This window comes from Ixodes scapularis, unplaced genomic scaffold (genome assembly GCF_016920785.2).
Source record: "Ixodes scapularis isolate PalLabHiFi unplaced genomic scaffold, ASM1692078v2 PGA_scaffold6__148_contigs__length_123643588, whole genome shotgun sequence".
In the NCBI taxonomy this organism is placed as follows: domain Eukaryota; kingdom Metazoa; phylum Arthropoda; class Arachnida; order Ixodida; family Ixodidae; genus Ixodes; species Ixodes scapularis.
In genome coordinates this window covers 26927485-27071663 of record NW_024609881.1, presented here as the reverse complement: position 1 = coordinate 27071663, position 144179 = coordinate 26927485, and the positions used below count along the sequence as shown (strand labels likewise).

Below are 144179 nucleotides of genomic sequence, written 5' to 3'. Positions count from 1 at the left end.
GATCCAACCGAGACGGAATGTCCAACGAGCCTGAATGTCCATCGAGACGAAAGATCCAACCGAGACGGAATGTCCAACGAGCCTGAATGTCCATCGAGACGAAAGATCCAACCGAGACGGAATATACAACGAGCCTGAATGTCCATCGAGACGAAAGATCCAACCGAGACGGAATATACAACGAGCCTGAATGTCCATCGAGACGAAAGATCCAACCGAGACGGAATATACAACGAGCCTGAATGTCCATCGAGACGAAAGATCCAACCGAGACGGAATATACAACGAGCCTGAATGTCCATCGAGACGAAAGATCCAACCGAGACGGAATGTCCAACGAGCCTGAATGTCCATCGAGACGAAAGATCCAACCAAGACGGAATATACAACGAGCCTGAATGTCCATCGAGACGAAAGATCCAACCGAGACGGAATGTCCAACGAGCCTGAATGTCCATCGAGACGGAAGATCCAACCGAGACGGAATGTCCAACGAGCCTGAATGTCCATCGAGACGAAAGATCCAACCGAGACGGAATGTCCAACGAGCCTGAATGTCCATCGAGACGAAAGATCCAACCGAGACGGAATATACAACGAGCCTGAATGTCCATCGAGACGAAAGATCCAACCGAGACGGAATGTCCAACGAGCCTGAATGTCCATCGAGACGAAAGATCCAACCGAGACGGAATATACAACGAGCCTGAATGTCCATCGAGACGAAAGATCCAACCGAGACGGAATGTCCAACGAGCCTGAATGTCCATCGAGACGAAAGATCCAACCGAGACGGAATATACAACGAGCCTGAATGTCCATCGAGACGAAAGATCCAACCGAGACGGAATGTCCAACGAGCCTGAATGTCCATCGAGACGGAAGATCCAACCGAGACGGAATGTCCAACGAGCCTGAATGTCCATCGAGACGAAAGATCCAACCGAGACGGAATGTCCAACGAGCCTGAATGTCCATCGAGACGAAAGATCCAACCGAGACGGAATATACAACGAGCCTGAATGTCCATCGAGACGAAAGATCCAACCGAGACGGAATGTCCAACGAGCCTGAATGTCCATCGAGACGAAAGATCCAACCGAGACGGAATGTCCAACGAGCCTGAATGTCCAACGTGCCTGAATATCCATTATTGGATCTTTCGTCTCGTTGGACATTCAGGCTCGTTGGACATTCCGTCTCGTAATCGGTCCCAGTGGGTGCGTTGTCGTTGTATGCCCACTATTTTTTTTTTTTTAGTTTATGGTAGTTTTTGCGCTGATAGGGTATCATGGTAGACAAAAATAAAAAAAAATAAAATAAAATAGCGCCTCGACAAAAAAAAAAAAAAAGTTGTTGCGATCAGGAACGTTTTCAAAGCGATTTTAGGAGCCTGCAGTGTTACCACAGGTGCAGGATTGAGAGCGTAACCCACGCACTTGAAGAGAAGGGGAAGCTCTCGTCTTATTGGAACTCTCTTTTATGGGTTTCCACGTCGCGATTGTCCTTCAAAATCAACTGTCATTTATTTCTCGCTCGTGGCTTCCAAGTACTGGAAGCCACGACTCGAGCCACAATAGTTTTGCGAAATCAAGGTTTCGCTGAAATGGATAACTCTCACGTACAGTTCGACGCGCAATACCTTTGCCGTATTGACTCGCGAGAGATGCCTCCAACACGGCTGAGTATGGCGGTGCTCCAGACCTAACATGTAAATTTTGTTGCCTTACCAGTTACTATTTCGCGCCCATTTTGAGCCATATCAAAATGAAAGCGCATGATGAAATAAAAATGGGATGAGGACAATTCGTCACATGCGCACTCGTCACAGGACGATTGGTCACAGGACGATTCGTCGCATAGGAACATTCGTCACAGGATGGCTCGTCATGCGGGCAACTGGTCACATTGATCGGGCAGGGGACGATAGTAAACCACAAATTTCAACAACTACCCACATTCGCTGATGAGGAGTTTCACGACTTCCCACTGTCACATAAACCAATGGTTAGGAAAACTGGTAACCGGACAAAAGCTCACCGGACAAAAGCTCACCGGACAGAAGCTCACCGGACAAAAGCTCACCGGACAAAAGCTCACCCGTTTTTTGACAGACCCGGACAAAAGCTCACCCGTTTTTTGACAGACCCGGGCAAAAGCTCACCTCGATTTCTTTTTTTTTCCTACCCGGGCAAAACACGGGCTGAAATAAAGTGCGGACGAAATGGACATTGGACCATTTTTAGGAGAACTTGTACCTCATCCACCATTGAGTTGCGAATTTTTTAAAAATACTCCGAAAGAACGGGAGTTCGGCCTTTTGGAAAAGTACAAGACAGATGACCAATTTAAAAAAATTGTGCGGGATTTTAGATAGGCTCGGGTTCCTTCCACCACAGCTTGTTCCACAAGAACTAACCACCAGGGAAAAGTCTACCGGTGATATCGCTACCTGCTGGACTATTTTGATTGCACGCATGTCAACGGCCGCTTCCGTTATGCTTCTGTTCCATCTGCGGCAGCACCTAGAGCGAATTCTTCCCTTCGCCTGACTCTGCGCCGACGGCGACCGGAGTTTCCCCCGGTACGGTGGAATATGTACGACACCACTCTTCAAGATAAAGACCGGATGAGAAACACCTGCGAAAGATAGAGTACCGGGTTCCAGAAGCTCGTCGGCCACGAATGCCTACAGCAAAATCAGGCGCTCGTTGCCACGGCATTGACAAAAGCCCGGAGAGGTGAGCCCACCGTAAAGCGGGTGCGAAAAATAACTCTGCACCTGCAGAATCGTCTTAGAAATATACGCGAGGGCTTGCATGTACATCGAGATCTACCAAGACTGCTGGAGCTAGTGGGGGACTGCATTCGCTTCCAACCAATCGATAAATAAACTTGTTTCTACTAAAATCAACAAACCGTGCGCCTGTCAGATTTAATTTATCGTTGCCTTTTTGTGTCGCACGCATGCACCTAAGTTGTCCTCACTCGTGTTAAGACCAACATGAAATTTTCTCGTGGTGAGCTTTTGTCCGGGTCTGTGAAAATATGGGTGAGCTTTTGTCCGGGTCTGTGAAAAGATGGGTGAGCTTTTGTCCGGTGAGCTTTTGTCCGGTGAGCTTCTGTCCGGTGAGCTTTTGTCCGGTGAGCTTTTGTCCGGGATTCAGGAAAACTAATCTTACAATACTCCGCTTTTACTTTCCTTATATTACGAGGCTTCAGCAGGTTGATCTCAGTTGCTGGCTTGAACTAGCAATAATCCGCCTCAGCCAAATCAGTTGTTACTTGTGCCTTGCATACCCCTATTCGACAAAATGAATAAGTATCGGAATTCTTTCTGCTGCATGTGTACGAGTGCCCCTCGTGCAGCTGCATGGCTCCACCTCTCTCTGTTGCGATCACCTCCATCCTTTTGAATGTAGTCCGAGTTCAAAAAAAGTCGCTCTTATATGGCCTCCGCATTCACCGTTTGGGACATACCTTGAGAAGCGAAAGACATGCTAAGATAAGAGGTGAGCCACTTTGTCCGCCCGAACCGAATTGAGCAATACATTTTTTGGGGGACGAACTATTGTGGGACCGGTTGGCCGCGTGACGAGTCATCCTATGACGAATGTTCCTGTGTGACGAATCGTCCGGTGACCAATCGTCCTGTGACGAGTGTTCATGTGACGAATGGACCGTATCCCATAAAAATGACACTCGTTTTCCGCTCGATGGAAATTTCACGCCAGCTCGCTGTCTTTGCTGGTACCTTGAGCGTTTCCCAACGATGCGGAGAGTTAAAAAAAAAAACAAAAAAAACAAAAAAAAAACACGTACGATGGCATCCTTTGCACACTCATTACTTCTATAACACTGAGCCACCTCGTATCCTTTAGTTTTTCTTTCATGGTACTAATTTCTTTCTGCGCATTACGGCTGTTACGACGCTAAGTCTGTCTGCCCTTCGAATTTGAACTTAGGCTCAGATCAGGGACGAACCAGTTTAAATCAGGAAAATGTAATTAACACTGTAGCAAAGTAAATCTATCATATCGATCGGAAATACGATTTGGCACATTCCATCTGAACACATATTGTGCACAGCGAATGCAATAGCGAGTCAGCGTGCAAAACGCCGCCACACTGAGCTACCATAACATCTCAGCGATTTTTGCATAGCACCGAGCACGGAAAAGAGAAAACAGTTATTCATTCACATAAACGAAGCAAATTTATTTAAAGCCCGGACACTCCGTACGTCCAATCTAGCTAAGGTTATCAATAGACTCGACCATGTCATTTGTCGAAACAGATAACAGACGTTGGCAAAAATGATTAGACTGAATAAGTGAATCTAACGCACGTATTTTACCAACCGACGGTCGCGCGCCTTCAATACCCTTTCCAATTGTCATTGCGCACATTGGACACACTTTGGGGAGCAATGCATATTTACATCGCCGCCCGAGGTCTCCATTGAACGTGTAGTGCTGACCCAAATAAAATGCTAACCTGACTCTCAATCGCTCACCGCAAAGGACGATTTCGAACAGGCGGTACTGTAGGTCACTTGAGATAAAAAAAAAAAGAAAAACAAGCTATAGAAACGAGCGTCGTAAAAAAGGGGACCGGCATTTTTATTCCTACCTCCGAACAGAAACGAGCGCCACCCACTGCATCACGCAGCGCAGAGGCCGGACTCGGCCACCGCGCGTACATACCAGTGTTGCGGAGTTGCCACTCCGGAGTTGGAATGATTTCGGAATGATTCCGCATTTTCGCGATCCCGGAATGGAATGGGAATGGAATGGCGGCAACGTTCAGAGGAATGGAATGGGAATGTAATTATATACCTTTGGCCCGGAATGGAATGGGAATGGAATGGGCCAGGTTCTTTGTATTTTTTTTTTTTTTAGGTTCAGCTATACTGAGCCAGTCAGAGAGTAGGTTGCTCGGAAATAAAATGAGCGGGAAACTGCGAACCCGCGTAAGGCCCTAACAGACTTATACGCAAAAAAATGCAATACAAAAAACATGCGTCAAGGCAAAGAACAGAGGGGGGAGGGGGGGGGGGGGGCGGTGGTGCCTTTCACCAGTGAAGTTCAACACATATCCGAATGCGTCTGCGCCTGTAATATTGCGCGGCCCAAGGGTACGTCATCAGCCGACGTGAACGTGACCCGCTGCTCTGGTGATCCGATACCCAGGGAGGAGGCCAGATGTGGCCTCGCAGCGCGGACCCAGACTTCCGGACCCAGACTTCGTACACCTGTGACTCGTCTCGAGCGCACTGTTTTTCGGAGAGGTCGCACCTGTGCCGGCCATCTCGGGTCACAATCCACGAGGTCTCTGTTTGAATGATGCTAGGCGAAACTTGAAAACTGCCATTCACGCGTTGGAGGCGGAGAGTTGGCAGGAAGGGCCGTCACAACAAAGATGCCACCGTATCGATTTTTCAACCGTAACAGAAGACATGTGCTTCAGTTTTCTCGAAAATTTCAAATGCAACTGCCTGCATGGTCTTCAACGAGGTCACCTACAACGAAAGTATGTATTGTCCTTTCATACAGCAGCGTACATAAATTTTCATGTTCAAGGCAACACCTTGAACATGAAAAAAAAAAAAGAAACTTCCAATTCAAACTTAAAGGGATGCTGAACCCAAATGTTGATCTCAGAAAACAACGCAGAAGCGCTAGGTGGGACGCTACAAACCCGAAAGCGTCACTCTTAAAGCGATATCTCCAACGGATGGTCGTATTTGGGTGAAAGAAGAGCGCGCTTGAGCAAGGCCAGAAAGGACCGTGACGTCTCGATTCTCGTTTCCTCCTTTTCTCGCTTTGACTCCGCGAGGACGCGAAGAGGGAAAGAAGCAAGGTCGTTTCCCCTCCTCCTCAACTATTCTGCAGGAAACGTGACGTCACGATTCTCACTCAATCGCATATTTATTTTACAAAAATACGGCCATCTGTTCGAGATATCGCTTTATGAGTGATGTTTTCGGGTTTGTGGCGCCCCGTTGAACACTCCTGCTACCTTATTTTGTGAAATCCAAATTTCGGTTCAGCATCCCTTTAAAGCCTCATCTCAGTTGACGTCTCAAAGAAATTTGAAAAATGTATTGCATTATCAGATTTTCATTTCTGCCCTCCCTAAAATATATTCTTGTATTTGTATTTCCAAAGACTTTTTGGCTTTTTTTAAAATGTATTTCCGATACGTATCGCGATACATTTTTACAGAAATATTTGAGACGTGAGTATCAGTATCTTGGCACCTATTTTCATCTAACCCAGTATTTGTATTTGCAAATACATTTTTGAATATTTCTACCCAACCCTGCAATGTAATGCAGCTGTCAAGTGACACTTTTAACGTTTGGGAATTAGAGGAATGGAATGGAACGATACAGCCATTCCAGGAGTGGGAATGGGTCCAGTGTCCCCATTCCTAGGAATTGAAAGGAATGGAATTATCGAAAACTTTAATTCCCCGGAATGGAATTGGAATGGAATGGGGGTGCCCATTCCGCAACACTGGTACATACCAAGCGCGCGCGAGGGAGGGAAAAACTTCCTCCGCCGGGAGAACACGGCACATTTCGGGATCTATTTCACGCAGCGGATAACGCGGGCCTTTTCACACCTCGGTACTGGCGCCATCTAGAAGTTGCGCGTTCAACCACGTTTCGAGCCGCGCGCCATCTGGTGGCTGAAACGGACGAATAAATAGAGGTACCGCGCCCTCTTAACAGCTCCGATAAGCTACGGTGACTTTTTTTTAATCATGGATGAAGAAAGAATAAAACAATTAAAACAGGGACAACACAACCACATCTTTCATAAACATCGCTTTTTTTCGCCGATTGTGACTCATATTTCACCCCGAAGTTCGTGCAATGAAATGTTTCCCCTCGCCTTCCCAAAGGCGAGGGGAGAGAGTTTCTCTCAAAACATCGTCAAACAAAAGGGACCACCCCTTTTGTTTGACGATTTTTTGAGAGAAAAATCGTCAAACGGAAGTTAGGATTGGATGCCACACTGAGGCGCGTCGCAGACCGGGAAACGACCTACGACAACAATGCAGACTTGACTGTCAAGAAAAAAAAAAAAAAAAAAAAAAAAAAAAGTGAAGTGGACAGGCAAAAAAAAAGACATTTTTGTTTTGCTTGTTGTATATTTGACCCCCCTACTGCAAAACCTCTAGGCTTCCTTCTGTTTATCTTATTTTTGTCGTCATTTCGTCACTTATTGCTTTCGCGAACAATGTCTGTAAGCGAACATTGATAAGCGGAGAACAGGACTATATACTTAGGAACACTTCGTGCAATGAGAAACATATCACCACGTAATTATCAGTTAACATAATTAAAAATTCCAAATCATCCAGCTGAAAATATTACAAACGCATCTTAAGTGACACCCGATCAATTAATCTGGACTACTTTGCGTCCCGATATATTGAATCGGCAACCATATATTTCGCATTCAAGTGAAAAATTGTGAGTTGAACCAGAAACTTTAGGGTCCCTTGAAGATGCCGCGATTAGAAAAATTGTCTGTAAGAAATCTCAGAATTCCCGTTTGCTTTTGGCAATTGGTGTGTGGTATGTTGGTGTGTAATTGGTGTGTAGTAACGGATCAAAAACAAGCACTTCGTCGCGCGTGTTCTAGTTTTCGCTGATTTCATTTGGAGTCCTTATTCCTAAACGATTTAATATAATCAGGTATTTTTGAAGCAGGTTTATCCAGTCGTCTTTTATGCACCATACAACGTCATGAGACGAAGTATTTAGTTCCGTGATTCGAGAGGTTTTGTTTTTAAGCTTCCCATTATAAAGCAATGTTATACATCCACGTTTTTAAAACAGGCTAAAGCAAAAAAAAAAAAAAAAGAGGGTAGCGAAGCCTACCTTTTTGCCATTTCCGATATAATTGTCCTCAGCGATCTCATCATCTCTCCTAGATTAAATGTAATGGTGCAGGCTTGCCCTGGTGAAGAGTCTTATTTACAAAACCCGGAGTCAAAGGAATTCGAGACGTCGTTGAGTTGTCCCCTTTTCATTTTTTCTCGGGGTTTAACAAATATCTTCATGTCTCATTAAAAAAATTCTATTATATTTCTTATTCATTTTGTACTTTAAAGTACTGGTGATCACCTTGACATTTTTGCAGGTTTTGAAACAAATAAAGAATACACAATATGAGACAAATATTATTAGAGAGAGGAAACAAAATATACAATTGAAAACAAAATTAAACCCTGGATTAGCTAAAAAAGGTCCTAGCTAGACTGTTCCAGTTTCTGATGGATTAAAAAAAAGAATACATAAATTTGTGACAGAATGGTTCATCTCAAATGGTGCAAAAAAGAAGTGATAAGTCCTCAGCAAAAGAAAAAAAAAAATATATATATCTTGGTGCAAAATGAGTGATCAGAAAAATACTGCAAATCAGAACTGCGTAAACGTGTTTGCTCTTGAGTTTTTGGCTTCGAAATGGCAGTAGGTTCGTCTTGCGATTTTCGCAGTTTTCACGAGTCACACATTTTGGAGTTTCGCAACGTTTATGTGTCGTTCTCTAGAACAATTATATATTTTATTATTGCTCTCAAACTTCGCATCTCTCCAGAAATTCTCCAGAAGTGTTTTTTGTATTTTATTTTATGAAATCAAAGTTTTTAATCTAGGCACCTTTGAAAATCATGAGCCAAGTTTGAATCGAGCTGGCAATGAATGTACAATTATTTAAGGCATAAGAAACACATATCATGCAAGCTTGTATCTAAGCCTATGAAAGATCAGAACATTGTTCATTTAAGTATAGTGTATATACAAGATACAACGCCGTAAACTTAAGAACAAAATCTAAAGATAAAAAAAAATCCAACCTCATTCAAACATATTTTTGTTTTGTTTTTTAAAACTTTTTATATAAAGCTTTATAAACATTATTAAATATGCAATACATTTTTGACATATTTGATTTCGGCATATCCAGCAGTGCGTTTAAAAAGTAAGACGTGTTAGCACCACCCATTTTACGACGCATTTCTCTTTCATTTCCTTTTTTACTCAAATATTTGTTATTTTTGTAACATGATCATAGTTTTCATTGGTTTCTAGTCCACATAAAGTTCGCTACAACTTAAATGGTCATATTATTTATAGCATAATGTGGTAGGGCGAAAGTTTCTCCGCACATTCAGTTTGCTTACTTAGTAAACTACAGAAATTAAAACTATCATAAATAATGTTTAAGCGTTGTCATATCAGATTAACTAGATATATACACGAACCAACGTTATTAGATTAGCTCAGTTACGGAACTGCTCATAGACGCTGCATGCACGAACAGTACCCCTTCACTCACCACGACTCGCCAAGCGTCGCTCGAGGCGCCGCCGGACGGCTACTTTGGTAACTGCAGCGTATTCTATATTCTATGGGAATCGGGCCCGGTGAAATCGGGTCGGGATCGCTACGTACGTTTCGAAGCACGGCGTCTAGATGGCGCTTCATCTCTGCTCTTTGGAACGCACAGTTATGAAACGAAAATCTAGATGGCGCTTCGAGCGACACTTGGCGGATTGAAGTGAGAGAGGGGGGTACCCCCTTCCGCTTGAGTTCCACAACTGAGGTAATCTAGTAACGTTGACACGAACTCAACTCTGTGACGTCACGGCGCTATGGTGGCGCGTTGGTCGCACTTCCGGTCTGGGGCTGTGGGCAGAAGTTCCCATGCCAGAGGTGTATTCCTGCGTTGTTTTGAAAGGAACCAGACAAAAACCTGTCTTCTCGTCAAAACGTCGCGACTGGGGCCGTACCAGAAGTGTCGAGAAAGGTTTGAAGGTCAGTTTAACGTGCCCGGTTCGTCCGAGAATCTGGATATGTGCCGTGAAAAGGGAAAAGCAGACGCCGTCGGACAACGATTGCTTGGCGGGAAGCACTTTGGGTTGAATTCACGGATACTTCCATCAGATTTATTTGTTTTGTTCCAATATGAACGCCAGAAAACCGTCAAGTTATGCGGACCACCTGCGGACAACGTTCAGTGCGTCTTCAAGTTTAAGTGGCCGCCTGATTGTTCGAACTGTCGTCTGCTCTTTCAAATGTTTCTGCTTGTCGTCTGCTCTTTTAGACGACACCGGCCCGTGGACCACATATTGGCCCGGTACTTGCGATAAGAAGTAAGTGCAGGTTTTAAAGACTTAAATTTGAAGGTTGGTAAACAGGCTTGATGTAAACATTAGATATAAGGAGATGTTGATCATTGTTACCAGTGGCGATCGTCGACTTGTTATCCCTAATTCATTTGGTCCGATTCTGCTTGCGATTTTCAGTATCTACGTCGACCATCTCAGCTACGGTTCACGGTTTTGCAGCCCGAGCGGCGTCGCGACTGAAAATTTCGAGCGAAATCTTATCATGCGAATCAGGCTTTAGCGTACATTCTGCGGCGTCCACGCGGAATGAATCACCGCATGTCACAGTATTCACGTTAAGTTTTGTGGTGTAACGAGCATGGGTCATTTCGCTGACGCCGCTCAAGTAGTCAGACATCGCCAGGAAGACGTAGAATCAACAATTCGAACGCGAAAAAGGGCAGGGGGACTCACACCGATGCCGACAACACCGCATTCGAATGGTTTGTTTATGGGCGACGGCGAGCTTCTTGCCCAAACCCCCATCCCGCATGCGCGGCGCCGGTGGCGTCCGCTAGGGGCGCCGGTTTGTTTGTAAACATGAGTTGGTGTATATATATAGGTAGTTTTCATCTAACGTCACCAGAACAGCCGCGCCCACACCGCGCCAGTTTTTTGTTATTGCTAGCAGACGGCGCGTGCGACGCTTAGTAGCGCACGGAGCCACCGCAGCCCACTGCACGGAGCCGCCGGTTGCGAACACGATTGCACGTGGTTCCTCTTTTGCGATTGTGACCAGTTTTGACGCTGTCTTGTGGGTGCTGACGACGACTGCTTCGTGTTGGGTGCTCTATGGCCAACTCGAGGGCTTCGAGCTCCGGTTCCACCTGTTATCACAATGAACTCCAAGGAGAAGAACGCCGTCGCTACGAAGCGAAAATCGCGATGTGTGGTGGACTTGATCCGTTCACGTTGAAGGCTACAGACCTGAAAAAGGACTGGAAGCTGTGGCCTCAGCTTGATGCCGGCGACATCATCGACTACCTCGTAAGGAAGACAAGCTACTTGACCAGAAAAGAGATGAAAGCCTACAAGTCGTTGGAGGTTCACAACTACCTAACCAGCGGCTGGGTGAAGGAGCCCTCTCTGAAGACCATCGGCGCCGACGCAGTCGTCGTTGTTTCCGAGGTAAGACACGCTAATTTACAGAAATAACATGTGATGTCTTTAATTAGTGAAAATTAAAATACTGTAGCACATCACTGCGTGCTCGAAAAATTAGTGCTTAATATTATTTCGTAATGTGTGCTACGTTATGGTTGTGTTTGCATGTGTCTCATCCTTTAAAACGTAGTTCGCCGCTATAAAAATAAAACATTGTCCAGTTTGAAAACCCCCCGCTGTTTGTGCTTGTTGCAGGTGAACCGCTCCCAGAGCCTCTCGGCACCACCCCTCAAGGTCTGGTTGCTAATGAAGAAAGACGGCGAAGTGGTGATCGCCCACTGCACCTGCATGGCAGGACACGGCGAAGCATGCTCTCACGTCGCGTCAATTTTATTTTATTTCGAGGTAGGCCTTCAAATGAGGGATGAGGCATCATGCACGGACAGCAAGAGTGTGCGGCTACCAGCACATGTGAAGAGTCTCGTTTCCGTGCCCGTTGCAGACATGGATTTTTCCTCGTCTGTAATGAAAAAGAGGCGACTGAGCCACGAGGTTACCCCACTTCCTCCGAAACAAGTACGTGTCAGGGCCCCAGCTCCAAATGAAGACGAGTGGAAAGTCCTTTTCGACAATGTCACTAACTCTGGCCTTCGTCCAGCAGTAGCCGCTACTGATCCTAGATATAGTGACATGTATGTACCAAAGATCAGCAGATGCACTGCATCTTATTTGCTACAGCTGTTTGATCCTAATGCCTGTGACCTGACCTGGGAGGAGTTGCAAGCAAAGACGGCAAGTCTGGCCGAGCTGCTCGAGATGGACGACTCAACCATTGTGGCCATCGAGCAGAAGACGCGTCGGCAAAGTGACAGTGTCCTTTGGTACAAATACCGAAGCGGCCGTGTCACGGCCTCCAACTTGAGGTCCATTTGCCACACAAGTTTGGCAGATCCCTCGCAATCCCTCCTCGAGCGGATATGCTATCCTCAAAGGAACCGCTTTTCGACAGCAGCAACCAGGTACGGAATTGAAAATGAGCCGAAGGCCATTGCAGCTTACGAAGCACTCGCCACAGCGGGGCACGAGTGTGTCACTTTTAGGAGGCCTGGCCTTATGATTGCGAAGGGACGCCCGTTCCTTGCGGCCACACCCGACCTTCTTGTTGAGTGCGCTTGCTGCGGGAAAGGCGTTGTGGAAGTCAAGTGCCCATACAAGCTGCGCGATATACCCCTCAAGTCTGCTGCAAAGGACCCAGAGAGTTGTGTAACACTCACGGACGACGAGCTCACCTTGAAGGACACCCATGCATACTATTATCAAGTACAACTGCAGATGTTTGTCTGCAACGTGGACTATGCCGACTTTTTGCTGTGGAACGCTAAAGGAAGCGACATCCAGCGAATTGTCCGCAACAATGGGTTCCTGTGCGCTGTAGTTGACCATGCCGCAAAGTTCTTCTCACAGGTGCTGCTACCAGAGTTGGTCGCACATTGGTTTACCCGTCAACCTACGCTACAACAGGACCATGCAGCTCTCGGGCCTTCGTTGTCGACAGCAGTGCCGCACGAATCAAATGCCGAACCAACATACTGTGTGTGCAGCGGTCCGGAAGAGGGCAAAATGATTGCATGCGATAACGAGAACTGTGTTGTGGGTTGGTTCCACTTCAGGTGTGTGGGACTGAAAACTGCACCAAGAAAAAAGCAATGGTTCTGCTCCACATGCAAAACTCAAAGAAGAGCCAAGTGACTCGGTGTTCCTACTACAGGGCAAGAAATGTGTTACTGACTGACTTTTGCTCGACGTTTGTTTATAAAGTGATATTGAAAACAAGCTTGTATTGTTTTCAGCATTCAGTCGCTATGCATCAAGAGACTTCTAATATAACAGTATGATACTTCTCACAGTATGACAAAGAAAAGAGCAGTAGTAGTGGTTTAATGATTTTATTAGCTGTAGCCAGTGACAAGTAAGGAACAAAAGGCTAGAAATGACATGGTTGCAAATATGGAACGCACACTTTCATGCAAAGCTGACATCAAGTGACTCAAATTTAAAAACTTGCATATTTACAATAATAGTGTTATCTCTTCTGGTGAAGGCTCGGCAACCGTTGGATTCGTTTTCGTGCACAAAACGGACTCCCAAAGAAAGTAAGAACGCAGTAATTGCCTTTATGTTAACAATGTAAACACTTGCAGGCATGCGCTGACGAGGCCTCAAAACTAAAACTCGTAGCACGATTTGTGACTGCACCGGCTACTGCCCAACCTCGTCACGCCACTTCTGCAAGCAGTCACTAAAATTACCAGTAAACACAAAAAACGACACCAATAAAATTATCTTGTAGAATATATCCTTATTTAGTAATAACTGTGTCAATATGCATTACATGTTGCACTTATGTTAAGAAAAAAATTATCTTTTTTGCCAGAAGAAACTAAATATGAACGTTAAGTCAGGTAACAATGTACCTTTGCCGAATCTAAAAAAAAGTTTGGCAAAAGTTAAGCGCTGCCGAATCCCAAGATTCGGCAAAAGTTTGGCCCATCACTAGTGTGAATGGTACTGCCGCGAGCATGTTTCATAGGCTGACAAAGTTGCTGGCGCGAGCATGTCGCACCAGCAGTTTTTGGCAGCATTGCATGGTAAGTATATAATAAAGTACAGTGTGCTCTAATACAAAAGACCCACTGAGAGCGCGTGGCCGAGGCGGGGGTGCTGCAAGCGCTCCGGGCAATTCCATTCTGCTTCGAGGGCAGGACGCTCACTCGGAGCTCAGCACAAACTGATAGGCGCGTTGCACTTTAGCTGAGCCCCAAGTGAGCATCCTGCCCTCGAAGCAGAATGGAATTGCCCGGAGTGCTCGCAGCGCCCCCACCAGCCACCACCTCGGCCACGCACTCCCAGTGGGTCTTTCATATTGCAGCGCACTGTACAAGTAACAAACATTACAATTGCACCAAGGAAAGGTTTTCACAGTGAACACTGTTCAGCATTAGTCTAGCGGCACAACCGAGTTGCACAGGTTGACAAGTGCTGAACACACCGCACCTACTTTATCTACTGGGGCCAAATCGGACTCGGACGTTTTCAGAAATTCCACAGGGAGAGGACCTTTCAAAATGCTAAACTTGTTCCGGACGAGCCCGATCACTCTCTCAACGTGAATTCTAACATTTGCTAGCTCTCTAGTGTACACTACATCCGAATGGCCAAGCTGGCGTTTCCCTCTCGCCGAGGATGGTACATGGAGGGTGGCACAACACATACCGACACTTTCTGCAATCAAAAATCCCCGGTCAGCTAAAACCATATCTCCGTACTCTAGTAGTGCCAAAAAGCCACAATCTTCTGTAATAGTCTTATCGCTTGCCCTTCCACCGTATGCCTTGGAAAGAAAAGTTACGCTGCCTTGTGGACAAATGCCGATCAGAAACTTCACAGTATTATGATGCTTGTATATTGGGACCAGGTTGCAGCCCTTGTAATGAGTGAACTCGGCCGGTCAATAAAAACCTCAAAACAATCCAGAATCACAGTCACCTTTGTGCCGAAGTTCTCTCGGAATACGGTGGGCATCGTCTTCGCGAGCTGGTCGGCTGTAGGCCATCTGATGAGTGGGGACAGTCTGTCGTAAAACACATTCAACCACTTCTCGAACACCCTTGACACCGTCGAGGCAGAGATCCGAAACCTGTAGGCTAGGTCCTGTACTGACAGGTAGAGCCGCAGTCGCATCAGAAATACCATCATCTCCTCGAACTTCCCAAGCGAGTTTTGTGACGAGTACTGGACATGGGCCTCAAGCATGTTAAAAACACCCATTAGCATGACGAATCCCGGTAAGCCTGTGTAAAAGCTGACCTTTTCGTCATCTCCTTTGAAACTTTCCGCAGTAAACCTGCTGTCTTCCACCTTTTTTCTTAGAGCGTAGACTTCCTCGTTAAGCCGCGTTACCTCCTGCTCCAAGCTCTGGATGTCGGCTGCTGTCATCTCTGTTTGACAGCCAAGCTCTGAAACAAATTATTCGGAAGTTAGGCTCATCACTTTGCTAAACTGAGCAAAACATACCAACAGTAGTTGTTCCTCCCATCAAAGTGCTTGCCCGAGCCGGGGAAGCATTCACCTCGTCCACTACTTGGTCTGGAGTGCCTGTAATTAAAGCATCTGGATGTTTGAGGGCTAATTATTTTAAATTCTATTTAACTTGCTGAACTAAGACGTACCAGCAGTAGTCATCTCTTCATAAAAGTTGCTTGCCCGAGCTGGCGAAGCATCCAAGTCATCCACTGCTTGGTCTGGAGTGCCTGAAGAGACACCAGCTGTATGTTTTATGAGTGTAATTGTTGTAAATTCTTTTCAACTTACTGTGTGTTGAGCGATCTTTTCCTGCTCTGTTCCGCGCCTTCCGACGTTCGTAGCGAGCGCTGTCGGCATCGCCGCCCTGCCTTTCGTACCCCAAGGACAGCGAAGGCGCCCAGTCGGGATTGCTGGTGTCAAATAAGGCTGCAGGTGACCCTGGGGCAAAGGCACATAAACGTTTATGTCCCAGTTGCGAATCACGAAAAGCAAACAAATCAGTGTACGCAAGGCTACTGTTTTGCGCATCACGCGACCGCAGCCTACTTTTTTTCTTTCTTCTCTGGCTGCTGCGGCCGTTTGAGCTTTTTAGTACAGCCGAAAGGACGTGCATACATGCATGTTAATTATTATTATTATTTTTTGCGAGCGACGGTTGATTCAGTGCTCGCGATAAAGCGTCGTGGCACGCAGATGGCTCTTCACAGGAGCAAACAAACAGCACTCTGTTGCTGCATAAATTTACTCACCTGTGACGAAATGCTTCGAGCAAATTTTGTATTTGTCGGCGTTCTGGACGTCCAAGTCAGCTCTTCTTAACCGTGAAATCCATTCCGAGCGCTGCTCTTCGGAAAGTTGGCGGATCTTATCGCACTCGTTATGCCTAACCTTCGGTATTTTAAAAAATCGCAGGTCCCGTTTGTTTTTGAAGAGCTTTTCTGACTTAGTGTGCGATCGGCTGCCACAGCCGACGACTGCGCAGTGTACCATTCCACATAAGAATGAGAAAAATCAAAATAAAGAACAGGACGGAAAGGATCGAGTTTACGTGATCGGGAGCAGCCGTGACCGTCGCCAGTACGGTCGCGCAGGGACGTCAAAACATTCACAACAAAATGGCTGCTGGCCCAGAAGGCATCGCTCCGGTGACGTCTGTGAAAACTACCTATAGGACGCTTCGAATGTTTTCCGTGAGAAAATAGAGCACCCGCGGAGAAAAACATTTGAAAGCGACGGCCCGCCAAGCACGTCAATGAGCGTGCGTGAATTTTTTCTTTCTTCAAAAAAACTTGATTTACACGATAGTTGACTAAAGTAGAAGTTTGGGCTAGTTGGTATTTCATGATTAAAGATTAAAACAGCGCAAGGACACGGACAAGTACAAGAAGGTAGACAAACAAGGCGCTGTTTGTCTACCTTCTTGTTCTTGTCCGTGTCCTTTCGCTGTTTTAATCTTTACACGGTAGCTACTCTAGGTTTGTCAAAGTATCCCAATCTCCGTTTTTACTATCCGCACTTCTAGTTTGCGAAACCAAATGTATGTTCCGAACCTCGAAGAATGATATGGTGTGAAACTATCAGTTTTGCATCGCACCGCTTCAGCGCTTGCTTTCGCTTTTCTGCAATGTGCTCGTCTTCCCTAATTTATCGTTTTTTTTTATGTTTCCCTTTCCTTGTTGAGATATCATATAAGTACCTTCAGCGTATGTCCTGTGTGCGTCTTCTACTTTGTGTTCCGTCTTTTTTGCGCTGTTTTTCAATATGTCGTTCAATCGATCAGCCGAGTGGGGCGTAGACATGCCGCCACCCTTTTTATATAGTTAAAAAGGGTGGCGGCATGTCTACGTCCCACTCGGCTCGTAGATTGCCCTTTTGTTCCCCTTTCCGTCGAAAAAAATGCCAGTGCAGCTTATGAGAACCTTGAAGGTTCTTTAACAGGAAAGCTCACTTCTTCTTCTTCTTGTTGTTGTGAGGTCCAGAGAAGGAAAGGGACATCTCTCCCGGCTTTCCCTTTCCTTCTCTGGACCTCACAAGAAGAAGAAGAAGAAGAAGAAGAAGAAGAAGAAGCAGAAGAAGAAGTGAGCTTTCCTGTTAAAGAACCTTCAAGGTTCTCATAAGCTGCACTGGCATTTTTTTCGACGGAAAGGGGAACGAAAGGGCAATCTACGAGCCGAGTGGGACGTAGACATGCCGCCACCCTTTTTAATTATATATGGTGTCGCATCCCCTTCTTAGATAGCTGCCTTGGTTGTTTATTTGTTACAAAAAGGTCACTATGAACATAAGAAACGACTACCATATTGTGAACCATGTACGTGATAGAAATGAAGAAGCTATAGACCCCCAGTAATTACCAGGAGGCGCTACTTGAGCTAAAGCTCTCGGGCCGGAGCCCGTGAGTTTTAATTTAAGTTTTAATTATAAACTGAAACTATTATTTGAAATTATAAACCGAATTATTGAAACTATTATTGAAATTATAAACTGAATTATAAACTAAAATAAGTCTTAATTATAAACTGAAACTCAAAATATCACTGCTTAACAAAATTAAGCTTTTTACGGTCAGTGTGATTCCGCTTGAATAGACTCACCAAAGAAAATCAATCGCCTTTTTAATAGTCACCCATAGTCTGGAATCTAGAATCAATGATACATGGTTCACAATGAGCCGTGCATGCGTGCGAAAACAGGGTCGCCATGCATTATTCTTCGTACGACGCTGCCTTTCAATACATGTATTTTATTTTGCTATCCCACCAGGTGAAAAGGAAACTAGAAAAGTACTGAAAGGTGAGATAATTTTAGCTTTCACTAAACAACGCTTCGAAAACTAAATAAGTGACGGTGCATATTTTCACGCAAAAAAGAAAGTGTACTACGGCAGTTGTTGCTTTTTGCTCGCAAAATCCTTTTATTGAATCTAGACATATATTGCTAAGCAACTATTAGAAAAATTGAAAAGCATGCAATACTCCCTTTATTGTTTCTTAACCCATTAAACTTAATATAGAATGGTCTTGTGAGTCCGCGATAGGAATGCTGTTCAATGTATAGCATTCCCGATTAAAAGAACCTCAAAGGCTCTGACAGCTTTAGAGGCGCAGGGCGTACAGAGTCACTGGCATCTTATTATATCTCTCTGTCCAATCACATTGTGGCATCAGCTGATAAAAGTGCTGAAGAACCAATCAAGACGCATGATTATAATAGGCCATTCGCCCCGCACTTCGTAAACTATCAGGGACCATAGGGCAATGCTCTTACAATATATTGTCTGCGACATAGGCACTGTGGGACTTTTACAAGATTTTCGAATACTTAGGTAATGTTAGAGCACCAGGGCAGTGCTGCTCAGTTATTTTCAGACAGTGGTAAAAATACGTCTACAAGATGCTTCACGAGCGCTTTACAATTGTTGTCTGCTTGCAGATAACCTCGTGTCAACTGAAGAGCAGTACGCGGATCTGACGAACCTCCTGAGATCCGCCGGTACGTGAACACTGGAAACAAATTCGCCGTCTGTCGTTTCCTAGTTCCTACTAAAATTCGAGCTTCAGAGAATACACCAAGCTGCGAATCCCTGCTGATGCTAAAATGTCTGGGAATCCGGTTTATTATCGCAATGGCGATACTGCTTAACATTCCCTACCGAAAAATCCAGTATAACTTTTTACTGTTCGGATTATGAAAGCGGAAATTTGTTTCTGGAAATCCGAAACTCAGATTGCAGACAGGATCGAGTGATCTAGTTTACACCAAAACGCAACGAACTTGGAGTATCAAACTTGAATTGAATTTATTAAGCCTTCGAAGAGTTTGTGCTCACGCATATGAACGCGTCTTTTTTTGTTTTCAGGAAATTATTTAGCTTGAAATATAATCTTCATTTCGATTGTAATAACGTTTCTCCAATAATCTAGATTTTGTTTTTTTATTATCATTTCGGTACCTTTCGCTATAATTTGATGTAACTAACTGTACCCTTGAAATTGACATCACAGTTGGAAACTAAAGACAAGGTTTATATACAGAAGCCAAGCTCACAATATATGCCGTCCTGAAGTAACGCAGAAACGTTAACGCTCTCATTAATATTGACACTGACGAACTATGCTCAAGGAGTAAACTTCGTCGAGAAAATGCTCTACTACTCGCATTTGGGATTGCGTTGCTTTCATTATTTCATGGTGTGTAGTCGACAGTTATTTAGTTAATGCAGGATTTCATAAATACTTCTTTACTCTTGCATTAAAGCCCACGAAACCGCCCCATCATAATTTATATTTTTTTTTTCGCAGACGCTGCATGGCGAAAAAAACACACCGTGGCTAAGTTATTCTTGTTAAACGTCTGTTCAACAAATGAGATGTTGTTTTTCGCCGAAAAAAAAAAAGTAATTTAAATGTCTGACCGAATCGCGGGCACAACAACGCTATCTAGTTCCATGCATGAAGATTCTATAGAGTCACTGTGAACGCGACGTCATGCTCTTTAAACCTTCTATTTGCTACTAGTCTATAAGGATTCCGGTAAAGTGTAAATAAGCAATTACTGGTGAAATTAGAGAAGTTTCCTTCGTTATACATAGCTTTCATTGACGTCACATGATCAAACACATTGGAGAAAACAACGCGTGACAAAGTAGCTTCCGCTGCGTTAACGAGGCGCTCTGGCCAACAGAAAGAGGGGCGACTGACGTGACGCGGAAGGCATGTATAATTTCTACATCTGTGTCGTGTATATTTCGTGTCTGTTATTTTTATCGAATGCAGGCTTCAGGAGAATCTGAGATTCGTTCCATCTTTTTATGTAAATAACTTGACATACCAAGAACAAACCTTATATCGGTCATTACAGAGCCCGAATATTAGATACTTACACGTTCATGGATGTTATTAGCCCCGAGAAGTTCGCGTGGCGCCCCCTCACGGCAAACCAGGGTGACGTCACGGCGGGGAGAGGAGTTTTCCCCGACTCGCGCTGCTTGACCTGTGGAGGCTGTGACGACGCCAGCTGTCGGCGCGCTGGTTTCTATTTAACTTTTTTTGGCGTATTTTTTGTAGGAAGTGTAAATTTTTATATGTGCCTTTATTGAGGTATGGCCTGTAGCTACAGGCGAAACTTCAACCAACATTTTAAGCATGGTTGACAGGGCAGGCAACGCATGAATCGGAGTGGTATATGAAAATAAAGAAATTTGGCCTCAATTGCAGGAGCATCACTGTAGATTTACATCTCGCACAATAAATGCTGCTGATGGTCTGAATGAAGTGGCAGGTTATGTATACTATTTGTTTTTGTATCTGTTTTTAAACAAGATCACCGAAGCAGAAAAGCTGCATGCTGCTCGAGCAACATGCTAAATACAGTCTGGGTCATGGGGAGAGAATCACAAGTAAGACAGCCCAAGTGCAGGGGCAAAGTAAAGAAACAAAAAAAAAAAACAACAAGGAACATTTATTATATACATTGCTCGCATTTGACCTTTGCTGGATTCGGATAGTATTTCAATGGACTACATGGGTGTTATCTGTGGACTTGTTGATATCAACCCTCAAGTAATGCTTAACAAACTAAGCGAAGGTGTCTAGATCGTTATCAGAAGCCCTAAATTTGAGATTTTACATAAATCAAATAGTCCTAAAGCTAAAATACCAGAAGCTTTTCTCACGCAGACTGTCGCCCTTCACAGGTTCCACATTTTCTGCTATTAGAACTACATCTACCACTGGACAGACAATCGAATGCTTGCTTTTACTCCTGTTTTCCTCTGTTGTCAGAGGGTCCAGCTGTAGGGAGTTTGGAGGCTGAGGAAGCTTTTGAAGACCTGCAGCAGTGTCTCTTTTAATTGGAAATGACAATTCAGACTAAACGGTGCATTTTCCAAATGCCCAAGGCTGGAAAAAAGAATGTCAGGGAAAAGTATAACCATTCCAAATTACGATGCTATTGCTGTGCATATTTTGGGCAGTTCAATACATATCATACAGGCAACTGGGGGCAATTCGGCCGTCTTTGCTGCTACCATACAAACTAATTTCCAGCAATTGTGCATCTTCTAAAAATGAAATATTAATGCTTACGTGTATGAACTATATCATAATTTCACGAAGAAGCTACATTTATGTAAAACAACTCTGTTCCACGAGCACTTCAAAGATAATCAGACACAGGGTCTTTAAAACATCTGCGAACCAGCGCACGCAGAGCGGCGGCGCAAAGTCGGGGTCGCGAGCTAATTTGCCGACCTACCAAAGGCCCATGATATAAATGCCACTTCAAATGCCTTGAGGGATGTAATATCGTTCTAAATCATGAACATGCAAGGAACAGAATTCCAGCGTCTGAAACACTTGCGCCACCACTTCACCGATCCCTCGCAAAATCGCCTTGTGTCGTGTGGACGGACGGGCGGAATTGCCTCCGCCGATAGCTTTCGGGATTTGTAACCCAATTTTAAAGGTAAAAGGGACGAGCAGGCTTATAAAAAGCACGGAAGCACGTCAATATCGGCCTAACTCAACGTGTTGTACACCGGTTAAACGAAGTCTAGCTCCTCGAAGAGCTTGCGGCACTCAACACCAAACCAGAAAACCGGTGCGAGGAAGCGAGCCGATGCGAGATCGCGGAGCGGAGTCCCCTCCCTGACGTCACGGTACACCTCAGCCAATCAGGGCGCGGCGACCGCAGCGACGCTTGTGCTCGCTCTCGCGGCTAATACTGCTTTTGTCATAATCTTATTTTTAACAGAAGAAAAGCTCCAACACTTTCGCAACCTCCTTTCGTAGCGTAGGTGAGTACATGATGCCAAAATATTTTTTTAGTTCAACGAAAGGTTATAGAGAATTGAGTTAATGTCGAAACGGCACTCTAGGAGCCACTGATAATTTGTCTGTGCATCTATATTATAAATAAAAAAATCTATTCTTAAAAAAATGCTGCTGCTGTTACAACTTTTCTTCTTTTACGAAAGTATCTTGCAATATTTTTAATATTAATATTACGAAGAAACAAAAAGACCGAAGGCATTTCAATTGCAAAAATACCATGTTCGAAGGCTGGTATAACGCAGTTTTTTTTTTTTTTTTTTTTTTTGGAGATCGGCATATGTGGCAGAAGAAAAATAATTGCTGACGGTAAAACCTGTCGCGTTTTAAGTGCCCACGAAGTCGAAGACATGCGCCTTCAGTCAATATCAATTGTCGTTTCGTCGCATTTTTGGCTTTGCAGAACAAATAGAAGGCCAACCACGTAGTTAAGTCATTGCCAACATTAGGACCTAAGTGGAAGCCACTCTGAAGATTCATTACTTTGCCTATCAATAAACACGCCGTTTGTTTTGTGTAAAAATGAGTGTTTTTGATTTTTTCATTAATTAGTTTAGTACGAATACTCTGTGAGTCTTACTATTTCAATACAACTACTACTTTAGCTGCAACTTGATTACAATGTTATCTGAGTTGAACTCTGTCGAACCCCCCCCCCCCCCCCCCCCCCCCCTCACTACTACTCTCGTTGTCAACGACGAAGTGAACTGTCATTGGTGTTGATCGCTCGCCACGACTTTCGGCGATGCTGGTCCGTGGAAAGTCGACAGTAGGAGGGAGCGTCTAAGGCAGGGTTGGCCAAGCTGCGGCTCGCGAGCCGAATGCGGCTCTTCGCGTGTAAAAGAGCGGCTCGCGGTTCTTCCCCCCCCCCCCTCCCCCCCCCCCACACACACACACACACACTCCCCCCAGACTTCCCCAGAAAGAGAAATGGGACGCTTTTGAAATCGAAAGACAGGTTGCGGTTTGGTAGTCTTGTGCTACTGCTACCTTACGTACAGTTGGACTGCTTTTGGCTCGGATAGATTTAAATAAGTTCGAGTTTCGTTTATTGCTCTAAACAAAAGTTTGCCCCCCGCGGCTCTTGGAAGTTTTGCGGGTTTGTTTGCGGCCCTTAGGCCGGGTCAGCCTGGCCACCCCTGGTCTAAGGTCTCTGAAGAGAGGATCCAACGGGAAACAAGGTGGTCCCCCAGAAATGTCACTTGAAAGACGGCGTGAGAGTTGAGAGTTGAAAAGTTAGCGCCTGTCCTGTATACTTCTTGTCCTTGTCTGTCTGTTGCGCTATTTTATATGTTTTACTAAGTTGAGAAAAACTTTGACTTTCGACTTGCGTAATTTGTTGTTGTTTTTTAATAAAAACTAGAGCTCGCAAAAAGCATTGTTTGTTCTTCTGTAGAAAATTCCCTTACAAATCGATGTAAGAATATAAACAAAAATAAACGTTGAAAAATGAAAAGTAAAAAACATTATAAAAATGAAAACAAACACAAAATAGTAAACAAATTTTAGTATTGCTGTCTGAGAAACCTTTTGTCCAAATATTCAAGTCACCCTTTTTGAAAGAGTAATAGTTGTGCTGTACAGACACCTGTCATTCCGTCTTTCAATGCTTGATGCTTATATAATTTCCCTGCTGAGTTAGTTGGGACTCTTGCCTTACAGAGTACACTTGTTTAAAAGCGCCGAACACCCGCAGTCCCTACAGTGTATTCCTAAATTTCCCAATTTGGCGCTGACGCTGTTGTTGCCATGCTCTCGAAGGCGGTCATTTAGACGCCGTCCAGTCTGCACTGTGTACTCTTCCCCACAGGAAAGTGGGAAGGAATAAATGACATCCGCTACACAGGAGACAAAGTTCGTTCTGCGTTTCTTGGAGCAGCTTACTACTTTACGGGAAGGCAAGTTTATCGTTTCGCAGATGCTGTAGTGCTTGTTTGGGGCTGAAAAGACCACAACTACGTGAACTATATTCGCTGCCCTCTTAAGGCTATGAGAGAACATTAAATAACTTTACTTTTAATCGCTTTATTCACGAACGTTAAAAGATTATTAATATAAAAAAAAAGTTAAATAACACGAACCACCAACTTGCCCAGTCAGCTTTACTAATATTTTAATTTATGCTTCAGTATTGTAACTTTCCGCGAACAAGTGTTCTATATGCTGTGAGTTTAGTAAGAGAGGCTGCTTTATATTAATTTCTTCGTTGAAAACAAAGAGCTCCTGCTGCCTGCTTTAGCACGGTCTTGGTATGCAAATTCCTCGTTAAGTCTGCTGTGATATGTTTTTCCAAGGTATTTGTAAGAGGATACATTTTCTACGTAGGAGGAGTTTAATAAATATGTACCGTTATGAATACCGACTTTGGATATTAAATGAGATGACTTTGTTCTCGGAAGAGTTAATATTAATCTGCCATGTTGTGCACCAAGCGGAAACAATGTCAAGATCAGATTGCAGCTTAGACAAATCTTCGGAATTAATAACAAGGTGGTAAATCACGCATCGTCGGCAAACAGGCGCATGGGGGATGTAAAAGAGGATGCCAAATCGTTGATGTATATTAGTAAAAGTAAGAGACCTAGAACACTTCCCTGTGTGACTCCTGATTGAACTGGCAGATGCAAGGAAAAAACATTGTTGATACAGACAGATTCATGCTATCGAATTAAGTATATTGTCTTCAATATTAAGTCGGGAAAGTATGAGTAGTAAACGCTGGTGAGGTGCCGTGTCGAAAGCCTTGGCAAAACCCATGAAATTAGCATGAGTACAAAGTGACGCGTTGAGAGTTTCATGGTGATCACGTACAAACAAAAATATTGGATTCGCACGAAAGGTGTTTTCGGTAACCACGTTGACTTGGACGCAGAAGGTTATTTTTTACAAGAAAGTTAATTACGTGAGAGTAAATGAGGTGCTCCATAATTATACAAGGTATGCTAGTAAGCGATATGGGCCTGAAGTTCGATGGAGGATCTCGGTTACCAGATTTTAGGATACGTGTGACGCTGCCTTTTTACCAGCCAGAAGGAGTATCAGAGTTTAAAAAGAATGCCTGGTATAAGCGAGCAAAAATCACTGAAATAATTTTTTTAGTTACAGGTAAAGGAGTTTGTGATACGCCATCAATGGCAGGGGCGGAGTTAAAAAAACCCTGACACGCCAAAAAAAAATTTTTTTTTTCATGCTAGGCGTTCAAATGGCATGTCAGGACATTACAAAAAAATTGTTTCACTATAGAGGTGCGTAGTTTGCTTTATAAAAATAGAAATACGAGGCCCAATTCAAAGTTCCCGCCAGTACACTGTGACGTAACAGTGTACCGCAAGGTGTCGGGGCGGTCAAAAGGGAGGCATCGCCGGAAGTCACGTGAGTTGTATCCCTCCTCGTGCTTACCGCGAGCGCGTGTAATATTTTTTAAATATTTTTGTTATTCTCCCCACCTCCACGAGCGATCCAAGCAAACAAGGTTTATTTTATTTGCTTTTCATCGCCTAATGTTGCTGTACAGGTAGAAGAGGAGTCAGTGAATTGAAGTGATAAACTACAATGCCTAGAAGGTGCTGTGTGAGGGACTGTCCCGGTATTTCAGCAACTGAAGAAAAGATCACACTGCATGCATTTCCGAGAGACGGTAGGCATCTTCAGCCTGGGGAGTATACGATGATTCGACAACCTCGGTGTCCGAACCTTCAGCAATGCAATTGGGCGTGCCATACGCAAGCAATCGTAATTTCTACGAACGTTCTGAAATTTTTTTTTCAAGTTTCTTTTGTGCCCAGTATAGCTCTGTATTATCGGACTGACGGCATGCACTTGTACACTGGCTTGTACTCGCAACGCTTTCATCATTGACCTCCATCACGCCGATCTACTGACTCTTCGTCCTTAACTTTTACAGCACGCAAACTAACCAACGGTGCAGCGATAAAGAGCTAGTGGAACTGATTCGTTTTCTACAATCGCTCGTACAAAGAGCAGAACAAAAAAAATTCTTAGGCACGGTCGCGGAAAGCACGAGGGGTGAAACTCACGTGACTTCCTGCGGACCCACTTTTAGTGACGTAGGTCGATGCCTCCCTTCTGACCGCCCCGACACCTTGTGGTACACTGTTACGTCACAGTGCACTGGCGGGAACTTTGAATTGGGCCTCCTATTTATATTTTTATAAAAAAAATTACGCACCTCTATAATGAAACAATTTTTTTGTAATGTCCTGACATGCCATTTCAACGCCTAGCATGAAAAAAAAAATTTTTTTTTTTGGCGTGTCAGAGGCTTTTTAAGGTTGAGCCTTTGAATAGATTTTGCAATTCCTGAAGGGGTGTACACCATCTCTTTCATTGTTTATCAGGTGCTGCGGGGTCGAAATGTTAGAGTTAAGATATATTCATTCAGAATGGACGCAGTGTTATTATATGAACAGTAATTTCCGCTCTCATCTTTTAACTTGGGCAAGTTCGAATTTTTTTTGGCGGTTCAACAGTCCGCCAGAAGTTCCGGGGATTATCTCTAAGCATATTCAAGAAATCAAGCTAAAAGAAAGGGCCTCACATTTGTTTTACCTTGTTATTATAAACGAAATCACATTAAAAAACAGCGATACCACGACTGCGGTGAAAACATGCGCTTTGCACACTGGAAAGTCGACTTTAGTATTTAAACATTTTTTAAGATAGCTCGTAAGCCAAGGTTTGTGGCTGCTTTTTACTTGAATTTTGGCACATCTTCAGCTGCTTACCCTGGATTTTTATTTTTTAGAGTAACCCATTTTGTTTCATAGGAACCGGTATAAAAATTAGCAAGAAAGTTGTTAGCAAACAACTGAAAAGATGAGAACATGTTTGGTAAGTCTGCCTTAATATTGTTAAAGAATGTGTTTTGTGAAACTTCACCTTTCCCAGCGATATTACACCTCTCAACAAAACAGTTTTATGATCACTAAGAGGTTCTAATACATGACATGCAACTATACAAGACGGCTCACTTACAACGAAAATATCGAGAATAGTGTTGGCGCGTGTTGGATCGGTCACAGTCTGGGAGAAATTAAACGATTCTATCAAATCGCGACATGTGGAATCGATGAGGCAGTCGGACCAGTGAATGCCTGAATAATTGAAGTGTCCACCAATTAAAATAAGCCTATTAGGATGACGGCCCAAACACAGTCTACACGTTCACCGAACACATCAGCAAAACTATTTGAAAAACAGGACAGATGATAACGTACACAAACAATCAATAAAACATATTTGCGCTGCACACGAGCCCGAAGCATCGCAAGCCCACTGTCAACGTCTATTATTTCTCGCGTTTTTAACGGCTATCATAGCACCGCCACCCTCTTTGTGATACGTTTTTATAGTTTCCAGAGTTTGTAGAGTTCCGAGTCAGCAATGTCCGAAGATAACCACGTCTCAGTACATAAAATATGACCGGGTTAGCTTGAGCCAAAAAATACTCGACACATCGTCCTGTTTATAAAGAAAGCTCCGGAAATTGTTGAACTGGAACGAAACGCCAGGACTATAATTACAAAGCATAATTTCGCTAGCGCTTGGGCGGAGAATGTAATGTACAAAAGGCGAATCATTCATAGGCTTGACGGGATAGCCTATGGATGGCTCTTGTAGTTGTTTAAGTTGAGTGACTAACTTCGTAATGTCATTCACAACAATGCGAACACCATTGATCAGAATCTTATCGTAGCAAAGGGTTAATTTTGCGTTTTTAGATTTTGCAAATTCAACTAGCTGTTTACGTATATTAACAACGCGCTTGAAAAAATCTTCACTAACCGAGATTCTCGCTTCCTTTAGCTTTAAATCTTGTGAAGAGAGAGAGAGAGAATGCACTTTAATATTGAGCACAAATTAAGTGTTCAAAACATCCATGGCTTGTAACACGAAGGCCATTTGGTCATCCGGTTCGTCTGACGCCAGCCAAGCACTCCAGGTAAGCGGAGGGGGGTTAGGGAGGAACGGTGTGGATAGTGCAATAGGGCACTGTAGGAGACAATGTTCCATGTTGGCGTATGGGGAGGGGCAGTTAGGGCATGAAGGATCAGAACAACGTCCAAGAAGAAAAAGCCTAGCGGGAGTAAGAACGGTGTTCGTTTGGATTTTTGGGAGGACGTGAGTTTGTGCCACATTGAGGTTCGGGTGGGGTCGAGGTAGTCGTTGTTGAGAGTTACGGAGCTGCTTGGAATAGAAATTGATTGAGCGTTTGTAGATGAAGGCATCGTCACTGGTCGGGGGGCTAGGCCACGGGATCACAGGCGCTCGGATTTGCATTTTGCGAGCGAATTGATGAACCAACTCATTACCTGTGATCCCGCTGTGACCAGGGACCCACCGAACGGTGACAGAGGATGGGTTTAGTGCGCGTAGAGCTTCATCGAGGACCGATCTGAGATCTGGTGGGATTTTGCGTTGCTGCAGAGCGCGTATGGCTGCCTGGGAGTCCGTATAGATTGTATAAGCTGATGTAAGAGGTAGTTGGGAGAAGGTTTGGATAGCATGTATAATGGGAACTATTTCTAGTGTGATGATATTTGGAGGGTTGCTATATGGACCGCAGGTGTGAACTGCGGCGGTTGGGGATTGTGGTGTAGAACTACTTTCTTTTGCTTAAACATTGGAACACCGCTTTGGAAAGGAGCGCTGCAATTCTGAAGAGCTACAGCGGTGGTGTGATCTCCAACAAAGAAAAACTAAAATTGTCAGCGTCCTGCAATATCAAACAAAACTTCCTAAAACTAAAAGAAAAAAAAAAACTTGTCTTTTTATTTTTGGGGGCATCAAGCCAGCGAGCAGTTCGCCCCGGTTAAATTGCGTTGGCTCCGGGAGTATTTCAAAAAGCTGTGCTTGAAATACTCGAAGGTCTGCCTACAGTCAGGGTGTATTTTGACGATATATTTGTCTGGAGCACCAGAGGCCGAACATAATGAACGTCTCCGAGCTGTGTACAAAAAAGAACTGCACGAGAAGGTATCACACTCAATAAAATAAAAAATGCAAATTAGGATGTCAGGAAGTCACGTTCTTGGGAGATGTCATTAATGCGAATGAAATTAAGCCAAGTTCATGCCTGGTACAGGGTTCCCACGACTTTGCGACGCCAGATTACAAGAAAGATGCACAGCGCTTGCTAGGGTTTATTAACTATATTTTCAATTACATATTTAATTTGTCGTCAAAATATGAGCCACTACGTAGCCTCCAAAAGAGAAGGTATTTAAGTGGACTGATGCGCATGAAACTGAGTGGGAGGGCCTGAAGACGCTCCGCCCCCACACCTGCGCGATCGATCCTGCGAGATCAGTGAGAATTTCCACCGATGCGTCACAATGCAATTAGGGGCTGCATTAGTATACTGCATAAGACTGGGTGGCGACCAGTTGCTTACGCATCGCGAGCCCTTTCAAGCACTGAATCAAGGTATTCGCAGATTTCAAAGGAAACCCTGGAAGTCACTTGCGGGCTGGAGATATTTTATAACTTTTGTGTATAGAACGAGCGTTTCTGTTGAAACTGACCACAGACCTCTCATCGCCATAGCGAAGAAACCAGTAGGCGATATGCCACCTCGATTGCAAGGGTTTCTTTTGAGACTAACAATGTACAACTTTGAACTAAAGTTTATTTTTGGAAAACACCTAAAAGTTCCCGGTATATATCCTTTCCAGAGCGCTTTCGTAAAGTAAAAAGAAAGACCATTTGGACACAGACGTTGAAATGCATGCTATAGTATAGGGGTTCGATACAGCGTGGTCAGTCAAAAACCCTGGGAATGAAGGAGGACGGATAGCGATGATACTCTCGCACAGGTCGTCATCAGTATCGATCATCGGCATCCAATATAAGGTCTGTACCGGGTCTTTGAGGAAGAGTTAACTGTATTTAGTGCAATTTTTTTTAAAGTCATAAAAAGTCTTCATTCCTTCACTTTGAGGAAATATATTTTCGAGAGACTTCATGACGGACACCTCGGAATCAATAAGCGCAAGTCAAGAGCAAGTGAGCGCATGTTTTGGTCTGGTATCAATGAAGACATCGTCCCTTGTTCAGAGATGCCGCATTCGTTAGCAATACGCGTATAAGCCGTCATGTGAGCTACTTCTTATGCGACCGGCTCTCGACATCCCATGGAATCAAACTAGGGTTGGCTTTTTCAAATACGCTGGTCGCTCTTACCCCCTAGCTTATGACGCTTTCTCAAACTTTCCGGGAGTATAGAAAAGCTTTGTGGAGCAACGTCACCGGCTGCGGTGGAGAGCAGTATATTTTCCAGACATGGAATACCGCTTGAAGCGTGCTCAGATAAGGGGGCCACAGTTTCCAGAACGCTAATTTTAAGAATTCGCTCTCAAGTACAACTTTGTGCACATCGCATGAAGCCCACATTTTCCATGCTCAGATGGGCTCACGGAGAAAGGTGTCCGATAATTAAACGAATTTTGAACATAACTGTTGACGCGAACGAAGGTTGTTGGCTAAGACTGTTAAATCACAGAACCACACCTCTGGAAGATGGTGGAAGTCCGAGCGCGCTGCTGATGGGTCGAATAGTACGGTCTGTCATTTCAAACCTTTCTATGGAACCTCCACTACCGGTACACAAGCGTATACTCAGCACACCAAAGCAGGATCTGCCCGAGATCCTCGCGTTGGAGGTCAAATCGTGCGGATCTGAGACAATTGGGGGGGGGGGGGGGGGCGGGGGGGGGGGGAGGCACTGTAAGGCTAGGGTCGAATAGAGTCGAACGAAGCGTAGCGCACTGGAAACGAGTTGCGACGAAACCAGATAATCCTTCGTTCCACTCGCCTCAAGATAATCTCTGAAGCCCATAACACAGCGCAGACTTCAGTTTTCCCTGACCTTGCACCTGGACATGGTAGCACAGACGTTTAGATGCCTTCGCCTGGGAGCGCCATTAGAAACAGACCCGTGACACATGGCAGCATTCTACATTTATGGACATTCCTGTCCGACGATCAACACGTGTGCAAAAGCCACTCCAACGGCTGTGGTACGATGAACATTACGAACATTAATTTTGTTTATTTCATCCTCTCTTGAAAGGAAGGGAGATGTAACGGTGCTCGCTAGGGCTCTGGCATCGTGCGGCACCACTGGCTGCGTCACCGCGCATTCATAGGGCATTTAAGTAACAGCAGACAAAAACGTGATCCTTTTTCTTTGATCCAACTTCCTGGCTCCAGTCATTATTCATATATAATCTCCTCCTTGCTGCCTACGACTAGCTAGACAGAACGATCTTTGCCAAAACTTTGTGAACAGACTTATATATATATATATATATTTGATCAAGAAGTTATTCACGTTTAATCAAATTTGAACAGCCACAAGTCTCATTAAGCACAGATGTTTCGGAAAGATAGTTACCGAAATGTCTTTGTCTAATAAAGTTATAGTTAGTTTTTAAATTGCTCTCAACGTTTCCAAGGCTTTTTCAAAGGCGTTATTCTACCGTCCGTCTTTACTTGCAAAAAAACAAAACAAAAAACAACAACACCAGTTCCAGTGAGTCACGGGTGGTGACCAAAATAACAATGAATGAACAGGAAGAAATACACGTTTAATGAGGCGAACTTGTGCCTGAAACAAAATAAGAATATTAACAGGCATCGTTATTCGATCAACACAGCTCCTGTGGTGAAAAGCAGAACTACGCTGTTTTCCACTTACTTGGAGCAAGACGAATGCTACGCACGCGAGGCGGAAGCCATGGGTGGTGCCAGTGCAGCCCTCTCACACTGGAATCAACGCCTAAGAGCTCGTGCTCTATACCCTTGCCCGTGCTCTGTGCCGTTAGTGTGGATGCTTTGTCTCTAAAAAAATTGTGTTGTGTGTATATCTGTTTATACAGCCTAGAGCTTGGTCTGCCTCAACGGGCGACGACTCTCCCAGCTGTAGATGAGGAATTTAGTCAGTGCAGTACAACCGCTAGCCTGGAGTCTTTAACGTGCATCACGCAGTAATACACGACCGCACGCCGGTACGATGCTCATCCAGATCGAAGCGGGCAGGGGTGGCGATGGAACCCAGTACTCTGGGTTCTACAGCGAGAGCTTTCGCTCCACGTGCTCCGAGCTGGACCCCTGCTTTGTCTCCCTGGGCAGATGGAATCACCACGTGCCTCCATAGAGAACCATGGATAAATGAAAGCACGCTTCGAAGAACTGACTTTGAGCCATGCGGAGCGGCTATTGAACGACGCATGGGTTTCGGGAACATTCAAACTAGAATGTTCGGCATTCGAACATTCTAAACAAGAAGCTTCTCGTACGTGTAGAAATTATTATTACAACCCAATAATAAAAGTTGCGCGGCCTTCAGGAATCGAACTCCGGGCGTGCGAGTCTGTTGCGTTTTCACTCGGCCACGCACGCGGCAGTCCATCAAGCCATATTCGTTTACTCAGTTTTATTAATCGTATTTAATGCGAATAGATTCGACAGCTTCACCCTTGCGAGGTCTGGGTTATCAACATCTTAATGCGCAGATTAAGCACACGCAGTTTTAGTGATTGTTTAACTAAACAACTGGCCACTTGCGAAGAACGACCCGTTAGGACTAATTGCTCATATTGTTCGCTAAAATATCTTGCTGGCTAATAAAAATTGAAACAATAGTTTAAAATAAAGTTCACACGCTGAATGGGCATCATGCGACGTCGGTCGCCGTTGGATCAATTCTCCTAGATAACAAGGACATTTCTGCGTTCCCTACCGGAGGAAAAGAATGTGCCAGCGGTCGGCTCGGACTCGTATCTTCACCGATGAAAGCCGGGTTCCTGCCGAACGCCGATGCAACACTCGCGTCCAATATGCGCAACGTTCCGGCAGGGGACATAGAAAGTCGAGCGCTATACGCCATCTAGGAAGTGTTGGCCGGACGCTTCGACGGCGGCGTGCTCTCTCTGCTGCCAGCGAAGATCCTCGAAGCCCTGAGGGCGGCGGCCACCGCCCTCAGCCTCGGGTAGGGACCCCGGGACGCGCAGACGCCGTCCCTGTCATCCAACTCCACGTCGTAGAGGGCGACGCAGGCGTTGGTCGAGCGGCGGACAATGGCGGACACCTGCGATCGTGCCGAACGAGGCAACGCTGAACATCCCGTAGGGGTTCCACGGCGGCCATCTTGAATTTACCTTTTTCCAGTAAGCTTCGAAATGCTAGAAATTGGAATACCGTTGCCTTTTGCTCTATCAAAAAGTAGGGAACTACGTTACGCGCTACTAAGATTAAAAGTAACTTCAGCTGAGAATTAACGATTTACTTTCTCGTTACTTTGGATGCGTCGCTTTTCTGGAGCGCTAGCCGCCTTCCAATATTTTGTGTCGTGAATAAGGCCTAGATTTGTAATACACTCATGGACATCTTTTATTATTTTCTTGTGGGCGTTTTTTGTTTTGCCATAAAATTTACATGCTGGGATGATAATCATATAGGATAACTTGGGTTGTAGACGTTTCTTCCTTCAAAATGTAACTAACTCTTACTTCGTTACCGGAAAAATGAACGAGGTAAAAGTTACGGGTTGCGTACAAATTAAGTTTCTGAGCAATTATCATCCTTTCCCCTGCTCCCCGCTGTCCCCATTCTCAGAGGGCACCGTCCCTCGCGACCAACATTGTCAGCACTCACCTTTGCTCGTATTTTGTGTCATTCGACGGTTATATTTAACCATAGCCTGCTCTATACGGAGAAAGCCTGGCACATCGACGACGGAGCCGTAGGGCGCGCGGCCGCAGGAAAAAGGAGAGGAAGAGCGCGCGGAGCGGTGACCAATATGGTAGCGCAGAGCAGAAAGGGCAGAGACAGTGTGCGAGCGCTTGGGTCATGAGCGGCCGCTCCCCGAACCACGCTTGTTTTCGTGTTTTCGTCACCGTCGTTTTCGTACTCTCGGAGAAACGGCTGCGGCGATACGAAAGGGCGCTGGTAACAATGCACCATGCCGGCTGCGTCGGCGGAGTTGTCGGCGTGCCAGCGGAGTGCGTCGTCGTCGGACCATTGAATCGTGCCGCGGAAGAACCACGCAGTTTTGACTAAACGAAACCGACGGCCGCGACCATCCGTTTCGCGTTCAAGGACCGTTGCGGAAATGCGGGCGCAGGGAGAAACGGCAAAGGGTTGACGTTGAGTTTCTCCTCTCCACGAGATACCAGTCACCTAGCTGTGTTTGGAGTTTTATGTTTGTCCTTTGTCCCTCTTGTTCCCCTTTCTCCAGGGATTACTTTCGTCATTCTTGTCCAGCTCGCTTGCACCTTCGCATTTAATTGCATTATAATTATAATTTTAAATTGCAAGCTTCACCCTTGTTGGTGTTCGACTGGTGGCGGCTGATAAGACCCGTTCGCTCTACTGACGTCTAACCCCTGGTTAGCTCAGTTGGTAGAGCGCTCCACTTATAATGGAGAGGTCCCAGGTTCGATACCCGGGACCTAAAAAAAAAAAAAGAGTGTTTCTGCGTTTGGCCGCACGCTCTTGTGTGGCGCTAGCAGGCAATGCCAAATTGAGTTCCTGTGTAGGCTCACTACGAGTTCCTGTATAGGCCCCCTATGGGAGCCAGAGTTGCGCATTTGTTTTCCCCGCGCCGCCACGTCGCTATTCGCCGAGATCCATCACGTGAGGAGCAAAGCATCCGGTGGCGCGCAAGAAAGCCAGCTTTACGGTCGCTCTGCCGACGTTTCTCTTGCCCAGGCGTATGTTCCCCTGCTTTCCGCCTCCTTTTCCTCCTCTCCTGTTTTCCATGCGCGGCGGCGCGCGCGGCGCCGCTATTCGCCAAATTTAGTCACGTGAGGAGCAAAGCATGCGGTTTGTGCGGGAAAGCCGGTGCTACGGCCACGCGCCGAGGCTGTAGCGCCGAGGCAGGAACTCTAATGCCAAATATGCCAAGGAAAGCATTTATGACAATTCTAGGTAGGGATGCCACGAACTTTTTTTGAACCAAAGTTTCGATGATCGAATCAAGCGGTTCAAAAGATTTCGAATTTTCTATATCGTGAAAATCGACAGAAGTCGAATTTTCGCACTTGTTAAGCTAAGAAGGTCGACGCTTTTCGAACCGTCGAACTTATTACGCTAAAAAATCAATCCTTTTCGAGCTTTCGAACTTATCACGCTGCAAAATTCGATGCTTGTCGAACTTCCGAACTTGACTGACCAAAAAATTCGATGATTTTTGAACTTTCGATTTCTCGCACTAAGAAGTTCGAAGCTTTTCGAACTTTCGAATTTTCTATGCTTAGGAATGCGATAATTTTCGAACTTTCGATTTATTTATCAAGAGAATTCGAAAAGTTTCAAACTTTCGAATCCTGAAAAGTCAGAAGTTCGACGAACTTCGACCTTTTAGGGTAAAAGTTCGACGTTCGTCGAATTTCGAAAGACCGGCGGACGTTTTTTTTTAAAATCAAGTAGTGAGGTACATTCGTAACTTTTTCCCCGAACTTTTACAGGCGGTGCTGCGTTTCTTACGAAAGACAATGCCGTTTATTTTAATGTTCTGGCATGCTTAGTTTTACAGAAATAAATTCCCGAGGGGGCGAAGAAGGACGACGGGTTTTTGACGATTATCGTTTGTGCCAGATTTGAAGCACGCTGTAGCCGAAGCTATTTATGGTAGAGATTTTAAACTTTTTAAAAATGATCTATGTATAGCCTAGGTAAGTATCGTATTAAAAACAAAGCGTTACCGCCATCCCCTTATGCCGCCTTGCGCGTTAAAAACAAAAGCCTTTTTGTTCTTTTCACTAATATTCGCAGCTTCATGCCAAAACGCGACGAGTTTCACAGTGTATTGGAGGACAGCTCATCAGATTTAGTCATTTTGACAGAAACTTGGTTAAACCCTGAAATCGAAGATAAGGAGCTTTTTCCGCGAAACTTAGATTACAAAGTCTTCCGCCACGACCGGCATGGCCAGAGGGGCGGCGGTGTGCTTATCGCAATAAAGAGTTTTATATCTTCTTTTGATATCTGTTTAGCGAACCAGGACTTGGAATTTACTTGCATATGTGTTTGGACGCCATCAAATAAGGTCATTGTGGGCGTATGTTATAGGCCACCAAATTGTGCTTCATCATTTCATACTGATCTATGCTCTGTCTTACTTGATATACGAGATCGATTTCCAAAGGCTGATATGTTGTTATATGGTGATTTTAATTTTCCACAAATCGATTGGTCAAACCTTTCATCCGTAGGTTCGGCCACATCCGCACACTTTCTAGACATGTGTCTTACTCTGAACCTTACACAGCTTGTTGATAAACCAACTCGTTTGGGAAATATTCTCGATTTAATACTAACTACGTCACCGGATCTTGTCAAGTGTATCCAGTACTGTGACGGGCTCAGTGATCACAGGCTGCTGCATGTTGATTTGTCACTCCCCACTCTCACCAAGCATCCCATTTCCAAAACTATTCACGATTATAACAAAGCTGATTATATCTCGATAAACCGCGAGTTGGCAATCTTCTTTGACAATTACGTCGTTCATTTTCATCTTAGATCTGTAGAAGAAAACTGGACATTATATAAAACTAAAATGAATCATCTAGTAAAAATGTTTGTTCCTACAGTTCGTGTACGCACCGATTTAGGTAATCCATGGTTTACAAAAACCTTGCTTTCTTTGCGAAACAAGAAAAAAAGACTTTTTGCAAAGGCCAAACGGTTAGATACCAGCCAGTCTTGGGATGTCTACAATTCTGCATCAAAAAACTACACCAGGAGCATAAAACAAGCCAAGAATAAATTCTTTTTTAATGACTTACTGTCCATTTTGAGGAGCAACCCGAGAAAGTTTGGGAATCTGGTTTCACCGAAGAACAACTCTGCCATCCAACTACGTACCGACAACGGCGATCCCATTCCAGAGAGATACATTGCTACAGTGTTTAACGAATATTTTTCTTCCATTTTTACTAACGAGTGTTTGAACACTGTTCCCAGCCTCCCCGAGCAACCTTACGAAACCATGCCTCCAATCAGTGTAAGCGCAGCCGGTATTCAAGACCTCATTGCCAAATTAAAACTCTCATCGTCCGCCGGTTCCGACAACATCAATTCCAAAATTCTAAAAAATACTACCAGTATCTCAAGTGAGTTCTTAAAATTAATATTTGACCAGTCACTATCTGAAAGCTCCCTCCCTTCTGACTGGAAGGTTGGCAGGATCGTCCCAGTTTTCAAACTGGGAAGTCGCTGTTTGGTTTCAAACTATCGTCCTATATCTTTAACTTCAATCGCATCTAAACTTCTTGAGCATATACTACATTCGCAAATTATGAGTCACCTAACAACTAATAATTTTTTTTTCAAAAAGCAGCATGGATTTAGAAAGGGATTCTCCTGTGAGACGCAGCTTTGCGACTTCATCCATGACCTACATACTAATCTCGAGTGTCGGGCTCAGACTGACGCCATCTTTCTGGATTTTTCGAAAGCTTTTGATCATGTTCCCCATCAACGACTACTATCCAAACTGGCTTCACTACGTCTTGACCCGCTAATCTTCTCATGGATACGTGACTTTCTTTCTTACCGCGTGCAATACACCGTTACTAATTACCATGAGTCTGCCCTAACAAACGTTTCATCTGGTGTTCCTCAAGGGTCCGTACTGGGTCCCCTACTTTTTTTAATATTCATAAATGACCTTCCGGCCACCATTTTATCTAATATTCGCCTGTTTGCAGATGACTGTGTCGTATATAACAAAGTAACAAGTTTGCATGACAACATTCAACTTCAAGATGATTTAGTAAAAATTAATAAATGGTGCGAACAGTGGCTGATGCCATTAAACAAATCTAAATGTAAACTAATTTGTTTCACTAGAAAAAAAAACTGTTTTGTCCAACCAATATTACTTGGGCTCCGATTTAATTGAGACCGTTCCTTCGTACAAATATCTTGGTGTAAAATTAACATCAGACCTTTCATGGAATAATCACATTGAAGCCATCTCCGCAGACACCTCCAGGACCCTGGGAGTACTCCGACGTAACCTTCGACCTGCTCCACCAACTGTCCGCAAACTCGCCTACGACACACTTATCCGACCTAAATTAGAATATGCTGCCTCCATCTGGAACCCCCATCAAGGCTACCTTATCAATCATCTGGAAGCAATTCAAAACAGGGCCACTCGTTTCATCCTCTCCACGTACGATAACTCCATCAATGTCTCTTCCCTAAAAAGTCAACTCAACCTTTCTTCTTTGCAGCTTCGTAGGAACATCTCTCAGCTCTGCCTCCTTCACAAAATTTATTATGACTGTCTTGAACTTAAAACAGCATTACTATCACCTCCCGATCGAACATCATCTCGCCTCAACAATGACTGTACCATCAAAAGGATCTCTGGCTCAACAGACGCTTTCAACCGATCTTTTCTCCCACAAGCTATCAAAGACTGGAACAGCCTCCCATCCTCCATTGTCACCATCGTAGAACCAAACGCCTTTAAATCAAGTCTTCAATCGCACTTTTTATGTTGTTAAGTGTTTACCAACCTTTTCCTGAATGTATTATTTTTTGTCTGTTTTTCCAATGTATAATATGAATGATCCCCCCCTTATGTAATGCCCTCACGGGCCCTTAAGGTTCAATAAATGAAATGAAATGAAAGATGTGATTATTTTTATTCAAGGTGAGTTTCGAAGAAATGTCCAAACATGTATCTGCATGCAATTATGCCCAAAACTTGGTATTTATTTTCGTCTAAGTTGTTTGAGGTATCGCATTTAAATTAACACCACAGACAGTACATATCATTGCCATCTGCAGAATACAAAATTATGTATTTATTGTTTTTTCACGTTAAGGAATAAATTAACTCATGGGAGGAGATTTCTAATATTGTTCAAGTTCAGCACGTCATTAAAAGAAAACATTTTTTTTTTCGCTTCACGTTCCTGGGATGTGTTTCTTCTAGCCTGTACACATTTTGGTAGGAGGGACTTGTTTAGAAGTTCTCAACCTCTGAATATGCAAGAATTCAACACTTCCGACGAATTCTTGAGAGTATTTTTCTCTAGCTTTTTATCCCCACCTTATTAATATGTTTTTCATTATTATTATTATTATTATTACCATTGGCACAGACATTTAGGTCGAAAAGACATAGCTTTGAACTGCCGAACTACTAAGCATGTGACGAGCAGTGCCTTCTGACAACGAGTTTCTAACAATGACCATCTACGCGATCTTCTATGCAGCGAAGAGCGACAATAGCTATACATCTGCATAAATAATTTCAAATTAAAATAAGCTCGACCACTCCCCCTTTCCCCGTATTGTTTTCTTTAACAGTCCAAAATATCTGGAAGGGGGGAAGGTGGCTGAAGGCCCCCGTCCCCTTTTCCCACTGCAGTGCTTCGGCTGTTTCGGCCGTTCCTTCCCAAAACACGGCAAGGAACCAGGGAAAAAAACAAAAGAAATGGTGCCGTTGAAATCTGCGGCTCGTTAACTATTGTAAAAAAAAAAAAAAAAAAACACACACACACATTTGTTTGCATTAAAAATAAAATAGAGGCGTCGTGGATATGCATACAAACAGGCAAGATGATAAAACTCCGTCACCGGTTCTTGCTTCTTTATTTGCATTATTCATATTAAAACAAATGAGACAACGGCACATAGTTGATTTTTTAATATTTTGATTACGTTATTAAAACGCCATTGAGAGGTGACATGTTTGGTGCCCGGAGGCTGCGAGCCTTTTTACAGCAGAGCTGTTCAGGGCTAGTTTCCCCAGGATCGTGTCCCCCGCAAAGAAATGAGGACACCGAACTCTGGACACCTACCGCCATCGATGAGCGACGTCGCTTATAGATGGCGGCAGCCTTTCCACTCTGACTTGCCGACTTGCGGCCGGCCATTACTTTCCATTGTACAGCTCCGCTGGCCTTCCTTCTTTACCAAACTAAAAAGGTTGAAAGTTTTTTTTTTTTTTTCTTGAAATATTATACTTCCCTTTCACGGTTTTCGGGGACTCGAGGAGCTAATTGCAAGCAGAATAGGGTGTTTTCACTGACGCAAATTTGTCCACCATTTTGTTGTTGCGAGCTGCCTGGCGTGTGTCGAAGGCGAGAATTTCAAGGATTTACATGACCCCTCAAATGCATGCAGCACAGAAGCTTGTAAGTGTTACCACGCTGACATCTCCTCAACAGATTGCGATGTAATTCTAGAAATCAGTAAATCTGTCGTGAAAAAAGAAAACAAACAACACCAAACAAACGGACTGACGTCATGTGAGAACACCCTATATAGACCAAGTCAGAATGATTAGTCCACCACGTCCTCCCTCAGCAAATGTGGGCATCACTATGTTAACACCGCGCGACACTTCTAATGCGAACGCGGCTTGCGTGCTCGATCGACTGCTCCAAATGTGCACCCTAACTTTTGCACACGGCGATAGGCTGCGCTGTCCCTATGAGCCAATCAACGCGTCGGAGGGAAAAACGTGACTGTTCTTTATCTCACCACTTGCAAGCAGTGCTGCCAAAGCCACGGGCGGAAGAGAGAGGAAAGCCGCTTTTGTGGGAATTTTTAGTAACATACTAATCTCCGAGGGGGAGCAAAGCGACGTTTGGACCACATGAAATAGGGTCCGAGTAAGAGGGGAGTTTCTCCTTCCCCTCTTCTCCGACTGCTTCGGTTGCGCTCTGGCACCTGAACCTCTGGTGAGGGCTCTCACGTGCTTTGCCTCCGTCCATACAGTTACTATAACATTCCGGAGGAGTAGGTCTTATACAGACGCGGACAGCGGTCGGTGGTCCGATTCGGTGGTGCCGATGGGTTCAAATTGCTGGCGACGCCTGGATGTACACAAAGAAGCAGAAAAACTTTGTCTGTAAGGACTGTGCCTGGTTTGTTTCTGGCTTACTTTCAAAAAAAAAAAAATCAAACTTTGGCAATGCGCAATGCAAAAAAATAAAAAAATAAAAAGTTTGAGGAGCACTCGTACAACCCCAACGCATCGCGGCAAAACGAGCACGTCCGCTTTCTCCCTCTACTTTATTGTCGCTCACTTTTTCATTCTTTCTCTCGTGATCACCGATGTCAGCACTCAGGATTTGCCGCATTCTGCTCCCGCCTTTAGCCCCCCCCTCCTTCCGTATCCCTTCGTTGTGATTGGCTCGGGGAAGGGGGGCTTTAGATTTTGTTTTTTGCCAGGTTGCGGTGGAACGAAGTACAGTAGATTTTATGACAACCAACCAGTAAGAAAAACGAAAACACAACACTCATGGCTTGTACGTGCTAACTGTGTCGCCCTCTGTACACCGACCATCTCTTTTCCACGGTCAAAGCTGGACTCGCCTTATCGGCGAGGGTGGTCTCGTTGTCGAAGGCGTCCATGATCTCGGCGACGGCCATGGCCCTCTTGTGAACCAGCGCGGTGTTGGCCACGGCGTCCTTCTCGTAGCGAACTTCCGTCCACTCCCGGCAGTGCTGCGCGCGATCGGGGAAAATATTGCACAAAATACGGGCTAGGTGGCGCAAGTTACCGCTCGATACGAAGGGTAGATAGAAAATGATCATCCAACCATCCATTCATCCATCCGGGCTTGTCTCTACGCCAAGGAGGATAGAAGGGTAGGAGAGGGCATGACGTCAGCCGCGTAGCCTCCACAAGCCATGCTCCCTTGACGCCTCGCCTATTTCTCATTTTTTCCTTACCCTCCTCACTTATCAGGCCAACGTGACAAATCACGTGACCGTAGCTTGCCTTCGTCTAGCCTTTGATCTGACAAGACCTACCGGACGGAGCGCGCGCATGCCTGCAAGGAATCCTTCTACAATCAACCATCTATCTCGCACGTGAAATGTCACGCGCCCCAAATGCCAGAGAGATTTATGGTCACGTTGGCCACAACATCGTTTAAACTTTTAATGACTATAGCTTCACCAATATTGCAACGTGCCACCTCCTAGTACTTGTAACCTCCTTGATGTACGCGGTTTCATCGTTTCGCGCGCAGCCATATTTGTCCATTGCAGCTGTGGAACGTTTTCTGAGCATGCGCATGCAGTAGCTCTCTTCCGCAGAATATCAGATTAAGCACATGCCTTTTTTTTTATGACACGTCCATTTCTTGCCTGGGTGATAAGCGCTGGAAATATGTATATGGCGCGTGTTTATATGCTGTTTCTCCAGGTTTTCGCGTATACGGCCAGCAAGGGCCCTAAAATCCGTCTTTAACGCATCATATAAAAAAATAAAATAAAAAAAGGGGCACGGCAATAAAGGGTAATTTAGAAAACGTGTGATGACAAGGCTCCATCAGACGTCATCACTAGTGGATTCCCGCAGGGTTACCTTTTCTAGCGCCAGCACCGCCGCCAGCGGGTCTTGCAACGTCTCACAACGAACGCGACGCTATACGGGGCGCAAGTTCGTCTGCTTTTTTCGCAGGGGTTGTGGTCGCTATAATTCAAGGATAGTGGGTATACTTCGAGGCAGCTCGCTTTGAGGTCTACCCACTATCCTTCAGTCAGAGCCGATCTAAGCTCGGCTTCTTTCTGACGTCGCCACAACGCCTGCAAAAGAAGCAGATGAACTTGCGCTCTTCATAGCACGCGGCTTCGCCAAGCGTCTGCCGCTTTACGGCGACCCTCGTCGGGCGATCGGCGCGTATGTTTGCCGCTTGGGGCGGGTTGGAGATCCACAGGCGATGACGTCATGAAAGGGCTACTGAAACGGTCCGAGCACAGCGTGGACGCTGATGCGCACCGTTGCGAAGGGTTCCGGGAAGTAGTTGTGGCAGACCTGTCCCAGCCTCCTGGGATGGTCGTAGAGCAGGAACCGCGTCACGGAGAGCGTCAGGGACACGCAGCCGGAGCCCCGGCCGCCGCCCAGGCGCTTCAGCTTGGCCAGGGAAGAGGTCTGCAGGAGGCCGGCAAGTTGAGAGTCGGAACATACACGGTGTGTTTCGCGTACCCTATTCTGCCCGTGCATCGAAAGTTTACCCGAACTGGCACCAAATGACGTCGCAAAGGCGGGAGCGCCACGCTGTCGAATTGTGCGACCCTGGTGGTTGGTCGTAGAAGTTTCGGCAAAAAGCTATTGCCGCACCCTTCGAAACCCCTGGCTTCCGAAGCCTCCGTGGAATGTCAAGCTAGAATTCCTCGATATGTTCCCCCGAAGGGGCAGCATATCGAGGAACGTAGGTAGCTATATACAGGAACTATATGTCAAGCTGAAGAGCAGCGACCTCTAGCGGAGCGGGCGCCTACCACATCCACCACCGTTGCTGACACCGCCAGGATCGCGGCCGGCGAGAGCGTGGCACTTCTATGACGTCATCAGGTGGAGTTCGAGGGACCGCTTTTTTGTACGTGGCGAAAACACCGGTCGGGTATCGGGTTCCAGGCACCATAGTTGGAACGTGACAGGAAGTCTTAGCCAAGGAGTTTAGAATTTGATAATAAAGCTGTCGCAAAACGTGCGGCACAGCCCGCGGCGCCGAAAGGTATGCTGGTATGCTGGGAAGTCTAGGTACAAATCCGGTGCTGGCAGACGATGGAGACGACGGAGAGAGCGTGGGTGAGGACAAACGAGCAAACGCGTTGCCCTTTCGCCTTCCTCGATCGTGCCACCACTTTCGCTCACGGGGTTGTGAATCACGATCATTCGAAATATCTATACACTAACACCCTGTTTACCAACAGGACAGCGTTAGCTCAACCCAGGTGTGCGCGTGTGCAAACCAGATTCGCGTTACGATCTGCACTTGTTTCGATTGCCTGCGTGACTTCTGATTGGCTACGCTTCTGTTGTGTCGACGTTTAGGGGATCGGTGGCCGAGTGGTCTAGCGCACACCAGCTCGGAGCACGTGGAGCGAAAGCTCGCGCTGCAGAACCAAGAGATCCTGGGTTTAATCCCCACCCCTGCCCGTTTCGATCTGGAGGAGCATCTCACCGGCGAGCGGTCGTGTATATCACTACTGCGTGGTGCACGTTAAAGACCCCAGGCAAGCGGTTGTACCACACTGGTTAAATTGATCATCTACGGCTGAGACACCTTACGCCCACCGAGGCAGACTAACTTCCGGCTGTATAAACATACACACAACAATTTGTTGCTTGACATTTGTTTCGTTCGGTTCCCTGTGCAGTTTTTAGTAGAATAACTTTAAATAATGTTTAAGAGGTAACTCCGGCACATTGTCGCGATTTTAAGATTGCGACTGTTGTTCCTAAATTGTGAGGTGTCAAGTTTTTTCCGATGCCTTGTGTAGATTTGGAGGTACCTTATATGAATGTTTTGTTTCGGAACTCCACGGCGAAACCGAAACTACCGGCTTGAGCGTGATAGGGCAACGCAAAGTTCGTACCGCAGTCCCGCAAAACGTATGACTGGCCTAGCCTTAAGAGCAGTTCCGATCAGTTAGGTAAAATGCTACGGCTGTTTTACTGCCTTGGTTCGTAGGCCTTAAACATCAATATGAAGTAATAATACATATTCATAAAGTAGCTGGCCAAAAAGCGAGTTCGCCACGATGAACGCAGGCGCAGCGCAGGCTCAGAACGAGACCTCAATTACCTTTTAAGAATAACTGTAATCTTGGTGGTGTGTAATCTTGGTGGAAGCTGATCATTAGCTCGCGCTCAGCAGGAACTGGCTTAACTATGGCCGCCAGCGAATTCCATCTGCGGCACTGCGACGGGCTTCGAGCACATAGTGAACAATGTTCATGCGCTTACAAACGACGGCCGATAAAACATAACATAACAGCAAAAAAGCAAAAAAAAAAAAAAAAAACGCAGAAAGAAAAACAAAACAAAAACAAACAACAAAACAGCGAAAGAAGTGTCAGTACGAGCAAATAACATGCTTGAGTACGAAAATGACATGGTGGCTCAAGGGTGTTCGGCAAACAGCCAACCCGCTGAATGCCCGCTGAGAAGCAGGTGCCAGAATGTTTTAAATAGGCTTTGGAGTGGAATTCAGTTTGGTTGGACTTTTGACCTGAGTTACCCTTTCAATTATTATCTCGTTCACTTAATTCTGTGACTAACAAATACATATGTTTCATATCCTACTTGTTTTATTTCATTAAAATAAAATATTCCGTTGCATCAAAATAATTGTGATACATTCGATGTATGCTTTCATTTCACAAGATTCGGTACATAGACGTTGTCACGTCTAAAACTTGCGTCCGTATCGCATACACCGCCTACCCGTTCCCTTTTTTACCTTCTCCTGCGCACCCATTTTAGCACTGAACGTGCAGAGAACAAATCAATCAAACTGCTACAAAAAATTTCTAAATGACAAGAAGAAAAAAAAAAACTGAGTTCCTGTAATGAACTGCGGCCAGAGCCGAGACGCTGCGCACTTGGTTACATCTTTGCAGCACACAAATTACTCTAAATCCTATGTGCTGCATTCATACATTTTCCATCGCCGTTCAAATATAGCGTATTAAACCCATACTATTGGCTTAGGAGTATTGAAGTTATCACCAAGTCAAGACAATCGGCAATGTTGAGATATCTGGAAACCACCAAGTCCAGCACAGTGCAATCAATTCTTTGTAGTAATCTTCGTGTCATCGCTATTCATGTATAGTAAAGATGAAAGTATTTTCTCTCTTCGTTAAACGCGAGGATTAATAATAACTTCGGATTATTCATGATATTCATTTCTGCATAGAAAAAGTAGGCAAGTGTGGCAGACATATTTCTATACGTTGGCATCATCCCAGCAGCTAAAATAGAAGTATAAATTTAAGAAAAAAAAATGGATAGATGTGACTTTACTTGAGTAAATCAGAGCATCACGGGCGTCACCCGATTCCAAGTGTCCCTCCATTTTGCGCAAACGGCGAGGACAAACTAAAATAATGTAATTCGCGGAAAAAAAAAAGTTGTTTTGGATGATAAGTAACGGAGCTCTGGCCCTTTTAAAGAAAGCGAACGAAGCAAGCGAGCGTTCCGAACAGAAACTACGATATGATACAAATAGAATCCACATTTCAAAATTATTGTCGTAGCAGAGTGGCGCAGTGGAAGCGTGCTGGGCCCATAACCCAGAGGTCCGTGGATCGAAACCACGCTCTGCTAATTGTTTTTTGGTAAAGAGTGATGAACGTATTAAGAAGGTAATTTACCTTCTTTCCCGTATTATTTACTTTTGCAATGCTATTGTTTGGTTGCTATAATAGCTGACACCGTTCCATTCCCCGTTACACAATGGACGCAGGTATGAGGCGGCGGCTTGCGCCCCCTAGCCACTTTTAGAGTTCAGCTCTTAGGCACCCGTCTCCGGCTTGAGCGGCGCGTCGCCGTCTCATAGGTCTCATAATGCATTATGGAAAAGGTCTCATAATGCAACGCGCGGAATACATGTCACGAGGGTCCCGCGCGGTGCATTATGGGACATTACCCATAATGCACCGCGGGGGGAGGAGGACAAGGGGGAGGGGAGGTTGGGAAGGAAAGGGGAGGAGGAGGGGGAAGAGAGAAGGGAAGAGTGGAGGATGAGGAGGAGGAGAGGAGGGAGGAGGAGCGGGAGGAAGGAGGAGGAGAGAAGGGGAGCAGTTTGAAGGACGAGGGGGAGTAGGTGAAGGACGAGGGGGAGGAAGAGGAGGGAAGAGGAGTAGCAGGGAGGATGAAGAGGAGGGAGGAGGGGTATATCCTCCCCTCAGTACTTTCTCCTCCTCCTCCTCAAGGATTCGGCGTTGCAGGGTGTGGTAAAAGTCTTTCAATTTTAGAGCGCAGCTCTTAGGCGCCCATTTCCGGCTTGAGCGGCGTCGGCGTCGCCATCGGCGTAACCATAAGGTCACGTGGACCCCAGGTCACGTGACCTGGGGGGCTCACGGAGGGAGGAGGGGTATACCCTCCCCTCAGTAGCCTTCCCTCCTCGTCCTCAAGAGCTGCGCTCCAATTCGGCGTTAGAGGGAGAGTAAACAGCTTTGATTTTGTTTCCTGACATTTATATGACAGTAACGAGCGTCGTCTGGAGAGCTGTCTTTCAAATGAAAATGAAGGGCGGCCCACCATGCCTCAGCCCGTCAGAATACATTGGTATCGTGCCGTTGTATCGGTCTTCATTGTTTTTTATGTTCCATACAACAATACGCAAAAAAATTTTACAAAAAAGAAAGAAAGACGAAATGCGTGCAAAGATAGGTGCCGAATATGGTGGTCGTGCCCTCGGAAAATGGCGACAGCGGGAAACAAGAAAGGAGAGGAGTGTACGCATGCGCAAAGGCTTATTGTGAAAAAGGTCTATTGTTGAGTATGTTGAAATCGCACCTGTTTAAACGTTTCAAACAATGAATGACTGTTACGCCCGATCTTTCAATGGTGTTTTTGTCTAAACGTGGGCACGGTTTGATGATCAAATGCTTATAGAGAGAGAGAGAGAAAAAAGAAATACCTTTAGAGGTATTCCTGAAATGAAAGAAGGTGCAACCCGAAAACTTCGCGGAATGTTTATTAAAAATGTTGACCGTTGTGGCGAAAACGGACGTTTTTCTCGCCTACCGGACCTGAAATGGTTGACTGCTTGCCATTTTGCTGCTTCTTAAACTACTACACTCATAATGATCTATTTTTGTTGAGTAAATTCAATTAAAGTATTACACTGTACAATATACCTGAAAAAAAACGCGCCCAACTGAAAGTTTTTTTTGTTGTTGTTGACAGAGTTGCACAAGGTTTTCAGTGTGACCAATTCAATTTTGCTTTTAAAAATCTCGATACCTCTGTAAATATCAAAATTAGCTGTTTTTGTTTGTCATCCAGATTTAATATTATATGTAAAGCAGATATCATCACAAGCATTTGATGAAACCACTGTTTCAAATATCTCGCAAATTCACGATAAATTGTTTTTTTCTTTTTACTTTCTTGCAAGATACTGACGTTATTCATAATTATTAATTACTAGAAAATGTGTGTACTTTGTCTGTGGGTCCAGTATTAGGGTTTGAATCTTGTCGTGCGTGTGTCTTTAATGTCAAAATCTAGGTGACTTTCACAAAACTGCCATACCGATTGTCGGTTCAGTTATATGATATTAGAGATGATCATGTTAGATTAGTAATTACCAAGCGTATTGAGGACAACTTACGTTTAGCTGCGCCTCCGGCTTCTATGGAGGTCACTATATCCTCATGCCGCTCTTTGGGGGCACAAACGCGGCCGCCTAAAAAATATGGAAAAAAAAGTGTAACCCGGAATACAAATACTGAGATACATGTATTTTTAGGCCAGAATACAGAGTGAGATACATGTGGTGTATATAACGAGGTATCCCTAAGATAGTTTTGCAAAAACAGGAAACAAATGGATCCCGGATTACAGATACGGAGACGTACTAAAGGAGATATTGTTTTTCTCGAACGTGACCATGCTTCGTAAACACGTACGAGTATGATTATGAAAGTAAGTTCAAACAACGTCTTATGTATCGCAAGTTTCAAATACGGCACACAGTAGAACACTGGAATTCTCAAGTAAAACACCACGTTTATTCGATCAAAAAACATTTCAGCATGGGTAGCTTTCAAAAGAGCTTATGATCAAGGTACCGACTATTTGGTCGCAGCACCAGACTAGCGAAAGAGGAAATGATCCGTCACTTGGGCGTGTCTCTCTAACCCCTCGCTTTCCCTTTCCTCTTCCTATGAGACCTGAGAAGCTGCGCTGCTCAGCCCCTCCCTTGACGACCAGCAAATGGCTGGTACAAAGGGGGAAGGCTGCGGCAGAGAGCACTGGAGCTTTGAACTAAGGGCCCCACCTAGACTAAAAGTCTCTTGCAATCAATAAAAGTTTACTCCTTTACCGCCGCCGGAACGAATGAATGGTGCCTCAATGGAAGGCGGTATTTATTGCAGCATTGAGGCGTCTTTCCTAAAGGTTAATGTAGCCAAAGACTTCTGCCCTCACATTTGGTTCGAAGACGTGGACGTGGCCAGAACGAAATGGGCCCTCTTTCGCGGCCTCATTTTCTGTTTGGAACATTATGATCATCAGTTTCACCGGTAGCTTGAAATGGGGGGGGGGGGGGGGGGGGGGGGTGCCACAATCTGTCGAAATAAGTGCTTCTCGGTAACCCAAGAGGGGAAGGGGAGGGGGGGGGGGGGGTTGATAGAGAAAAAGTTTGGACAAAAAGCCGGACCCATTGAGTCTACAGGAAATGAGATTAAGATGGCAAGTCGTTCTTGTTGGTTACTCATCACTCAATAATAAGCCCTAAAATACGAATGTCTTTTCCATTTTTTCCTTCGTTTTGTCTATGTCTTTTTGACGAATTATGTAGTAAGGAAATTAAAGACGAGGGAAAAACGACTGCCTAATCTAGTCATTTTTCGAATTACTTTTTTTTTTTTTTGCAGTTTTGGTAGTTTTTTTAGCTATACACTAGGCGATATCCCTCCCTCTTCCTTTTAGAGGATGTTGTGTGGCGGTTTGAAATAATAAATTCTGGGACCCCTCGCACCAGTCATTTTGGGACAACAAATATGTCGAGATACCTAAGCCTCGCAAAGTATCACGATACATCGTAAAATTATTTCACCACTGAGATACAAATACATTTCTCAAATGCATCTCGATACGGAGGTACAGATACTCGAAAGTTTCTCTAAGACACTATGGGGATACGTTTGTACCGGGGTACTACCCTGCCCTGCCTAATAGTACACGCACATCGAACCAGGGTTTTTGTTTTACGATTGGTAATTCACAATAAAGAAACATACTGTGCAATCTTTTATAAGTGGAATTCGCCGTGGCCACCAACTGAGAAGACATATTTTTCTCTTGAAGTGACAGCCGCCTTTTGTTCAGTTTCTCTTCACTTAAAGTGGTTCCTTCTTATGGCTCTTTCAATGTGTTTCACTGGCCGCCCCTGCTCTTTTTAGTGTCACCGTAACTTAGGAAACGACGAAGGCTACGGTCCCGGTGAGCCAATCAGTACATCGGAGGGAGCCACGTGACTCTGCCTCATTATAGTTCCGCGCAGTGCTGTCAAAGTTACGGACGGTAAAGAGGAAAAAGTCGTTTTTCTACTAATTTGTAGTTATGGGCCGATCGATGAGGGGCGAAAAGCGACGTCTGGGAGACACGAAGAATGGTATACACACCAGCTCGGAGCACGTGCAGCGAAAGCTCGCGCTGCAGAACCCAGGTATCCTGGGTTCAATCCCACCTAGCCCGTTTCGATCTGGATCAGCATATCGTACCGACGTGCGATGGTGTATAGCTGCTGCGTGGTGCACCTTAAAGGGCCCATGAAACGATTTTTGGGTTGGGATAAATCATTTTAGATGGGGATTTTACTAATAGCACATCGTTCAGTGGACCAAAAGAAAAAAGGTAGAAAGTCAAAAGCCTGACTTTCAGTGCGAAAATTTGAAAACAGAGCGGACTATTTCGTACCTCCTCCCCCTCGCAACCTCTCTACCTTTTCACTGTGATACATCCGCGGTCCCAAAAGCGCATCAACGGGTCCAAACTGACGTCACACGCAACCGGACCTCACTTATTCCCTTCACCCCTAAGCTGACATTCTGGTGGAAGCTACGCGCTTGCCGGACTAATCAGCCGCCTCCCTTTCATCACTCGACCTCATTCTCTGCAGCCACATTTGCCACGCTCACGTGGCAAATGTGGCTGGCCCAACGAGCACGTAGCTTCAACAGCACTGTCAGCTTCGGAATGAACGGGGTGGGGAAAGCAACTTTTGTCTGAATTTTGAGCGACGGGCTAATGTTCTAGGGGGAGAATGGATGTGTCCGGATTACACAAACGGGAGTGCGAGCGAGAGGAGCCTCCCTTCTTTTCGTCTTCTTGAACTGTTTGGTGGAATGCGCGATTTATAAGTTGAGGAGGAAAGCTAAACAGGAAAAAGTTGGAAAAGCGTTTCATGACCCCTTTAAAGACCACAGGCAAGCGGTCGTAACGCACTGACTAAATTGCTTATCTCACAACTGAGGGACAAGTCGCCCGGTGAGGCAGACTAAGTTCAGGTTGTATAAACATACTCACAACCAAATTATTAATTTTTTCCAAAGAGGGTACGGGTTAGGGGCGAGTTCCTCTTTCCCGCCTTCTCTAAGTGCCAGGGTTAGCCCTCACCCCCATCCCCTTGGTAATGGCTGTCACGTGATTCCTTTCCGTCGGTCTGATTGACTCCAGGGAGTGCGTGTTCTCTCATTGCCAAGTTTCGGTTAAACGAAATAGAGTAGTCGCCTCGCGGTCATTTCAGGAAGAACGCAAGTTTTGCGCATTGTTCCCACGTTACGCTAAGTAGTTCTACGTGACAAGACAAAAAACTTGCGATCATGTATGTTTTGACAAAATAACAATTATCTTATTTCAAATGCACAGTTTTCTAAAGTTTCATGATACAAGTGCTCCAACAACTCATGCCACCACTTGACTCTACATTAGGTTGACCACATCTTTGCCGTCGAAATGCGGGATACCCTGACCGGGGGAGGGAGAGGGGGGGGGGGGTAAGATGAAGATGACGTCACTTTCACGACTAAAGAAGAAAGTATTAAAGAAAATTCATCAGCACGCCCACTCCGAAATCCTGTGCTGTCCGAAAGCATATTGTACACTTGAAAACTGTGCTGCGGCAATTGTAATGGTAAATATCTTATTAAAGGTGTCTAAGTTAAAAACCTAAAATTCGACTGCAACAAAACCCAATGGATCAAAAGGAACTAAGAAACAGTAAATCTTTTTCGGCTTATTGTTTCATGATGATACAAAATTAGACCCTTATGTTTCTTTTTTCGTTGGTCGAAAAAAAAAATTAGAACCTTATGTTTTTTTTGGTAAAGACAGTTACACAAGGCAAAAAGTCTGCAACAGACTTTTTGCCTTGTGTAACTGTCTTCACACAAGAAAAATCTTATTACAACATTTTCTTTTGCATCACACAGTATGATTTGCAAATAATTCCAATAGTTTATTTTTCAACTTTTTGCGAGAAATTTTCGCTTGCTATATTTTGCCATCAAGGGGAGAGGCACAATGGATGGCATGCGCCTCGTTCCCCTGCAAGAACGACGGCCGCTTTCCGCACTGCTTGGATAGAAAATGTCAAACAATCGAGATTCACACGCTTACGAGCGACATGCGCGCTTCCCCGTACCCCGTTGTTCGGAAGCGCCATAATTTGCCAAGTGAATGTTACAACAACGTGAAATGCGGGACATTTTGAAGATTTGGGAATTTCTCGCGGGACGCGGGGCACAAGCCCTCAATGCGGAACAGTTCGCGAGTCGCGGGACGGGTGGTCACCCTACTCTACATAGTAGAGCTAAACTATAGTTGAATTATCAGATGGTAAATAAAGCTATTATTATTACTATTAAGTAATGACGTCACTGCCCCGGATATTCAAAATGGTGGCTATGTTGAGATGCAATCGTTTTGCTTGCTTTCGATCTTAATTTTGAATTATTAAAATAATAACAATGTTCTAGCAAAAATAACTTGCGTTACGAGAAAAGTTTGTCTATGCCGTTCAGAAAATACATTTTCTGAGTGGTTAGACTGTAAGAAGCATAAGCGTAGCAAGAGTGGTGCATGGCAAAAATCCTCTTGCCAAACTATAAATTAAAATGATATGCGTTATTTATCTTCCAATAAAGTTGAGAAAGGAAGCAGCAGAGTGGCGCAGTGGAAGCGTGCTGGGCCCATAACCCAGAGGTCCGTGGATCGAAACCACGCTCTGCTAGATAATTTTTGCTTTGATAAGGTTTACTTGATAAACCTTTTTATATGTTATTTGCTGTGTTTAATTTAATATTTTTGTATTTGCTTCTTTTTTTAATTTGTTTTGTTTATCGGGTTATAATAATTTTTTTTTCTCTCAATATTTATAAGAAGACCATAGTCCCGATTCGATGGGATCAGACATATTGTTTCCGTTAAATCTTCAAGATGCCACCAAACAAAAAGTAATTAGTAAGTGCAGCAGTAAGTGCGAAACCAATAGCCGTAGTCTAAGTTTGACACTGGAGTGATGTTCAAGATTTGAAATAACGGTTGTAAAACCCAGGAGAGATATCCGAGACAGTTCAGGCTCCAATCAACATCTTCGGGTTATATATACGGGGTGTTTCAGCGATGACCTTAAATAATGTCTCAAATTAGGGTGGTTGAGAAAAACTAAATGAACGCTGCGCAATAAGATTTTTTTGATACCATTGACCAATAGAAAAGCAGAGCGCGACTTAGTTTTCCTGTACAAAATTGTAAATAGCGTATTTGACAGTCCTTCGCGTGTACGTGACGTAAACATTCATGTCCCTCCTCGTTCCACCAGGACCCGCAGTACTTTCAGCACTCACACCGTCTCTAAACCATCTCCTCTGTCACGGATACATTCTCTGTTTACCAATATTGAAAATGCCGAGCTTGATATATACATTGACGTTAACGTGTTCAGGAACCAAGTGAAAGTGCTTGTTGCCGAACTTTGAAAATTGTGTGTTTGTTGCTTTATGTTTAAAACCGGCAATTGTGTTTTTCTTTTTTTGTTCTGTTCATTTTTATATACTTGTGCACCAAAGAGGAGACCTGCATGGTTGTTTTTGGGCACGTAAAATAAAATAAATAAATAAATAAACAACTCGTTTTGGGAACAAACTACCAGCTACGGCGTATGTGAGGGATAAAAAAAAACGCACTAATCTGCTAAATAATTCACTAAAGGTTACTAATCAACCTTTCGATTAGTGAAAATAAACGTGGGGCTCTAAATGTTCGTTTTTTGACTTAATTAAAAACACCAACAGCAATAAGTTTAATTTTAAAACACAATCTTTGAACCCCGAAATCGGAAACCGAGGAACGGAGTTAGAGAACACAATCGTGCAGGCGGCAGAGCACAACGGCAGGACTCGCACCACGCATAATTCAGTGGCCTAAAAATATCAGCCCCTCGACATGGCATTTGAACAACAGCAGTGCAATAGGGTTGCTGTTGACAAAAAACAGGTGGTACGAAAACCAACAAGGCTCGTTAGACTTCAAGCAGCAACCTACCATCTGTGCACGCCAGAAATTGATAAAAAAATACTTCTAAATTGTTACGGCTCATTTAAGGCTTAATTGGACACCAGTCGGAAAAACTTGAGTTCCGCGGTTGAATGCCCCACGCAATCTGCTATAAGGCCCTACGCTGTACAGCTGGTATAAATAGATGTTGATAAGTAAATAACATGGTAAAAATAAACAAAAACCTATTACCGTGTTAGAAAAAAAAACGCGATAGTATAAGAAATTAATAAAAAAACATATGTGCGGAGCGGAACTTGCACATGCCACTTGTTAGGCCAAACCAAATCTTTAGTTCATATATTTATTCTGAAAGCATTACCACAACAACAGCGTTCTCGGAAACCAAGGTCAGAGACCCCTTGTCCTGGTGAGAGTATAAAATCGGCGTTCAATGCCCGAAAGTCTCACACTTTCGCCGCCAACCCACCCAACAACGTCTGCTACAATCGGCTTAAGGTGATTGCCTTTGCTGAGCTCGTCCATGGAATTGATTTGTACACTATCACATCTACGCCGGCATTAGGACCTGCTTTTTACCTTTTCAGGAGCTCGCTTTTGAACCATGAAGTTCGCTGTCATTTTCGGTATTGCCGCCCTGCTCGGTGAGTAGACTCGCCGTTTATTTTGTTCGTTCGTTCGTCCGTGAATTTTCCCCTAAATTTAGGGTGAGAAATTTACACCTCGGGACTTAAAGATTAATTTAGTTTCCCCGCTAAATTTAGCAAAAAAACACGTGACCTGACGTCGCTTCACGTCAGGGCTGGGCAGTATAGCGATAGTATCTTAGAGATACTTTCCAGTATCTGTATCTCTGTATCGAGACACATTTGGAAAATGTTTGTATCTCAATATAATACTAATAATTGGGGTTGTAAGGATGTTTAGACAGCGTGTAGTTGGTCAGACATTTCAAAGATGCGACGAGTCACTCGCTTTAAATGAGAAATTTAGCCAGTGCAGTACGACTGCTAGCCTGGATTCTTTAACGTGCATCACGCAGTAGTGATACACGACCGCACGCCGGTACGATGCTCATCCAGATCGAAACGGGCAGGGGTGGGGATTGAACCCATGATCTCCGGGTTCGGCAGCGCGAGCTTTCGCTCCACGTGGTCCGAGCTGGTGTGCGCTAGCCCACTTGGCAAACAGTAAACAAACAGTAAACAAAAGTATACACCTTTGCAAGTGGGATCCCGGCTTAACCTCGAACCGCGCGCCAAGGTGAGGCGGGCCTACTCTCCAGCCAGGACGTTCGCTGGTTGTCGTACAATGTTGCCAAGCGTCTCTCGCCGAAGCACACGCCACTAAGCGCAGAAGGAAATTGAAAAAATAACTATAAAACGTATACGTGTCGTCGTCGACCGCGAAAGAGTACGGATAATTAAGTGAAACGCCTAAACCGTTAACAAATCGAAAAATTTCAAAAATATCTAAAGTCTCAAGGCGCTCTTCAGAATGCGCCATAAGTCGCATGGCCTTTGCATCAACGATGGCTGCGCTCGCGGCAGCTCTGGCTTCCACAACATGCAGGAACAGAGGCTGCGATCGTTATAGAGTCAGCTCCAACCCTTAAAAATGCCCCGTCCTACAATATGTGATGCTACGATTCTATGTGGATACCTCCTCCTGCGTTCCGAGACAGTAAGTGTGCCGCTAACGTTAGCCATCGGCGATGCAGCAAACGGCACCATCTTGTCATCGCGCACCCCACTGACGTGCCCCAAGCGCACCCCAGCATGGCGGAAACGGTACGGGGCGCCAGCATCGCTCAAAATGGCAGCGCACAGGAGCCGTTCTTGCAAACGTGTATATGGGAATTATTTCGGTGGGAAAGGTCTAAGTGAAATCATCATAGTAAAACTGGAGTGATTTACATTATAATTTAAATCTTGATTTAAATCATGACTTAATTCGTTTTGATTTTGATTCTCCAATTTGAAATATAGGTTCTTTCCCACTCAGTGAAACGACGGTTCAATATGTTATAAACACGTTTAAACGGTTGTGCCTTAAATACTGCATTTATTTAATTATAGGACTTTGGGGGATGAAGGTCGCTGTCAAGTTTTTGCTGAAAGGCAGGCCATAAAAGGGTGCGGAAACGAAACTCCAGCGCTCATTTTTTAGCTTTAATGTGTTGCATGTTGCAGCATAACCTCAAAAATACCAGTCTTCCGTTGAAAGGCGCAAGAAAACTAATTTTAAAGTTAATTAAACGATGTTTCAATGTGCACCTGGTGGATGCATGCAGAGCCTATTTGGTAGGTAATCTAGCAACGTCGGAGAACGTGCTACGTAGTCATGGCGTAGCAAGTTCCATCGGAGCAGCGCCGCTCTTTGGAATTCAACATTTTCCTTCTTAGCTTTCCTCCTCAACTCACAAATCGCGCATTGTACCAAACAGTCCAAGAAGACAGAAAGGAGGAACTCTCCTCTTGCTCGGACCCTCGTTTGTGTACTCGGACACAGCCATTCTTCCCCTAGAAGATTAGCGCGTCGGTCAAAATTCGGACAAAAGTTGCTTTCCCTTGAGAGCCTTCATGAAGGCACCCTAGATTTCTCCACCCCGTTCACCCCTAGGCTGACAATGCTTCAGACGCTACGTGCCCCTTGGGCCAGCCACGCGCTCGTCACCCCACAGGTACTTCGAACGGCTCGGTTGTAATGGGTAGCGCCATTTTGAGAGCGAGAGAGAAAATGGGAATAGGCTACCGGCGCTTCCCCCACGCTGGGTAGTTAGAAAGAGTGAAAGTCCCGGATGAGAGGCTTCGTCAGTGTTGAGTGTAAGCAGTGCCCGCACTTTGTTCGCGCTTTCTTTTCTGTTTCTTCGTTTCGTTCGCGCTTTCGTCTCAAGCCTTCTCAGATACACGAATATAGTTTTCATTTTGTACTGTATACGATGAACGGCTACGTAATATCAAACATTTACATAACCTTCTCTGTTTAACTACTTTAGCGTTTACATCTTGTTCGAGTCTTGTCATCTCCCTATAGACGAAATGTAGGTTTTAAATGAAATCAAAAGGTACCGTGACCGCCTTTAGCTTGGAAGGCTCGTCAGTCCACGCGCTTTTATAAAAAAGAAAAGAAGGAAAGGAAATAGATTAAATACGTCTTTCGAAAGTTTCGTGGTTTAATAATGCCGACACTGTTATTGTAATACAAATTACAGCAATTGATTGACAGTTTTGCGAGAGTTAAAGTGATCTGACCACAGAGCGCAAGCACAACAGCCTGCCGATATTCTGCTGTCTAGAATTCTAGATCTTTCATCGCGAATTGATTTGTTCTTTTACGGCTTCAGTAGTCAAGGCACGGTAAATATAAGAAATGACTGGCGTAAATGCTCTGGGCCAGGGGAGTGGCCGTGGTGTTATGCATTTCACAAAATGGACGTTTCAGAGCTTTTAGGTTTTGCATTGTAGACTAAGGCATTACGCAAAATACCAAAGACGTATGCCATGAAAACACCAGAGGACTGACATTGATCTGAGAATAAACGGCAATGTACGCGGCAATGTTCTTAAGTTGTTCGAATGTTTCTTTTTTACAGGTTGGGCGGAAGCAGGACTGGGTGAGAAGCACAACGCGTTGGACGATATTTTTACATTACATCAGACATTGTTTCGTGGGCCTTTTTATGTCTTTGTTAAAAGCCTCATAAAAGAGCAGTGTGTGATAGTTGACCATGGGCTTTTCACTGGTCAGAATACTGGAGACTTGTACTTGTCGAAGTATCATACAAAGCAGTATTAGCTTTTGTAGAAAGTTTTAGGCCCATGCGTGGGTGCGGAGTACGACGTAGTGTCGTGTAGAGACGGATTATTGCGCAATCTAGAATATTTTATTGAACAAGATTGCCTTAATGTTTTATATATGTGGCTGTGAACCCTTCAAGAACTAATACTGAAAGCCTTGACCAAACACCTGTTACCTCCGTCACTATTTGTCAGATGGTCTAAATCCTGCGAATAGGCCAAGTATTTAGCAATTAATTTCTCAGTAATATTACCCGAATTTTTCTTTTCACGTTTGGTTAGGTTAATTTTTTTTATTTGACATGTCTGTAGAGTACATATCGGGAATATTTTAAAGATCGTGAGACACGTTTATAAACAAAACTATAAATTAAGCTTAATGGTTTACTTTATACTATAACTAACTTAAATGGATGAATGTAATAGAATCAATCACGTAACTTTGGATGTTGATTATAGTACTTAGGGAACAAAACAAAGTAATATATTATTTTATGACAAGACTAACGTACCTATAGGCAATCAGGCACAAAGACTGAAAAATGTTCCCCCGAGGTTACCCCCCCCCCCCGCCTTCATAAATAACTGCACAATAATTTGATGACTAGAATATGTTATTTATATATTCCTTCATTTACAGTTTTTACCGACAAGTCTGACCTGCAGCTGAGGCAACTCAACAAACTAGCACAAGTTGCAGGTAAATCGATATATAGAGAAACTATTAAAACTTAATTGGCACATTGCTATTCATCGAGGCTGAACACCTTCGTACTTTCTGCAGTGATACTTATTCTGCCTTTTCTTTTATTGAATGGTACAGGCTCTGACCTACAAGAAAAAGTCGGGGAAAATATCGGTGAGAAAATGTTTTACAAGAACGATTGTAGGAAAATTGTGAGCGAACAGTTACGCAAATTTTAGTGCTACAATTTATTACAAATATTCTGTGTCTTTTACTGCGTGATTGAATTTTCTGGTCCCAGTTGCCGAGTTAGGGACTTTAGGTAGCTGTGCCCCGTGTTCTAAAACGGCTTTAATTACACGTGATAATTAGAAGACTGCGAAAATTCAAATATAAAAGTTGAAATTTAAAATAGTCTGCCCCACGTGACAACTTTTTGCAATTATAATAGACTTTGTTGCTTTGAAACTATTTTTTATGTATTCTTTTGTTTATGCAGTAACAAAATGCAGTAGAGTTTAAAAGAAATTGCAGGGGCCATCTTTATTGCATTTCGGGATACTTATTTTAGATATTTGTTTAAAACGTTGTTGCTGCACAATATTCTAAAAGAAAATTATTTCTAATATATGCCAAATAACTACATCTGTCTTACATAAATAGTAGTAGTAATAGTTTTAAATATTTTTATGCTGTTGAAAATACATAATTTCATTTTTGTAATCACAACAGCACTCAAGCTGACGGAGTTTGAAGCAATACGCAAGTATATAGGCAAGTATAAGTGCTCTATAGCATTATACGCAATTGCATGGACACGATCACTCATAAACCCAAGCTTAAAATTAACCATATACAAATAAAATTTCACTACGCCTAAGAAATTTTCAAAAAGGTGTACAAATAAAGTCACCTTTCGATTTTTACCTCGCCTACCTCAAGAGTGGAATCTTCGTCTTACGAACTTACTTAGTTATGTTCTGCTTCGCCTATGCTTAGCAACTCTTCGTGGGATTAGAAACATATCACCACGTAATTATCAGTTAACATAATTAAAAATTCCAAATCATCCAGCTTAAAATATTACAAACGCATCTTAAGTGACACCGGATGAATTAATCTGGACTACTTTGCGTCCCGACATATTGAATCGGCAACCAGATATTTCGCATTCGAGTAAAAAATTGTGAGTTGAACCAAAAACTCTCTTAAAGATGCCGATATTAGAAAAATTGTCTGTAGGAAATTAGGCGATTATTCCAAGACTGAGATCCCGCTATTCTCGGAATTCCTGTTAGCTTGTGGCGATCGGTGTGTAGCATGTTGCAACTAACGGATCAAAAGCGAGCAGTTTATTGCGCGTTCTAGTTTTCGCTGATTTCAGTTGGAGTTCTTATTTCTAAATATTTAATATAATGAGTAATTTGGAAGAAGGTTTATTCAGTCGTCGTTTATGCACCATACATAAGGTTATGAGACTAAGTATTAAGGTCCGTGATTCGAAAGGTTTTGTTTTTAAGCTTCCCATTCATTATAAAACAATGTTTTACGTCCACGTTTTTCAAAACAGGCTAGCGCAGAATACAACACATAAAAGAAACGAGGGTAGCTCAGCTTGCCTTTTTGCCATTTCCGATATAATTGTCCTCAGCGATGTCATCATGTCTCCTAGACTAAATGTAATGGTGCAGGCTTGCTGGTGAAGAGTCTTACTTATTAAACCGGAGGTCAGAGGAATTTGAGACGTCTTTGAGTTGTCCACTTTTCTTTCTTTTCTCAGAGTTTTACAAAATCGTCGTGTCTTTTTTTGAAAAAAACAAAAGTCATATTATATGAAGTTACAGTATTTATACTTGATGTTAGCACAGATAAACTTTAGTTGTAAGTCAGCGCCTTGTTCGTCTACCTTCTTGTTCTTGTTCATGTCCTTGCGCTGTTTTAATTTTTAATCATATTATAGTTTTTTTATTTATTTTGTGTTTTAACCTACTGCCGATCACCTTGAGATTTTTGCAGGGTTTGGGACAAATAAAGAATTTACAAAATGAGGAAAATAATAATAGAGACAGAAAAGAAGAAATACAATTGAAAACAAAATTAAACCCTTGTATAACTAAAAAAGGGCATATCTAGGCGGTTTCAGTTTCTGGTGGATGAAAAAAAAGAATGCATAAAGTTTTCGGTGTAATTTCAGCTCAAATGGTGCAAAAATAATGGGTCCTCAAAAAAATTAAAAATAAATAAATATATATGTTGGTGCTAAATGAGTGACCAGAACAATACTGCAAATTAGAACTGCGCCAACATTTTCACTCTTGAGTTCTTGACTTCGAAATGGCAGTAGGTTGGTCTTGCGATTTTTGCAGTTTTCACGAGTGACATTTTAGAGCTTTGCAACATGTATGTGTCGTTCTCTAAAACAATTATATATTATTTCTTATTGTTCTCGGACCTCGCATAAAAGGGTTAAAGTTCTCTATAAGTGTTTTTTTATTTTATTTTATGAAATCAAAGTTTTTTTTAAGCTTGCACCTTTGACAATCATGGGTCAAGTTTAAATCGAGATACCTTTGGATGTACAATTATTTAAGGCATAAGAAACATAAAATGCAAGCTTTTATCTAAGTCCATATAAACATTAGAACACTGTTAATTTAAGTACAGTTTATATACAAGACACAACGCTGTAAACTTGAGAACGAAACCTAAAAATAAAAAATCCAACCTCATTCAAACACACATTTTTTTATTTTTCTAGCTTTTCATATAAAAAAGCTTTTTTTAATGTGTTCTTAAATGTGCAATAAAATTTTATTGACATACATGGTTTCGGCATATCCAGCAGTGCGTTTAAAAAGTAAGACACACTAGCACCATTATCGCACGACGCATTTATCTGTCATTTTTTTACTTAAATATAAGTTATTTTTGTGAAATGATCATAGTTTTCATTTGTTCCTAGTCCACATACAGTTCGGTAAATCTTAAATGTTTATAATATTTATTGCAGAATGTGGTAGGGGGTTCTTCCGCACGTTCAGTTTGCTTACTTAGTAAACTACGGAAATCGACACCATTCATAAATAATGTTTAAGCGTTGCCATATGAGATTAACAGACATATATTGGACGTTTCAAATGTTTTCCGTGAGAAAATAGAGCACCCGTGGAGAAAAACATTTGAAAGCGACGGCCCACCAAGCACGTCAATGAGCGTGCGTGAATCTTTTCTTTCTTCAAAAAAACTTCCTTTACACGATAGCTCCGCTAGGTTTGTTAAAACTTTCCAATCTCTGTTTTTCCTATCGGCGCCGTCTATGTTTGCGAAACCAAACGTATGTTCTAAACACCGAAGTATGATATGGTATGAAACTATCAGTTCTGATAGCATCGCGCCGCTTCAGCGCTTCCTTTCGTTTTTCTGCAATGTGCGCGTCTTCCCTAATTTATCCTTTTTTATGTTTCCCTTTTCTTGTTGAAATATCTTATAAGTACCTTCAGCGTATATCCTGTGGGCGTTTTCTACTTTGTGTTCCGTCTTTTTTGTGCTGTTTTTTAATATGTCGTTCAACCAATCAGCCCAGCAAGGTATCCTGTTAATGTACCTTCAAAGTTCTCATAAGCTGCACTAGCCTTTTCTTCGACGGATAATGGAAACGAAAGGGCAAACCACGAGCCAAGTGGGACGTAGACATGCCACCACCCTTTTTAACTACACGTGAGTGTCGCATCCCCTTCTTCGATAGCTGCCGGGGTTGTTTATTTACTACAGAAAAAAAGCCACTATGAACATTAGAAACAACTAACATATCATGAACCATGCATATGACAGAAAGGAAGAAGCTATAGACAACCTGTGATTACCAGGAGGCGCACCAAAGCTAAAGCTTTCAAGCTGGTGCCTGTGAGAGCGGCAGCATTTCCCTCTCGTTTTGCTTCGCTGGCAGGTTCACATATCTGGTATTGCATCTCAGTTTGTTAGACAATGTTCACTAAAAACAAGAGAGGAAGCCCCAACTATTTGCCTGGCAGCAATATCAAAAGTGGGCGGTCAAGAATTCAGTCTCGAAGACATTAAGAAACTTTGCTGATGTGCCAACACAACTGAGGAGTGCGTTTTGCTGACCAGCAAGGTTTTTCCAAAAGGAGACGGTTTATCCATGACATCGTTGTCAATCAAGGAAAACGAAGAAATTGAAGTAGCTTTTGCGGGAATCTGGCGAACTACTAAACAAAGAAATGGGAAGTAACGCATTTTGCAATAAGCTCCGAAAGTGCGTAACAAAGCACTTCCCCATTAATTCACTCGACAGGCTCAGCGTGTTGCTATAAGCTCCGAAAAGTCGTATCTCAAGGCTCGGCTCGTACCATTGTGTTGCATTTTGATTTTGTGGAAAACTGGAGGCGTCGTCCTTTCGCGAGAATACAATGCTTTCATTGCAAGAACGAAAGGGTTTCTATCTTCCCCTGCGTCGTCGCTATACAGCGAAGCGCAAAATGTACGGTCTCGGAGTTGTCAGTGACGACATTGTGCACGATACAGCACAGGCACTGTTCCCTCTGCGCGCAGTTGAAGAGTGGTTGGAAGATTCCGATATTTACAAAACTTGTCCACATCTTTGACGGGGCAATTAGTCATTTCAAAAGTATGTTTCAAAAATACGAAATGGCGAGGGGACAAAATGTGGCCAACATTGATTTTTTTTTTTCAGCAACGGGGCACGGCGAAAGTGCTGGAAGCCGTTGGAAGTGCTGATAATATTGCTGGTGCAGTGGCCCTGAAAGTACCTCGAATTGTACCCCTCAAACATAAAGAAGCATGACTCCCCAAATACCGTGACACCAAGAAAAAGGAATCGAATTATTTTAGTCTTGTGAAAAAACAGTTACTCTTGCCACCTCTGGATGAAGGCTCAAAATAGAGATGGGTCTTTCAGGGTTGGGTATAGAAAAATTGCGAGCCCCCAGAAGAGTAATGTTAACCTCACCTAAAATCACTTTCCATTTATCACCATAAGTGTCACTGTGAGCTTATAATACTAAAGATGCTATGTAATGTTATGCATTTCCCCCGTTTATTTGTACTTTTTGTTACTGCCTCACATAAAAATAAATTAAAGAAGTTCTGATCGAGCCTCGCCAGTATACGTGAAAATGCGGCCGTATGACAAAAGCAAAATTTCGCACTCGGTCCACTGGGGATCTTAAAATAATGTATTTCCCCCTTCGCCTGACACAAAGGTTTGTAAAACTTAATTTTTCTGCTTTTTAAATAAAGAAGTTTAGTTAAGTTTATTTAGATAACATTTGTACACGAACTTATATATCAAAAACACGATGGTCACGTTTGAAGCATATATATAATAATTACGTAAAAGTGTTAACGGCCCATATAAATTTTTATCTTAAAATGGAGAGGCAGACATGTATTATTTTCAAACGCACCGCTTAATTTGATGAAATCATATATCTAAAACAAAATTATTGCTTATTTGGGAACACAAAGAAAACGTTTAATTTAAAGAATAGAAAAGAATGTTTGTTTTTTTAAAATAACATTAGAAGTTTTTATATTTAGCTTTTCTTTTCAAGTTTACAGTGTTGTTTCTTCTGTATAAAATATACTTAAATTAACAACAATCTGCTTTTGCAATAGGCTTAGCTACAAGCTTTCATTTTGTATGTTTATTGTGCCCTAAATAAATGAGTATCGAAAGCTAGCTCGATTCAAACTCGGCCCAATATTATCAAAGGTGCAAAATTCAAGAATTTTTACTCCACAAAATAAAATAAGAAACACACTGCTAGAGAATTTTATCTCTTGAGTCCGAAGTCTCAAAGCTGTAAAATAAGTTATAATGGTTGTAAAAGAACAGCAGCAACAACAATCTGAACGAATTGGAAGGCTTCAAAATGTGTCACTCGTGAAAACAGCAAATTTCGGTAGACCTACCTTATGCCCTTTCTAATCCAAAAATTCAAGAAAACATTTTCCATTGTTCTAATTTTCAGTTCTGTTCTATTAACAGATTTTCCCAAAATATTTCTTTCCGGAAATTTTCTGAAGACCGATCATTTGGTTTGCTTGATTTTGAGATTAAATCAACCTAGTGTTAGAAGAATACTCAACAAGTGTATTGCTATGCTTATGTATAGTGTCTCTTGTTTCTGATAACCTAACATACGTGTTTTTATAAATTTTAAATGCGCAGTTCAAAAAAGAAAACATACATTTTAGTCGACCTAGTTGTGAGCGATCAGTGTAATGTCCAATGAAACAGCATGTTTTACTAGTTATGCTGGGGAATGCAAACCGCTGTATTTGTGGTAAACAAATCAAACTGTCTTTCTCCGGACCATTTTTATAATACTTACATTCTTCGGTGTATGTCGAAATCAGGATATATTTTCGTATTTTAGCACTGGACGCGCAAGATTGGTGTATGCTAAAAATTTTATTTCACGAGTGGAATACCTTAACGTTCTCCTCAGAAATATTAATTTTGCAAGGGCTTCGTATGCTACATATTTAACTTGTGCGTTCCAGCTCAGGTCAGATGATAAAATACTACCAAGAGACGTATATTCAGTTACCCTACGCAGGTTTACACTGTAAACACTGTACAGAAACCAACTATTTTGTTTTCCTTGCTAAGCATATAAAAACGGTTTTGCCTGAATTTCGAGCCATATATTCCAGTTATCACACTAATCGGCTACCTTTATTAGATATTCGTTTAGAACAATTTAGTCAGCTTAGCTCGTTATCTTTGGATACACTATACAATCTTCGGAAAAATTTTTACATTTGCATCGATGCCATCAACAATGTCGTCTACATAGAACAAAGCTTAAAAGTGGTGCAAAAACAGAACATCGCGGACACCAGATAATCCAATAACAGGTCGTGAGGCACGTCCTTTATAACATACCAAATGAAACCCATTTCTTCAGTAGTTCTCAATCTAAGATACTATATTACCCTTACCCATAACGTGTGTCAGTTCTGTTAAGAAGTTTGATGTGTGAAACACGATCGAACGTTTTCAACTGCGTTTTGCCTACCAGCTATACACATTTTTGTAAAACGCAATAGAGTATTTAAAAAAATGTCGACACAGCAATTTCTGAAGAGTATACTTTCCGTTCTGCGGTGCATTTAGTACATCATGACAAAACGTGACAATATTGATCTCATAAAACGCATATGAAGTGTACTCTGCTGTAACTTCTTTTGTCTTTGTTTATATACAACGCGTCTTTTGTGAGTGAATGATATTGATCCTTCCTTTTCCGACAGGTTTCGTCAAACATAGGGGTAAGTTGAGAAATACGAATTAAAATTAATGTTCACTGGCAAAACCGTGATAAAATTTTCACGAGAGGCCCCATTATTCAATAGGTTGTGTAATCATACTTGAGTTAATAAGCTTGGAGCAGTACGTTATTAGACTTCTTCTATTACTATCTTTGCTGCAGAGGTGTTTTTTACAATTGGAATTACAAGCATAAAATGTTTCATTGCAATTATGCACTACTTTAAAGCGTGATGTAATTCCTCCTCGGTTATGTTTTGTTTGAGAGCTCCCAACCTCATGAGTGATGTTGTCGTGCTAGAATTTTCTTTGTGCTAAAATATGTTTGTTCGTTTTGTGGCGTATCTTTATTGCGTGCTAGTCTATATATTTTGCGTCTTTGTTTTACTTACTTTACTAATGATATAATGTAGCTAAGTTTGAGTTTAAAATAATTTAACTGTATTATTATTATTTTTCAACATTTCCAATATTATCAGGGTACGTATTCTCGACATCGGCAGCTCAATATAAAGTGATATACTAAGTGTTCTAAGCACTGAAAGAATATAAGGGAGTCTCAAACTCTTCAGTATTCTAGAAAGTTCTGGCATGATTGGCAATAAGATATTCACTTGTGGCTTCAAGAGTTGCAAAGCTGTTTCCACAGCCGGAACCTTGGTGCGATCTCTCCCCTCTTAAAGCAACACGGGTTGGCCCATAAGGCAATCGTGTAGGGTCTCAATGTTTGACCGAAAATGATTTTATGCAACGAGGTTCTAGCGTGACAAAATCATTAGGAAAGTGGTTGCATTTGTAATTGATAAAATAGTAAGGGTGCAGGCGAGCTGGTGGATGTTAACCATGCTGCATATACTTGAGACTGGGGTAGAAAAGAACATAAGAGTCGAAGAAACAGAAAGGGACAGGACGACGTCTCAAAACTCAGCTATCAGGTTTATTTAGTCCTCCTCCTTATATAGCCACAATCAGCCCACCACCAACACAAAGGGGCAACTCTAACCAGTTCATACGCCAAACCCTCCAGACAGTCACTACCAACACAAAGGGACTGTCTGGAGGGTTTGGCGTTTGAACCGGTTAGAGTTGCCCCTTTGTGTTGGTGGTGGGCTGGTTGTGGCTATATAAGGAGGACTAAATAAACCTGATAGCTGAGTTTTGAGACGTCGTCTTGTCCCTTTCTGTTTCTTCGACTTTTATGTTTTTTTTCTACCCCAGTCTCAGGTATATTCAACATGGTTGTAATTGATATTTAGCAGTCACTGAGGCTGAAGCCTAATTAAATGACAACTGCAATTTCGCTTGGGAGCTGTAGTCAATTGCAGTTGCTAAATACTAAAATGTTTGTTAAGGTAGTTTAATTACTGAAATTTAATTAATATCAAAATGTGCCCATGTTATCCAAAAAGGCTTTGATACAATATTCTTTTGTAGAGATTGCTTTCATTGTTTTTGTTTTATGATGTTTTAACCGATACATTTGATAGATGCTAGAACACACGCAAATACCATAATCCGTAATTCGACATTCGGATGTATTTGAACCCTTTAACTATAAGTTTTAATTATAAACTGAAGCTGAGAACATAACTGCGTAACAAAATTAAGCTGTTAATGGACAGAGCGATTCCGCTTAAATAGCTAAACCAAATATAATCCATTGCCTTTGTCACCCATGGTCTGGAATCTAGAATCAATGATACACGGTTCACATTGAGCCGTCCATGCGTGCGAAAACAGGGTCGCCATGCGTTATTCTTCGTCCGACGCTGCCTTTCAATACATGTATTTTATTTTGCTATCCCACCAGGTGAAAAGGAAGCTAGAAAAGTACTGAAAGGTGAGATAATTTTAGCTTTCACTAAACAACGCTTCGGAAACTAAATAAGTGACGGTACATAATTTCACGCAAAAAAGTAAGTGTACTACGGCAGCTGTTGCTTTTTGCTTGCGAAATCCTTTTATTAAAACTCGACGTATATTGCTAAGCAACTATTAGAAAAATTGAAAATAATTTAACGCTCTCTTCATGGTTTCTTAACCCATTAAACTTAATCTAGAATGGTCTCGTGAGTCCGCGATAAGGGTGCTGCTCAATGTGTAGCATTCCCGATTAAAAGAACCTTAAAGGCTCTGAGAGCTTTAGAAACGCAGGGCCAAACAGAGTCCCTTGCATATCATTATCTCCCTCAGTCCAATCACAGTGCGGCGTCAGGTGATAAAAGCGCTGGCGAAGAACCAATCGAGACGCATGATGATCATAGGCCATTTGCCTCGCACTTAAAAGGGCGATGCAACAATTTTCTTACTTTGCGCAAATGCCGCTTAAGGGGTGACACTACCCAAAAAAGTGAATCCTTAAACCACTTGTCCGATTTAAAATCCGTTTACAGGGCTTGTTTTTGTTGATGTTGAGAACATTTCTGCCAAATTTTGTTAACCTGGGTGAAGTACAAAAAAAAAAAATTTCAAAAGTTCAAAGATGAAAGTGGGCGTATCTGCGTAGGAAAGCTATCGTTCTGAAATTCCTTGTGAATTTTTCAATTTCTTGTGTTATATTGCTTTGGAACAGTTCAGAGCAGATAACTTTGGAGCTATATTTCTTTATTGTACCATCTTTAATGACAAAAAAGTCACATATACACACATACTGTTTTTTTTTAAATTTCCACCCTTTGTCCAAAATTTTAGCTCTTGAGCATGAAAAATGACAAAAATAAGAAATACAAGCTTATAGTCATCTTCCCCTTAAAATTTCACCTCAGAAAAACTCATAAAAGTAAATCCAAATTACGTAATAACAAAATTTTCTAAAGTGAAATTTATGCCAAAAAGTGGAATGGAGAAAAATGCATTCAAAGTGCTCCAACCTCTACATTTTCTTCACCATCGGCGGATAAAAAATAATTTACAAAAAATTGACTATGCAGTGTAAACTAATGAAACGTTCTGGGAATACTCTCTAGATGTTGGCGGATATAAATATGACATTTTTCAAAATAAACGTTTTTGTTCAGAAATTTTTGTTTTTGTTTGGGGGTAGTGTCCCCACTTAAAACGGGTCCCTGAAGTGCCTATGAAACACGCGTTCGTTTTTTTTTTACTCCACGCTATAAAAGTTTCAGAAAAAAAATTAAAGAAAAACGAGCACCGTTCACCCCCTCAACTTGCAGCCAGAACAAGCGGCCACGTGATCTGGAGCCCTTTATATGCCGCCAATGTTGATCATAGCCACGCGCAGTGGTTGCCAAAGCACAGGAAACGTGCTGAGTTCCAGTCATTGTTATGGCTCGGCTATTGTCGTCGTTGCAGCGATTGGACACGGGCCACTACCCGAATGCATGTCGAGGCATTGATTGTCACGAGCCCAGATCAAATGCAAACGCAGTCTTTGCGTCCACTGTGTGAGCAGCATTTGAATATCGTCAACGCAAAAGCTCGATGGCGCATTCCCGGGGATAGTACTGTTGCCATTGTCCCCACAGCTCCGTCCTCAAATTTCGCGAAGGAGCAAAAGGCGTCTTTGGAAGGAGAGACTGAAAGAAAAGCTCGCTTTCATCCTTTGAATTCCGCCGCGACGAAGACGCTTCTTGGTCAGTGGTGTTGCGTTCAAGTATTCTTGGGTCCCACCAGTGCCAGGAAGCTAGTGTAAAGTAAGAATTGTTCCTACCCAATGTCGTTGCACAGCCCCTTTAAACTATCGGTGACCGTAGAGCAATACTCTTACAATATATTGTCTGCGACATAGACACTGTCAGACTTTTACAAGATTTTCAAATACTTAGGTAATGTTAGATCACCAGGGCAGTGCTGCTCAGGTATTTTCAGACAGTGGTAAAATACTTTTACAAGAGGATTCACGAGCGCTTTATAATTGTCGTCTGCTTGCAGATAACCTGGTGTCAACTGAAGAGCAGTACGCGGATCTGAGGAAGCTCCTGAGATCTGCCGGTACGTGAAAACCGTAAACAAATTCGCCGTCTGTCATTTCCTAGTTTCTATTAAAATGCGAGCTTCAGAGAATACACAAAGCTGTGAATCCCCGCTGATGCTAAAATGTCTGGGAGTCCGGTTTATTGACGTAATAGCGATGCTGCTATATCTGTGAATACGGCGGGATATTTTTCTTAGCTAATAATTATCAGTACAAATCTAATTCGCTCACGGGATCGAGTCGCCTAATTTACACCAAAACGCAACGAACTTGGGCTATCAAACTTGAAACGAATTCTTTAAGTCTTCGAAAAGTTTGTGCTCACGCATTTGAGCGCGTCTTTTTTATTACCAGAAAATTATTTAGCCTGGAATATAATCTTAATTTCGATTGTATAAGAACGTTTCTCAAATAAGCTAGACTTTTTTTTCTTAAGATTCGGCACCTTTTTCTACAATCCGATGTAACGAACGGCACCCGTGAAATTCACATCAAAGTAGGAAACTAAAGTAGAGGCAAGCTGTAGGGACTTCTGGTAGTCGTCAATGGTAACGTTCAAGCAAACTTTTATTTACACTATCTACAAGCTGCAAGCGATGCGATCTGACGTGTCTTTCCCATGTTGATTTGACGCACAAGCTCTCAATCTTCTCCTTTTCATTTTGTCGTCTTCGATCTCCTCGTGCCAGGAATGTGGCGTATTACGAACGACTTAAACGTTCCAACACAAGCATTATATATCGAAGCCAGGCTCCCAATATATGCCGTCCTGAAATAACGCAGAAACGTCACTTTTCTTTAAAATTTACACTGATGAACTATGCTCAAGAAGTAAACCTTTCTGAGAAAATGCTCTACTACTCGTACTTGGGGTTGCGCTACTTTCATTATTTCATGGTGTGTAGGCGACAGTTATTTAGTTGATGCAGGATTTGAGAAAATACCTCCTTACTCTTGCATTAAAGCCCACAAAGCTGTCCCATCATAATTTATATTTTTTTCACAGGCGCGGCATGACGGAAAAAGCTTAATAACACCGTGGCTAAGTTATTTACGTTAAACGTCTGTTCAACAAGTAAAATGTGGTTCCTCGCCGAAAAACGTGATTTATATGTCTGACTGAAGCACGGGCACAACAGACGCTATCTAGTTTCATGCATGAAGATTCTATAGGGTCACTGTGAACGCGACGTCATACTCTTTAAACCTTCTATTTGCTACTAATCTACTAAGGATTCCGGTAAAGTTTAAATAAGCAATTACTGGTGAAATTAAAGAGAAGTTTCCTTCGTTATAAATAGCTTTCATTGACGTCACATGATCAAACACATTGGAGAAAACAGCCCGCGACAAGGTAGCTTCCGCTGCGTTAACAAGGCGCTCTGGCCACCAGAAAGAGGAGTGAACTGATGTCACGTGGAAGGCATGTACAATTTCTACATCTGTGTCATGTATATTCCGTGTCTTTTGTTTATATCGAATGTAGGCTTTAGGAGAAGTTGAGATTTGTTCCATCTTTTTATATAAATAAATTGACAGACCAAGGACAAACCCTATTGCGTTCATTACAAAGCCATAATAAATTGCGACTTAAAAAATATCATATACTAACACGTTTATGAGTGTTATACTGTCTTTGACAAAATCTTATTTTTAACAGAAGAAAAGCTCCAACACTTTCGCAGCCTCCTTTCGTAGCGTAGGTGAGTACATAATGCAAAAATAGTTTTTAGTTCAACGAACGTTTGTAGAGAATTGAGTGAATGTCGAAACAGCACTCTAATGAGTGCTGTTTCGACATGTTGTGTGCATCTATATTTTTAACAAAAAAAATATTCTTCAAAAAATGCTGCTGCTGCTACCCCTTTTCTTCTATGGTTTATGAAAGTATCTTTCAATACGTTTAATATTATTATTATGAAGAAACAAAAAGAGCAAATAGATTTCAAATGCAAAAAAAAACATGTTTAAAGGCTCGTATAAAGCAGTATTTTTTTTTTTTTGAAATTGGCATTTGTGTCAGAACGAAATAAATAATGGCTGGCAGTAAATTATGTCGCTCTTTAAAGGAATGGTGAACCGAACATTTTAGTGTCTATAATAAGCGGCACACTATCATTTTATGAGTCATCAGCCGCCGGTGTGCGCGAGCACACGGAACGAAATTGACGTCATCATATTCCCCATTCACGCTTAATAAGCTTAAATTGGGGATATGATGACGTCAATTTCGTTGCGTGTGCTCGTGCACACCGGCGGCTGCTGACTCATCAAAAGGTAGTGTGCCGCTTATTATAGACACTAAAATGTTTGGTTCAGCATCCCTTTAAGTGCCCACAAAGTTGAAAACATGCGTCTTTAGTCAATATCAATTATCGTTTCGTCGTATTTTCTGCTTTGCAGCCTACCACTATTTTTTCTTTGCAGGCCAACCACGTGATTAAGTCATCGCCAACATTAGGACGTACATGGAAGTCACTCTAAAAATTTCATATTTGGTCTGTCAATAAACACGCCGTTTTTGTGTTGAAATGTCAGTGTTTTGCATTTTTTTATTAATTAGCGTAGTACGAATACTTATGGTGAGTTTTATTAGTTTAATACAATTGCTACATTAGCTGCAACTTGATTACATTGTTATTTGTGTTGATTGGTTTATGAGGATCGAGTTAGAATCTTCTTATTATCGCCGAAGTTTGATTGAGTGTTCTTGGCGCCATTTACTCGAAGTTAACAAACCATCCCATTTTCCGTGGTAAGTCAAAGCTAAAATGGGTTTAGCAAAATAATTTGTTGGACTACTTGGTTATAATCATTACGATAATAAATAGCGCGAAAGACAGGGACAAATGGAAGACGGTTGTGCTTTGTAGTCTTCCGCTTGTCCTTGTCTTTCGCGTTTTCGATTTTCGTGAGCTATGATGGGTTTGTTTGATGGTTGAGAAGGGGGGTTGCACGTGCGTTTTTATGATTTCTCTTGACTTCTACTGACCACTGTGACTATCAGCGGTGCCGACCAAGTAAAGAGATTTGCTTATACGAACCGGAACTTGAAAATTCAACAACAATATTTAAAAAAAAAAAAAAGAATCAACATGGAACTCCAGGTTTCCCGTGGTCATGCCACTGCGCACACGGCTCGGGAGGCGGTGAGTGTGTCGAGAGGTTTCGCAAACTTTAGTTTGTGTTTTTACTTTTGACATACGAACCAGCGGGTGCAAGCAAAGTAATATTTGTTTACGAAAATAATCGCTGGAGAAGGGAAACAAGAAGGACAAAGGACAAACACAAATCTCCAAACCTCCAGGGATTATTTTCGTAATTCTTGTCCAGCTCGCTTGCACCTTTGCATTTGATTGTTTTATAATAATATCTTCTGTTCTTCACTCTTAAAGTGGAAAAAATTTCGGCCAGACGAAAAGTCGTTTCACTGCCCCGTTAACTTGTGAAATTTCCGGATTGTTTAGGGAAAACATACAAAATGTTTGAAGAAACCTCACGATAACCTGGTGAGAACACGCAATTGTCTGCAAAACATCTATATGTCTGGCGAACTGCTTACATTTTCTATAAAAAAAAAAGCTCCATATTCTCTGCGCTAATATTGCTATAGAAAACAAAGATGTAGTACGAAACCTCTGAACTCTGTCGAACCCCCCCCCCCCCCCTCCTCCCCACTACTACACTCGTCGTCAACGCCGAGGTGAACCGTCATTTGTGTTGATCGCTCGCCGCGACTTTCGGCGATGCAAGTCCGCGAAAAGTCGACTGTAGTGGAGGGAGCGGCAGGGGTCTCTGAAGAGAGGATCCAATGGGAAACCAGGTGGTCCCTCAAAGACGTCAATTGGAAGACGGCGTGAGAGTTGAGGGAAACTGACTTTCGATTTGCGTATTTTGTTTTTAAAAAGAAAAACTAGAGCACGCAAAAAACAGGTTTTTTTATTTTGTAGAAAATTATCTTACAAATCGAAATAAGTTTATAGAAATGTACCATGAAAAATGAAAAGTAAATAACATAAAAAATGAAAGCAAAAACAAAATATTAGCGAAGAATTTTTAATGTTGCTTCCTGAGACACCCTTTGGTCCAATATTCGAGTCCCCTTTTTGAAAGAGTAATAGATGGGTTGCAGACGAACCTGGATCCTTCGTCCTTCAGTGCTTGATGCTTATATAATTTCCCTGCTGAGTTGTTTGGGACTCTTGCCTTACATTAAACTTGTTTAAAAGCGCCGAACACCCGCAGTTCCCACAGTGTATTCCTAAATTTCCCAAGTTAGCGTTGGCGATGTTGTTGCCATGCCCTCAAAGAAAGTCATTTAGACACCGTCCAGTCTATGTACTCTCCCACTCAGAAAAGTGGGAAAATATAAATGTCACCCGCTACACAAAAAGCAAAGATCGTTCATAGATCGTTCCGCGTTTCTTGGAGCAACTTACTGCATTACTTGAAGGCGAGTTTACGTTTTTGCACATGCTCTAGAGCTTTTCTGGGGCTGAACTGACCACAGCTACGTGAGCTGCATTCGCTGCTTTCTTAAGGATATGAGAGAGATTTAAGTAACTTTACTCTAAACTTTAAATAGCTTTATTAACCAACGTTGAATAAATTCCAATACATAATAAATAAAAAATAAAACGTTAAATGACATGAACAACCAACTTGCACAGTCAGCTATTTTAACATTTTAATTTATGCGTCAGTATTGTAACTAACAAGGAACAACTGTTTTTTGTGCTGTGAGTTTAGTAAGAGGGGATGCTTTATATTAGTTTCCTCGAACAACACAAAAAAGTTCTCGCTGCCTTCTTTAGCACGGTCTCAATATGCAAATTCCACGTTAAGCCTTCTGCTATAGTCATTCCAAGGTATTTGTAAGATGATATTTTCTACGTAGAACCAGTTTAATAAATATTTTGCATAATGAAGGCAGACTTTGAGATTAAATGAGATGACTTTGTTCTTGGAAGAGTTAATATTAATCTGCCATGTTTCGCACTAAGTGGAAACAATGTCAAGATCAGATTGCAACTTAGACACATCTTCGGAATTAATAACAGGGCGGTAAATCACACAATCATCAGCAAAAAGGCGCATGGGGTACGTACCAGAGCATGCCAGATTGTTTGTGTGTATTAGAAAAAGTAAGGGACCTAGAACCTTCCCTTTTGGACTCTTGATTGAACTGGCAGAGGTTAAGAAATGAACATTGCTAATACGGACAGATTCAGGCTATCGAATTAAATAGATTGTCTTCAATACTAAGTTGGGAAAGTTTCAGTAGTAAACGCTGGTGAGGTCTTGGCAAACTCTATGAAAATGGCAGGAGTACATAATACACACTACAGCGCAAAAGACAAGAACAAGAAAAAGACGTAGACAGGACAAGAGCTTTCTAACGATAACTTACAACTAACGTTTAATGGAATGGTTGTGAATGAGAAGAAATGTGTTACGGGTATCTTTAAATATCAGTTAAAGGGATATCTATCTAGCTACACGATTGTTGCTCATTTTAAAACTGATACATATTAATGTTCAGTTATTCTCGTGAGTATAGCTATTAGACTAAATACAGGAGACATTAAAAATTTACATGTAAAAAAAGAATACGGTAACTCTAAGACATTATTCACACGAAAGAAAAAGAAAGGTAAATCAGGGACACCAATTAAAAAAATCGAACTCTTTCAGCGACAGGGCTATCGATGCCGAACTTATGCAGGCTTGCCCCTTTGGCATAATCACTTGTGCCTCATATACTTCTCTAGACCTTTGGTCATGAAACTGCTTGAGTACTTTCGTGTCAGAAAACATTGGGGTACATCCACAGTCCCGCACCTGCACAGCTAGATGGCTCCTGGTGAAGATTTAAGCGATAGCGCATGTTCCCTGAGCCTCACGTTCACACACCTCTCTGACCGTCCCACATACACTTTGCCGCACTATAACGGGATTTCGTAAATGATGCTGCTGTGGCAGTCGACGACGTTCAATACACTTTGCAATTCCTCTGCGGGTCAACACTACCTCTTTCGTTGTTTACCTTGTGCTGCGGGGTAGAAACGTTAGAGTTCGTCTCATCCTACGATGGACTAAAGGCCAAAGCCACGGGTTGCCAGGTCCAATCACGTTTTACGCTAAAATATGACACGCTTAGCATTGATTAGGTTTGGACGAATAATACTCCGAATCCAAAAACGCTGCGTCATTTTTATAGCTTCGACACTGCAACGAGCCAGCACGTCGTGGCTTTCTTTGCAATGTAAAAATGTTGAGCCACTCATGGCTCGATCCGAACCACTGTCCGCCCATTCCCATCAGTGATCCGAGACGCGGGCACCGATACGTACAGCGAAGCGAAATACCACGCAATGTCTAAGTGGCTCGTGATTGGATCTGGCGGTTCGTAGCTTCTGCCTTTAGTCCATCGTAAGGTGAGACGAAGTATAGAGTTAAATATTCACTCCGAATGGACGCAGTGTCCTTATTTGATAAGCCATTTCCGCACTTATCCTTTAACTTGGAAAGTTCGAATTTTTTTGGTGGTTCCACAGTCCGCAATAATTTCTTGAAATTATCTCTAAGCATATTCAGGAGACCACGCAAAAACAAAGGGCCTCACATTTGTTTTACCTAGTTATTATAAACGAAACTACATTAAAAATTGCGATTCCACAATTGCGGTGAAAGCAATCGCTTTGTACTTTGGAAAATGCTAAAGTTGAGGCTTGGGCGAGTTGGTACATACTTCGGAAATTAAAAACAGCGCGGAAAGACGAGGACCAGACAAAGAAGTGACACGGACGTAGCGCTGACTTACAACTGAGTTTATTGAACGCAAACTCGCAATATATATTTGCGGTGTCACGAACAAAAGAACAGAAAAAATTCAGCCCATGTGATGTATCACCAATAAAAAGAAAATAATGATAAAAAACATTGAAAAAACATTGAAAAAATAATAATGAAATGCGCCATGACACAGCCGTACAGAGTATGTGCTAAAAATCGAGCAAGTCACGGAACCAGAAAATTCATCTCTTTGCCTGATAGGGCCACAGAAGGACTGCTTACACATGCTGCACCCAACCTCGCTATCTCAAAAGCCTCTAGAATTTCCCGAGTAAGCTGGTCCCTATGACGCTTAACAACCTCACACCGTTGGAAGTCGGGAAGGCAACCACAGTCGCGGCAATGAATGCCCAGGTGACCAGACACGGTTGTGGAGACACTGTAAGCGTGCTCTCTCAACCTGTCGTTGAGACAGCGGCCCGTCTGGCCAACGTAGCGCCTGCCACACGTCAGAGGGAGAGAATAAACAACCCCCTCCGAACACGCGACGAAGCGATCTCGATGCCTCGTACTGCAAGCCGTGGCCGCCCTCGAAGAAGGGTTAACAGCTCTACACAACCTGGACAGCTTGTCCGGGGCAGAGAATAAAACATCGACGTCACACCTGCCAGCAATGCGTTTTAGGTTGTGGGACAGGCCGTGTGCGTAGGGAATAGTCACAAACTTTCTTCTTTCCCTTCCATTTCTGCTGTTGGCCTCTTCTTCACTTCTCATAGGGCTGCTCTTGATATCCTTCAGCAAAGACTCGGCGACCGTTGTTAACACGTGAGAGGGAAATCCAGCATCTGCGAGGCGTTCAGTTTGCCTGTCAAAGCTATGTTTAATTTTATGATAACAAGACCTACGCAGCGCATGTGTATAGCAAGTCCTTGCAATCGCCCGCTTGACAGTTTTTGAGTGAGCGGACTCGAATGGCAACAATGGCTTTCCAGCACGGGGTTCATAGCTCCAACAAAGATGACATTGACATATAGTTAAATTCAAATCCAAAAACCGGATGCATCCTGCCTCAGGCACTTCATGAGTCAGAACAAGTGGCGAAAGGCAATGACTAAAAATGTCTTAATCGTCAGTCATTGACGACAGAAAGGAAATGCCTAAAACGTCAGTCATTGACGAAGAAAGGATTTTTGTCTGGTCCTCGTCTTTCCGCGCTGTTTTTAATTTCCGAACTTTGGAAAAGTCGAATTTTTCCTATTTTAAACATTTCTTAAGATAGGTGTATGCCTTTTTGTTTACTTGAATTTTGGCACATAATTAGCTACCAGACTTTGGTTATTATTTTTAGAGTAACAAAATTTGTTTCAATAAAATTGGTATCAAAATTTGCAAGAAAATAGTTAGCAAGCAACTGAAAAGATGAGAACGTGTTTGGTAAGTCTGCCTTCTTATGTTAAAGAATGTGTATTGTGAAACTTCGTCCTTCCCAGCGATAGTGCACGTCTCAACAAAAACAGCTTTATGATCACTAAAGCGCCGTCTACACCCTTGCGACCAAGTAAGACCGAGAGACGAAAGACAGGTTTTTCAGCCTTTTGCGACTTCTTAGGACCGGGTGCGCTGCAGCGGAGCTGGTCCTAAGAGATCACAAGAGGCTTAAAAACCAGTCTCGTCTCTCTCGGTCTTACTCGGTCGCAAGAGTGTGAACGGGCCTTAAGAGCTTCTAATACATGACAGGACATCTACAAGACGGCTCACTTACAAAGAAAATATCGAGAATAGCGTTTGCGCGGGTTGGTTCGCTCACAATCTGGGAGAAAGCAGACGACTCTACCACATTTATAAACTTTCGACATTCAGTGACATCACACCATGTGGGACCGATGGGGCAGTCGGACCAGTTCATGCCTGGATATTTGGTCTCCACCAATTATAATAAGGCTACTAGGATGACGTCCCAAAACATTCTAAACGTTCACCGAACAAATCAGCAAAACTATTTGAAATGCAGGGCGGATGATAACATACACAAACTATCATTGAAACATATTTGTGTCGCACACGAACCCGAAGCACCTCAGGGCAGCTGTCGACATCTATAATCTCCGATGAAATGGCGTTTTTAACGGCTATCATAACACCGCCACTCTTAGAGTGGCGCCTGTCTTTGTGATACTTTTTATGGTTTCCAGAGTTTTGTAGCGTTCCGAGTCAGCAATGTCCGAAGATAACCACGTCTCAGTACGTAAAATGTGATCCGGTTCGCTTGAATAAAAAATACTCGACAAATCATATGTTTTGAAAGAATACTCCGGAAATTGTTGAGCTGGAACGAAACGCCCAGGCTTGAATTACAATGCACAATTTCGCTAGCGCTTAGGTGGTGAATGCAATGAACAAAAGACGAATCATCCATAAGCTGAACGGGTGAGCCAGAGGGCTCTTGTGGGTACGGAAGTTGAGTGTCTGAATTCGTAATGTCATCCAAAACAAAGCAAGCACCGTTGGTCAGAATCTTATGAAAACGAAGGCTCAATCTTGGGATTTCGGATTTTGCAAACTTAACTGGCTGTTTTCAAACATTAACAACGCGTTTAAAAAAAAAATCTTCACTACTCGAGATTCTGGTTTCCTTTAGCTTGAAAGCTTGTAAAATAGCTGCTTCATTTTGCTTAAAATGTTCGAAGCGCACCACGATCGCTCTGTTAGCTACCATAGGAAACCTACCTAACCTGTGAGCACAATCTATTGGGCAGGGGATCGAACTATAAAGGGCGCTTTATCGAACTCGTTGTCACCAGAGCCCGGTAACCGCATAAAAAAAAAATTAACCTCGCTTAGCACGGTCTGGGCAAAAGCGCTTTGCCCTGACCAGTGCTTTAGTCGCAGGAGGAGCGGCCTTTGAATTGTCATTTTCGATTCCTCAGATCCAAAACAAACAAGAAAATACGGTTTTATGTCACCACAGCTGAACCGTACCACTAGAGGCGTGACTGCTTGATCTCCTCCCCAATACTCCCCGCATTCAACTGAATTCCAAGGGTTTCAGCAGTCAGCGTAACCATTTTTGCCTAGGACTTGCGCCAGGTTTCACTTCAAGAATCAGAAAGACCAAAGAGAACTAGATGATTACGCCGGAAGCGATTCTCAGGATCATCTTGAGCCCGTTGCAGTTGGTCGATTGCGGTGGCGTTGGCGTTAGTCACAGCCTGCATGCTCTGAACATAGCTTTTTATTTCATGCGACGCCAGCAACTCCCGTTCATTTTTGGATAGTTTAGCATTTATGACACCTAAGGCCTCCTCATTTTCTTTCTGTTTCGCTTGCACTACCTGTCTGACTTTAAGCGTCTTGTCTTTACTCCCTCCTAACCTCGTAAGGAAGGTCTGAAGCTCTACAAAGCACCAAAATAAATGCTTATTAATCCGCATCAGTTTCGTACGAAGCCCTTTTTACGCACACTGTAAAAATTCGAGAGGTTTTTTTTTTTAAGAGGTAGTTTTTTTTTTTTTGTCGGGGGTAAGCTTGATCACCGACATGGAAGATAGCTTTATTATGTGTGATTTGTTTTCTCGTAACAGTTCACTCGCGGCTTCTCTGCGTATATGCCTTCAGTACGCTAAAAACCCTGCTTTCCTTCCCTTTTTTTTTTTCGCTAACGCCGTTTTATAGATTGTGAGTGGGCGGTTATTCTGTTAGGTTATTTCAACTGCGTTGTCAGTGCAGGAGACAGGACGTCCTCTCGGCAACGCACTGATAGAAGTTCGACAGTTCTCACAGAATTGCTTAACGATTTTGATCTAATAGACACCGATATCATTAAGAAGGACACGCGCGAGATGCGGTTCACTCATTCCCACGCGTCGTCCCATACCCCCTTAGACGGAGTCAACGATACTAAAACACTCAGTTGGGAAACTCAACCTTTAGAAGCCCGGACCGCTCGCGTCCACCGAGACCAAACTAAATACTATAGCAGCGACATTCTTTAGCGACTAGTCAAGGCATGAAAGTTCCGTTATATTGCTACAGCGAAATGGAACTGCAAAGATTGCGCCACTGGTCGTCGTGTGACTTAACCTGAACCAAAATGTGAAGACGCGCAGTTGCCGTATATAGTGCCCGCTGCGGCAGAAATGACGACGTTGCGATCGCCATTATTTCGGTTCTCAAGTACAGATGGAAGCCCCTTTTTTAAAGCAGGCTCTGTGGCAGTTTCCCAACTGAGTTGTTCTAGTAACGTTGGACAGAGTGTATCGGCGTCACGTCTTTCTTTTTTCTTATCATTGTCTGAGATTGATTGAGATGGAAATACATTTCTCAAATGTATATCCCGATACAGAGGTCGTCTTTTTAAGACATTATAGGGAGCAATAGTACCGTGGTATTACACAGCCCTGCCTCATAGTACGCACATCGAACAAGGGCCTTCTTTTAAGAATGAATACTCACAATAAATGTTTCTTTATTGTGAGTCTTCATTCTTAAAAGAAGGCCCTTGTTCGATGTGCAACTGAGCAATCTTTTCATTTGTGAAATTCGCCGTGGGCCAACAACTGAGAAGACATGTTTTATTTTGAGGTTAACGTCCCAATTTTTTAGCATCTCTTCACTCTGAATGGCTCTCTTTTATGGCTCTTTCAATGTGCACCTGTCTGCCCCCCCCCCCCTTTTCCTCCTTCCTCTGCTAGATTCAGTGTTATTTTAACTTGGCAAACGGCAAAGGCTACGATCCCAGTCAGCCAATCAGCGCGTTGGAGGGAGACACGTGACAATACTATATTTCACTATACTCGCTTTCACACACAAACAAAAAAGGGAAGTCTTTCGCATTGTTTATACGCCGTGAGAAGTAGTTTTTATGAGATTTGGTTGTCGAAGGCAGAATCGATGGTTTTGGCGTTTGAAACGTGTACATCTTGATAAGATAACATATATGTCACTTAAAACGCGCCTACATATATTTAAACTCTTTGCATAATGGGGGAAATTGGTGATGCTCCGCTGGGTGCCGGACTTTTTTTTTACTAGGCTTCCTGACGTAAAGACCAGTGCAGTTGCGGGCAGTGCTGTTAAAGTTACGGACGGTAAAGACGAAACAGCTGTTTTTCTACGGATTTTGAGTTACGGGCTAATATTCGAAGGTGACAAAAGCGACGTCTGGGACGCACGAAAGAGGGTAAGGAGCGAGTTCCTCCTTGCCCTCTTTTCTAAGTGCTAGGGTTAGCCCTCACCCGCCTCTCCTTGGCTCACATCCGTTGCTCTGATTGGTCGTAAGGAGTCAGTGTTCTCTCTTTGCAAGTTACGGTTAAACGAAGTAGAGTAACGACGAAAATGATCCCTGGAGAAGGGGAAGAAGAGGGACAAAGGATAAGCACAAATCTCCAAACACAGCTAGGTGACTGGTGAGCGACCGAAAAAATCCGCCTGGTCCAGGTATCGAACCTGGGACCTCTCCATTACAAGTGGAGCGCTCTACCAACTGAGCTAACCGGAGGTATAGAACATCAGTAGAGCAAACGGGTTTTATCAGCTGCCACCAGTCTAACACCAACAAAGGTAGGCGCCTCGTAGTCACCTCATGAAGAACGCAAGTTTTGTGCACTGTTCACACGTTACACGAAGAAGTTCTGAGAGACACGGTAGTCAGAAGAAAGCTTGCGATCCTGTATGTTTAGACAAAATAACAACTAACTGATCTTAAAAGCACAGATTTCTAAAGTTTCATAACTTAAGTTCGCCAGCTACTCTTGTCACCACTTGACTCTATGTAGTATCACTAAACTATTGGTGAATCGTAAGTGATTGACGTCACTGCCCTGGATATCCAAAATCATGTTATATCAAACTCAGCTCAAGAGCTGAGTTTGAGACGTTCTCTGTGTCTGTTCCTTCTACTGAAAGTTCTTCCGATTTCTTCCACCGCAGTCTCAGGTGTAATACGACATGATTAGCTACCACCAGCTCGCCTGCACTCTCACCGTCTTTTCTTGAGGACTGCCGGATTAGAGCACTGTCGGATTAGAGCACTGTAATGCCGGATTAGAGCACTGTCGGCGTAACCTCGCGGTTACGCTGACAGTGACGCCGACGCCGACGGCGACGGCGACGCCGCTCAAGCCTTAAACGGGCCCCTAGGAGCTGCGCTCTAAAATATGGGTTAGGCAAAAGAAGAACGTGTGGCATTCAAGCATTCTTAGTGAACACCTTCCAGCGGCGTGGAGAGACCAAAACGACGTTTTAACGCATATCAGAAGTGACGACGTTCAAGATGGCTGCGCCCTTGTAAGAAAAGGTGCATAAGAGGCCTAGGGGTAGCAGTGTTGCGGTCCAGAAAAGTCAAGTAGTGATATTTATAGATTGAATTGACATCAGTTGTTTCTATTGCAATAAAAAGCAAAAAGAAGCAGCAGAGTGGCGCTGTGGAAGCGTGCTGGTCCCGACACTTAGAGGTCCGTGGATCGAAACCACGCTCTGCAGAAGAAAACGTTCCTAGTTTCCTTCATTTAATTAAAATAATATTTTCTATATGTTTATATAATTTTGTATATTTGTTTATTTTTATATTTGTACTTTATTCTGTTGCGCTGTATTTGTTTTGTTTTTAACCTTTTAATGCCTCTTTTAAACATATTAAACCTATTTCTTCCGATTCGATGAGATCAGAAAGATTGTATCCGCTAAATCTTCGAGATAATCAACACCAAACAAAAAGTAATTGGTAAGTGCATTTAAGGAAACCAATAGCCGCACCGTAAATTTGACAATGGAGTGGTATTCAAGGTTTTACATACCGGTTGCGAAATCCAGCACAGGTATCCCAGAGAGTTCAGGCGCTATTTAACATATTTAACATATAGTTCTATTTTTGTGTTTATATGTTTTGTATTACCCCACAAGCTTCCCCCCCCCCCCCTTTATGTAATGCCCCACAGGGCCCTTAAGGAGAAATAAATGAATGAAACAAATAAATGAAATGAAATTTGGGTTATATAGACCTTTTCCGCTTACTCTCGTCCCCGACCGTCAAGTAGGCATATTCGGTATGGGCGACGAAAAAATATTAAAACTTTTCAGCCTGCGACTTGTAAAAAAATAGAGGGGAGACAAAACGAGAATGGGTGACGGTTACGCTTATCTATTAAATGCAATCTATTGGCGTGGCGACGGCAAAACAATGCTTTCGCCCATACTGGAGGTGACGACAATTCTAGATGGCGGCGCTTTTGCGAAAAAGGTCTATATACCGGGTGTTTCAGCGACGTCTTTTAAAAATCCCTGAAATTAGGGTAGTTGAGAAGCAATTAAAAAAAAAAAAAAGGTTGTTTCCGGGAACGCACTACGAGCCACGGCGTACGTAAGCGATCGAGAAAAAAACTCACTAATTACCAAAATATTGAACTAAAATGTACTAGTAAACTTCTGAATTAGTGTAGATAAACATGTGGTTATAATTAGTAACCTACTGAGCATCATTGGAATCACTACATCAACTGATTTTAAAAATATATAAGGCAAAAAAAAAATTTACTGCGCCAAAAACGAAATAAAAAAAACGCTTAATTTGCATACATTTTTGGTTTCGCGGTTTCTATCGGAGCGCATCTTTGCGCCAGCGGTACTGGCCCCCGGTGGCCGAGGCGTGCAACGCACGTGTGCCATATTACCTCCTCCATGCTACGGGGGAGGCGACACAGGCGAGGCCACATTGGGCGAGGCGGTAGCTTTTCGCTTCGGCCACGTGGGGGCAGGACCGATGGCGCAAAGATGCGCTCCGATGGGAAACCGAAACTTAAAAAGGCGTCCAAACTGGGCGGTTTTTTTTTTTTTCGGAACTGAGTAAAATGCTGTACGTGCCTTATATCTTTCTAAACTGAGAATTTATTCAGTTATTGCGATGACGTTCAGAAAGCCTGTAGTTGAAGCTTATGTATATCTTCACTAGTTGAAATGTTACTTGGCATATTTTAGTTAATTAGTTAGCTGACAAATATGTTTGTGCTATCCCTGAAAGTCCGCCGTGACTGGCAATTTGTTCTCGGAAAAAGGTTGTTCTTCTCAACCACGCATATTTAGCGATTATCGAGTCTTCGCTGAAACACTTTTCCATCTTCTTCTGGATCCAACCCAGAACGTTTTCATGAAATTGACCAGAATATGAAAAATCTACAATGTTAGAGAATCCAATTTTATTTCTAATCTTAAGGTATTAAAGATCTAAGGCATATATTATTCAAGTTCTAATTCAAGCAGTTTTGTAGCTAAAACTCAGTAAGCACAAAAAAAAAAAGGGCCCGTGTAAGCAGAATAAAATCACCGAAGTCACGTTGTCATGGAACTCCGTCACGTGACGCGATAACCTCCTTTGCAAAGTTTAGCGTGCAACTAGCCCCCCCCCCCCCCCCCCCCCTTTTTGTTTTCTGTATATTTTTGTGCGAAGACGTCCCAACTAATGTAGCTGGTAAGCGTCCCGGTTGTTCTTCCGAAAAACTACCTCATGGAGCGAGTGAATGTTTCCTTTACATTTAGCGGAAAGAGGGTGTACGCGTCTGGTACCGGACATTTCATCGAACGCCACCTCGTGGAACCTCGAGTCATCGATGCGGTTTCACCGAATGCCATTTCATTGGATGTCGTCGCCACGAACACCATTTTATCGAAACCGTTTCATCGAACGTCGTTTCATCGAACGCCCTTTTATTGAACGCCGTTTCATCGAACGCTGTTCCATGGTATGTTTTACTAAAGATAATATAGCTTGCACAACTGGAATTACCGATCTTTATTTTGATTACTTGAATCCCGCAACTACGGTCGTACGTTTTATTGTGCTTTCGCAGATTACGACAAACACTTCACAGGCACAATGCCGCAACTTGAACTACGCAATAATAATCACGTGTGATATTCTTTTATACACTTGTGGTTGCAAAGTGTGATATTTTACTGGTCTCTAATTTTTCGCCTACATCCTTTTCGGTTCCCGAGCGTTTGGTCTATATCGCTTTTATGCTCTGCGTCCTTCCCTGTGCGGAAAGTTGACAACGTTTCTTCTAGTTTCCACGTTGAAAAATGGTTTAGATGCCAAAGCTTACAAGAAAAAGTTTTTGATACTTTTTTTTTCTGCAGTGTCAGGCTTTCCCCCATGAAGGGTTACAAACTCACCCGGCCAAACATTTATTTTTAGAGGTAGTTTTTTGCTTCGAAGGTGACAATTTAGACCCGTTGCTGGCCTATGTCAAAGCTACGCGATCTCAACGGAAGACAGTCCGCGTCTATACTTTCAAGACACACAAAAGGAACGGTCTACAAAACGTAAAAGTTGTTATGACTTGGCAAAATACCTGCGAGTGGGGAGGAACCTATACGCGTTTTAGTAATGCGCCAAACCATAAACACGGAGATTAAAAAAAAATGCATGAAATGGCCGTCAGCTGTTTGATGTAACGGTGTTCTATTAAACGGCAATCGCCACGTCCGCTTTTTCAATGTAACGGTTTTCGGTGAAACGGTGTTCGACAATACGTCCGGGAACCATACCTATGGCGTCATATCTGTTTTTGATGTTATAAACCATGACGTCATATATATATATATATATATATATATATATATATATATATATATATATATATATATATATATATATATATATATATATATATATATATATATATATTAAAAAGCGCCCCTCTAGCTAAAGAAAAATATCCTGTGTTCAAAAATTTACCCGATTCTACTGGTGGTGCCGCGCGGTTTAGGAAGAACAGCGGAAACCCGCACGAACAATGCTGCAATAGATGCATGGACTCACGATGGATTTGTCCGAGACGGCGTTCCGGTAGCTGCTGAGCGGATTCACCACGAACGAGCGACAGGGCCTGGGCCTCACGTCGTGCGCCTCTGCCACCGTGAAACTGGACAGCCTGCGACGGCGAAGTGTACGAACAACGCTCTTTTGGGCCCGTTAATGTCCCACCGTCACGTTGGGTGCCGAACATTTTATCGTACACCATTTCGTCGTGTAAGAGCACATTAAATCGAGCACCGATTCACCGAACGCCATTTCATCGAATCGCTTGACGCCGTTTCATCGAATATCACTTCACCAAATTTTGAAGATATATAGTGCTCTTTAGATTCGCTCTGAGTTGCTTTCACGCTGCCGTCATAACGCAAGATATAAAATTTCCACCCTGGTTACTTTTTCACCAAGCGCTTAGTTACTGAAAATTAGAACATAACAAAAGGGGAGTAGGACTGCGGCTTACTGTCCTGAGGTAAGATAACTGACTGTTCTCCATCCCATACTTAGTTCTCTAGTTGTCCACGCACAAAAGGTTCACCTTTGCGTCTATATTTTATTTTTGTGTTTTGTTTATTGACTTGCGTTATCATTCGACTCTAGCAAGATAGCTTCCTTTTCTAAGAACGAAGGTTGGAAAGCCGGCAGGTTCATGGTTCTGCCGCTTACGAAAATGCACACAAAGAAAACACGTAAATTTTTTTTTTTGCGACATAAAGACGTGTTTGTTGCTTTAAGAACAGCTTTTAGATTGAAACAGAATACGACTCTTCAAGGACGAAGAAACACCTTTGGAGGAACGTACCTTCGTTTTTGCACCCGATAATCACAGGTTTCATAAAAAGTCAAGGCGGTGTTCCCGTTTATTATTGGCCGCTTTAGCCAGCGCAAGTCATGATCTATTCAAAAATAGAAATGAAAGATGTAGGTGAAAATAAAGATTCTTAATATTAGGTGCCCTTTCTGTAGGAAAAAAAAAAAGGCTTTTTATCCTTTCGAGCTATTAACAAAACTATTTCCTAGGTCAAAAATTCCTACTACTAAACTAGGCGGGATTCGATGAAATGGCTTCGATGAAACAACGTTCGCTGAAATGGCGTTCTACGAGACAGCTTTGATAAACGGTCATCGATGAAACGGCGTTCGACGAAATGTTCGCACTTACCGTCACGTTATGAATGGGTGGATGGACGGAGTGATGGCGGCAGTTCCCTATTTGTTGGCGGATTACTCGCGCCAAAAAAAAAAAAAAGTGAAATAGGACAACGAGGCCGCCTATCTAAGTATTTGTGCCCAGATTGCAGCACACCAGCTGAAACGTAGCAGAGCTCGTATACGGATGGTCACTAGGTCTGCCAAATGACTGTTCGTTACCTCACCGGATACTGAGCTGCATGACTCCCTTAGCTACGCTGCAAGGCTTAAAAGTTCATGCTAGCTCTCCAGCCCGTTCTATTTTACAAGCCGCATCTACCCGAACATTTCGTGAGTCCACACCTGAATACGATCACCCGCCGGTTTATGCGGAATGATGCTGTGCGACGACAACTACATCCTGCGTAAACCGTACCTTTTAAGATAATTTCACGAGCTTCAAAATATTACAGACTGGACATCAACGGAAAACAAGATACAGTATCACTTGACAGACTGAAGCCCGCTCACGTGACCGCCACACCCGAGACAACATCAGTTCATCTTCTTCCCTTATAGAAACTCAAACGGTAGCGACTACTAGATTGATCTCATCGACCCCGACAACAGTGGAACCGGCACAAAGTAGATCTACTAAGAGAGTCCACTTGACCACTGTTCTATCTCACCGCCGCACGCGACAGATTCCCGCCGCGTGACAGGGAGTGGGAGCTCCTGTAGCAGTCCAAAGAACCCGCGGCAGGTGGTGGCAAAAGGCTGTCAGCACCATCAGGACTGACCAGCACCCGTATCCCGTGACGCGAGTCTCGGGGATACAGGAGACACGGGCAATCACCGCAAGGTTCCCAACGTTTTGTATCAGTTCCCGGTAACCGGGACCATAAAAAGGTTATTGCTGGCACAGGAAGACAATCTAATCCGCTACAACTCCCTGAAAAAGCAAAATTATTTTTATACGCTAGTAAACAAACCCGAACGCTCAAATGAATGAGCGTAGGCTATATGGTATACAGGAAGAGGATTCTAGACACACATATAGTTTTAGAACGTCGGAAAAACGATTCACGGCCCGAAGGGAGCTTCAAGTCTCGAGCGTCTTATCATCGCTCCGCCACCAATCAAATCGCAGCATTAGCAGACGAGAACACCGAAGAACCAATCAGGGAGCAAGAAACGGAAAGATGACAAGCCACACTCTGCGATTCTTGTTCTCACAGTGACTAGAGTAGCCTCCTCCTTTTCTTTCACATGACCATCACCGTTCGAAAGGAGCGCTCTCCGTCAAAGCAGATCGAGTCAATCAGCGTGACCTACGGAGAGAAGCTCGAGGGGTAACGCGGTCTGGAACGTCCTTTGACCGCAAAATTAAGACTGCAATGTGACGATCGGGTTTCGCACGCTCATGTTAGTACCCTTGTATAAGCCACGCTACAGAGTACCGACGCTTCGTCCATCTTATAGACGCTTTCAGCGCGCGCCAGATTGAGCCGCCATAGCCGACCTTCTTTTGTCTTACCGAGATGCCGAGCCACTGAAGCGGGCGTTGACGAGTCTCCACAAGGGCCTATGCTAGGGAGAACGACGCAGTAACACTTAAAATGGCAATAACCTGTCCTGCTGTGGTATTGATGAAATGGAGCGAACGGAATAAGAGCGAACAAAAAACTGAAGGTCGGTTATGGCGGCGCCCATGCAGAGTTGTCTGAAAGCGTCTATAGTGTTTTTGAAGTCCTTGTTGGTAGCTGTCCGAAGCGTTATCTGAAATTGCAGGAAGGAGCTTTCCGTCCCCCAGAAACGCTCGAATTGGTCAAGGACCGGCAAAACAATATCGTCCAATCTTCCTTACACCGCTTCTACAGGTCTGAAGGTTGCATTCTCGAATCGTACCGATCGGCAATAGTCCCTTTTTAGGAGTTGCGCGCCATCTAGCGGCCTATGCACCAGTCACCCGTGTCTGCCATTTCTTGATAACGTAGTACTCCGGGCGTGTATTTGACATGAGGTGTGCGTCAGCGTTCAGCGTGAACACGGCTCGGCTCGTACAGAAAAAACGAGTGCTGCGTCAGGTCACTAAGCAACATTGGCGGCCGCCAATCCAATGTTGCTTGACGTTTTTTTTAAAGTGTCTAAAAATGGCGGAACCCCAAGAAAATCGAAGGACGGAGTCGGTGGACATTCTAAGCGTTCGTTAGTTAACTCTTCTATTGACGGTTTGAATCGCGTGTTTCTAAACCTAAATTTTCGCGGCTTCCGTCTTCAGACCACCAGCGGCTGTAAGCATCTGATTACCTCGAGAAAGCTGGCGGGCGAACCTGCCTCGGAAGCTTTGTGTTCTAGCCGCTAGGTGCCGTCGATTTCGCGGAAGTCACCAGTAGTCATTGAGTGCATAACATACGCGAGGCGTGGCGAGTCTCAGACACCTACAATGCGGAGCGCGTGTTCGTTTACTTCTTTTGCAGAGGTTTGTGGTTACGTCACAATGCCGAGCTCTGATTGGCTCTGATTGAAGAATAGTGGGTATACCTCAAGGCAGCCTGCTTTGAGGTCTACCCACTATATTCAATCAGAGCCAATCAGAGCTCGATGTCTTCCTGACGCCACCACAACCCCCCAAAGAAGCAGAGGATTGCGCGCTCCGCATCGACACTCCATAGCCAATAATGTTGCCAAATCTTTCGACAAGAACGCTGAGGGGAACGATCACGAAGCATGAAGCGCGATCAAAATAAGCCGGGCCCTACGTTTTCTCAGCTGCCAGTGACTGAAGCTCTGCACGCGGAGCAACTAGAATGAAAGACTTGCCTGGCGATGGTCCTGAGCACGTTCTCGGTGTAGGCCACGTCGTGCTCGTGGCTTTCCGCGTGGAAGAAGCCGAACACGATGAGGTAGTCTTCGCGGAGCAGAGCACGAAGTTTCTGCACCAAATACTTCTTTTAGCGATAAAAAAAAAAATAAAAAAAATAACAATAACAGCAATCGCCTCCGGACTAAACCACCACACACTCTAAAAGTGGCCGTGAATTAACATTTCTCTAGAACGCGGAGACGATCAATCACAGTGAGCAATGGAAGAACCTCAGGAAACGACAAAACTCATAATACGATTAGTCAATGTGCGCGTTGTCCTCGCGGGCATCGCAGTTTTCAGATCTAATTGTGTTCCGGGCATCATCGTTCGCTGTGATTCTTTCATTTGTTCACCTGGATGTGCTACTTTCGTGCTCTGCAAGAAAGAAAACTTAGACTTTTAAGAGTGCATGCATGGCAAAGAATACTGCCTACTGCTGTCAATAATGAGTAACACTCGTAGGGATACATATTTCCGAGAACACCCTAGGTAATATAATCGCGTTCACTCGTGAAACAGGGTCACCAATCAAGTATGGGAACAATTCAATTAAGCAATATGCAGTCTGGACGAGCGCTGTCCTAAGTACCGTTAACACTCTTTATGCCAGTTCTTTCCTTTAAATATCACCCCATCTGAACATTCAAGCATAGCTCATGTTACGGTTGAGTCCATCCGTACACGCCTAGTTCAAAGTTGTTTATGGTCCATTCGTGTGCTTTTTATACTGTTGTGTGTCCGCGCCTGCGACTTTAGGGGATATTTTTACCAAATTTACGTACCGGAGTCGTAAGTGAACGCTCATATATCGCGACGATTTATTTTGTAAACACACTGATTCCGGCCTCTCAGCTATGCACCGAACAGAGTGCACACTGGCACCGCGATCACTGCCCGTGCTGTGCAAACCATTTTTGGAAAACAGGAGCATCTGAGCAATGCTCAATACCGCAGCTATTTCCTCGGAGTGACCTCAGAACCATCAGTTGCGTTCCTTAGATTGCTATGAAGCAGACACACTTCAAAAGCTAGTCTGTCCACAGTAATCAGAAACCGCATTGTCCATTGCGACCTCTGCACTTTGTGATATAGTATCTCAGCGGAATGGAAAACAAATTAGAGCAGATTAAGGTAGGTTATGATGGTATCTACAGAGGAGAAAGGTGGTACAAGTAACCAGGACGTTTTTGCGGGCATCATAGTACTCATGGCAGACAACCGTGATCAATTACAGGAACTAACTGTGATATCTGAAGAGGAAGGGGATAGTTTGGGACTGAGTTTCAGTAGTCTGGAGTAATGGTGTTCAACGACGGAAAGAAGAACCCCTGAAAATACAAGACAGTTGACTAAAGTATCTAGAAAAGTAGACATATCTGGGAGTATGGATCAATGAAAGAAGGAAATACCTAGAAAAAAAAAAAAGAATATATAATTAGAAATGAAAATTTAAGTTCAGGTATGATTAAACTGAAGAATTACGGAGTTGTACAAGATACGCAGTGATCATAAGTATGTGAAAAAGAGTAACGGTGCCAGGACTTAATTTTAGCAATAGGGCACTGTGCATGAGATCAGAGATTTAATCAGGATTAAAAATTCGACAAAGAAGCGTGGGCAGGTTAGCACCTGGAGCGCAAGGCAGCACACCAAATGAGGGTCTGCAGGGGGAAACGGTCTGGTTGTCCTTTGAGAGCAAAGAGGCAATTGGTAAATTTGAATTGAAGAAAGGCTGCTAACTGATATGAATGATACCCGTTGTGCACGGAAAGTATTCAATTATTTATACATAAATAGTTTAAACAGAAAAGGGGGGAAAAATCGAAAGATAATATTTAGATACCTAGAAACTATATCGATTGCACTTATCAGACTAGTTCAGTGAAAAGATGGGTAAAGGAGGCAGAAACAAAAATATGGGAGTGAAGACTCAAGCAAAATCAGGTTTAGCAATGCATAAGTAACAAAAACAGCACATAAAAAAAAAGAGGTGCTTGATTATTCACGGGGAAGTTCTTTGCTGGTTGGGGCGAGGAGGAGAGTGTTCAGAAAAAAGATACCCTGTTGAAAAAAAAAAAAAACAAAAAAAAAAAACAGCATAAAATTGTTTGCAAACTGGATTTCAGGCTTCCAGCAAAAAAAAGAAAAAAAATCCAGTTTGAATGTCTGTCCCGTAATCTAGTTTCTAATAGTTTTTTTTTTTGCTTCAGTACGGTATGTAGGGCTAAATATCAAGACATAAACATATGACGTGACGTATGCTTTAGAGAGTGCAAAACGCTAAAGCATTTGGTTTTGAAATGCCCTGCTCTACCTGAAGAAGTGACGGATTTGGTGTAGGCCCTTGGTTTCGCTGGTGCGAATGGGAGAACAAAAGAGGTTTTGATTACAACCACAAAGAGGAGGTTAGAAGGTTGGTAGAAATTATCTAGGAACAATTGTAAGAAATACGACTAACTAGCAGAGCTGGGGGACAGGCGAGACAGAGGAGAATTGAGACGCCTTCCAGCTTGGCTCGAGTCCAAAGTCTAAACTCTGTCTTACAGTCCGGTGTTAGGGTAACGGTGACAAGGTATGGCCGAAAGAAAATTTGCTACTCCCTCGCGGGGGGGGGGGTGTTTTTTCATGCTTGATCCTCCGAAAATTATCCTGGCGATATCTCACAATGTCTTGGGAAAATTGCAAAAATGCAGAGTGGAAGACAATTGGCTTAGAAGGGCAGGGGGAGGAATGGTGTGTTTTGGCTTTTAGGCTACGCCGCGCAAGCCACCGAATGTTATAGAGAGTACAGCCATTAGAATCCACCCATTCATTCATGCTGGGGCATTAGTATGGCAACTGTAGGCACGCATTAGCAGCGCTTGCCTACCACTGCATCTAGATACAAGGTGGCGCCCATACGCCGTACTTGCAAACGTTGCAATACTTTTCCCATAAAACGCCCCTAAGCCGCCGCCATGTTGCTGATGATTATGAAACTAGTTCGAATCTCACAACCCCTAGCGGCTAGAAACTACCTGCCAAGTTCTTTCGCTGTTGAAGTCTACTCAGCTCAGCTCTCCTGTGTTGTGCGTTCCAAATGTTCATAGTTTTACTGGAAGTAGCCACTTTAATTTTTTCTTGCTGCGCACACCCTTTGTGTTATCCTCCACTGTGAGAACCAGTGTTCGTAGCCTGGGCTCCTCCATAATCAAGTTTGTCTGCTCGGCATTCCAGGGAAACGAACGAAGGGTACAGCGTCGAACATCTTGCGACGCGCGACGCTGCGGGCAATGAAAACTGTTCTCCGTTGAGGTAAGAGTTTCGGTAATGAACTGAATGTTAAAGGCGCAAACGAGCTGGTGATTATTAAGCATGAGAAAAACCCCGAGGCTGCGGGTAAAAAAAAAAACAGATACACAAGTAGGTCGTCTAGTGTAGGTCCTTACAGTATAATGCCTTCTGGTGAAGCCTTGTAGTGTAAAGGCCTTCTAGTGTCTAGAAATGTAGATGTCGTTCCGCTCGAACAGCACCGAGCTTCGTGCCCGAAACCTATCGAGGTTGCCGATGCCGCCACGTCGCAGTGCAGACGACGCACTATTTTCTTGACAGAGGAGGCACTTGTAGCTGCCGCATTACAGCCGTGGACACGAAGTACCTCCGCCAGCCTCCGCCGCGCTACGTATCCTCTCCCTCCTTCCCCCGCATTCTGAATACGCCCATGTTTTTCGTATATCCGTCCAAACCAAACAAAAATTTATCTCCGTATTTTCTGCGCCAGTGTTCCATCGTACGAATCCGGAATACGTGTTGGTTTTTACCGCGCTGTCTGCTACGACGCTCCATTCGCAGATGGAAATAAAACAAGAAAACACTATACGTCGTCTGCTGACGGACCGAAAAAGAAACGTTGATTTTCTACCATAAAACGAGAGCCGTCGCGATGTGAGATCGGAGGCAGGCTGAAATTTTAAACGTCTACTAGTCCACGTTGCAAGTCATTGACGACTCGAGTTTCGCTTCAAAATTTGAAGAAGTTGTCTTACTGCGGTGGACAAGCGTACATTAGCCGGTGGTTGAAGAAGTACCAAGGACAAGCACATCAGAGGCCGCGATACTTTTCTCGCTGTTAGTGAGCCATCCTAACCGAAATATTGCCCGATTATAAACTTGCAAACCGGTCAAAAACGTATCACTGGTTGATTGCGCGCGAGTTTTGGTAGCATGTCCAATCAGAAGCCCAGAACCCTCTCGCTTTCAACATGACAAAAATCAGAACCCAAACCTAAAGTAAAAAACCTAACGCAAGATTTTTTTTTTTATTTTTTGAAAAGGGATCATCTCAACTTCTAACGTCACGCCACAGTGGTGGCGCTGCCGTCGGCACTGCGCATGCGCAAGGGCTTCATCTCACGCGAATCGGGTTTCTGGACACTCGCAGTCCCAAACGTGGTGAGGTCTCAACCTCGGGCTCGTTTGTGAACAGCGTGTTGGTCTACAAACAAGCGTCAGAAGGAGCATGCGGCGGAGTGCGCAGATATCCCAACGAACCTTGAGGAACCCCGCGTAGACGTCGACGTTTTCCCGTCCCACCGCCAGGTTGAGCAATGCAAGTCCGTCCAGATCCGCGTCGCGTAGCCACTCGTAGACCAAGTTGGCGTGGGCCACCAGGGCCGACCCGTTGCCCTTCCAGAGGCCCAAGTAGACGTTCTCGACGTCCAGGGACCGAAGACCCACCAGGAGACGCACGCCCTTCGGGCCGCCCTGGGACCGCAGGAGCCGCATTTTCTCGGCCACGGCTGCCGCGCCCATGGCCGGGGATCCGTCGCCGGGAACTGTCGCCGCCGCCGCGACAGAATTCGTGAAGCGTTCGAAGCCGAATTCAACAATACCACCTATCAACCAACACGCGGTTCTGATATCACGCCGCTGATGTCAGAACCGCGTGACCTGACGTTACAAGACCTATGCATCAATTTATTTTTCGCGCTATATTTAGCAGAAATATCGGGAAATATAACGGGATTCAGCAATCCCGCTATATTTAGCAAAAAAATTTAGGTCAGTGAGTTATACACTAATTCAGTTTGTAGGCTGAATTTGGCGGAAATATTGATGTCGCGTTTTCGGCTGCACACGCGACCTCTACACCAATGCAAACGTAGCAATTTTCTCGCTAGATTTGTTTGGGAAATTTATATCACATGACCTGGCGTCACGGGACTAATGGACCAATTCAGTTTCTCCGCTAAATTTGACGGGGAATTTCATGCCACGCGGTAGGACGTCACGTGACCTGTGCACCCATTTAGTTGCCCCAATATATGTAGCGGGAAAACTGACAACACGTGACGACCAATGCACCCGAAATGACTGTTTAATGTCTTCTAAACAAATTACAACTATCGCTCCTTAGATATTACATTCCAAGCATTATAGAATGTTTAAGATAAAGTTAGCTGTCAATTTTTTTTTTTTATCATTTCATATTTTAGTTATTAGTAACTTTCTGTGGTGTTCGTCGTCCTTTAGGTTGTCCGCTGCCTTTTTAGCCGATTTTATCTATAGAACCTAATAGAAACATACGCCAAATAAAATATGTTAGCCAATCATTGACGACGCGAGACCCAATCTGAGTATGGAGCTATACCGAAGCATGCTTCTATTCCGAAAATGAACTTTGACATAGAAGGATACTTCGGCATACTTCAACTGAGCCTCGCGACGCAAATACCGTGCTAAATTTAGTTTTCTTTTTTTATTTTATACGAGTTCGTTTTTTAGAACAATAAATTTACTTATTACCCAAGACGAAGCGCGAATTGCTCAGTCCAGGCAAACAACCGGAGACCGCTGTAGAATTATTCCCGCGTACTTGTTCCCCACACCCCCGAAATCATTATCACATATAACCATTAAAGGGGTAGTGAAACGAAATTTTAGCGCCGATCTTGTTGCATAAATATGGGCTAGGGACAGGCACCACCTCGGAAATATAAATATTGCGCTGTAAAACACAGGAGAACTAATTTTAAACATAATTAAACGAATTCAAATTCTCATCTGGTGGATGGGGGGAACTTCTCGTGACATCACTTGTGCCAAAATAGCAGCGCCGTTCTGCGGCAATACGACGTGCCGGCAGAATTCGCCTAGGCCTGAACGCGTTTGCAAAGCCTTGGCGGAGAAAGCCAAAGCGTAGTTGGCCACAGTGAGCTCGTTCTCGTTGCGGCTCTATGCACGACACGGCCCGAGCATGCTTCTGGCACGGCCGGTATTAGTTGCTGCGAGTCGCGAGCTGCAAGCCGACGTTAAAAAGGATATGTTTGAACTACGAGGATGTCAGCAAGAGCCACGCAAATGCCAAATACCTGTTCACACTCGGAGCGGACACGCGCGTTTGATCGAAGTGCTGGGTACGCTCTGTTAGACCGCGTTTCGGTAAGCGCTTCTGGACCGATCTTTCACGATTGCAACTCGATACTGACATGACACTGGGCAAAGAAAGGTTAGACCGACATCGCGTAGCTCCCACGAACTGCTATAGCTCGACAGTGACGTAGCGTCGAGTCAGAATAAAAATGGCATACTAATAACGGAGTCTACATACCGAGTTGCGAAGGTAACCCGTATGGCGTTTATTTGAGCTCTATATCACACAAAACAAGGAGATAGAATCAATGAGAGTCCCTTTTCGACGACAGCGTTCGTCACCGCTGTCTCGGAAAACAAGGAGATCGAGATGACAAGGGGAAAATATTGACCTCTGAAATTTAGTTCAGGGATCAAACTACCCATCCGGTAAGGGTCCACAAGGGTCGCGCGGGCATATTCCATTCAGCAGGCCAGCCGGTCATGGACAGACGGTCTTGGCCAAGGACCGCCGGAGCAACGGTGCGCCGAGTCGATGTTGCTGCTAGGCCTACTATATTCTGCCGAGCTCGCTCGGTCGGCAGAATCGTGGCCGTTGTAGCTCTTCTCGTGTGTTTGTAGATCCTGCGTTCTTGATCGTCGTGGTCTGTTTTAAGTACTCCTTCCTTTTTTCTTGCTGGTTGAAGTCGGGACGCACGAGAAGAGCACGAAGAAAAATAAATGTCCGTTGGTGGCCGATACCAAGTAACTGAGCGCTGTCGGCTTTGTTGATTTGATCGTAAAAAGTGCGTAAGACAGCTTCGGAGCTGTCGTAGGATTCTGTCGTAACCTGCGCAAAGGTTACGACAATTTCGTTTCGAGAGTACGGGTTTTCTCTCAAATTTGTCGTACGCACTTTTTTTGTCGTGAATTCGCTTTGAGAATCCGGCCTCAGAGCTGGTTTTGTCAGTGCTGCCGTGGTTGCCGACTTGCCGTGGTGCAGCGTGCGTGCAGCCCTTGCACATCTCAAACGGCCACGCTGTCACAGGTCGTAAATCGTCGACGCGCCACCAAGTGGCAACGCTCGTAACCACAACATTCACGCCGTAGCCTTTCCCGACTGGCACAAGTGACGTCACGAATGCGCCCAATATCCCAAGACGCATCGCGCTCTCCGATGGCCGATTTTTGAGCGCGCGCCCAATCGGGCCCATTAGGGTGAAAAATATAACCATCCGTTAGAAATACAAACGCGCGATTATGATTTATGAATATCATCGATCATATTGAACCTATTTCTGACCATAATAGGTGTATTTCAAGTTTCGCTTCAGTATCCCTTTAAACGTCCGTTCCTCACCCCTGCGGTGTGTGCTGTAAGCCTGTTTACAACGACTAACGTCGGTTTGCTCTATAGACCTTTTCCGCTTACTTTCGTCCCCGACCTTCAAGAGGGCATATGCAATATAAGCGAAAAAAAAAAAAAAAATCAGAACTTTTTAATCGGCAAAAAATAAAAAAAAAAAAAAAAAAAAAAAGAGGGGAGGCAAAACGAGAATGTGTGACGGTCACGTTTATGTCCTAAATGCCTTCTATTGGCGTGGCGACGACAGAACAATGTTTTCACCCATACTGGAAGTAACGACGATTCAAGATGGCGGCGCCCTTGCAAAAAAGGTCTATAGCGGCGACTGGAGTCACCATGCCAGTCCAGAGCCGTGTATGTAGAGAGTTTGGCCATTCGTTGGGAAGTATAGGAGACAAATGAAGCGGCGCCATTGGCCGAAAGCGGGCTGGGCGTGTTCCAGGGCGTCTTCAGAAATTCGAATGTGACGAACCAGAAGCCGGAAATAATACCCTGGCGGTGGTCGCGAGAAACAAACCTGATAACTGCATTGGAGTAACTCTCGATGGCTGAAAATATGGTACACGTGATGTTTCAATCACACTCATCTAAAATGATGGTGGAAGAGTGCGACTAGCGGAAAGATCGACATAATCCTTACGCCAAACGCCGAGCGCCGGGAATCTGCCGTCAGAGCGGTCACACTCTGTCCGCGCAAAACAGAGTTGAGCGGCGCATTCGTTTCTTACATCTTTCTGCATGATCATGATGAAACAACACGCGCACCCTATTTTCAACCACAAAGAGTTACTACGCTTCACTCTTACGCACTTATTAAAACTTATACGAACACAGACCTTCGATGATCGATCGGCTCAGAACTGTTTCTCGCTACCACCGCTAGGGGATTCTTTTCGGCTTCTGGTTGGGCAAGAGAGCATGCCAAGCCCTCTTTCCGAGTCTGCCGCACGCCCTGGCTCTGCCCGCGCCTCCCATTGACCAAACTCTCTACATATACGGCTCTGTGCCAGTCTAAGGAAAGCAGGGCGGAGGCGGGCCCCGGGAATCCCATTATCGTTCCAGCAGCCAATGACGTCAGCCGTAAAGAACTCTCAAGAACCAATCGGAGAGCGAGGAGCGTGAACGTGCCACGCAGAGTCGTTAGCTCAGTTGGTAGAGCGCTCCACCAGTCTTGGAGGGATCCCAAGATCCAGTCTGGTATAGACCTATGCATCGCTTATCGCCGCAGCGAAAAATGCCTGTGTCACTGAGCTGCGGAGGCATGCGCAGCGTCCGATATACCGCGCAGCAGATCAACAGCGTCTGCTCAGAAGGCATTCCACAGCTTAGCAGACAAAGATGGCATCACGCAGAAGACGATTTTTGCAAAGGTCTTGTAGCGGCACGCTACAGCGAGTAAAGAAGACGAAGAACACCAGCTCGAGAAAAACACCATCACTTGCACGCGGGGGCTCGAGATGACAAGGCGAAGGGCTACGCAGTCCACGTTCCACGATCTTCAGATTTTGACTCTTTTGTAAATAATGTAAATATACGATTTGTTAGCAAATGAGAATATCCTTCTTGCTACAGTCTATACCAGGCGGATTTTTTCCAGAGCCACTGATCAGCCTCCTAGAGGGTGCGAATTGCGCTCCATCTTAGTTACGAGTGAATGTATTATGTTGTGTACAGGAAGTTTCCGAGAAAAATGAACTGGTGTTTTTTCGGCCCGAGTAAATTAACTACGCATCGCAGGAAGCTCAGACTCCTTGAGAATATGACGCTAGTGGTTGGGATAGAAAGAGAAAGTTTGGGAACATGACACGGTACCTGGGTCAAAGGATATTTGAGAGAAACGGAATTACTCTATAAAATCCGACGTCCACCTAAGCTTAATCTCGTTAAAACAAGAAATGACACCGTGGGCGCCTGTAGCGTCTTTTTCAGTGAAGACAACTTGAAAGCAACACAGAGATTATTGTTTTCTTTTTTGCTGACATTTTTTTTTACTGCAATTATTGCTACAGGTGCCCACAGTGTAATTTTTAGTTTTGAGTATAGTAGCCTATAGGTTGACGTCGACTCATTAATAAATTTAGATTTTCTCAATTATCTTTTGGGTCAGCTAAGGTCCTGCTCTCAAACTTTCATATATTATCACAACAGCTAGCGTCACAATCTCACGGAGTTTGAGCATTCTGCAATGCATAGTTGAGTTACCCGGGCCGAAAAACACGGTTCTCTTTTCTCGAGAACACCCTGTAAATCTTCTCGACCTTAAGATCTTCCCCTAAAGTCATTTACCATCTCGCACTTATTTTGTAACATACACAGTGTGCCCCCCCCCTCCCCCCTTTCCCGCCAAATGTAAAAGAAAAGACATACAGTGTGTTTTGAACCACAAAATTAAGTATGCATTGCCAAATGTTCATGAGCATGCGCCCAAATGTAGCGCTAGCACTCCGGAAGATGCCAAAGTATCGGAGTAATTGTTACCTCATTCAAAAGTTACAAGCGCATTTTCTGAAAGTTCCAATGGGAGAATGGGACCCGTACTAACTGGTCTGTGGCGTTCGGGAGGAGTATTCTTGGGCTTTGTCGGCCATTATTTTACAGTTAGAAATTTCCGAAAACCGCTCGTGACATTTGAGTAACATAATAATTATTTCTTAAACTTGGGCTTGTGGTTCAGATCGCAAAGGCCGCATTGGGCAGAAACGAAACGTTCGTGAATGCGTAATTTATTTTCGCAACAAAACAAAAAAACACTTTTTGAGGGGTACTTTGTACTTGTCTCATGTAAGAATTACCGACGCTTTTGGGATTTAGTGTCCATCTAAGAAGCTCCACGAAAGCTCGCAAAGGAAGTGTTTGCCGCCTGTAATCTGACACACCTGCCCTCGGCGGCCGGATGACTCTGTGGGCGAGGTCGAGGACCTGGTCTCCCAGGATGACGTGCGAGCACTCCTTGAAGGGGACGCTGCCGAAGACGGCGCCGCCCCGGAGCTGGCACAGCAGGGAGCGGGACCCTGCGCAAGACCACGCACCGACGGCTCGGGAACGACGCACGGGAGGGTGCGCACGAGTAGAGAGAGACGCTCACCTCACTCGTAGTACACCGACTGCCTATCCTCCATTCGCTACATTACCGGAATGAGAGTTAAGGTTGGTTCACACACTGGCGACTGTCTACGACCGAGTGCGCTGGGGACTCCTTGATATCTTACGACGACAGAGCACACTCGTGCCATCTCTTGGGTAGCTGTGGAACACCCGAGATTTCCGTACATTTTTTTGGGGGGCATCATTATTTTTTTTATTTATTTATTTAGTCACAATACCTTGCAGGCTCATTAACAGCATTGCATAAGGGAGACGTACATTTAAGCATATACAGGAACAAGAAAAAAAAAACGCAACACATAATAATGCACAGAACTACACTCTAAAAGAATGTTTGTGCGTCTACTTTTACGCACAATACTCGGAGAGCCAATCACCGCAACTTACGGAGGCGGCTCAGCGAATGACAATGCCGAAACATGTGTTTAGACCAAAAAACGCAGTCTGAGGTGTGACATTAAGCAATGCAAAACGTCACGCTTGCATTGCTTAATGTCACAACTCAGACTGCGTTTTTTGGTCTAAACATATGTTTCGGCATCGTCATTCGCTGAGCTGCCTCCGTAAGTTGCGGTGATTGGCTCCCCAAGCGTTTTGCGGGAAAGCAGACTCACGGGCTTTTTTTAGAGTGTAGGGCTGGGCGTCGATTAGAAGTTTTAACCCGAGTAACCGCCTTCCTTTAATCGATCAATTAATCGATTTATAGGTCTCGTTCATTTTTATGCGTAATATCTTTTTCCTTTTTGTAAAAGCAAAATTAATATTATTTGATGTTGATTCTGAATTTGTGACAAACGGCGCACTCTACAATTTCGGTTATGAAACAACCTCGAGGTGTTGTCGAGAACAGTTGACAGACAGGGACACTCGCACATTATTAATTCAGCTGCGTGATGCATACAGACTCATTGATATTGTCCGGCAAGAGCGACATCCTTTCATTTTCCATATTAGTCTCTGCTGCGCAAAACGGACACGCGAACGGCGTTGGAGTTCTCGGGACACGTGCAAACCTCTGCATTTGTCAAAAGTTGCAAATTTTGCCCCTACAGTCAGTTCACTTTAGGCTAAACTTTTGCCTAAAGTGTGCCCCTTGTAAAAGTGCCTCGTTCACGTCTGCGTGGTGAAAGCGTGTCATTTCTACCTCATTTTGGTTCGTCAGAATTGACCGATTATACCGGTTAAAAAAGTTAATGGTGATTAAAGCATTAATCGATTGGTTAATCGATCAATTGCCCAGCCCTACACGAAACAAAAGAACAGGTGCCACTCCATTTTACCCATAAAAAGCAGCTGAACTGCAGATAAAGGCGCGTAATGTTATTAACAAGCTAGTTGCGGAAACTAAGGAAAGTCCTGAGCCAGGGAGGGGTCGTCGTGCGGTCATCTCGTACCACCGTGGCGTCTCACACAACCTAAAGGCGCGAACGCAAAGTGCGGCGCCGACGTAGCGTTTGAGAGGGATTTTAAACTGGACCGGTTGACCCCGTTTTTGAGAACACCCAGCCAGTGTAAAAGTGGGCACAGGGAAAGGTTTCGGTGTGCTGTACGAAATACCGATAGAGTGTGGTGTCCGTTAGGTAGGTAGGCCAAACCAACGTTACTGAAACACTCAGTTGGGAAACTCCCATAGAGACAGCCCTAAAAACATGGCCCCAATCTGTCTCCGAGCACCGAGCTAATGACGAACACAACGCCACCATTTCTCCCGCAGCGGCCACTCGAGAAACTGCACGTGACTTCTATTTTTGGCTTTGACAGGGGTGAACCCCCGTCTCCCCGGCGGACGCGCCGCGTTGAACTCCTGAAGTTAAAATGCACCTAGGTCGGGACGCGCTACCTGAAAGGCCCGCTGAGGCATGGTTTTATAAAAACAATATTAATTGTTCCGCAAAACCCTGCGAACTAAACATGATAAAAACATCACGCGCCCATCATTTGGTACTAAACTCCAATAAATTTCATACAAAAAGAGTCTTTTCCGTTTGTTTTTACGCAAAAAACAGGCTTTCAAAAAGCTCGAGGTTACCATAGTACAGACAAACGAAAGAGTGGCGCTGTTGTCGCATTTAGCTCGGTCTCGGTGGACGCCACCGGCCCGGGTTTCGACGGCGAGTTTCCCAACTGAGTGTTTTAGTAACGTTGGGCCAAACCAAAAAAATATCGTGAACGATAGATTAACGGAACACGAAAGAAATGTAAGAAGCAAGAATCCGACGAGCTCGACGGGCTTCGGTCGTTCAGCGATTCAAACCAAAGCGGGAGAAGCAATCTCAGAATACATTTCAGAACAATAACGACTGTATCTCAATTATTGGCTTCTCAAATATAAAACAATACGTTGATTTAAATAATATTTCAGCACAGAGATACAAATTTGCAACCAACCTTTCACACGTCAATCATCTGTCCAGCCAGTGAGAGATGTATTGTATGCACCTTGTAAGCACGGGGCGGGACTTAGCGGGCTGCGACCTCCACCGTTTGCACCTAAATTGCGGCTAACAGAGTAAGTATTGCTCCAGAAACACACACACAAAAAAAAGTATTTTCGGGGAAAAACTATTAAAAGAAAATACGGGTCCCAACTGTGCCCCTAAAAACTTTTTTTCTTGCTTGTAATGTATCTTTACACCAGTCATGAGCCAAAAAAAAAAGAGCAGGATCGTGGCGCAATCACTGTGAATTTAATTTAATTGAACCGTGCGCGATTATATTCGGTGACAGGTCAAAAAAGTGAAAGCCGTTTACAACTCCCTGTAACGCCGAATTAGAGCGCAGCTCTTGAGGAGGAGGAGGGAAGGGTACTGGGGGGGGTCAAATGACCTTGGGTGGGGGTCACGTGACCTAGGGGGGTCACGTGACGATGACGATGCCGATGACGTCATCAGTAACGATGACGATGCGGATACCGATGACGTCATCAGTGATGATGACAATGACGATGCGGATGCCGGTGACGTCATTAGTGATGATGACGATGACGATGCGGATGCCGGTGACGTCATCAGTGACGTCACTGATGACGTCATCAGCGATGATGACGATGCGGATGCCGGTGACGTCATCAGTGACGTCACTGATGACGTCATCAGCGATGATGACGATGACGATGCCGGTGACGTCATTAGTGATGATGACGATGACGATGCGGATGCCGGTGACGTCATCAGTGACGTCACGGATGACGTCATCAGTGATGATGACAATGACGACGCGGATGCCGGTGACGGCATCAGTGATGACGACGATGACGATGCGGATGCCGGTGACGTTATCAGTGACGTCACTGATGACGTCATCGGGGGTCACGTGACCCCGGGGGTCACGTGACTTGGGAAGCCGCGTGACTTTGGGTGTCACGTGACCTTGGGGGTCACGGTACCCTGGGGAAGGGGTCACGTGACCCCCGATGACCCTTGGGGAGGGGTCACGTGACCTTGGGGTGACCTTGGGGTCACGTGACCTTGGGATGACCTTGGGGGTCAAGTGACCTTGGGATGACCTTGGTTACGCCGACAGCGACGGCGACGGCGACGCCGACGCCGCTCAAGCCGGGAACGGGCCCCTAAGAGCTGCGCTCTAAAACGAAGTGAAAGCTCCTCCCACCCCTTTCCACTTCAGCGGAGCGAACAATGGGGAGAAGTCGCCTTCTCTCCAGCGTTCGCTCTGCTAAAGTGGAAAGAGGTGGGAGGAGCTTCCAGTTCGTTCTTGACCTGTCACCGAATATAGTTTATCGGTCATATCGAATGCACAAAAGTGACGAGCGCCATGACGTTGCACTTAGGGCGCCGCTTGATTGGCTAGCTTCATCGGTTTGTAGCGTCGGCTATACGGTCGGACAAAAAGTGGAAAGGGGTATACTGTAGAGATCAACGTTACGAAATTATCTCAGCCGTTTAAATCCCATGGAGGTGGAAAGGCCCCCCCCCCCCAATGACTGAAGTCCGCCTTTTCAAGCGCCATCTAGATTTTTTAGAGCGCAGCTCTTAGGGGCCCGTTCCCGGCTTGAGCGGCGTCGGCGTCGCCGTCAGCGTCACCGTCGGCGTCGGCGTCGGCGTAACCAAGGTCACCCCAAGGTCACGTGGCCCCCAAGGTCACCCCAAGGTCACGTGACACCCAAAGTCACGTGACCCCCTGAAGTCACGTGACCCCCCGAGGTCACGTGACCCCCCCCCCCCGAAGTCACGTGACACCCCCCAGGTCACGTGGCCACCCCCAGGGTCACGTGACCCCCGCCGAGGTCATGTGACCTCCCCGATGACGTCATCGATGACGTCACCGGCATCCGCATCGTCATCGTCATCATCGCTGATGACGTCATCGGAGTCCGCATCGTCATCGTCACTGATGACGTCATCAGTGACGTCACTGATGACATCGGCATAGTCACGTGACTCCCCAAGGTCACGTGACCCCCCCAGTACCCTTCCCTCCTCCTCCTCAAGAGCTGCGCTCTAATTCGGAGTTACAGGGAGTTGTAAACGGCTTTCACTTTTTTATTTCAAAACTGCGCGTTTCATAGAGTGAAGCGCCATCTAGACGAGCTGATTCGAAACGCGCGTATTCTGTGGTTGCCATAGCAGCCGTCCCCCAGAAACGGTCGCGCGTCGATCGGCGGGAGGCCAGAACTCTGTGGGAGGCGAACCGTGGGTAAAGAGAGGAGGGGGGGGGGGGTACAGTTCGTTCAAGCAGCGTCTACATGAGCAGTTCCGTAACTGAGGTAACCTACTGACTGACTCTGACTTGCGAAGCACGGTGCTCAAGAAACCGAGGAAAAGGCTGAGAGAGAAGTGCGACGGCAGGTTTGGGAGGCTGACACGGCATTTGGGCAGGCCGGTATCAACTTGCCTGGCCCAGTGTCTTTGGTGACGGCGGGAACTCTGGCGAGGCCTTCGGCTGGACCGACGATTTCCATGACGGGTGGTTCGCCCCTCTGGGCGTCTCCTTTGGGAGGCGCTTTCGTCGCACCGAGCACGGAACCACTTGAAGAGGAGGGTCTCCGATCGTTGAACTGCGCCGTTGAAACTAATTCACTCAGGGACGTTCTTCCGCAGTTCATGAGTCCACATTTTCATGCCCAATGTTGGAGCCTTTGTCCACACTTTCGTGCACACATAAAGCTGGGACCAAAGTTCACATAGCGCGCCAGTTGAACCTTCTCAAAAGTGACGCCACGCTTTTGTTGCCAGAGTCCAGTCGGCGTGCTCCCGGAACGTTTGACTCTTACATATATATATATATATATATATATATATATATATATATATATATATATATATATATATATATATATATATATATATATATATATATATATATATATATATATATATATATATATATATATATATATATATATATATATATATATATACAACGGGCATGATGGTGGGAGGCCGAAGGCGTGCGTATATAACTGAGAAGAAAAAACCCTTAGTGAAAACAGCAACAACCGACGATTTATTCTTCGACGTTTCGGCCGGAGTGCGGCCTTCGTCAGGAAGACGAAGGCCGGATTCCTGACTCCGGCCGGACTCCGGCCGAAACGTCGAAGTTTAAATCGTCCGTTGTTGCTGTTTTTCACTAAGGTTTTTTTTCTTCTCAGTTATATATATATATATATATATATATATATATATATATATATATATATATATATATACCAGGGAAAGGCAAAACATATGCTAATATCTATCGAAATACAAATACAAAATACTTCGTCAAAAATGTATTTAATTACAAATCTAATTACATTCCCAAAAAAAATTTAAGTAGAAGATACAAATACAACCAAATGTATTTGGTCTCCTCCAAATACTTTTCCAAATACATTCCTCAAAATCTGCGTCAGCGACTCCACGGCACCTGCAACGGGTTTCTGGGTATCTCATTTTAATTTTGCATCGCACACTCGGGAGTTAGTGTGCGAGGCTCTCGTAACGTAATAGAAATATAATAAAAAAAAAATGTAATCAGCTTGGACGTAATAGGTGAGAAAAGTACAAAGCTTCAAGCAGCTTTTTTTTTTTGTCAATTACATTTTGGTATAGACCAACAAAGAACCGACACGACCAAGACCCGCAGCACTAGCTAGAGATTTTTTTATTGTTGCAACTCGCATCAGTTACGAAAATCTGGACGACACGCGCATTTAGAAGGTTCCAGGCAAAAATATGGATGGAAATCAGACTGGAAAGCATCACAAGTTGTCACAGGCACTTATTTAGCCAGTCTGCCTGTGAACGTCGATTTTGTCACTATTCTTGCCCTGGACTAGCGCCGTAATCACAAACTCACTAAACGCTTGTGCTTGATTGAGAGACACTGCATTCGGTGCAGAACGTAGTTTTCTTCCTGCTCTGGACAGTGACAATAAATTTGAGGGATGTATTTTCGCCCACAAAACTGTATTTAATTACAATTCGATTTGAAATACTCACGTTTTAGTATTTAAATACACACGTCAAATACATTACCCAATTTGTAATTAAATACAAATGCAAAATACACAAAGTATTTGAAATACGTATTTGAAATACTGCCCATCCCCGATATATATATATATATATATATATATATATAGATATGATTTTTTTAATCATATAAATAAAATTTATTTGATTTAGATCACAATCGTTTTATATAAATCTGATTTATCCTATATAAATCAGATTATTTTGCTTTACATCACTCAAGTTAGAAAATAGTGATAATTCTTCCCTATACGTATTTCTAAAAATGACAGATTGAGTGATCAAGTAGTCCGATTACTAATAACAAAGCGGACAAAAATTAAAGAACATGTAAAGTACAGTTTAATTACCAACTTTTAATTGATGAAGGGCGGTGTACTTCCAGTATGTGTATTGAGATGCTCCCCGCCATACTACAACAAAAACAACCTGATTTCTTTGATGGTAATGCAATATTATGCAAAGGCACTTTCGCTTGCACCCATAACCTTAGAAATGCAGGCCATTCACCCTTTTGTTGGTGTTTGATTGGTGGCAGCTGATAAAACCCGCTTGCTGTACCGATGTCTAATTCATGGTTAGCTCAGTTAGTGCAGCGATCGACTGGAAATGGAGAGGTCCCTGGTTTGATACCAGGACCCAACGAATTTTTTCGGTCGCGCACCAGTAACCTAGCTGTGTTTGGAGATTCGTGTTTGTCCTTTGTTTCCCTTCTCCAGGGATTATTATCGTCATCATGATTTTTTTAGTGGGTAAAAAAATTTTATTTGTTTTTTTGTTTGCGTTCCGACCTGCTTGCAATAGGACATTACATCGCTAGTTTTTCTTACTTTTGCGTTTTGATTTTCTTACAGTGCGGTGGTACGTAGCCGACGAACAATATGAAAGGAAGAAATCGAGCTCAACGCGCCAACTCACTAAACATTTTTTTTTCTATAGCGGAGTTTTTGAGGGCTATCTTCCTCAGTTTGGTGTCCGTGGACAAATAAATGTCGACACAACCCTCTGGACAGCTACCGCCATCTGCGAACAGCGGCAGCAACCAAAGAACCGTTTTTCCGGTCGTCTGGTTGCTGCCGTCGCTCATAGATGGCGACACATAGTACAGCTCCGCTGCTCTTCTTCACCAGAGGGGAAAGGCTGAAAGTTTTTTTCGTGTTCAGCCTTATATTATTCTTTCTTGTTCGGTGATTCTGACTTAATTACGAAACTATGGAATGATAGGCAAACGGTAAATACAATTTATGTACGATAATATTTTTGCGGAAATGGTTTGATTTAAATAATCATAGTACAACTGGTCTGACTTAAATTACATTTAAATAATTCAGATCGTAACTTAAACCTGCGCATGACTGCCTTTGAATTGTCTGGCTGTGAAGCAGCAGGGTCGGTGACTCCTCTCTCATGCGTGATTCACTGATTTGCCTTTTTTGTGCATATGAGTTCTTAAAAAGAAGCTGAAATACTTTAGAAAAATGAGATAGGGGTGAATTTCGACGTATTTTTATCCCGTGATTCTGAATATCATGTTCGTTTTCCCCAAAGGTACAACTAAACGCGAGAAAACACGAAACACCTCCGACCAGTCGTGGCGTCATACTAAGATCTCTGGGTCGCCAAGCGCGTGTCGCTCGTGTGGGCAGCGCTTACTTCTCAACTTTTTGAAAATCGCAAGATTGCGCCTGAATAGCTTTGACAGCCGCTAAAGATCGCGAGAACAGGGATTCCGTAAACTCCTAGTATTACGTCACGTCCCGGGAAGGAGGTGCTTCAGTGGTACTTTAAGAATTAATTTCTGCAGCCTCCGCGCACCGAATTAAAAAAAAAAAAATAATAATTTCGATATTCATGATCCTGGAGGCCCAATGAAGACGATTTTGGGTGTTTTTCGTCAAATACAGAACCGCTTCAGTTTCCCTTTAATGTTGTGCATGTTACTTGTAAACTTGTTGCTCCTAGTATATTCCTATGAGGATGCTAAAGTGACCATCACCCTATTTTAGGCTAAAGAAACACCCATATAATTGTACACCGACCTGCATACTGCTTCTGCAAAAGTAACGTCCCTTGAGCTGTTGCTTCGAGGGTATTCTACCAACACCCCTGGGGGCGTTGTTCAGCTAAGCTGCTTTACACCCTTAAAAGTTTTAAAAAAGCAGATATATACAGGGTGATTCAAGGAGACGCCAGGCTCTTTAAATCGACCACAAAATTCGGTTTCTTAACCTATCGCACTACGACTTTGTGCAGCGTTGCCCACAGATGGTGCTTTTTTTTTTTGTGTGTAAAATTTGCAAAGAGCGAACTTACCTGAGGAAAAAGTAAAGAAAGAAAAAGGCTTAGCTCCTATGTAAACGCAGCGACGCCACCGGTCTTCAAACAACACGGCGCCGTTTCGCACGGGAGACAAGAGATGGAGCAACGAACGCCGCCGACGAACGAGCATACGGCACCGAGAGCCGGAGTTTTTAGCAGGCGATCTTTCCGACTCAAAAGCGGCGCACGTTCCGCAGGCGGCGACAGTCGTAGAAACAAAAACAGGCGCGGTATCAAGAATCAACTGCAGTTCCCTGTCCGCAAAAGACGTCGGCTTTCGGCGTCGTATGCTCGTTCGTTGGCGGCAGTTGGCGTCACGACCGCCTGCGCCATCTCTTGTCTCCCGTGCGAAACGGCACCGTGTTGTTTAAAGACCGGTGGCTTCGCTGCGTTTCCATTGGAGCTAAGCCTTTTTCTTTCTTTACTTTTTCCTCAGGTAAGTTCGCTCTTTGCAAAGTTTACAAAAAAAAAAGGACCATCTGTGGGCAACGCTGCACAAAATCGTAGCGCGATATTTTAAGAAACCGAATTTTGTGGTCGATTTAAAGAGCCTGGCGTCTCCTTGAATCATCCTGTAGATCTCACATGCAAGCCCAAGGCAACTATAATTATGAACAAGAAAAAAATGACTTACAACTCTTATGCATATTTTGAAAAAACGCCAATTCCCACACGACGAACCCAATCACTGTGAGAACAGGTCTAGAGAACAATCGGTATTGAGTTCGGCAAGGCACGGCCACCTGACTACGACCTGCCTCTTCAACAGGACACAGAAACAGTGATCCAGCCGATGTTCCCTTGTTCGCCGCTGGAGGCGCGACCCAGCAGACACCAGCAATGCTTTTACGTTACTCGGGTCTCGCGCCGTTCCCACCCCTTTAACGTCAGCTACCGTGGTCTCTCGTCACCGCTAATTATCAGTCAGCGCCACAAGGCTCACCCACTCCGGCCGGTCTGAGAACTTTTCGTACACCCTGGCAAAAAGATGATTTAGGCCGGGCGTTCGAAGAGGGAACCAGAATCGAACGTGTTTGCGGTAGAGTCGTACCGGTTGTCCTGCGTAGCCATTGAGACGCGATGCCTTGTCGTGCGAGCCTCCTAGTGTCTCGCGGAAGGTGGCCGAAGCCTGCGTCAGGGTGCGCGATGTCTGGCCCCAGAAGACGATGGCCCGGGGGACCCTGCCTCTCTCCCTGTCTGCGTCGGTGGTGACCACAGGAATGGCGGGAGACGCACCGCTGGCGACATCGTCTTGCCTACCGTGCACTGTTCACCAGAATTTGAAGGGAAATGAAAATAGGCGGTTTGATACTTTAACATTATGTTTCAGGAAAAAAAAAAGCCGTCGGGTGACAAAAATGTGTCAGGCTCGTCAGAATATTACGCGCTGGAGAAAATAAGCCATACGCGTTAAGTCCCTATTTTAATTTTTTTTTGTTAACATTGCGCCCCTGTAGCATATCGAAAGATACCAAGTATGGTGGCTATAGGGGTAGGTGTACCGAGCAGAAAATCGAATGTAAGCCACTCGTTCATGACGCCGCTTAGTGGCGCTCGCGCAAAGGTCCGGGTTCCGTCCTGCTGGTGTGGTGGGAAAGCGCTGCGGTTCTGGAGCTATGAAAAAAATCGCCCTCGCGGTGCAGAAAGTTGCTACTTTACCCCAAAGCGTAACTAATTACTCCCGTTAATCTACTAAAGCTTGAAGATTGGAGTGAATATTAAATGTTAAATAATACCCAATACTAAAGTTATGCAGGGGCGTCCGGCAGGATGGAGAGGACAGCATCCTTGGTTAGGCAGGAACAACCTTTTGCGAGTTGGATGTTGATAACGTGGGTGCGTGAAATGCCGCCTAATGAATTGTTCTTCAAAGCGGAGTTCACAAATCGCTAAGGCTGAAGTTCACATATAACATATCATAGTTACAATCGACGTGCGGCCCCTAGGAGGCAATTGAATGTTTTTGAGGCCTGGCCGCTTTCCCGTCAAGAGGCGGAGCGGCAGCATGGTTGGACGGTGCTCCATCAACGACCTTGGCCCAACCGTCAGCACTTAGGTTCATTGGCAGTAAAGTGGTTTTTGAGATCGTCCAATTGTGGTCTACGCGCAACCTACAAGCATTTTATGGGATCCCAGATGAGATTGATACGCGTCCAATTTCCCCCATCAAAAATGAAAGCCGTTTACAACTCTGTAACGCCGAATTGGAGCGCAGCTCTTGAGGAGGAGGAGGGAAGGGTACTGAGGGGAGGGTATACCCCTCCTTTCTCCTCCCCTCACGGGGGTCACGTGACCTAGGGGGGTCACGTGACCGGGGGTCACGTGACGTGGGGGAACCACGTGATCTAGGGGGTCATGTGACCCCCCCCCCCCCCCCCCCCGAGGTCACGTGACCCCGGGAGGGGGCTCGCGCAGTGCATTATGGGACATTTCCCATAATGCACGGCGCGGCTAATTACGCCGACGGCGACGCCGCTCAAGCCGGAAACGGGCGCCTAAGAGCGCAGCTCTAAAACGATATTAGAGATCGCGACACGCCTGTTTTTCTGCGATTCGGCGCGGAAACCAGAGGGCGCCATTGGACGTGAAGCCGCCAATCGAGAGTCCTTTCGCGTGCGCGAATCGTACACATTGGAAAGTCAGCCCCCCGTTGGTCGGGGTCCCTTGCTGTGTGGGAAGGAATCACTGACAAACTACTGTGCACTGCGGGTGATTAGGGTGTTTTGTTTTCAGGGGTTTAAATTCATTTCAAATGTTTTAATTCGGTCTGCATTATAATGGGAAACGACTGATAACGACAAGGGGCGTGCGGTCACCATAAGCGATTATAGTTAGTGCCTAGGCAGACAGGAGTTTCCGTTTCTGGACCACATACTGTGTACGACCATTTATGCAAAATGTCCCCCCCCAAAAAAAAAAAAAAAAATTAAAGGATTTCTTACATTTTTTTTTTTTACCTCGAAAATAAACGACGCATTACCAAACGCCCATTCTCCGCCTAAATATAGCCCCAGCGGTTTGAAGCACATGCCAAAGTTTCAAAACTAACCGTTTTGTTATTAAAAAAATTAGTAAACACGTACGCTACCCGTAAGGTGAAACACTGCGACAGTTGAGGAGTGATCTCGGAGACGCTAAGTTGTCATTTCGGAACAGATGGACTGAATGAACGGTAAAGCTATAGGTAAAATTAAGTTAGTAAAGCAAAGTTATCTTGCTTTACTCCGCGTAGGTGCGCCCTCGGTATTAAACCGAGTAACTCACCGAACGAAAATTCCATAGCATTTTGGTACCAATGAGAGAGTATTAAGTAGAGAGCATTTCGTGAACCTAGTAAACAATTTTATTGGACACAAACTAGGACTGCCGCGTGGTGGTTGAAAAAAACTTCTAAAATCGCGCGCCCAAGTTAAATTCAGCTAACGACGAAACTGGTGCGTACGCATGAATCGTTCCCCATCGTTCGCGCGACTGCCCAAACGTGTATTATGCCATGTTATTGGGCATAAACAAACATCACCAACTGGTCACTGAAGAACACTTCAAAAATCGCGCACTCAAGTTTCAAGCGTGTAGCTCAACCTAAGTTTACGCTCGTGCTTTCGCCGGCTTAGCACCCACCTAGCCTCATTGGTTTTATTGGCCGATAACCTTTCTGGCATAATGAGCGAAAACGCTTTGTTTTTATTGTTTACTTTATCAGCAGTCTCGTGTTTATGTTTCTACGTGCCGTCATGGTATCACGTGACAACGTGTTGTCAGACGTCACGTGACGTCTTAACATCACGTGACTCATCATGTCACGTGACGTCATTAAGTCACGTGGCGTCACTGTGCGACGTGAGTTGACACGACAGTGTCACGTCATGGTGTCAGGGGACGCCAGGTAACAGGTCACGTGATGCGCGGCGTGACGTCAATGTGAAATCTTTTGGCGGAGTGCCGAAAACGGCCTGCGTCGACGTTGAGCGCGGTCGACGGCGCGAGACTCGCGAAGTGTGCCACTTACTGCTATCGCAGTAAAAGTTATAAGCGATCTTCTGAAATGTTCAATCATAAAATGGCGGCCGATGGACTTCTTGTGATACATGCAGCTGAATGGCGACATTTACTGAAAACACGCGAAAACGGGCACCCTTCTCCATTGAAATTTGCAGAAAATCACATGTAACTTTTTGACTTAGATAACGGTTGGTCCTGAAACTTTGGCATCTGATTCGGAGCGCTATCGCGACATTTGGGCACAGAATCAGCTTTCGGTTATGCGTATATGTATTTTTTAATGGAAAATACTCTAATTTTTTTTTTTTTTTGGGGGGGGGGGGGGGGGGGGGACAGCCTAGCTGTATGTAAAATTTGCATATATAAATGAAGCAATAGTTGAACCGAGTCAGTAAAGTGTGGATGCTCACTGTTAGAACGATGCCTAATCTCGATTTCCGCTGTAAAAGAAATAGAGTTGAAAGATCATAATTTCACCTTTTCGAGAAGGGCTGTGTTGGACGCAATATACGGACTCTGTTTATTCATCCACAAATTAACTGCATTAAAAATGTGACGACTTTTTTTTCACATACATAAACGTTAGATGCAGCTACTTTTGAATATGAACACCCCACACATCTAGGAGATTAATATGATGTGCACAAGCATTTGGATGCCCTCGTAAAAGGAGATCTCTGCCTCTCCTTCAGGTGATGTTGATGGCGAGCTCCTCAAACACTTCCGACGAAACATAAATTTAAGGCAAGCAGCGCGCACCATTGAACGTTGCCCTGATTGCGCGTCAAATATTCTACTAAGTCCCAAAATGGGAAACGTTACTTTATGTGGTCTCAAACGCACCCTTTTCGAGGCACTGGCGAAAATAATGTATCGCAAGATTGCAGAATGGTTTTTGTTTTATTGTGAATGTTTTTTTGTTTTTTTTAAATAATGCCCATAGACATTTTTTTTTAAATCGCTGCTCAGTATATTGGTTTGTGACACGTGTTATGGGAAGACGCGGTAGCTGTTTTCTCCGGAATATGAGACATCGCGTTTGCGTCCCCAGCTCAGTAGCTCCACATTTTTTACCCCGATGTGTGTGCAGGAAACGTGTGTAAGGTGCTCCGGGCTATGTTGAATAAAGACTCCTTCCTCTACATGTGAGGTGGCAACACTGCCGCTTTTCCCCGGCCCATAGACCAAGAATCCTAAAGTTATATGAGATGGCTGCAGTAAATCTCACGCTGCAAACCGAGCCGGGAAAAAAAAAAAATCTGCGCTTGCACATGGAAAGTTTAAACTTCCGTCGGGATGTGTATTGAGGCGTTGCATTTTCGGCTCTAAAATTTTAAACCATAGCTCACTTTGTGTAAAGAATTATGAAATAAATTGCCCGCATCAACGCCGGGCGTGTTCGCAGACGGCCGAGTTGGCGATGATTGTAGAGCGTGGCGGCCGTCTCCTGATCAGCGCAGCGAGCAGACGACGCCCTCTGTCGTCTGCTTGCTGCGTCCATTTGGAGATCACGGCACGCGTTACACGCGTCACCGGCCCGGTCCTCTGCAAACTCATCCGGCGTCGATTTGGACCAGTTTATTGGTCAAATGTTCTACACAAATGGAGCTGTGGCTTAAATTTTCATCAGCTAAAATCAGACTTGTGCCTCTTTCAAATATTCTACTCAAGTTAGTGTATTTTAAAAGGTTTTGGTAGTAATCTGGTATGTTGCAAACACATTTGATCGAAAGTATTTGCTGCTTTATCTTAATTACATTTCTCAAACACATGTTTAAAAAACGAAAAAAACGCAGCAGAAATATTTTTCGGGGAAGGAAATTAGCACTTAGCAGAGCGAAGTTAAGCAATTTCCAACTTGAAGATGAAACGATCCAACACCGGACAGTAAACAAAACAAGCCACGACCAAAGTTGCAGGCCCATGACGCCAACAAAATAATGAATAGAAGGAAATAAAGAGCTGACACCAGAAGGAGGCACTTTTTTTTTAATGTTTGATCATAGAATGTTGCTTTTATTTTTTTTTGCCAGTTTGACAATCTCAATAACACTGTCTGTGAGGTGAACGGGAGTAGCTCCACCCTTTTATGAGGACAGGGATTCTAACAACAGGGGTGGACACAAGCTAGGAGCACGATGTTCTCCTAATTTCCAAGCAAAGAATTCTCCTAGAGTTGTAAGCCCTTCTGAATGCGCTTCTTAGTATGGGAAACAAAATAAAGTAATTGTCAATTACGAGAAAAAGTAAAGGGCTTAACTTCGCGTACCATCGTGCCTTCTTTTCGAAGTTCCGTCATATCGGAATGCAGCATTGGGGTAACCGACTTGCGTATAAGTTTAACGCGAACTCCGGATATAGCAACTTCGGCGCTTAGTAAAAGGATGCGTCCGAGCTGCGCATTATAAAACCACCACACGTAGTCATTTTCTGCAATGTGACTATGAGCAGCATTCAGCGATGCGGAGATACTGCGATGTGAGAATCGGACTTCCCAGCTCCTGGATGTTCACCTTCAGAATGAAGGCGCTTGCCTACACCTTTCGGACGTAGAAGCACCATGGCGAGGCTCTTATATAGCTCGTATTTCACATAATTAAAATTACTCACTCGTCGCTGGCCCCACCTCGTACTGCTGTTGTACGACGACTATCCAGATGACAGCCATTTTGATAGTAACTAGGGTGCCCACTATAGGCCATGAAAGTTGCGAATACGTAGAGCCTGCTCTTTTTGCTTTTTGCAACATTTACCAGTGTGACACTAGTCTTTATATTTTGGTTGTAGAGAACAGTACGATATTGTTTTATTTACTTTTGTTGCTAGCAGATATAGCACTTTGTTTTTACTGAAATCGATATAAATTATGAAATGCAGAAGAATCTTCAAAGTAATTAAATTACATTACGAAAAATTCCTACTCTGCTCAAGATATTTTACAGCGAAAGTCACTTGAGTAGCACTTTTCATACTTTTTGAAGCCGGCATTTAGTTACTTACACTAAACACTTTTCTTGAGTATCCTGTCCAACACTGGCTAAACCGCATTACATCAGTGCACATTCGGCGAAAGTTTGAGCTTTCTATATGTGCAGGCACAATCTTTTGCGGCTCGTTTTAGAGCAAAAAATTAACTGTAGTCATTCTATACTAGGGAATTTTAGCAGACCATCACCGTACTTGAAAGAACACGAAAAAAAAAAAAAAAACTGTCTCCGTTTTCGTCCTCGATGCTTTACCCCTTTAAGTATTCGTATCGTGTTCCCCGTACCGCACTACCAGGGCCTTTGAAGGATGCTTCAAAGGCATCGGTAATGCGGTACGCGGAACACTGTAACGGTTTGCTGAAAGCCCCATAGAGATTGCAGGGTGCACGGTAGGCGCGCCAAGACAGCCGCCGCTGTCTCGGAAGGGGGTTGCAACTGCCAATGGAACTCACCGTATCTCCGCATTTCGAGTGCGCTGGGAACGTCCTCCTCGTCGTCTGCCAGAGAACCGACCGAATTAATGACGACATCGTGGGGAACCTAACGCGGCACACAATCCAAACGACAAACCCTCTGCACGACACCAATATTAGTGGGTGCCAACGTCATTATATACGGGCAGAAATTGAGAAAGAGGAGAAGAAGTGAGCGCTCGGTTACGTCAGAACGCCATGTTCTGGCTGGAATGACTAGTGGGTAAACGCAAAGTTATGCGGAGTGCAAGTACCGTCTACTAATTTTGCGGCGGTTTCGGCTACGTCAGAACGCAAAGTTTTGATTAGCTCTGATTGAAGGATAGTAGGTAGACGTCAATGCAGCTTGCTTCTAGGTCTACCCACTATCCTTCCAATCAGAGCCAATCAGAGCTCGGCGTTCTCACGTCACCGCAACCGCCGCAGAAGTAGCAGACGATACTTGCTCTCTAAGAAATGTCTGCGCGTGTACTTACCCGCAAAACGTTCAGAGAGCCAATCGACGCGGGGACGCCGGCTCTTTGACAACGTGATATCATATAACCATGGCGGGCGTAGACGCGCGCGCCCACGTTACGTCGTGCTATATCGAGCCCTTCAGAACGCGGAACTCCGGCGTCAGCGTTCGACCGCGTTCGAACAGTGCAGTAGAGACAAAGGCAACGAGCTTTGGGGCTACCCACCAATCATTCCAACCAGAGCTCGGTGTTCTAACGTCACCGCACGCTTTCGTCTCCTCATCTCCCTCAGTTTCTGCCCGCATGGTAACGATTAAAAAAAATGCAGGGCATGAAAAGTCTTGAACATCTCATTATCGGTCCACAGCCAATAAGATTGCGGCATTGTCCGATAAGCGTGCCTAAGAACCAGTCACCGAGTAGGAATTGAGAACCTGAGAAGCGTTTCTAAGCTAGCAATGACATCAACTCAGCTGAAAAACTCCCGGGGTGAGGCGAACCCTCTTCTCCACCAATGTCGTTTGAAGAGCCATCTAGAAGCCGTGGTGCAAAACAGACGAATGCTTTGTCGATCAATCGTATGGCAGGCGACAGTCTCAGATCCCCCATTAGACCATCTGCCTCCAGTAGGCGCTCGTTGTCTTCCGTGAAGCTCTGGCTGACGCGTGCGGCGTCTTGTTATCAATGGCAGAAAGGTGCGCTCGAGGCGGAGCAGACTATGCGGAGCGCAAGTTCGTCTGCTTCTTTTGCAGGGGTTCTGGTGACGTCAGAACGCTGAGCTCTGATTGGCTGTGATTGAAGGATAGTGAGTAGACCTCGAGGCAGCTTGCTTCGAGGTCTACCCACTATCCTTCAATCAGAGCCAATCAGAGCTTGGCGTTTTGACGTCACCACGCAGCCCCTGCAAAAGGAGCAGACAAACTTGCGCTCCGCATAGTCTGTCCCCCCTAGAAGCTCCGCCTTCAGCGTGAGCATTCTGCCCTTGCTGACACAAGTGTCAATGCGCAGGCACGCGCAACCATAGTAGTGGGAGATCCAGCGAGCTCGCGAAGAAGGCAGAGCTTCTAGTATATAGTTACCCTCAACAGAATTGTAGCGCTTCAAACAAAAGGTGGCGATCTTTTGGGGGTACGGGGAGGATACTGCGCGTAGAAGTGACCATGGGCGGTTCCAGAGCTGAGGTGATCTCTAATGATGGTAATGAAATTAATGCAAAGGTGCAAGCGAGCTGGACAAGAATAACGATCCCATGGTTCGACACCAGGGCCACGCGGCATTTTTTCGGTCGCGCACCAGTCACCTCGCTCTGTGTGGACATTTGTGTTTTTTCTTTGTTTTTCCGTTACCCTTCCCCAAAGATTATTATCGCCAATCGTGATTTGTAGTCAGATAAAATAAAGTTAAGGATGCGCTAGTCACCGGCTGCCACTATTCCTCCGCTGTGCGTAAATAGTCCGCGACCGAGGCTGTGCTGACGTCCGACAACATAAAGAGTCACAACGTGTGTTTCTAGGAAGCATCGTGCTTTGCTTTTACAACAAATAGAAAACAGACGCTTTTGATTTGTTGGGGAATCGTTTTCCCAATCCAAAAATTCGCTCGACCGTTTTTTTTTTTAATTTAGAGAAATTATACGTTGTGGTGGGTCCTATATCTGCGGTAACTCGAGTGCTTTGATAATTCCCGTAAAATAGCTAATTGAATTAATGTATCTGAGCACAAAGGGTTAAGCTCCCCGTGGGAAAAACGCGTCACAGATAGCTCGTGAGTGCCTAAGGTATTCAATATGCGGCGCCCGAGTTAGACGCATAGAAATCACCCGAGTGCAGCGTTGTCGATGCCCGATTTGCTTTCAGCGGCTGGCGACGCCACCGAGACTAAAAAGCGCATCTGTTCCAACGAATAACGATCTGTCTACACAGATTCATGAAGTGACTGGAATTCGACTTCAGCTGAACTTGCTGAAGTTCCCTTACCTTGCACCCTTTAATTTAATTTCGCAAATTTTACAGGATACAGATGTGAAGACCCGTTCGCGCACTTGCGACTCCTTAAAACCGAGTGCCTTATAAGTTATAATCTTTAAAAATATTTCACAACGAGTGAACACACTAACAGGCTGGCTCCATCAATGCGGTGATCCTTGAACTGCATTTCACTAGAGAAAATGTTTTTCGGTATTTGTGAGGGCAAGTGTACGTTCCCATAAGAAATGGTCGTATATAACAATGACAAAAGTTTTTGCAGCAAAAACATAAATAGAAATGGTGCGTGAAAAAAAAATACGGGACCGCCAGGTGTTCTACTGCTACTCGACAGGTGGCACCAGTGTGTTCAATCGTCGTAAGAGATAGTATGAGTTTCAAGGCACACGGTTCTGAGAAGTTGCAAGTATGTGACCGGTCCTTCGGACTTCACTTGAGGAATCTGTCACTTATCCCATTACCCCAATACATCATAAGCAAATGTCCGAATAACAACAAGTTTATTTCCTACGGCCAGCCTTAGTAGTAGAAGTTCTGCCCATCCTGGAATCGAAGCCATTAAAACAACTCTCGAGTACTCATTTCCTTCAAAGAAAACAGGTGGAGACAGTATCGCTTCATTCACATTTTATGCGCCATTACGGGAGGGTTTCCAGTCGGCGACGTTCACAAGAAGTTGGTGTCCTCGAAAATTATACAGCGAGCAGACTTTAATTCATTCTTTCATTCATTCATTCATTTACCCTTAAATTTCCTCTTTCGGTGACATTACATAAGGGGGGAGGGGGATCAATCACATATCAGTCAACGAAAGAAACAATGAAACAGCAACAAAGAATGAAATAACAACTATTTCATCAACAAATACGCACTCAATAATAATTCAACAGGGAACCAAAAATAGAGAGCCAACAGGCAGTCATTATTCCCCTTGAAAATGCAAAACCAAGGAGGAACGGGATGCGACCGGGCATAATATTAAGGCGATGCACTCAGGTAGTACATTTCGTTCTGAAATCGATAGGGGAAAAAATGAGTTATTAAATGCGTTAGTGGATCCAGAGATGCGCTGCACACGGTTAGAGTTCGTTAGTCTACGAGAAGATCGGGGAGGAGGTTGTAAAAGCATCGATCTAATATCCGGATGATGATGCAATATTTTGTGGGATAGCCAGAGACGCGAGCATTTACGGCGGGTAGCTAATGAAGTTAGGTTTAATTGAGACTTTAGAGCCGTAACGCTAGCAGTATGATCGTATACAGAGACTATGTAGCGAGCGGCACAATTTTGGGTGGCTTCAAGTTGGGTGGTAAGGTAGATTTGGGGCTCCAGATAGCGGCGGCGTGCTCAAGTTTTGGTCGGACGAATGTCTGGTAAGCTAATACACGAAGATTCGGAGGAGCAGAGTGTAGGCAGCGCCGGATGTACCCGAAAGCTTTTGATGCGGCGAGTGAATGGATTCGATGTGAGCGGCCCGGGATAAATCGGAAGTAAGGAGTACACCAAGATACTTGTTTGATGGGACGTCTTCAATGGGTTGGGTGCCAAGAGAATATATGTATGACGAAACAGAGCGCTTCCGAGTGAAATGTATGAGTTTGCGCTTTGAATAATTTAGGCTCATCTGCCAGTCGGAACCCCAATTCATTATGGTAGAGAAGTCATTATGAAGGAGCACATGGTCGTCGGAAGAAGCAATTGGTCGGTATAATGCACAATCGTCTGTGAAAGGACGCACTTTCGAGAAAAGGGAATGAGGGAGATCATTAATAAATATTAGAAAAAAAAGAGGGTCGAGGACCGACCCCTGGGGTACTCCTGACGTAACGTTGCATAAACCAGATTCGTGACTGATCACAACTGAAAACTGTACTCGTAAAGAAAGAAAGTTGTGAATCCATGAAATGACGCTAACGTTTATTTTGAGTGCAGAGAGCTTTGTTAGTAAGCGAAGATGCGGAACACGATCAATTGCTTGCGAAAAGTCTACAAAAATTGCGTCGGTCTGATGATGAGGTTCGGAGTTGGCATGAATTTCATGGGTAAACAGTGGCAATTGGGTCTCGCAAGGAAAACCCCTACGAAAGCCATGTTGGTGGTTGAAAAAGAAGTGGTTTTGATCAAGATAAGACATCATATGAGAAAAAAATTATATGCTCTAGAAGCTCTAGAAGTTTGGATGGGATACAAGTTAACGATATAGGTCTGTAGTTAAAGGGTAATAATCGATCACCGTCCTTGAAGACTGGTATGACTTCTCCTACCTTCCAGTCCGGAGGAAGACGTCCCTCTGCCAATGACTGGGTACTTAAGAGCGTGATGTACTCGCTTGGTATGTCTTTTGTGTTTATGAGGATTTTTGAAAAAATGTTCTCAGGTCCGGGGGATGATGAAACTTTGAGACGATCTATAAGTCCGGCTATGCCGTGAGGGGAGATGATAATAGGGGCCATGGTGTTATAAGGAGCTGGTGGGACAGTAGGGACGTTCGAAGGATTCTCGCAAGTAAAAACGAAAGCGAAGTACTCGTTCATTACTGAAGGGCAGGAAGCTTCAGGGACAGGGCAGCCGTCGGCATCAATCAAACAAATAGAGCGGGAGTGGTCACTTGGAGAAATAAGGATCCAGAATTTTTTGGGGTTGGTTTGCATGAGGGTGGGTAGGTCTCTGTTGAAATATTTGTTTTTTGCCACTTTAATCTGGCGGGTATACTCTTTAAGGCAATCATAGTGGGGATCCAATGCTAGTGGAGACGGATTCTGTTTAGCTTTTCTGAAAGTACGCTTTTCTTGTTCCCCAGAGACCTAATAAGATTGTTGAACCAAGGATTACAGGCGTCACTGTGAATACGAATCAATGGCACAAAACGCTCAATAAAATCATACAATTTGTTCCTAAACAACAGCCAGTTGCATTCAACCGTTCTTGTGGAGTGTTCGGCAAGAAATTGTACGTAATTAGCAATTAGTTCTCGATTTATTTCCGCGTAGTCAGCCCTATTGAATTCATGAATCATTTTTGAGACTTTGGTTTTCACAGTTTTGGGCTGTGTTAGGGTGACTTGCAATAACTTATGGTCGCTGAAACCATTGCTATAGTCTATGGAGCAAACCAGATCGGGTGACGATGACAAAACAAGATCCAGGATATTGTCTAGCCGAGTCGGGGAATCGACCATTTGTGTTAGGTTGAAAGTTAAACATACTTCGAGGAATTTCCGCGATTCACTCGGGCCCTTAAACGAGATACTTGACCAGCATATATCCGGAAAATTGAAATCACCAAACATGAAAAGGTCGGCATGAGGCAAACGGTTCATTATCTCTAGTAGGAAAAGTGCAGCTTAGTAGTGAAATTACCGTCACTGCTGGGTAGTCTGTAACATGCTATAAGTACAAGTTTGCTATACGCCGAGCAAATACAAACACAAACGAGTTCAAGGTCATGAGACATGTACAACAAAAGATGAAATGTACTTTTTAATTGCGATGAAGACGCCACCACCGCGTTGTTGCGTTTTGTCGCATCTGAAGACCGAAAAATCTAAGTGACGGGGGAACAACTCGTCATCCCGAGCATCAGGTGACAGCCAGGTTTCAGTAACAACGACTATATCCGAGTCACTATCTTCGTAGTAAGCGCTTAAGACGTCGCTCTTCTGTACGAGGCTGCGTGTGTTCGTAAATGCAACCGAGTATCCGGAAATGGTTTTTATTTTGTTTGACTTTGAAGATGTTGCCAGACTGCGGTGACTTGATTTCGGAGGGAGTCAGGCGCGAGCCTCCATAACTGAAGCAGTCGCGGCATCGTAAATGAAACACTTGCCGGCCATATGCAATTTATTAAAACGGATTTTAAAGGGCACATTTTGGGGCTGGGAGTAGAGAAAGAGCTTAGAGCGAGCCAAACGAACGGCTTCGGACAGGTCCTGCCGGACAGCAGTCCGGCAGGACCTGTCCCTTTAGCTTAGAACCAGAGCCCAGTATGCTGTCTTTATCCTTGAAACGTACTTGTGAGTTCATTTGTTCTCAGTGATTCACCACAATGTTAATCAGCTTGTCGACTTATTTTTTACCATGCATCCATGTAATCCTCTCTTTATTTGTATATTTTTATGGAAACTACAGTCAGCGGGGACGGTTGTCGACAAAAGTAATCTTCCTTCCGAATCTGTTCAGTTGTTTCAACGCCGAATCTGGCCAAACGAACATGATCCCATGGAGGAGTTCGCAAGAACGCTTGCCATTTGCATAGGCTCAAGACAACTTTGTAGCTCTCAAAGGGGCGATGCAACAAATTTTGTACTTTGCGAAACAACCATTTAGGACCGGTTCACACATTTGCAAGGGTTGCGTTCGCATATGCAACCGAAACATCCGCAACGACCAAACCGCTGCAACAACTTGCATCGCTTGCCATGCTACGCACGGTGAACACTTTGTCGTTACGGTCGTTTCGGTTGCATGCGAACGGAACCAACGCAGGTGTTTAGGAAAAGATCCCGGGCACGTCCGTTTCGATAATGTCGGTTTATCGTACCCTCTCGTGCCGTTCATGACCTCGTGGTTCTGCGCCCCTCCACCTCCTTTTCCTCTCGTTACCTGCTACCAGATGGCATAATCTACAACAACTTCCCGCGCCGGCCTGGAGATGAGACCATGCATTCCCATACCGCGAAATGAGGAAGTTTAAGACGGTACAGAGCAGCGCAGAAAACACGAACTCATGAAAGGTCAATGAGGACACGAAAATACAGAAAACAAGCTGAATCAACACTCTACCGAATCCCCAAGTCATGGTAACGCAATGCTTGTAGCAAACAAAGGCTTCGATGTTCGTTCTGTGCCAATTCTTAGTTTGACATGTTGCCTTCAAGAAGGAGAAGACCTTGCATGAGGCGCCGAATGTCTTGTCCGCTTGCAAGGCGAACAGCGCACTCTTGGTATGCCGTTTCTTCCAGGAAATGTTGCGGTTATTCTTCCAAGTTCCCATACGAGCGGTGGCGTGTCGTTATTTACGATAACAATGTCTCCCGGCTGAATACGCGTAGACGTCGTTGTCTGACTCTTATATGTGAAGTGGAGAACCCATGGGTATTCGTTTCTCCAGCATTGCCTTGCTTGTTTCCAGCTGCTGATAGCCGGTCCACGTACGACTGGTAGTGAGAGGACATCGGCCGCTTTTCTGCCGCAATCTGCTCCATCGCATCTTTGAACTTGTTGACTTTCTTCTGCATGCCCAACTTCTCTTGGTGAAGCTCCTCCAACTGGCTGTACACATTCTCAAAGCCCTGAGCATCTTCGAGCTGCGGAGCATTAAGCTGCGCCAAGAACAGCTCCCTCTTGACGTCGCCAAGTTCCTGTTTAAGGGCTTCATTGTCCTTCGTCTTCTTGCCAAGCTGGTTGCTCAACTCAGAAAGTTCTTGCTTCAGTTCCTTGATTGATTTGCTTGATTTGTACTGTTCTGTCTTGAGCCTCTCGATTTCCCTGAGGTACTCTCGGGAACTCTTCTCCTGAACCTGGCTCTGGCTACTGACAGAGTTCAGCTTTCGCTCCAAGTCTGTGTTTCTCTCTCTAGCCGCCTTCAGTCTTCCTTGCAGCTCTTCCGTCTCCATGGCCTTCTGCTTGGCGGTTTGTTGGCTCTGAGACAGCGCCGACTGAAGCTCCGCCTTCTTGGCCACCAGGATACCGATGGTCTGGATGTGCACCTGGAGCTGGTCGTTGATGGCTTGAGAGTAGGTCCCTTGGACCATCCAGCCAAATATGGTTTCTACGGCGGTGAGGTCGTCATTCATGCGCTGGATCCGTCCCGTGACGACTTGCCAGTAGAAGTCTGAGCCTATGAGAACGCCGATGTCGTTGTCCACTCTGCTTTGAGCTCCAGCAGGGATAATATCGGTGGCTTGAAGTCCGCTGGATCGAAGTTGCCTCAGTAGATTGTCATCTAGCTGCTGGTGTGATACTGTACACATGTCTGGGACCTCCAGTGCTTCAAGTGATATCTTCTGATTGCTGTGATGGCTATAGAGGGTGACAACCACTCGTCGACAGGACCGTTTGGTGGCTGTGTTTCCAAATGTGTATATAGTAAGCTCCCCCTGGCCAACGACTTCACAGCCCAGTTTTTCGGAAATGTCCTGCCGGATAAACGTGCGCTGACTCCCACTGTCCAGTAACAGCTTCAGTAGGAGGTGTCTCGGTGTCTCTAGAGCCCACGTTCTAGCAGTTTGAAGCAATACAGCAGAAGAGCGGAAATTGGTGGTTGGGGCGCTCACGACTGTTGCGCTGCCTTCAGGAAGTCCTCCTGGGTCTGGGTTTTTCGATGCGGGTGATGTGGGACGTAATAGATCGCAGAGTGTAGTCAGGTAGTGATCTCTACAAGTGGCGCATGTCAAGTTCCTGCACGAACGGCAAACACGAGCGATGTGATTTCGCTTGCCGCATTTGAAGCAGCAGCGTGCTCGCGCAAGCTTGGTTCCTTTTTCCTGTGTTGAAAGTCTAGCGTGACAGTTTTGCACCTCGTGCTGGGTGGTATCACACAAAGGGCACGTGGCCGCTTTGTAACCAATAGCCTCAGTCGAGAGCGCGAGTGCTGAAGGGTGGCTCGCCTGTACGGATTCTTGGCGTGGTATCGGCGATGACCAATACCGGGGGGAGTGACTTGGGTGTTCCATTTGGAAATCTTCTCGAACCTCCACTTGAGTCTGTAGAAATAGCATGATGACGCGGACCTGCTCTTCCGGGCGCATGTCAGGTGTGTCGGCTGATAGTGTCAGTGCTGCTTCCCTTAACTTCTGCCGGTATAGTATAGCCAGGTCAGCAGGAAGGCACCGCATGAGAACTCGGTGTAGGACGACAGCGTAGTTGCTAGGCGGGACATCCAGCCCTTGAAGAGATGTTGTTCTGAAGCGTATCGCATCGTAGAGTTTACGAAGCTGTACTGCGTTGGTTGAACTGTTTACCGCAGGCAAGCTCAGAAGCCGATCAATGTGATCATCAATTGAAATGTCCCGTCGTCCAAATCGGTCTTGTAGGGTCTGTACCGCGAGGTCATAATTTTGTTCTGAGGGTCGAATTCCTTCCACGGCTCGCTTCGCATCATCTGTGAGATACGTGAGAAGGTATTTAAACTTCACGATTGGCGGGAGTTCGGAATTGGTGTGTATCGTGCAATTGAAATGATCCCAGAACCCCTGCCAGTCGCGACGGCTCCCGGCAAAAGTCGGTACCTGCAGTTTCGGTAGGGCGACCGTCCTGTGGCTCCTTGAGGTCAGAGTTGAAGGAAGACCGCCGGACCGGGCTCTGTCGAGAGGGACGTTGGGCGTGATATTCGTGGGTTGTGGCACAGAAACTTGAGAGTCGAGGGCGTGTCGGACGCGCGTGAGGCTATGACTGATGCGAAGACGGTACTCCTCCGCTCCCTCAAGCTCGCCCTCAAGATCGTCATCTGAGGTGGACGTCTGGATGTCACGGTCAAGGCGGATTAGGTCGCTTTCTTTCTGAAGCAGGTAGTCCAGTTGTAGTCGGAGGTCAAGCTCTGTCGTGTTCTCGTCTTGCAGAAGATTGTCTATTTGGGTTAGTGTTCGGGTTACGGCTGAGCGGACGATGCCGCGGGTTCTTCGGTTGCGGTCCATCTCGTTTCTCGGGTTTCGGCACCACAGTGTTTAGGAAAAGATCCCGGGCAAGTCCGTTTCGATGGTGTCGGTTTATCGTTCCCTCTCGTGCCGTTCATGATCTCGTGGTTCTGCGCCCCTCTACCTCCTTTTCCTCTCGTTACCTGCTACCAGATGGCATAATCTACAACAGCAGGTGTGAACCAGCCTTTAGAACTAATCGTTTTCCTTTTCGAGCAATGGTCATCGAAAAAAAAAAAAAAGGAAAACGGGATTTGGGGTATGTCGGCAATGTTTATCATAGCCCCGGGCTGGGGTTAACAAGGTACAGGACAAGCGCCGAGTTCCAGACATTGTTAGGGTTTCGGTTATTGTCGCCGCTGCAGCGTTTGGACACAAGTCACTGCTCTATTGCTTGTCGATCTTTAGATTATCGCGAGGTCAGATCGAATGCTTACACAATGCTCGTATACAATCTATAAGCCACATTCAAATAAAGTGACTGGGGGACTATACCAGCGTTATTAGATTAGCTCAGTTACGAAACTGCTCATAGACGCTGCTTGCACGAGCAGTAGCCCTTTCTTCCTCACCAGGGGTCGCCTCCCATCGTTTGACGCGCCGGACGGCTCCTTTGTTAACTGCAGTGTATTCCATGGAATACGAAAGTTTCGAGGCACATCGTCTAGATGTCGCTCCACCGTAATCTATGGAACACACAGATATGGAACAAAACTCAATAGATGGCGCTTCAAACGACGGGAGGTGGACTGAAGTGAGTCAGGAGGGGGAACAGGGGGGGGGGGGGGGGGGGGTTGCCCTCTCCGCGGGAGTCCTACAACTCAGAGCCGTATGTAGCCACAGGTTAGGCAATCTAGTAACATTGGACTGCCAGTACTGAGACCTCTTAGCTACGTCATCAAGTTTGGCAAAGGAGAAATTGAAAGAAAACGGTCGATTTTATCCTTAAAATGACACCGCACCAAAACAGCTTCTTGGTCAATGGCGCTGCGTGCGCGTGTACCTGTGTCCCATTACTGCCAGTAAACGCATCTAAAGTAAAAAACAAAAAAACATTGAAACTGAATATTGTTGCCTCACCCCTTTACAGTTGGCCAGTGCCATTATATTGTTAGGTCATAGCCTCCTTTATACTGATAATGCCTGCCCAATGGTTGGCTTCCCCATGCTTCGTCGTCGTTGCGCCTGTTTCACATATTTGCTACTGGAGGCGCCAAAACCCCATACAAAAATGCAGACGACGCTTCTCCGCTGCCCGCTGCTACAGTCCACTGTGACGCCATTTGTGAATTGAATACATTCGTAACCCGTGCTACATAGCTAGCGCAAAGCACCGTCGGTATAGCTTTCATATATAAAAGAAGGCTTAACCTTTCTTTTAGCTTTCACTTCTTGGTTTTGTTTCTATGCTGAAATGTTACCAGACCTCTGGTGCTTGTCATAGCGACTACAGTAATAGTCAATCCAAATTAAAAAGGAGACAGACAGGCTGGAGAACGTTCACGACGTTGCAACAGCAACCACTTAGCGTTTTTATCGCTTCTGGAGCCGAGCCGGAAAACTACGGCCTGCGGACCACATGCGGCGGTCAAGGGATTTTTCTCAGGACCGCGACCGAGCTTTCGCTGATCGAAATCCGGCGCACCCGTCGGCAACGCTCTGACCGGGGACCTTAAAATACATTTTCAATTTTCTTTTTTCTTTTTTTTAAGCTCATAGTTTTTTTTTTAATGTTTTTGACCGGTTTCTTCTTGTCTGCATTGTTTTTCACGGATGCAGTTCTAGAGCTTTAACGATTTCCTAGATAGTGGCTTGTTAAAGATCTTCTTGAGGTCATGACTGTCAGTCACGGATGCAGAGTAGTTTGTGAAAATTGGCCTGAAATACTTAGTACACAGAATTTTCAGGAAATCTTTGTAATGGTTGACATCTTTATCTGCCTTTGCCCATTTCAGAGCCCCATGGTGCATAAGTGTACCGAACGCAGTCTCAACACCTGCAAGCAAAGGCTTTTTCAGCATATTTCGTTTTTTCAGTAAAACCTCTACGGAGTTCTTCAGCGCACTACTAGCTTCTCCGATGGAGAGTATAGTCCTGCCCTGTCCTGGTGCCTGATGAGGGAATCACTGTGAGCCGTAGAAGCATGTTTAATGACCAGTAGGAAGCAGTCACTGCAGTTGACATGTTCCTTCACCCGTGCCAAATATCCACCTACTACTAGATGACGCCACACGCACACCGTGTGGCGTCACGGTGTGCGTGCCGGGAGCCGCAGACAGCCTCGTGCTATTGAGCTATGCCGGCTATGGTTAAGAGCTCTAGAGCTCTGCGAGTCGAACGACGGCCGAAAGAAGTTACTCGTGTCACAAAAACATTACGTGATCACGTGACCTATTTGAACACGCAAGGTCACGTTACCGCGTAACCTAACATGGAAAACTTGCGTTATCATATAGCTTAACGTGATAACGTAGCTACAGTGAACTGTAGTAGCAGACAGCGGACAAGCGTCGTCTGCTTTTCCGTATGGGGTTTTGGCGCCCCTAGTAGCAAATATCTAAGTAGGCGCGACGACGACAAAGAAACCATTGGGCAGGCATTTTCAGTATAAACGAGGCTATGGTTAGGTGTGCACTATACAAGAGACGCATTTGCATCATGCACAGTATTAAGTGAAAGCTACATAACGTACCAACACAGCCACGAGCGCGGCAAAATCGGAACCAATGAAATTAAAACCAACTTTGGCGGCGAGTGCATCAGCATTCTCATTCCGCCGGTCAGCTGCCTACTGAGATCAGAAGGTCTCGATCCAGTATAGCAACTAACAGATCAGAACGGTAAGATTGAGGTGTTTCAGTTGTCGCGCCACCAGAGCGAGCTGCTAACCTTCCAAACGATTCGGCGTATCGGGGGCCTCGAGCGTGCACTCCCGTGCGAAGCACAACCATCGCCTCCACTATGCTCACAAAACCTGGCAGTTCGACGACCGAGCCATAGAGTGTCCGGTCGCAGATTTGGAGCGCGAGGATCTGGTGGCACAGAGCACGGCACAGAGCATCAAAGAGCCATTTCTCGGGGAACCTAAAGTCCCTTCATGTTTGAATAGTAGCGCAAGGTGCTCCGGTGCACGAGGCATGTGCAGCGTGCAGCCCTTGGGAAGATCATGGCGGCACAGTGCAGCACTGAGCGAGATTTCATTCGCCATGTTCTTCCCAGAAGTGGCGCGCGGCACGTGTCTCGAGCAATTTCCACAACAATGAATGGCGTCACTTTTCCCAGGATAGAGGGGCTTTAGGGGAGCCTAAAGTTCCTGTATAGCTACCTACGGTAACAGAGTTGCGCATTCAGCCTCGGCGCGTGGCCGTAGCGCCGGCTTTCCCGCACGAGCTGGATGCTTTGCTCCTCACGTGACTAAATTTGGCGAATAGCGGCGCCGCGCGCGCCGCCGCGCATGGAAAACAGGAGAGGAGGAAAAGGAGGCGGAAAGCAGGGAAACATACGCCGGGGCAAGAGAAACGTCGGCGGAGCGACCGTAAAGGTGGCTTTCTTGCACGCCACCGGATGCTTTGCTCCTCACGTGATGGATCTCGGCGAATAGCGGCGTGGCGGCGCGGGGAAAACAAATGCGCAACTCTGGCTCCCGTAGGGAGCCTATACAGGAACTCTAGGGGAGCCTGAACGTCAGCGCAATGCTTTTGCAGCGGCGAGGACTCGATACACACTTGTTCACTCGGGAAAAGTGTATTTCGGCGTCTAGCCGCAGCGGGACGCCACTCACGTGGCTCTCCTCTCATCCGTTCTCTGCCGCTCCACATTTTCCATTTCGGCGTCCGCTTTTCGTGGCGATCTGCCAGACTTTGTCAGTATATACGAGACTATGGTACTACAAAATGCAACGATTGCGTGTTCTAGTCAAGGGCATAAAAAAGGAACGCCCTGACGTTCTCATTTTCTTAGTGACTGAACGGTGATGACGTTAGGGGATGAAAGGTGCAGGGCATCTTTTAAGTGGAATTGCCTAGAACCGCGAAAACTGTGCACCGCTGGATGTTAGGCCTTACGGTAAAGAAGGCTGCCATCTTCGTCTTCATATTCTTCGGAAAGCACTGTCGACAATGCAAGAAGAAAGGCAACAACAAAGTAATGAATTCAAACGTGGACCTCTCGTCAGCCCGTGTTCATTGAGACACAAATACGACCCAAGTACATGGGTGTTTTGAACCGAAGGGCTCGCTCTAAAAATGGACCGCGTACGAATCGGCGCCTACGCGCAACGAGCTATATTACTCGCTTCATTGCTTAACAATTCAAACTTGAATCAGCATGTTCGAATTAAAGGACCGATCAAACTGATAAAGAAGCCGTGTTTAATTAACCTGAGACTGGTGTAGAGAAGAAACATCAAAATGTTGAAGGGACAGAAAATCGACAGGACGACGTCTCAAAAGAAACGTCGTCCTGTCTATTTTCTGTCCCTTCTACGTTTTGGTGTTTTGAGACGTCGTCCTGTCTATTTTCTGTCCCTTCTACGTTTTGATGTTTTGAGACGTCGTCCTGTCTATTTTCTGTCCCTTCTACGTTTTGATGTTTTGAGACGTCGTCCTGTGACTCCTGTCTATTTTCTGTCCCTTCTACGTTTTGGTGTTTTGAGACGTCGTCCTGTCTATTTTCTGTCCCTTCTACGTTTTGATGTTTTGAGACGTCGTCCTGTCTATTTTCTGTTCCTTCTACGTTTTGATGTTTTGAGACGTCGTCCTGTGACTCCTGTCTATTTTCTGTCCCTTCTACGTTTTGATGTTTCTTCTCTACCCCAGTCTCAGGTTAATTCAACATTGTTAATTTTTACCAGCTCTCCTGCACCCTTACGATTTTTTCTATGATAAATAAGGTCGCTCGCAGCAGCTGTCTATTCTATTGCCACGGAATATTTTTAAGACCGATTCGTGAAGTCACGTGCATCACTTCGTCTCGTGTAGCCCACCTATAATTGTTGTCTTCTTAGTAAACCTAAGGCGTAACTTATAACGTCCTCGCTTTGTGATTTGCTCTTCGGTGATCTTGTAAGCACATTCTGTAATCCTATTGGTTGCGGGGCGATAACGATATGCTTTGAACTTGCCACGCTTTGTGTTTTCCTAAGCTCAACCGGAGGTGAAAGCTGCAGTGTACCTGTGGGGCTCGCTCGCGAATCCTCGCAGCCGTGTGCCTTAAAATTTCTTAAAATCTTTTCCAACGAGAGAAACACAGGCAAATGAGCGTAATCTATGCTGGGTTCGTGAAAATGCGCTTAAAAAAACGATAACATTAACAAAACTGCTAGGTGAAACGCCGCACTCCCTGCCAGCTCTGCGGCCCTTTCTGCTCCTCTTGACGCCGAGGACGTCGAGGAACATCGCGGCGCCCCAAGGCAGCAGCGAAACGGGACCGTCCACGCCAGCACTCCGCGGCGTTCATTTGGACATTAACGCTTTCGCACTCACAACTAATAAGAAGTGCTTAGGTGTCGTCGGATTTTTCTTCGTTCTGGCACAACTTCGCCCCCCACCCCCCTTAAATCTTTACGGGCCGCCGGCGGGGCGCAGCAAGGCGGCGTGTACGGGTGACCCAAGGTGGGTTCATATTCTGTAATGAGCCATCCTCAGACAGTTGCAGCGAAGCGGCGTGAACGGGGGCCGGGTGCGGGTTGACACCCGCCCCAGTGATAGACCCGGCTATTTTTGGTTGTAGACGTTGCGAACTGACACCTTGTCCGCACGATATCGTACGAATACTCGTCATCAACTGTCGAATCGTGTCAGAAGCGTGGGGAGTGGCAAGTTCTTTCTTATCCCAATTTATGCTACTCCATGTAACACAATAGAAGGCGTGTTCAGACCTATGATAACAGTACTTCCTACAGTCTAGCGAAGGCAACAGAAATTTTTCGACAGCAGTCTCCACATAAAAAGAAAAAGAATCAGAGATGCCCTGACGAATACCGGGCAGGATGTCACGTCAAGCTCCAGTTGTCTTTTTTCTTTTTACATTTTAATTATTTTATTTTTTAGAAATGACTCGAACAAACTCTAATTCAGTAGATATAAAACTCTGAGACATGTCATACATGCTTTTCGAGACAAACTAGGAGTTATCAATCGACATCGAAGCGAACTAACATAACAGCTTCGTGCGGTTACTTAGCGCGTCGTCTGCCGAAATCAGGCTCGCTACGTTACGGTCCACTACATGAAACAGGATTCGTCAGCTCACCGGTGGTGGTGGATAGACGACTTGGAGGCTTCAAAATGTTTTTTGGTACAATGCCTGGAGCAGAAGACGGTACAAAGGCACGTACGATGTAAAACCGGAGCTTCCTCGAAACAGGTTAGACGTTTCCCTCGAGAATTATTCAACAATTATAAAATCAAAATGCCCGTCCAATTTGATCAAATCACTGTATTTCGCTAGAACGTACACACATGTAGCAAGGGGGCAGGCACAGAAAAAAAAAAACTTTGCAGCGTTTTTGTTTCTGTTCCCTCGTCACATGTTTGTGATGACCCCCTCGTCACAAACAGGAACAAATACACTTTTAAAGGTCTATTTGACAATATTGTTTTGTTCGTTTGTCATATTTGTAGAATGTAGCGCGGTCGCGATGGTGCGAATAAAGGGACCAAGAACGTGATATTTCTTTTTCAGTAAGGCACTATGTACTGGTCAGAATCCGAAACGGCTAACGAGTATTCTCCACCAGATGACGTGGCTCGTCACTTTGGACTAAAATTAGTCACGTTCTTGGTCCCTATATTCGCACCATCGCGACCGCACTACATTCTACAAATTTGATAAATGAACAAAAAAAATTGTCAAATAGATCTTTAAAAGTGTATTTGCTTGTAAAGGCCATAACTGCAGCTTATCGCTACCAAATACTGAAGTATTTGGTAGCGATAAGCGATAAGTAACGCAAAAGTAACGTTCGTTAGCTTTGAAATAACAGCAACGGTTACTCTTTGGTTACTTTTGCAATCTTTTTTACGAACTAACAAGTAACGCTTAGCGTTCCTTATACGCATCCTGTGGTGAAACTTTTAACAAACTGTGGCGCCCTCATTTTGGGTAGTACAAGCTCACCTGACCGGGCCTCGCGCTACGTACGGCACCTTTGCTCAGCTTCTAGCATTTCGTGAAGTGCTGAAGAACGAAAAAGCAACTTTCGACGTCCGAAATCGGCTAGATTTAACGCCGCAAGACAATCGAAAGTGCCAGATTCATGACTCCACCGCTAGGAAACGCGTCTCTTACCAATGCGTAGTGACGTCAGAAAATCTGGCGTCCTAACGCGTTCTCTTTTTTTTTTTTATTTCTATATTTGAACGTGTGAAACGGCGTATCTTGGCTCACGCTGGTAGCGTGTTAGGCTTGACCTGCGCTTCGACGGCGATCGAATTTTTGTTGTACATTCGTACTTTCCTCGTGATCGCGTTCTGCACCAGAGCAAGCACGCTTCCACATGTGTGACTATTTGAGACGCTCAAGTTTGTACTACCCAAAACAAGTCCTAAGGAGTCCCTTTTCGCAGCGTCCCCGGCACAACGCAGGAGGCCTATATTCGGTAAGGGGCACAGCACAGGCAATAAACCACTTTCTGCGATAGTCTGCTTCTCAATATAACTCAGTCTATGGGCTCTAAGCACCCCAGGAAATCGTACATTACACTACTGTGTGGCCAATTTCTCTACTAAAATCGGTATCGAAGATCGGTCAGCTCAGAACTATTGCGGACACCAGAAGGCGTTGTTTGACGAGGGGAAGAGCATTCCTTGTCTGACGGCGTCCTCTGGGGTCTACACAACGTTTGTCCTTGTGTAGACCAGAGGACGCCGCCGGCAGCTCCACACCGTTAGTCGTGTATCTGGCAAGGCAGACCGACGCGCCCCCATTTGGTGTCTCACGGCCCCTATATGAGTACCATGGGCAAACGCCGACAAAGATACATAAAGTACCTACCTTGACCGCTGGACTGTCGCCGATCCTCGTTCGACTCTACACCGAAATGGCTGTTCGAAGCAGACAGTGTTACCGACGGTGCAGCTGCCTGTGTCACTGCAAAACCGAAGATTGCTCTAATTATTTATCGGGAAAAGGGGAGGGGGGTGCTCTTCAGCCAGAAGGTAACACTCTGTAGTGCAAGAAAAAAAGGAGCTCGTGTTAATCCCTCTGGGGAACGAATCAGGTGTCATCACCATTAGTTGGTTGGGGGACTAACGGGGACGAGAGAAACCTTTCCGTCCCTTTCGTAAGTTTCTCGAAATTGGTGCCCCAGGACTAACCTTTACACCCTTGCATTTAGATCCCTGAGAATAAAAGTTAATCTTTTACATTTTGTCCCGAGCCACTAAATGTCGAACCCTTGTTGCTAGTCCTTGAGCCTTGTGCGACAAGACAAGGATGATGTGTTCGCTTTCGTTCTACTGAAAACTCTCAGCACGTTGTTGTTTTGAATCTTGTTACAACATATGGTCTGGGCCAAAAGTAGTCATATCTGCAAGTGAAAGTTAAGGATGGCGAAACGGCGGGCTTACAAAAGCAGAGTGCACAAGGTGCCTTCTCCGCACAATCCCTGGGGTGTCGCTTGGACAGTCGGCTGCTTTGGAACATGAAACACCACCGCTGTTTGTTTGTTTGTTGGTTTTTCCCAAAAAATAGGCAAATATCCCCCCGTTGGTCCTTAACCTTTCGTGAATGGGTTATCCGGCCCCTACACTTGAATGAATTTGAGACCCCTGTTTTAGATGGTATTCGCTCATTACCGTGTTCGAGGGGTCACATCTCTCTTTCGGGGGTCAGAAAACATTTAGGTTTCGGTAGTTTCCATTAGTTTTAAATGTTTTTCTGGCAATTTAAGGAATTAATAGGTTGCACGTGGAGCAACGTGGAAAATCAATAAAAAAACACTCTTCGATACGGTGAATGACTTACTTTCATCAACGATGTCGAAGGCGCCATCTGGTGGTGCGCCTGAAACAATGAAGATTCGATAATAAGTTAATTCGCTTAGACACGAACACTATACTTGAGGACACACAGTAGAGTCATCTCCATGGGAGCCAATATCTTATAAATAGTACGGCCCAGTTAAATTTACGCGTGAAACAGATGTGAGCAAGAATCGCGTCGCCTCCCGCCGACGCTATGACGTGGCCCAATACCGTGGCGTCCCGTGCGACGGTTTCATATGGTTACGCTGCCTGGGGGCGCGATGCGACGCGATTTTTGCTAACATATGTTTTAGGCTTTAGTTTCCTTTTCTTTTTTACTGTTCATCGAATGCTCATGAAGCTCGCAAACAGAACAATGACAGGAGACAAGTTAAATTGTGTTGGCAGCCTTATATTCTTCCGAGAGTGTAGCTCAAATTATTGTCACAGGGACAGCACGAAGTCCCACTGCGACATCACGGAGCGTGACATCCCGTAATACTAGGACGTGCACCGTAAAGTCACGTGAACAGCACTTGCGACTGCGCTGCCTCACCTTGGCCGGCTCCAGCGAGTAGAAAGGTGGCGACGGCAATGCCTCCGATGGCGCACAGGAGTCCCAGCAGACTTCCCAGGTAGACGAGGGACCGACCGATGCGGAAGCTCGGCTGCCTGCACCTGACGCGGTAACACGCAATAGAATGCTGTGGCAAAAAACATACGTATATACTTACCGTGCTCTTGTTTTTATTGCAAAAATAATCTACGCATTGCCGAGTGCTCAATTTTCGACCAAATGTAGGGCTAGCGGTCTGAATCTGAAGACGTTAACGCCTCAGAACGAACCGTTACCATATTCAGAAGTTTTAAGGGAGTTTTAGGGTTCTGTTTTTGCACATCCGAGACGGTACAATGGGCCCTTCGGTACAAACTGCTATCGCAGAACATTCCCAGATGCGCAGTTCGTACCGGAGGTCTCATTGTACCGTATCACATTTGCAAAAACGGTTCCCTAAAACTCCCTATGAACGATTTCCGGGGTGGCCGACTGAGCCCACGAATACACGTGGCTCAGCTACATAAACTACTGCGGGAACGGACCAATTTTCGCATTGAAACTTAGAAAAATAAAAAAAATTTTAACTTTGGACAAAGATAACGGTGTGTTCTGAACCTTATTTGCCTAGTCCGAATCGCTATACTATGGGTCAACCTTTTGTCGCATTGAAGCCACAGGCGCTCAAGGTGCGGAAACACCCGTGCGCGCGCGCACCTTTCACCGTGTAGTCAAATACTTTACTAGGGGGAATACATTCCACTCCTCTCAAAAACAATAGCCACGGCGCGGTCAGGTTTTCTGGGCTTGGCGAGAGCATCTATCGTCGGGGAGGTCTCGGCTATCGGGCGGTAAATGATGATGATGATGATTATGTTTGTTCTACATACCGAATTTATTGTTGTGGAAATGCTCGAGACACGTGCCGCGCGCCACTTCAAGCAAGAACATGGCGTCTAAAATCTAGCCAACGTTGATCTAGCTCAGTGCTGCGCCAAATGCTTTGCTGCGCTGTGCCGCCATGATCTTCCCAGGGGTTGCACGTTGCACGTGCCTCGTGCATCGACGAACCTTGCGCTACTTTTGAAACATGAAGGGGCATTAGGTGGAATCGGAGACGACACCGCCTGCAGCCGCCGCGATCTTCCACGTGCACTTGCGCGTGGACTGACATTCACCTCGAGTATAGCGCTACACTTGGGTAGAGACTGAGCGTTCAATAAAACCAACGTTACTAAAACACTCAGTTGGGAAACTCCCATAGAGACAGCCCTAAAAACATGGCCCCAATCTGTCTCCGAGCATCGAGCTAATGACGAACACAACGCCACCATTTCTCCCGCAGCGGCCACTCGAGGAACTGCACGTGACTTCTATTTTTTGGCTTTGACAGGGGTGAACCCCCGTCTCCCCGCCGGACGCGCCGCGTCGAACTAGCGAAGTTAAAATGCACCTAGGTCGGGACGCGCTACCTGAAAGGCCCGCTGAGGCATGGTTTTATAAAAACAATATTAATTGTTCCGCAAAACCTTGCGAACTAGAGATGATAAAAACATCACGCGCCCGTCATTTGGTACTAAACTCCAATACATTTAATACAAAAAGAGTCTTTTCCGTTTGTTTTTACGCCAAAACAGGCTTTCAAAAAGCTCAAGGTGACCACAGTACAGACAAATGATAAAGAGTGGCGCTGTTGTCGCATTTAGCTCGGTCTCGGTGGACGCCAGCGGCCCAGGTTTCGACGGCGAGTTTCCCAACTGAGTGTTTTAGTAACGTTGAGTAAAACGTAGATTATTTTTGCACAAAGAATAAAAAACGAAAAAAAAAGGTTTGTTTGGGAGGAGACGCCGTACATTTTGCCAAGACCCAAGGAGTATGCTGCCAGTGGAGTTACGCTTGGTGCCAGTGGTGGTGGTGTCTACATTTCTAACCGTACTAAAGCAAAATCCCTGTGTAAATGACACTGCACGGGCTCGCCTTATCGGTATGTGGAATAAATTAACTACATAAGGTGTTGGCGTACACGCGTGCAGAGTGCACCTAGGTTCCCAGCATTCATCTTGGGTTATTTGGAGAAATGCCTATAAAGCTTCAATCAGTCCCGAAATTGAAAAGGTGTGTTGAAAGAAAGTGGGAAATAATAGTTATTATTTTAATTTTAAATAAAGGAGACTTTGCTGATTTAATTTAAATTTATTTTATTTAAATCAAATTTTTCTGTTCTAAATAACTGTAGGTAGAAGCAAAATTCTTGTACTTTTAAACGTGGCAAATTTATCGAGCAATCGTTCGATCGTTGAAAACAATGCCGAGGAAATAATTACACCAAAATAAACTTTTAAATTACAGTTTAACATTTTTTAATTAATGTAAATTGCGCATTGAGAGAGGTTTGTTTGCATTTTGTTTAGCGTAATTTGCTTAGAATATGGCGCTAGCTGATGAACGAACTGGTATATATAAAGAAAGCGCAGCGCTCTAATTTGCTCCGAAGAGCACGCGCTTATGTTCGTATTCAGCCTGCTATAAATCTTTCTTGCTTGATTACTATCTAATTAAACAGCAAATAAAAACACATTTGTTGATCATTTTAGCAGGTAGGTTTTGGTTAAAATCACCATAGCCAAACGGGTGTGATTTAAATCACAATTTAAATCATGATATCAATCCCGATTTCAATCATCTTTATTTGTATACTCCAACACGTGAAAGACTAAAGTTAAGCTAGGTGAATTCCCACCCTCCGCAGTCTCTACGAAAGAACTGTTATTCAGAATAAAAACTACTTTAATGTTTAGGCATGCTGAAGGACTGGCATTTATTTATATATTTTTGCCAAAGAACAATTAAGTCTACCCTGATTTTACTGCAGGGATTGCCTTATTGTTCAAGAGACGGCGTAACGATATTAAATTGGAATGGTCTTCACTTTCGACAAGCTTACTCGCACTGTTGGGAACAAAGAGTACGTTCTTTGCACTCAATGCCACTGGCCAAGAAACCTCATTGTTGCAGTAAAACTTCCATGATAAAGCGAGCGTTTTCTTCCAACCCAAGTTTCTTCCAAGTTTTGGCATAGTCACCCGAATAAGAATATTTCCATACGACTTATAGATTGGACCTGAGAATTGTGTGAACTTTTGAGATTTGGGGTCGTTATGACCGATAGCTCGACAAGCATTCGAGGAGTGGCTCGTGGCCAATCGCCGCAATCACAATACCCAAACCCTAACAAAGTCTGGAACTCAACGTGGGGCCTGTACTTTGCCAACCCATCGCCTGGCTATGATAAACATTGTTGGCTTGTTTATAGTGCAGCGTGGGCGAAATGAAATGAAAGCACCTTGAACTGACCGCATAGATTGATTTCTTAACTTAACGCGCTGGGATTTACTACAAAGGTGCTCGAAGCTGGTGCATTCAGTAATTGAGAGTGTGAATACATGAAACCCTCTGGAGTCAAAAGAAAGAAAATAAAAACGGGTTTCGTCTACGAAAAATATGTGCCAAGCATTTTACCTCAAAATCAACACAAAATCTCTGTGGGCTATCCCGGCGTTTACTACCAATAAAAAAATTGTGAAATGAAAAACATAAGAATTGGCTTACGTATTCTTCACTTTGCTTGGCCAAATAAGCAGCACAGTAACACATGATATCTTTTTAGAGTACATGCAAAGTATAAAGAAAACCCTTTTTTTTCTTATTTTCTTGATTTGCTTAGCTGAGCAAATCTTTCCACAATTTTAGCGAATGCTTCCACCAACTTCAGGCACCTCCACCACGATGAGTTAAAAAACCGATTTATGTGGTCAGTTCAAAGTACTTTCAATCTTTTTCGCGTACGCTGTAGTTATAATTGACTGTAGATCACGTGACCCCTTGTTCTCTGACTGCGAGTTGAGAGGGTGAACGCTGCTCTCTTCCCAGCATTTTTTTTAAGTTTTTTTTTTGTTTTTTGTGACTACCATTTTGTGGGGGAAAAAACATAGGCGTATTGCATACGTCAGAGATTCATTAAAATCGGCATTTGTTCAAAGTACAAAAATCGTTGCACTGTCCCTTTAAATGGCAGCTGAAAATAAAAAAAAATTTTTTAAACAGTGTGGCTGGGACATGTGTGTCATCAAATTATTTTACACGAAAAAACTTTTTGGGACCAATACTGACGGCTCGAGATTTATTTGAAATTTTCAGTGTAAAGTCCATGACGTCACGGAATGGTCATACAGTCTCTCCACCTCAACGAAATGGTCATACACTTATGGTCAAGCCGATCCAACTCTCCTCCACGCGCTCGAAATGTAGAAAGAGAAATCAAGTGGAAAGGAGGTGACAACCGACTAAATCACGTGCCTCGCCGTCAATATTGCTCTGCTAAATGTTTGTTTCTTTTTCGCGTAAAGTTTCTTTTTCGAGTCGTGTGTCCCAACTAGACTGTTTAAAAGAACAGTTTTCTTTTTCTTTTTAGTGGCTCTTTAAGGGTGCCACAGTGCCCCGCTAAAATTTCAAAATTTTCTGCGATCTAAATACTCTTTATGCTTTTAGTAAATAAAGTAACTTAGATACCATCATTTTGATTCTAACTTCGCGAATAAGAAAGTTTTTACAGATCGTAATTAATCTCCATATAACTTACAGTTTGTTGTAAAAGGCCGCCATGTTATTAATTTTAAAGAATATGGTGTCATGCTCTTGCACATGGCTTATTACATCATGAGATAAGATTTTCGGTCACTAACACAAAAAGGTGTGACGGATAGAAATTGTTGAGGAAAGTTTCTAGGTCTATGTATAAATTGACAGATGCAGGTATTGACGCTATGTCTGTCATTTTTTATTCAATACAAAACATCGTAATGCACTGAAGCAAGCTGCATTTTGCGGGGATGGATTTTTTTCACTGCTTTTTGGTTCAAATGTTTTCTTCCGTCTGTGGAGTACCACCAGAGCGACCAACAGAAACAACCGACACCGACAAGCCTCAAACGCGTGGATGTTGCGCGTACTTGATGCTTGTCAGTGTCGGTTGTTTCTGTTTGTCGCTCTAGTCGGACTGCGGCACAAACAACGATGTATCAGAATACATGGCATGTACTGATGTCAGATCAGCGGCCGTTTAGGCGGCGTTGCCTCTGAGGGCGTGCAACCTCATTACACACCGCAGAATTCGTTTGTCTCAGCCAGGACAAGTAAAAATGACCCTCGGCATAGCACGATGATGTCACACGGCAATCGGATGTAAAAGTGAGGCAATGCGGTACTTTCAAAATTATGGCGCGTTAACGCTTGTGAAAAGCTCTCTCGCCGTCGACCGAATTTACTGTGCGGAAGAAGGTTGCACCGTTCCCGTTTACTGCCACCCGCCACGTCTCCTGGCTCAAGATATGCTCGAAAAACTGCTCTCGCAGACTTCCTCTCTAAGTCAATGCTTACCTGGCTGATTCGCAATGCCGAGGGAATGCCCAGCATTCCATCGGGGATACAAGAAGGCAATAATAAAATAACGAGCAAACTGAGACAGCGTGTGTAACGTATCGCTCGCTCCAATTTGAATCCACAGATGTTTTTTGAGGGCACTTTTTTCGTTTTTTCCGATGTCTCTTGTCGAACAGAGTTGAAGAATGTTGTCTCGATGAGAAGGTTCTGCATACGGTACGCTACCCGCGAGACAGCGTCATTTACGCAACTTGGGAACGGCCAATTTCGTCGCTAGCGTCGAATTTTTTGCGGATTCGCGGGTCCTCAAGTAACGAGCCATCAGAATTTACAGTCAGTGCGCAGACAAGCTGATGGAAGTTCACCATGATAATTTTATCAATAGACTGGTGCAGAATGAGGAATATATTTTTTTCGCAGCTGCTTTCGGTTATCTTTTCGTCTAATGAAACAAAAAAAAGAAAAATCCTCGTTCTACTCCAGTGTGGGGTTAAAATCATAATAGTAAGCCTTTAGAATTTTATAACCAGACACGGCGCAAATCACAGAACTTTTTTTTCTTCTTCTGTCGAAATGCACCAAACAGTGGCGACCCATTGCCTCTTCGTTTACGTCGTGGGACATGTGCCCCTCTTTCTGTAGGGTCTGACAACCGTTGGAGTCACTTAACCAGCTAGGCGGCACTCTAACGACACGTCACTGTACCCACGTGAAGCACCTTGTCGCTTAAACTCGTTGTTGCCAGTCATTTGATGTTTTTATTCGAAATCATTCGGCAGGTTGTTCCGTCCTCCAGAATAGTTAAAAACCGTTCGCTAAAAAGCGAAACAAAATCGCCTGGTCTTGCCGACACCGCTTCTGGCTCAGGCATTTTCAAACAGTAGCTGTAGGTCATTACGTCATCTCCGCACTATGCTCCAGTTTATTCCAAAATCCGACCACCGCCGGCGCCACAATCAAACAGCATCAGATATGCATCGTCACGATGATCGCCGGCTTTTTTATCTCTGACTGAACCAACTACCCGGAGTGAATGCCCACCGATACTGCTCTTCTCTCTTTGTGCGATTGGTCTTCAAAAGAGGGATCGGTGGCCGAGTGGGCTAGCGCACACTTGTCGCTGAGGCAGCAAGGCTGCTTCAGCGACAGGGTTACCGCGTCATTGATTTATCGATTTCTCAATGTCAACTCTGCTACGTTTAACTCTACCACGAGTTCTTCCTGAAATTCCTTTCTTAGGTTTTGTAAATAACTACATTCCGTTTCACCTTATGTTGTACCGCAGCAAAGGCTAGAAGCGCGAGCTCATAGCGTTGGCAGCTGCCCCTGGTGCACGAGAGCTTGTGCCGCCGAGATGTGTCCTAGAGCAAGGAGCTCGCGCTTGTAGCCTTTTCTGCGGTACGACACAAGGTGAAACAGAGTATAAATTGCTTTGATGTAGAGTTAATCTGCGCCATTAATACGCATGTATCTTTCATATATCGCATTTAT

At 44.5% G+C, this 144179-nt stretch overlaps 2 protein-coding genes and 2 non-coding genes across 4 annotated transcripts; 3 read left to right on the top strand and 1 right to left on the bottom strand.

Moving 5' to 3' along the window:
* Positions 1-41516: 41516 nt before the first annotated feature.
* On the bottom strand, positions 41517-95383 carry LOC8029543. Its single transcript, XM_029990063.2, has 3 exons — positions 95123-95383; positions 42991-43143; positions 41517-41708 (listed from the first exon to the last, which is right to left on the bottom strand). The coding sequence occupies exons 1-3, from the start codon at positions 95381-95383 to the stop codon at positions 41517-41519; spliced, it is 606 nt and encodes a 201-aa protein (XP_029845923.2).
* Positions 46258-46329, top strand: Trnam-cau. Its single transcript has one exon. It is a non-coding gene; the product is annotated as a tRNA-Met (tRNA).
* Positions 52898-52969, top strand: Trnam-cau. The gene has a single exon. It is a non-coding gene; the product is annotated as a tRNA-Met (tRNA).
* Positions 54860-70014, top strand: LOC115328713. The gene is made up of 8 exons (XM_040216137.1): positions 54860-54899; positions 57851-57896; positions 58697-58755; positions 58879-58914; positions 59473-59514; positions 66040-66057; positions 67866-67895; positions 69947-70014. Exons 1-8 carry the CDS (start codon positions 54860-54862, stop codon positions 70012-70014), a joined length of 339 nt encoding a protein of 112 aa, XP_040072071.1.
* Positions 95384-144179: the final 48796 nt, after the last annotated feature.

Bases quoted from the DNA above. Each gene is read 5' to 3' on its own strand.
- LOC115328713 (XM_040216137.1), top strand. From the start codon at position 54,860: ATGAAGTTCGCTGTCATTTTCGGTATTGCCGCCCTGCTCG. The intron at 54,900-57,850 runs GTGAGTAGACTC...TCTTTTTTACAG, and splicing joins CGGTATTGCCGCCCTGCTCG to GTTGGGCGGAAGCAGGACTG. The intron at 67,896-69,946 runs GTGAGATAATTT...GTCTGCTTGCAG, and splicing joins AGCTAGAAAAGTACTGAAAG to ATAACCTGGTGTCAACTGAA.
- LOC8029543 (XM_029990063.2), bottom strand. From the start codon at position 95,383: ATGGGCGCGGCAGCCGTGGCCGAGAAAATGCGGCTCCTGCGGTCCCAG. The intron at 43,144-95,122 runs GTTCGTTGGGAT...GGCCTCCTGCAG, and splicing joins TCTACGCGGGGTTCCTCAAG to ACCTCTTCCCTGGCCAAGCT. The intron at 41,709-42,990 runs GTGCGCATCAGC...GATCGCGCGCAG, and splicing joins TCCCGGAACCCTTCGCAACG to CACTGCCGGGAGTGGACGGA.